This window comes from Rhinoraja longicauda, chromosome 16 (genome assembly GCF_053455715.1).
Source record: "Rhinoraja longicauda isolate Sanriku21f chromosome 16, sRhiLon1.1, whole genome shotgun sequence".
Classification (NCBI taxonomy): domain Eukaryota; kingdom Metazoa; phylum Chordata; class Chondrichthyes; order Rajiformes; family Arhynchobatidae; genus Rhinoraja; species Rhinoraja longicauda.
The window spans coordinates 6,982,698-7,099,519 of NC_135968.1; the positions used below are offsets into that span (position 1 = coordinate 6,982,698).

The 116,822-nt window shown below is 48.5% G+C and overlaps 3 protein-coding genes across 7 annotated transcripts; 1 reads left to right on the top strand and 2 right to left on the bottom strand.

Annotated features, from left to right (window-relative positions):
• Positions 1-8,887: 8,887 nt before the first annotated feature.
• Positions 8,888-57,439, top strand: rufy2 (RUN and FYVE domain containing 2). Of its 3 annotated transcripts, none has more exons than XM_078413120.1 (18): positions 8,889-9,230; positions 11,707-11,880; positions 15,238-15,355; positions 17,062-17,163; positions 18,509-18,632; positions 22,239-22,303; positions 24,667-24,732; positions 27,711-27,780; positions 29,904-30,005; positions 31,365-31,481; positions 32,809-32,976; positions 35,253-35,350; positions 43,448-43,567; positions 44,967-45,096; positions 49,548-49,642; positions 49,931-49,979; positions 52,594-52,671; positions 55,588-57,439. In XM_078413120.1, the coding sequence occupies exons 1-18, from the start codon at positions 8,975-8,977 to the stop codon at positions 55,726-55,728; spliced, it is 2,073 nt and encodes a 690-aa protein (XP_078269246.1). In that variant the 5' UTR covers positions 8,889-8,974; the 3' UTR covers positions 55,729-57,439. The 3 variants fall into 3 exon arrangements, with proteins under 3 accessions (XP_078269248.1, XP_078269246.1, XP_078269247.1); XM_078413121.1 differs by lacking the exon at positions 8,889-9,230 and adding an exon at positions 9,379-9,445 and having other exon boundaries at positions 55,588-57,438; XM_078413122.1 differs by lacking the exons at positions 43,448-43,567; positions 44,967-45,096; positions 49,548-49,642; ... (1 more) ...; positions 52,594-52,671; positions 55,588-57,439 and adding an exon at positions 36,627-37,095 and having other exon boundaries at positions 8,888-9,230.
• On the bottom strand, positions 48,418-68,233 carry hnrnph3 (heterogeneous nuclear ribonucleoprotein H3 (2H9)). Of its 3 annotated transcripts, none has more exons than XM_078413125.1 (13): positions 68,123-68,233; positions 66,119-66,175; positions 65,930-66,034; positions 65,695-65,850; positions 62,750-62,893; positions 61,988-62,126; positions 60,776-60,960; positions 60,322-60,408; positions 59,836-59,951; positions 59,609-59,744; positions 58,068-58,154; positions 57,890-57,997; positions 48,418-51,259 (listed from the first exon to the last, which is right to left on the bottom strand). In XM_078413125.1, exons 1-13 carry the CDS (start codon positions 68,136-68,138, stop codon positions 51,249-51,251), a joined length of 1,347 nt encoding a protein of 448 aa, XP_078269251.1. In that variant the 5' UTR covers positions 68,139-68,233; the 3' UTR covers positions 48,418-51,248. The 3 variants fall into 3 exon arrangements, with proteins under 3 accessions (XP_078269251.1, XP_078269249.1, XP_078269250.1); XM_078413123.1 differs by lacking the exon at positions 48,418-51,259 and adding an exon at positions 57,005-57,378 and having other exon boundaries at positions 57,884-57,997; XM_078413124.1 differs by lacking the exon at positions 48,418-51,259 and adding an exon at positions 57,006-57,379.
• Positions 68,234-72,077: 3,844 nt separating this feature from the next.
• On the bottom strand, positions 72,078-105,389 carry dna2 (DNA replication helicase/nuclease 2). Its single transcript, XM_078413126.1, has 21 exons — positions 105,287-105,389; positions 103,227-104,512; positions 102,334-102,507; positions 100,217-100,400; positions 97,864-98,012; positions 96,022-96,153; positions 91,620-91,845; positions 89,496-89,613; positions 88,550-88,715; positions 87,248-87,442; positions 85,407-85,637; positions 84,564-84,680; positions 83,401-83,510; positions 80,417-80,526; positions 79,094-79,318; positions 76,467-76,660; positions 75,819-75,908; positions 75,561-75,738; positions 74,793-74,882; positions 73,619-73,804; positions 72,078-72,552 (listed from the first exon to the last, which is right to left on the bottom strand). Exons 1-21 carry the CDS (start codon positions 105,320-105,322, stop codon positions 72,358-72,360), a joined length of 4,392 nt encoding a protein of 1,463 aa, XP_078269252.1. The 5' UTR covers positions 105,323-105,389; the 3' UTR covers positions 72,078-72,357.
• Between the last annotated feature and the right edge of the window lie 11,433 nt (positions 105,390-116,822).

Sequence of the window (116,822 nt, forward strand, 5' to 3'; positions counted from 1 at the left end):
AGTTTGTACGTTCTCCCCGTGACCTGCGTGGGTTTTCTCCGAGATCTTCGGTTTCCTCCCACACTCCAAAGACGTACAGGTATGTAGGTTAATTGGCTGGGCAAATGTAAATAATTGTCCCTAGTGTGTGTAGGATAGTGTTAATGTGAGGGGATCGCTGGGCGGCGCGGACCCGGTGGGCCGAAGGGCCTGTTTCCGCGCTGTATCTCTAAATCTAAATCAAAATCATTACTCTCTCTGACTGTTCTTCGAGGTTGTGAATCCTCAGCATTTGTTTTTTTTCGAGCCTTTTGTTTTGCTCTGTCCTGTGATGGTGCTCCACATGCTGATGCAATATGGCCTTTATTTTGACACGTGGAGTCCTTGAACTGGCACTTATTTGCTTTGTGTTGACAGCACATACCTGCACTTTTCACAGAACTTTGCTGTGAAGGCCTTTCCCCTGTCTTGTCATGCTCGTGTTTTAGAAATGCTTTGTGACTGTTGGCCGTGCCAGCATGTGTTGGTCGAAACTCTTGTGCACTCTGACACGCCATCTCCATGGCCAAAGCAGTTCTGCACGCCGAATCAAGGGTAAGGTCTGGTGTGTTCAGTAATTTTGATTGGATTCGCTCATCCAGCATTCCACACGCAAAGCTCGATCCAGAAATGTCTCAAAGTCGCAGTGTAGAGACAACTTCAATGAGACAATGTACTCACCCACAGTCTCACCAGAATTCTAGTTTCTTGTGTGAAATTTTGTAACTTTCTGAAATCTCAATGGGCTTAGGATTGAAGTGAGCATCAGGTTTTGAAAGAACTGTCTCAAATGAAACATTCCTTGCTTTCTCTGGGGCTAGGATGTCGGTGAGAGTTTCATAAACCTCAGGACCAGTTTAAATTCCATTTGGAATATTTTGGAGGACCAAGAACCAAGACCAATGTCAGTTAATAGAATGGCTTTCTTCCGTTCCTGGACGGCCTTGTTTTGTGCTCTTACCTGCACTTGATCATCATCCTCTGTTTCTTCAGCTTCAATAATGTAACTTGCGATTAAAAAACATTTCAATTTGCTCACCGCACGAAGTAAAGTTTTCCCAGTTCTTGTCGAAAGTCCCTAGTCGGCCTATGTATCCATAGGACGCCATCTTGCCCCGTAGAAACAACACAAAGATGGCCTGACAAACTCTGGACGATTTGTACAGCTGCTGTTTTAAACTACAGTCCCCACGCATAGAAGGATCTGCAGCCTATGGTGTCCAGTTCCGTATTTGCTGTTTAAAATGTTAAACGATACTGCTTATTGCAAAACAGTCCTGCACTGTATTTAAAGGTTGAGTTCCCAAACTCTCTCCGATCCTCGTCGCCTGTGTAAGATGTTACGGCCTCAGCATGCAGATAGAGACCAGCACATGTTTTCAGTACACGCTGTGGCCCTGTGTGGGTCTTCTTTATTTTGCAAAAGTACACTGTGCACACTCACACATATTCACGAGACTGGTAAGATATAGAATATATCACATGACACAAATCATACCATTGTGGTGCTCAGTACATAAAGTTACAGTTGCCATTATATACACTACTACTTCCTTTACATTGAATTTCCCAAAATATACGGCTGGTGAGAGTTCACGCTGGGTCCACGATAAATAGGAACCGTGTCTGTCAAATGCAGAAGTTGAAGGTTGGATTGTCTCCAATTAAATTTTCTAGGTTTCAGAAATAGAACACAAATGAGTTTGGTTTAGTTTAGCGATACAGCGGGGAAACTGGCCCATCGGCCCCGCACGTCCGCACTGACCAGCGATCCCTGGACATTTACCCTACGCACACTAGGGACGGTTTCAATTTTGCACTTATACGATACGATGGAACTTTATTTATCCCAGGAGGGAAATTGATCTGCCAACAGTCAAAAGAACACAAAATACATCAAACAGGGGAGTCAGTCTGTCTACCCCACGACAGAAGGGGGAGGAGTTGTACAGTTAGATAGCCACAGGGAAGAAGGATCTCCTGTGGCGTTCTGTGCTGCATCTTGGTGGAACCAGTCTGTTGCTGAAGGTGCTCCTCGGGTTGACTGGTGTGTCATGGAGGGGGGTGGGCCGTATTGTCCAGGATGCCCCGCAGTTTGAGGAGCATCCTCCCCTCCAAGACCACCTCCCGTGAACCCAACTCCGCCCCCAGGACGGAGCCAGCCTTCCTGATGAGTTTGTTGATCCTATTGGCGTCCGCGGCCTTCGCACTGTTGCCCCAGCACACGGCAGCGAAGAAGATGGTACTGGCTACCACCGATTGGTAGAACATCTGCAGTATCTTACTGAAGGAGCGGAGCCAATCAACCTACAAACCTGTACGTCTGTGGAGTGTGGGAGGAAAGCGAAGATCTCGGAGAAAACCCACGCGGTCACGGGGAGAACGTACAAACTCCGTACAGACAGCACCCGTAGTCGGGATCGAACCCGGGTCCCTGGTGTTGTACAGCAGCAACTCTACCGCTGTGCCACCGTGCCGCACCATCTATTTTTTTAAAAAGACACAAAATGCTGGAGTAACTCAGCGGGCGATAGGTGAGTTACTGCAGAACTTTGTATCCTATTAAAGGCAATGCACGATTTTGTGTGTGTGAGAGAGAGAGCTTATGGAAGCCATGACTGAACTGATCAGCCGAATGTCCTGATTCTGCAGAATTACCTGACACCATAACCCCCATACTAATCAAGAACCTTAGAAACATAGAAAATAGGTGCAGGAGTAGGCCATTTGGCCCTTCGAGCCAGCACCGCCATTCAATTTGATCATGGCTGATCATCCAAAATCAGTACCCTGTTCCTGCTTTCTCCCCAATATCCCTTGATTCCGTTAGCCCTAAGAGCTAAATCTAACTCTTGGAAACATCCAGTGAATTGGCCTCCACTGCCTTCTGTGGCAGAGAATTCCACAGATGCACAACTCTCTGGGTGAAAAAGTTTTTCCTCATCTCAGTCCTAAATGGCCTACCCCTTATTCTCAAACTGCGACCCCTGGTTCTGGACTCCCCCAACATGAGGAACATTTTTTCCAGCATCTACCCTGTCCAATCCTCTAAGAATTTTATGTTTCAAGAAGATCCCCTCTTAGCGAATATAGACCCAATCTTTCATCATATGGCGATCCCGGCATCCTGGGAATTAACTTGGTGAACCTACGCTGCACTCCCTCAATGGCAAAATGTTCTTCCTCAAATTAGGGGATCAAAATTGCACACAATACTCCAGGTGCGGTCTCACCAGGGCCCTGTACAACTGCAGTAGGACCTCCTTGCTCCTAAACTCAAATCCTCTTGCAATGAAGGCCAACATGCCATTACCTTTCTTCACTGTCTGTTGTACCTGCATGCTTACTTTCAGTGACTGATGTACAAGCACACCCAGGTCTCGTTGCACCTCCCCTTCTCCTAATCTGACACCATTCAGATAATAATCTGCCTTCCTGTTCTTACCACCAAAGTGGATAACCTCACATTTATCCACATTATACTGCATCTACCATGCTTCTGCCCACTCACACAACCTGTCCAAGTGACCCAAGCAGCCTCATAACATCCTCCTCACAGTTCACACTGCCACCCAGCTTTGTGTCATCCGCAAACTTAGAGATATTAAATTTAATTCCCTTGACTAAATTGTTAATATATATTGTAAACAACTGGGGTCCCAGCACCTAGCCTTGCGGCACCCCACTAGTCCCTGCCTGCATTCGGAAAAGGACCCTTTAATTCCTACTCTTTGCTTCCTGTCTGCCAACCAGTTCTCTATCCATGTCAATACCCTACCTCCAATACCATGTGCTCTAATTTTGTACACTAATTTCTTGCGTAGGACCTTGTCAAAGGCTTTTTAAAAGTCCAGATACACCACATCCACTGGCTCTCCCTTATCCATTCTACTTGTTACATCCTCAAAAAATTCCAAACGATTAGTCAAGCATGATTTCCCCTTCATAAATCCATGTTGACTTTGACCGATCCTGATACTGCTTTCCAAATGCGCCGCTATAACATCTTTAATAATCGACTCCAGCATCTTCCCCACCACCGATGTAAGGCTAACTGGTCTATAATTCCCTGTTTTCTCTCTCCCTCCTTTCTTAAAAAGTGGAGTTACATTGGCTAACCTCCAGTCCACAGGAACTAATCCAGAGTCGAGAGAACATTGGAAAATGATCATCAATGCATCCATGATTTCTAGGGCCACCTCCTTGAGTACTCTGGGATGCAGACCATCAGGCCCTGGGGATTTATCTGCCTTCAATTCCAACAGTTTACCTAACACCATTTCCTGACTAATATGGAGTCCCTTCAGTTCCTCCCTCCCACTAGATCCTCGGCCCCCCCCAAGTATTTCCAGGAGATTGTTTGTGTCTTCCTTAGTGAAGACAGAACCAAAGTACTCGTTTAACTGTTCTGCCATTTCCTTGTTTCCCATTATAAACTCACCTGTCTGTGACTGTAAGGGACCTACATTCATCTTCACTAATCTTTTCCTTTTTACATACCTAAAGAAACGTTTTCCGGCCGGTTTTTATATCTCCCCTCAAGCTTTCTTTCATGCTCTTTTTTCCCCTCTCTTAATTAGCCCCTCTGTCCTTCTCTGTTGAGTTCTAAATTTCTCCCAGTCCTCTGGTTTGCCGCTTCTTCTGGCCAATTTACATGCCTCTTCCTTGGATGTAACTCTATCCTTGACTTCCCTCGTCAGCCACGGTTGAGCCGCCTTCCCAGTTTTATTGTTTCGCCAGACAGGGATGAACAATTTCTGGAGTTCATCCACGCGGTCTTTAAATCTTTGCCATTGCTTCGCCACTGTCAGCCCTTTCGGTATAATTTGCCAGTCTATCCTGGCCAAATCCCGTCTCATACCTTCAAAGTCTCCTTTATTCAGGTTCTGGACCCTAGTCTCTGAATTAACCGTGTCACTCTCCATCCTAATGCAGAATTCCACCATATTATGGTCACTGTTGCCCAAGGGGCTTTGCCCAACAAGATCGCTAACTAATCCTTCCTCATTACACAATACCCAGTCTAGGATGGCCTGCCCTCTAGTCAGTTCCTCAACATATCGGTTTAAAAAAACATCCAGGAAATCCTCCTTCTCCGCACTGTTACCAATTTGGTTGGCCCAATCTATATGTAGATTAAAGTCACCCATGATAACAGCTGTACCTTTGCGACACGCATCCCTAATTTCCTGCTTGATGCCATCCCCAACCTCCCTACTACTGTTTGGTGCTCTGTATACAACTCCAACAAGCATTTTCTGCCCTTGGCTATTTCGCAGTTCCACCCATATCGATTCTACAGCATCCAAGCCAATGTCTCTCCTTGCTATTGCGTTAATCTCTGCTTTAACCAGCAATGCCACCCCACCTCCTCTTCCTTTACTGTCTATCCTTCCTGAATATCGAATACCCCGGCATGTTTAGCTCCCAGCCTTGGTCACCCTGGAGCCATGTCGTTAAGGGATATGACACATCCTTTAACGACTAACTGCACATTCAATTCATCCACCTTATTTCGAATGCTCCTCGCATTAAGGCACAAAGCTTTCAGGTATTTCCTATCTCCCTTCTACCTTTTGTTTCTGTCCTCCTTTTATGGCCCTCTGTCTCCTTGCATTGGGTCCCATCCCCCTGACCTTCATGTTTGTTTCTTGACGATTGTGCATCAATATGTCAGGTCCTCAGAAATATGCATCTGAGGCAGCGACTTAAAAAAAGATGTTAACACTAACAACACCGGGGATGCTGTGATGACAATATTGAATGGCTAGAGGGAAGAAGCAGGAAGTTACGGTTTTACTGTGCACCTGACAATATTGAATGCACAGGCACGCACAGTAAGAATGCATTAGGAATTTTGCACTGTTCTCTTGCATTGTATGTGTGTTTTATTCGGAATAAGATTTATTTTAGAGAGGGGGAAGGAAAGGGATGAGGAGAGGTGGGGAGGAATAGGAAAGGAGAGGGGAGAAAAAAGAGTGGGGAGAGATGAGAAGGGAGGAGAGGTGAGGAGGGGAGAAGAGGGGAGAAAAGAAGTGAGGAGAGAAGGAAAGGTGGAGGGGAGGAATGGAGAGAGGGAAGAGAAGAGGAGAGGGGAGAAGCGCAGAGGAGGAGAGGGGGAAAGGTGGAGAGGGGAGAGAAGAAAGGAGAGGGGAGAAGAGGGGGAGGGCAAAAAGGACAGGAGAGGGGAAGAAAGAGGGAAGGAAATGAGAGGGAATGAAAGAGGGGAGGTGGAGAGGAGAGGGGAGGAAGAGTTCCAGTGCTACCCGTTGCTCCAGGAGAGGAGAGGGGAGAAGAGGAAGGGATAGGGGAGGAGGGGAGAATTGGAGAGAGGGGGGGGGGGAGGAGAGAAGAGGATAGGATAAAGGGGAGAGGATAGGATAAAAGGGAGATGGTAGAGGAGGAGCGGAGAGAGGAGAGTATAGAGGGGAGGAGGAGGAGAGGATGGAGGGGAGAGGATAGAGAGGGGAGGGTGAAGGGAGGAGGAGAGGGGAGGAGAGGAGGGAGAGGGGGGGAGGAGGAGGGAGGGGAGGAGAGGAGGGGAGGAGGAGGGAGAGGGGAGGAGGAGGGAGAGGAGGGGAGCAGGAGAGGGGAAGGGAGCAGGAGAGGGGAAGGGAGAAGAGGAGGGGTAGGGAGAGGAGGGAGAGGGGAGGAGGAGGGGAGCAGGAGATGGGAAGGGAGGAGAAGAGGATAGGGGAGGGGAGGAGAAGAGAGGGAGGGAGGTGAGGGGGAGAGGAGAGCAGGGAGGAGGGAGAAGAGAGGAGAAAAGAGGGGAGGAGGGGAGAGGAGGGGAGCAGCAGGGGGGCAGGTAGAGGAGGGAGAGGGGAGGAGGGAGAGGGGAGGAGGAGGGAGGGAGAGGGGAAGGGAGAAGAGGATAGAGGGGTGGGGAGGACAGGAGAGAAGAGAGGGAGTGAGTGAGAGAGGATGAGAGGAGGGAGGGGAGAGGAGGGAGGGGAGAGGAGGGAGGGGAGAGGAGGGAGGGGAGAGGGGAGAGGAGGGAGGGGAGAGGAGAGAGGAGGAGGGAGAGGGGAAGGGACGAGAAGAGGATAGAGGAGGGGTGAAGAGAGGGGGGGAGGAGGGGAGAGAGGAGGGGAGGAGGGGAGAGAGGAGGGGGGGAGAGACGAGGGTGGGGAGGGGAGAGGGAGAGGAAGAAACGGATGGGGAGGAGGGGAAAATTGGAGAGAGGCGAGGGGAGAGGAGAGGAGAGGATAGGATAAAAGGGAGAGGATAGAGGAGCGGAGAGAGGAGGGGAGGAGAGGGATAGAGCAGAGGAGGAGAGGGTGGAGGGGAGAGGATAGAGGAGAGGGGAGGGAGGAGAGGATAGAGGAGGGGTGGGGATGAGAGAAGAGAATAGAGGAGGGGTGGGGAGGAGTGGAGGGAGGAGAGGGGAAGGGAGAAGAGGATAGAGGAGGAGTGGAGAAGAGAGGGGGAGGGAGGAGGGGAGGGAGAGGGAGAGGGGGAGGAGGGGAGGGAGAGGGGGAGGAGGGGAGGGAGAGGGGAGGAGGAGAGGGGAGGGAGAGGGGGAGGAGGAGAGGGGAGGGAGAGGGGGAGGAGGGGAGGGAGAGGGGAGGAGGAGAGGGGAGGGGGATGGAGGAGGAGAGGATGGAGGGGAGAGGATAGAGGATGAGAGGAGAGGATAGAGGATGAGAGGAGAGGAGGAGGGAGAGGGGAGGGAGCGAGGGAGGGAGGGGAGAGGGGAGGGGGAGGAGGGGAGGGAGAGGGGAGGAGGGGAGGGAGGGGAGGGGGAGAGGAGGGAGAGGGGATGGGCGGGGAGGGGAGGAGAGGGGAGGAGAAGAGAATGGAGGAGGGGTGGGGAGAGAAGAGAGGTTAGAGGGGGAGAGGAGAGGAGAAGAGAGGGAGAGGAGGGGAGGGGAGAGCAGAGAGGGAGAGAGGATAGAGGGGGAGAGGAGAAGAGAGGGAGAGGAGGGGAGTAGGAGAGGGGAAGGGAGGAGAAGAGGTTCGAGGAGGGGTGGGGAGAGAAGAGAGGGAGAGAGGATAGGGGGGGAGAGGAGGGGAGGGAGGGAAGAGAGGGGAGGGATGGAGGAGGGCGATGGACGAGGGGGATGGAAGGGAGAGGATAGAGGAGAGGGAGGGAGAGAGGATGAGAGGAGAGGGGAGGGAAGGAGAGGAGGGGAGTAGGAGAGAGGAGGGGAGGATGGAGGGGATAGGATAGAGGAGAGGCAGAGGGAGGAGTGGAGAGAGGAGGGGAGGGAGGAGTGGAGAGAGGAGGGGAGGGAGGGAGAGGGGAAAGAGGAGAGGAGGGGAGGATGGAGGGGAGAGGATAGAGGAGAGGCAGAGGGAGGAGAGGAGGGGAGAAGGGAGGAGAGAAGGGGGAGAAGAGGATAGAAGAGGGGAGGAGAAGAGGATAGAGGAGAGGGAGGGAGGGAGAGGGAGGGAGGGAGAGGGGAAGGGAGAAGAGGATAGAGGAGGGTGGAGAAGAGGGAGAGGGGAGGAGGATGGGAGTAGGAGAGGGAGGGAGGGGGAAGGGAGGAGGGGAGGGAGGGAGAGGGGAAAGAGGAGAGGAGGGGAAAGAGGAGAGGAGAGGGGAGAGGGAGGAGGAGGGAGTGAGTGAGAGAGGATGAGAGGAGGGAGGGAGAGAGGAAAAGAGGGGAGTAGGAGAGGGGAAGGGAGGAGAAGAGGATAGAGGAGAGGAGGGGAGAAGGGAGGAGAGAAGAGGATAGAAGAGGGGAGGGGAAGAGGATAGAGGAGGAGGGAAAGGGAGAAGAGGATAGAGGAGGGTGGAGAAGAGGGGAGGGAGGGAGGGATAGAGAGGAGGGGTGGAGAAGGGAGAGGGAGTGGGGAAGGAGAGGAGGAAAGAGGGGAGGGAGAGAGGAGGGGAGAGAGGGAGCGGTGCTGAGGCGGGCCGGGCGGGGCGGGCGGACCTACCTACCTTCCCACCCAGCGCGGGCCGGTGCCGGTGTCGGTGCGCGGGTCCGTGCGGGTGCTGTGGCGGTTGATGGCGCGGCGGGAGCGGGAGCGCGAGCGGGTGACGATGACGTCGGGGGCTGCTGCTGCGGCGGCGCCGGGCCTCGGCCTCGGGCTCGGGCTCGGGCTGGCGGACAGCGACTCCCGGGACCCGGAGGCGGAGCGGTGCTTCGGGGTGCTGCGGCTGCGGGAGGAGCGGGGCCCGGCGGCCGGGGAGGAGGGGGTCGGGGCCTCCACACCGGCACCAACGCACCGCCGACCCGACACTGAGGGCAGCGGGCGGGCAGGTGAGAGGGGAGGGGAGGGGAGGGGAGGGGGGAGGGGAGGGGGGAGGGGAGGGGAGGGGGGAGGGGAGGGGAGGGGAGGAGGGAGGGGAGGAGGGGGGGGGGGGGAGGGGAGGGGGAGGGGAGAGAGAGAGAGAGGGAGGAGAGAGAGAGAGAGAGAGACAGACTGTCTGTGGAGATGGAGGGAGAGGATGGAGGAGCAGGTGGAGAGAGAAGAGGTGGGGAGATAGAGGATGTTGATGGAGGGAGGGAGGGACTGAGTGGGGATGGAGGGAGGGTGAGGATGGAGGGACTGGGTGGGGATGGAGGGAGGGTGAGGATGGAGGGACTGGGTGGGGATGGAGGGAGGGTGAGGATGGAGGGACTGGGTGGGGATGGAGGGAGGGTGAGGATGGAGGGAGGGAGAAGGAGAGAGAGGGAGGGACTGGGTGGGGATGGAGAGGGTGTAGGAGCAGGTGGAGGGAGGGAGTGAGAGAGGGAAGGGGTTGAGGTGGTGGGAAAATAGGGAGAGGGATGGATGGAGAGAGGGAGGAAGAGGATGAAGGGAGAGGAGTGAGGGAGGGATGGAGAGAGAGAGGATGAAGGGAGAGGAGTGAGGGAGGGATGGAGAGAGAGAGGATGAAGGGAGAGGAGTGAGGGAGGAAGAGGATGAAGGGAGGGTGAGGATGGAGGGAGAAGGAGGGAAGGAGTGAGGGAGGGATGGAGAGAGGGAGAGGATGGAGAGAGGGAGGTACTGGGTGGGGATGGAGGGAGGAGCAGGTGGAGGGAGGGAGGGAAGGAGGGGAGAGGGAAGGAGGAGTAGGTGGAGAGAGAAGAGATGAGGTGGGGAGAAGGGAGGGAGGGAGTGGGTGGGGATGGAGGGAGAGGATAGAGGAGCAGGTGGAGGTAGTGAGGGAGGGAAGGGGAGAGGGAGGGAGGAGCAGGTGGAGAGAAGAGATGAGGTGGGGAGATAGGGAGAGGGGATGTTGATGGAGGGAGGGGCTGGGTGGGGATGGAGGGAGGGAGGGAGGGAGGGAGCGACTGGGCGGGGATGGAGAGGGTGTAGGAGCAGGTGGAGGTAGTGAGGGGGGAGGTGGGGAAATAGGGAGAGGGATGGATGGAGAGAGGGAGGAAGAGGATGAAGGGAGAGGAGTGAGGGAGGGATGGAGAGAGGGGGGGAAGGATTGGGTGGGGATGGAGGGAGGAAGAGAGGGAAGGAGAAAGGGAGAGGATGGAGAGAGGGAGAGGATGAAGAGGGAGGGAGGGGACTGGGTGTGGGTGGAGTGAGAGAATGTAGGAGCAGGTGGAGAGGAGGAGAGGGTTGGGGAGAAGGGATGGGGTAATGGGAGGGGGTGGTTTGATGTGGGGAGATAGGGAGGGAGAGGGGATATGGATGGAGGGAGGGAGGGAGGAAACTGGGTGGGGATGGAGCAGGTGGAGAGGGAAGGAAGGGGTGGGTGAGGAGAAGGGATGGGGTGCGGGGAGAAAGAGGAGAGGGAAGGAGTTGGGGCGGATGGAGGGAGTGAGGTGGGAGCAGGTGGAGACGTGGAGGGGGTGGGGAGAAGGGATGGGGTGATGGGAGACGATGTGGGGAGAGGGAGGGGAGGGGTTGAGGAGGTGGAGAGAGGGGGAAGCGATGGGGGTGGAGGGAGGGGATGCAGGAGCAGGTGGAGAGGGAGGGTTGTGAGGGAGGGAAAGGGTTGAGGAAGTGGGGAGATAGGGAGGGAGAAGGGATGGGCATGGAGGGAGGGAGGGAGGGAGGGAGGGGGTGTGGAGGAGGAGGGGTGGTGGGAAAAGATGAATATAGAGGGGGGAGGAGGTGAAGCGGGAGGGAAAATATGGGAGCAGGTGGAGATGGGGATGAGAGGGAAGGAGAAGAGAGGGGTGGGGTGGGGTGGGGTGGGGAGGGGAGGAGGTGGGGAGAGGGAAGTTTGAGGAGGGGGGAGTGGGGATGGAAGGAGAGGTTGTGTGAGCGGGTGGAGGAGGTGGGATGGGATGAGGTGAGGGGAGGGAGGTAGAGAGGGTGGGGAGGGAAGGAAAGGATGCGGGGTAGGTGGATCGGAGGAGAGGGGAGGAGGTAGGGAAGGAAGAAGAGGCGGGGAGAAGGGGGGATGAGGAGAGGAGAAGGGATGGGGAGGGGAAGGGTGGAGGTGGGAGGGGAGCAGGTAGAAAGGACAGGGAGGGAGGGATGGGGGAAGGAAAGGAGATGGGAGGTGGAGAAGATGAGGAGGGGTAGACGGGGGAGGGAGGGTAGTGGACGGGAGGTGGGGGGGATGGGGGAGAATGTGTGGGCAGGGGGAGACCACAGATTGAGGAGATGGGTCCATGGTGGGGCTTTGCGAATGGCGAGAGAGCTGGGATGGATCTCAGAGAAGGAGAGGGCAGAGGGAAGAAGGATGGAACGTCGGGAGCCATAGCGATTGGAAGCGGGGAATTGGTTGGTGTTGAAACTGAAGTGATTCTCCGGTGTATTTTTGTTTTTCTTTTTCCTTTTGCTCAGCACCGAGGGACCCGATGGCCATTGAACGAGCAAACCTGCTGAAGATGGCCAACCTGAGTGTGAAGGGGCTGATTGAGTCGGCCCTGAGCTTCGGACGGACGCTGGACTCGGACTACGCGCCGCTACAGCAGTTCTTCATCGTGATGGAGCACTGTCTCAAGCACGGGCTGAAAGGTAGCGCACTCGGGCGCCGCGGTGGCGCAGCGGTAGAGCTGCTGCCCTTACAGCGCTTACAGCATCGGAGACCCGGGTTCGATCCCGACTACGGGGGTGTTTGTCTGTACCGAGTTTGTGCGTTCTCCCCGTGACCTGCGTGGGTTTTCTCCTAGATCTTCAGTTTCCTCCCACACTCCAAAGACGTACAGGTTTGCAGGTTAATTGGCTTGGTACAAGTGTGAATTGTCCCTAGTGTGTGTTGGATAGTGTTAATGTGCGGGGACATTCAAGAGAGAGCTAGATAGAGCTCTTAATGATAGCGGAGGCAGGGGGTATGGGGAGAAGGCAGGAACGGGATACTGATTGAGAATGATCAGCCATGATCACATTGAATGGCGGTGCTGGCTCGAAGGGCCGAATGGCCTCCTCCTGCACCTATTGTCTATTGTCTATTGACCGCTGGCCGCTGCAGACTCAGAGGGCCTGAGTAATACTAAACTAAACTAAATTAAAACCAACGTCTTATATAACTGCAACATGACCTCCAAAATTCTATACCCAACTAAACTATTTGGCAGAAAGAAAAATCGGACCAGTTTTCCTTCTTCTTCAGTGATGCAGCGAGGAAGCAGGCCCTACAGCCCACCGGGTCCGCGCCGGCAGCGATCACCCCGTACACGAGCACTGCCCTACACACATGAGGGAACATTTACTACATTTACCAAAGCCAGTTAACCTACAAACCTGTACGACTTTGGAGTGTGGGAGGAAACTGAAGATCTCGGGGAAAACCCACGCAGGTCACGGGGAGAACGCAGAAACTCCGTTCAGACAGCGCCCGACGTCAGGATCGAACCTGGCTCTCTGCCGCTCTGAGGCAGCAACTCTACCATTGGGAATTGTGTAGCCATTGAACTTGGACTTGGTCTGCATGAAAATTATTTGTTCACGGAAGAATCACCACAGCCTAATTCTGTTCAAGAGTGTTTTATTGTCCTTTATCCCAAACAGAACAATTAAATTCTTGCTTGCAGCAGCACAACAGGATATGTAAACATAGTACTCTGTGAATATAATAAATGGAAGAACTTCAGTCTATCTATATATTCAGTATATTTATATATTTATATATTGTTGTTTGTTTGTTATGTGTGTATATACCTGTGTGTGTGTGTAGGGAAATAACTGCAGATACTGGTACAAATCGAAGGTATCACAAAATGCTGGAGTAACTCAGCAGGTCAGGCAGCATCTTGGAGAGAAGGAATGGGTGACGTTTCGGGTCGTGACCCTTCTTCAGGCTGATGTCTGAAGAAGGTCTTGACCCGAAACGTCACCCATTCCTTCTATGTGATACCTTCTATGTGTGTGTGTATATATATGGGTCTCGACCCGAAATGTCACCCATTCCTTCTCTCCTGAGATGCTGCCTGACCCGCTGAGTTACTCCAGCATTTTGTGTCTACCTTCAATTTGAACCAGCAGCTGCAGTTATTTTCCTACATTAACAAAAAAATATATATATATATAGAGAGAGAGAGAAAGATACACACATACATACACACATATGACAAACAAACAAACAATAATAATGCAAAAAGACAAAACCAATGTTCCCAAGTCGACGTAGTTTGGAGGTTATTTGGAGGTTGTAGTGTTTAACAGCCTGATGGCTGTAGGGAAGAAGCTGTTCCTGAACCTGGACGTTACTGTTTTCAGGCTCCTGTACCTTCTTCCCGATGGCAGGAGTGGAATGAGTATGTGGCCAGGGTGGTGTGGGTCTCTGATGATGCTCTGATGACACCTGTAGATCCCTTCGATGGTGGGGAGGTCAATACCCGTGATGGACTGGGCAGCTCACATCTCCTTGCGGTCTTCTTGTCTCCTGGGCGGTCAAGTTGCTGAACCAGGCTGCGATGCAACCAGTCAACGTGCTGTCCACTGTCCACCTGTAGACGTCCAGGAGAGCCCTCTCTGGGCGGCACGGTGGCGCAGCGGTAGAGTTGCTGTTTTGCAGCGCCAGAGACTCGGGTTCGATCCTGACTAGGGGTGCTTGCCTGTGCAGAGTTTGTACGTTCTCCCCGTGACTTGCGTGGGTTTTCCCCGGGAACTCCGGTTACCTCCCACACTCCAAGGACGTACAGGCTTGTAGATTAATTGGCTTCGGTAAAATTGTCAATTGTCCCAGGTGTGTGTAGAATAATGTGTGGGGATTGTTGGCCGGCGCAGACTCGGTGGGCCGATGGGCCTCTTTCTGTGCTGTCTCTCTAAACTAAACTAAACTAGATTAAACGTACCGAATCTCCACGATCTTCTGAGTAAGTAGACAGGTTTTGAGGGTTATGGACCGTAGAAACACAGAAAATAGATGCAGGAGGAGGCCATTCAGCCTTTCGAGGCAGCACCGCCATTCAATATGATCATGGCTGATCATCCAAAATCAGTGCCCCGTTCCAGCTTTCTCCCCATATCCCTTGATTCTGTTAGGCCTGAGCTATATCTAACTCTCTCTTGAATACATCAAGAATGTATTAAAATCATCATGAATGTCCAAATGCGGGCAGGTGGGACTAGTGCAGCTGGGGCATGTTGGCCGGTGTGGGCAAGTTGGGCCAGAGGGCCTGTTTCCACACGGTATCACTCGATGACTCTTAAGTAGACGTGTTGATGGGCTTTCTTATATAATTGCAAACGTGTGCTGGTGTTCTCTCTTGTAAACTCTCATCCCCGAAGCCTGTGGTCATGCCTGGAGTACTGTGTGCAGTTTTGGTCTCCAAATTTGAGGAAGGATCTTCTTGCTATTGAGGGCGTGCAGCGTAGGTTCACTAGGTTAATTCCTGGAATGGCGGGACTGTCATATGTCGGAAGACTGGAGCGACTAGGCTTGTATACACTGGAATTTAGAAGGATGAGAGGGGATCTTATTGAAACATATAAAATTATTAAGGGATTGGACACATTAAAGGCAGGAAACATGTTCCCAATGTTGTGGGAGTCCAGAACCAGGGGCCACAGTTTAAGAATAAGGGGTAGGCCATTTACAACGGAGATGAGGAAAACTTTTTCAATCAGAGAATTGTAAATCTGTGGAATTCTCTGCCTCAGAAGGCAGTGGAGGCCAATTCTCTGGGTGCTTTCAAGAGACAGCTAGATAGAGCTCTTAAGGATAGCGGAGTCAGGGGGTATGAAGAGAAGGCAGGAACGGGGTACTGATTGAGAATGATCAGCCATGATCACATTGAATGGCGGTGCTGGCTCGAAGGGCCGAATGGCCTACTCCTGCACCTGCTGTCTACTGTCCCCATCGCCTCAATGAGCACATTTCGGATGGCGATGCTGTTTTGTAACGTGGCCTTTCCCCATCTTCTGTTGCAGTGAAGAAGTCTTTCCTCGGACAGAACAAGTCACTGTGGGGCCCCCTGGAACTCGTGGAGAAACTGTGCCCTGAAGTCGCGGAGATCGTAACAAGTGTGCGGGACCTGCCCGGGTTAAAGTAAGGAATTCACTCTCGCCAATGGGGGTGGCAGAAATGCTAAAATATGAAAGGAGAATTGGTCTGATTTTTCTTTGTGCCAAATAGTTTTGGTTACGTACAGAAGTTGGGAGGCCATGTCGCAGCTGTATATAAGACGCTGGTTTAGTTTAGTTTAGTTTAGGGATACAGCGCGGAAACAGGCCCTTCGGCCCACCGAGTCCGCACCGACCAGCCATCCCCGCACACTACCACTGTCCTACACACACTAGGGACAATTGTACATTTATACCAAGCCAATTAACCTACAAACCTGTACGCCTGTGGAATGTGGGAGGACAATGTGGCAGGAAACATGTTCCCAATGTGGGGGGAAGTCCAGAATCAGGGGCCACAGTTTAAGAATAAGGGGTAGGCCATTTAGAACGGAGATGAGGAAAAACTTTTTCAGTCAGAGAGTTGTGAATCTGTAGTATTCTCTGCCTCAGAAGGCCAATTCTCTGGATGCTTTCAAGAGAGAGCTAGATAGAGCTCTTAAACATAGCGGAGTCAGGGGGTATGGGGAGAGGGCAGGAACGGGGTACTGATTGTGAATGATCAGCTGTGATCACATTGGTTGGCGGTGCTGGCTCGAAGGGCCGAATGGCCTACTCCTGCACCTATTGTCTATTGACAATGAGGATCTCTGAGAAAACCCACACAGTCAGGGGGAGAATGTACAAACTCTGCACAGAGAAGCACCCGTGGGCAGGATCGAACCCGGGTCTCTGGCGCTGTAAAGCAGGAGCTCGGCCGCTGCGCCACCGTGCCGCCCCAGGTGGCGAGGCCGCATTTAGAGTATCCAGTTCTAGGCACCTTGTTACAGGGAAGATGTTGTCAAGTTGGAAAAGATGCGGAGTCGGGATGGAACGCGGGTCTCTGGCGTTGTGAGGCGGCAGCTCTACCAGCTGGGACACGGCAGCCCCAAGGGTCAGCGTTGATCGAGGGCAGAGATTGTAATCTCAGAGGGAAGTGCGAACGAGGAACAATTCTCGTTGGAGTTGGGGAAAGGTGTGGTAGTTTAGTTTAGTTTAGAGATACAGCGGGGGAAACGGGCCCTTCGGCCCACCGAGTCCGTGCCGACCAGCCATCCCCAGCACGCTGGTCCTATCCCAGACACTGGGGACAATTTACAGAAGCCAATTAACGTGCAACCCTGCACGGCTTTGGAAGGTGGGGGGCGGCACGGTGGCGCAGCAGTAGAGTTACTGCCTTACAGCGAATGCAGCGCCGAGACTCAGGTTCGATCCTGACTACGGGCGCCGTCTGTACGGAGTTTGTACGTTCTCCCCGTGACCTGCATGGGTTTACTCCGAGATCTTCGGTTTCCTCCCACATTCCAAAGACGTGCAGGTTTGTAGGTTAATTGACTGGGTAAATGTAAAAATTGTCCCTAGTGCGTGTAGGATAGTGTTAATGTGCGGGGATCGCTGGGCGGCGCGGACTCGGTGGGCCGAAGGGCCTGTTTCCGCGCTGTATCTCTAAATCTAAAATCTAAGAAACCGGAGCACCCGGAGACAAGGCATGCCGGCACAGGGAGCGCGTACAAACTCCGCACAGACAACACCCGAGGTCGGGATCGAACCCGGGTCTCTGGCGCTGTGAGGCAGCAGCCGCGCCTCCGTGCCGCCCTCCGATCGCGGGCGAGTAATTGCTTAATGACAGGTGTGGCTGCTATTCCTTTGCAGGACCCCGCTGGGGCGAGCTCGGGCCTGGTTACGGCTGGCCATGATGCAGAAAAAGCTGGCCGATTACCTGCGCATTATGGTCTTCAGGAAAGACCTCTTCAGGTGGGTCTCGTGTTCCTCCACCATTGCCCCGTGTGATGAAGAGCGGGAGGGCTGGGAGATATTGATCCGTGAGAGTCGGGTGCGACGATCCCAGCGACGGTTGGGTTCACCAACCAGGAGCGTTTGACGGCTCTGGCCTTGCACAGAATCCACCTCCCTCCATTCCGCACGTATCCATGTGCCTGTCCAACAGATAGAAAAAGCCACCATCCTTTCAACCCTCACCTGTATCAACCTATTACCTGCCAGGCGTGTCGGAAGGAACCGCAGGTGCTGCTTTAGACCGAAGAGAGACACAAAAAGCTGGAGTAACCCAGCGGGTCAAGCAGCATCTCTGGAGAGAAGGAAACGTGCCTTCTCCCCATATTCCCTGATTCCACTAGCCCCTAGAGCTCTATCTAACTCTCTCTTAAATCCATCTATTCACAAAATGCTGGAGTAACTCAGCAGGTCAGGCAGCATCTCGGGAGGGAAGGAATGGGTGACGTTTCGGGTCGAGACCCTTAAATCCATCTAGTGATTTGCCCTCCTTTGATTGCCGGTTTAAACCAGCACCTGCAGTTCCTTCTTACACTGTACTGTTCTTCGTTTAGTTTAGTTTAGAGATACGGCGCGGAAACAGGCCCTTCGGCCCACCGAGTCCGCACCGACCAGCGATCCCCGCACACTAGTGCCATCCTACACACACACACACACACACACACACACACACACGAGGGACAATTTACAATTTTACCGAAGCCAATTAACCTTTAAAACCTGTACGTCTTTGGAGTGTGGGAGGAAACCGGGGCACCTGCAGCAAACCCACGCAGGTCACGGGGAGAAGGTACAAAGTCCATACAGACGGCACCCGTAGTCAGGATCGAACCCGGGTCTCTGGCGCTGTGAGGCAGCAACTCTACTGTTATGCCACCGTGCCGCACGACTCCTTTCCAAGCTGTGTAGAGTCACTGGAATTTTGAAGGATGAGAAGGGATCTTGTAGAAACATATAATGCAGGAAAAATGTTCCTGATGTTGGGGGAGTCCAGAACCAGGGCTCACAGTTTAAGAATAAGGGGTAGGCCATTTAGGACTGAGATGAGGAAAAAACATTTTCACCCAGAGAGTTGTGAATCTGTGGAATTCTCTGCCACAGAAGGCAGCGGAGGCCAATTCACTGGATGTTTTCAAGAGAGAGTTCGATTTAGCTCTTAGGGCTAATGGAATCAAGGGATATGGGGAGAAAGCAGGAACAGGGTACTGATTTTGGATGTTCAGCCATGATCATCTTGAATGGCGGTGCTGGCTCGAAGGGCCGAATGGGTCCCTGTTTTTGACGTGCTTTGCTGTTTTGTCTGCAGCGAGTTCTATGAAGACCACGCAGTGATGATGGAAGAGGAGGGAATGGTGATCGTTGGGCTTCTGGTTGGACTCAACGTGATTGATGCGAACCTGTGTGTTAAGGGGGAGGACCTGGATACCATGGTAAGGCTGGCTGCTGCCTCTGGTCTTTGACAATATCCATCCGTTACCTGTGTGACTCCTGTTAGAAAGGGGGCATATTATACGGCCAGTTCACACCGATCAAATCCTCCACGTATTTACTTTAGAGAGGATGGTGATCCCCAACCTGGGTACATTTTCAGCGAGTACCAGTATAGCCATCAGGCTATTAACCAATACAACCTCCAATAAGCTCTGAACTACATGGACTATTATTGTTATCATTGCAATATTATTGTTTGTTTTTTATGTGTGTGTATATATATATATATATATACTAGACCAAGTGAACCCGTTGGGCCCAAACCTCTCCTGCATTGATGCAGCACCCTCTCCTCCCCCTCCCAATCACCCTCCCCCTCCCCTCCCCCCCCTCCCCCTCCTCCCCTTTCCCTCCCCTCTCCCTTCACCCCTCCCCTTCACCCTCTCCCCTCCCTCCATCCCCATCTCCTCTATCCCCTCCTCCTCCACCCCATCCCCTCCCCCCTCCCCTTCCCCTCCCCCTTCCCCTTCCCCTCCCCCTTCCCCTCCCCCCTTCCCCTTCCCCTCCCCCCTTCCCCTCCCCTCTTCCCCTCCCCCCGTCCCCTCCCCCTTCCCCTCTTCCCACTCCATCCCCCTCAACCCCCATCATCCTCCCCCTCTCTCCCTAGGAGATAGATTTAAACTTTAAAATGTAGATAACTTTAAAAATATAACACCGATTTCAATTAAACTTCTTCCATTAGGGAGACCACCAAAGGGACGACGGTGGGGCCTAAAATTGTTGCGCTATCGTGTACCGTTTGGGCTGTAGTTCAGGAACAAACAAACGAGAATTTTAGTATATAGATATGTGTGTGTGTGTGAAGATAGAGACACAAAGCTGGAGTAATTCAGTTTTCAGGCTCCTGTACCCTCTTCTCAAAGGCGGGGATTGAAATGAGATTGGCCAGGGTGGTGTGGGTCTTCTGATGATGCTGGCTGCCTTTTTGAGGCAGTGACTCTTATAGATCCCTCCGATGGTGAGGAGGTCAGTACCCGTGATGGACCGGGGCAGTGTGCGCCACTTTTAGCAGTCTTCTTCGTTCCTGGGCGTTCGAGTTGCCGAACCAGGCCATGATGCAACCAGTCAATGGGCTCTCTACTGTACGCCTGTAGACGTTCAAGAGAGTATTTGTCGACATACCGAATCTCCTCAGTCTTTGGAGGTAGGGGCGTTGATGGGCTTTCTTTAACGTAGCATCAGTGTGCTGGGTCCAGTACAGATCTTCACGCATGTGCACGCACATCAATGTGAAGCTTTGTTGACTGCCTCCACAACCGCCTCGTAGATGAAGACAGATGTGCACGCACATGAATGTGAAGCTTTAGCTCCCTCCACCACCGCCTCGTAGATGAAGACAGATGTGCACGCACATGAATGTGAAGCTTTGACTGCCTGCACCAGCGCCTTGTAGATGAAGACAGGTTTGTGGATCCTCTTCCTTCCCCTTCCAAAGTCCAGAATCACTTTAGTTTAGTTCAGAGATTCAGCGCGGAGACAGGCCCTTCGGCCCACCGAGTCCGCGCCGACCAGCGATCACCCCGCCCACCAGCATTATCCGACACACGAGGGCCATTTTTTACCGAAGCCAAATTAGCCCACAGACCTGTACGTCCTTCGAGTGCGGGAGGAAACCAGAGCCCCCCTGGAAAACCCACGCAGCCACGGGGAGTACGTACAAACTCCCCGTGTACGGACAGCGCCCGTAGTCAGGATCGAACCCGGGTCCCTGGCGTAAGGCAGCAATTCTAATGCTGCACCACCGTGTCACCCCTTCAACCGTGCAGCCCCATCTATTGAAAAAAAAGACACAAAGTCCTGGAGTAACTCAGCGGGTGTTCGGTGAGTGACTGCAGAACTTTGTATCCTATTAAACGCAATGCACTGTCTTGTGTGTGTGTGTGTGTGTGATAGAGAGAGCTCATGGAAGCCGTTCACTCTACCCACATCTGCAGAATATGTCAGGAGCACAAAGAAATGATGAGCTGGGGCTAACGTTTGGACTCTGCCCTGCCAGGGAGGGGTCACGTTAAACATTTACTTTGTTCCAGTGAGCCATGTCCCTTGGATTTTATCGTCCAAAATTGTTCAGTCGAAAGAGACAACAGGTTCCGACTATGAATAAAACATTAAACAATAACAACAGGGGCGGCATGGTGGCGCAGCGGTAGAGCTACTGCCTTACAGTGCCACCGCCATTCTCAAATGTTGGGATAGTCTCAGCCTCAACTGCCTACTCTGGCAGCTTGTTCCATACACCCACCACCCTTTGTGTGGAGAAAGTTACCCCTCAGATTCCTATTAAATCTATGTCCTCTGGTCCTCGATTCACCTACTCTGGGCAAGAGTTATTCCAGCATTCTGCGTCTAGCTTCCGCTATACAGAGGGGTCTGTTATCGTCTGCTGTAGACGAGGGTCTACTGTCTTATTAAATTCAAAAGTCCATATATTCCTTGCGGAGCTAGTCTCCTCTCGCCAGCTTTCTCCTCTTCAAGGTTTCAAGGTCAGTTTATTGTCACGTGTACCAATTAAGGCACAGTGAAATTTGAGTCATTGTTTAGTAATTTAGGAATTTGGGGGAGTCCAGAACCAGGGGTCACAGTTTAAGAATAAGGGGTTGGCCATTTAGGACTGAGATGAGGAAAACGAATTTCAGCCAGAGAGTTGTGAATCTGTGGAATTCTCTGCCACTGAAGGCAGTGGAGGCCAATTCCCTGGGTGGCTTCAGAAGAGAGTTAGATTTAGTTCTCAGGGCTAAGGGAATCAAGGAATATGGGGAGAAAGCAGGAACGGGGTACTGATTTTAGATGATCAGCCATGATCATATTGAATGGCGGTGCTGGCTCGAAGGGCCGAATGACCTACCCCTGCACCTATTTTTCTATGTGCTATGTTTTCTAATCCGTGTTACCTGCTGTTGATGACATTCATTGCAACGTTGAATACCGTGTCGAATGATTTATTTTCTGCACTTTCTGGCCCACGAACAAATTTATCGCACGTAAAAATGGAACTGGTTCGATACCCGGGAACATTGTCAGGATGTTGGAAATAAATTCAGAAAGGTATTAAATGGGTATTGCAGTTGAACAACACAGGAAGGTGACAGGAAATTAAACATGAAGCTGCCTTTACAAGGGGCGGCACGGTGGCGCAGCACGGTGGCGCAGCGGTAGAGTTGCTGCATCACAGTGCCAGAGACCCGGGTTCGATCCTGACTACGAGTGCTTGTCTGTACGGAGTTTGTACGTTCTCCCCGTGACCTGCGCGGGTTTTCTCCGGGAGCCCAGGTTTCCTCCCACTCTCCAAAGACGTGCAGGGTTTGTAGGTTAAATTGACTTGGTAAAATTGTAAATTGCCCCCCCAGTGCGTGTGGGAAAGTGTTAGTGTGTGGGGGATCGCTGGTCGGCACGGACTCGGTGGGCCGAGGGGGCCTGTTTCTGCGCTGTATCTCTAAAACTAAAAAAAACTAAAGCTACAAGAGACTGATGGAGTCGTGATGGGATGAAGGTCATTGTCTTGTAACCATTCACTGTGTCTCACCTCAGTCCCATTTCTTCCTTAGGTTGGAGTTATTGACTTCTCCATGTACCTGAAAGGTGATAATGACAACAATGGATGCTTTGAGAGGTAATTGCTGTGGACACCGCGCTATTCTCTGCCTCAGAAGGCAGTGGAGGCCAGTTCTCTGAATGCATTCAAGAGAGAGCTAGATAGAGCTCTTAAGGATAGCGGATTCAGGGGGTATGGGGAGAAGGCAGGAACGGGGTACTGATTGAGAATGATCAGCCATGATCACATTGAATGGTGGTGCTGGCTCGAAGGGCCGAATGGCCTCCTCCTGCACCTATTGTCTATTCTGAACCGTGTGCGCCTCTGTGGGAAGGTTGGGAATGTTTCCATGGGGAAGCAACTCCTGCAAATGTCTCCCTTGCTGTTTTTCCGCCATGTGAAAACACGTTGCTTAAATCACAAGGGGGGCACAGTGGCATAACTGTGGTAACTTCTTGATCAGTGCGGATGTCAGGGGCTGTGGGGAGAAGGCAGGAGAATGGGGTTAGGAGGGAGGGACAGATCAGCCATGATTGAATGGCGGAGTAGACTTGATGGGCCGAATGGCCTAAATTCTACTCCTGTCACCTCTGATCTTGCGATCTTATGAACCGGTAGAGACGCTGCCTCACAGCGCCCGGAATCCCGGGTTCGATCCTGACCTCGGGTGCCGTCTGTGTGAAGTTTGCGTGTTCTCCCGGTGTCAGCGTGCTCCGATTTCCTCCCCTGTCCTGAAAACGAGTGGGATTTGTGGTTAAACAGACCTCCGTTAAATGGTAGTGAGTGTGGGGAGTGGATGTGAAAGTGGGATGACGTGGACCTAGTGTGAACGACATGGACTCGGTGGGTGGAAGGGCCCGTTTCCATGCTGTATCTCTGAAGCGGGTCAGTGGGGCGGCGGTAGAGCCGTCCAGTCAGCAGAAAGAAGAGACGTGATGGGATTTATGAAAGGTAAATCATTGCAGTTGTACAGGGCATTGGTGAGACCGCACCTGGAGTATTGCGTACAGTTTTGGTCTCCTAATCTGAGGAAAGACATTCTTGCCATAGAGAGAGTACAGAGAAGGTTCACCAGATTGATTCCTGGGATGGCAGGACTTTCATATGAAGAAAGACTGGATAAACTCGGCTTGTACTCACTGGAATTTAGAAGATTGAGGGGGGATCTTATAAAAACTTACAAAATTCTTAAGGGGTTGGAGAGGCTAGATGCAGGAAGATTGTTCCCGATGTTGGGGAAGTCCAGAACAAGGGGTCACAGTTTAAGGATAAGGGGGAAGTCTTTTAGGACCGAGGTGAGAATTTTTTTTTTCACACAGAGTGGTGAATCTGTGGAATTCTCTGCCACAGAAGGTAGTTGAGGCCAGTTCATTTGCTATATTTAAGAGGGAGTTAGATGTGGCCCTTGTGGCTAAAGGGATCAGGGGGTATGGAGAGAAGGCAGGTACGGGATACTGAGTTGGATGATCAGCCATGATCATATTGAATGGCGGTGCAGGCTCGAAGGGCCAAATGGCCTACTCCTGCACCTATTTTCTATGTTTCTATGTGATCACAATCAAGCTGTCCTCAATGTACAGATACAGGATAAAGTGAATCTCGTCTAGGGCAAGATAAAATCTGACTGGAGATAGGCCGAGGATCTCCAATCTGGTGGGTATCACAAAATGCTGGAGTAACTCAGCGGGTCAGGCAGCATCTAGGAGCGAAGGAATGGGTGACGTTTCGGGTCGAGACCCTTCTTCAGACTGACCCGCTGAGTTACTCCAGCATTTTGTGATACCTTCGATTTGTACCAGCATCTGCAGTTATTTTCCTCCACTCGGGTGGGTGGCAGGTCAGGACCGCTCTCTAGTTGGTGGCAACACCATAGAGTTGTCTGATAACACTTGCCTGATGGGAGAGGGGAGAAGAGGGAGTGACCAGAGTATGTATGTATGAATGAATGAATGAATGAATGAATGAATGAATGAATGAATGAATGAATGAATGAGTGAATGAATGAATGAATGAATGAATGAATGAATGAATGAATGAATGAAGGAGTGAATGATACTTTATTGTTACAGTGATATCCTTTGTTTTGCATTAGCCAAGGTATGCAAAGAGTCGCTACAGAAAGGACAAAGTTACAAAGTATCTCACGGCAGGTCCTTCTTTGTTCTCCTTGACTATCTTGCCTGATGGAAGAGGGGAGAAGAGGGAGTGACCGGGGTGTGATTGTCTTGCCTGATGGGAGGAGAGGGAGTGGCAGGGGTGAGATTATCTTGCCTGGTGGGAGAGGGGAGGAGAGGGAGTGACCGGGGTGAGACTGCTGTGCCTGGGATTAGTCCTGATGTACTTGTGTATTCACCCCACTGCCTCTTGAAAGCAGCCCATGGACGGTCACGGTTTGCTCTTTCTCTGACGCTTTATAAATGAGTGTCTATTTTTCATTTCAGTGATGGACAGATCTCTGCTATCCTGGATCAGAAGAACTACGTGGAAGAACTCAACAGGCAGCTGAAGTACGCCGCTCTCATTCTTCAGCTCTTTTGTTTGAGTTTTAGTTTTAGCAATACGGCGCGGAAACGGGCCCTTCGGCCCACCGGGTCCGCACCGACCAGCGATCGCCTAGCACTATCCCACGCACACTAGGGGCAATTCACAAGTTTAGCGAAGCCAATTAACCAACAAACCTGCACGTCCTTGGAGCGTGGGAGGAAACCGGAGCACCCGGGGGAAACCCACACGGTCACGGGGAGAACGTGCAAACTCCGTACAGACAGACAGCACCCGTAGTCAGGGTGGAGACCGAGTCTCTGGCTCTGTGAGGCAGCAACTCTGCCGCTGCGCCACCGTGCCGCCCTCTGTTGTATTATTATTACCTGACCTCCGCCTTCATAACAAGAGGAGTTGAGTATAGGAGCAAAGAGGTCCTTCTGCAGTTGTACAGGTCCTTAGTGAGACCACACCTGGAGTATTGTGTGCAGTTTTGGTTTCCAAACTTGAGGAAGGACATTCTTGCTATTGAGGCAGTGCAGCGTAGGTTCACGAGGTTAATTCCCGGAATGGCAGGACTGTCATACATTGAAAGACTGGAGCGACTGGGCTTGTATACTCTGGAATTTAGAAGGATGAGAGGGGATCTTATTGAAACATATAAGATTATTAAGGGATTGGACACGCTAGAGGCAGGAAACATGTTCCCGATGTTGGGGGAGTCCCGAACCAGGGGCCATAGTTTAAGAATAAGGGGTAGGCCATTTAGAACGGAGATGAGGAAGAACTTTTTCACTCAGAGAGTTGTGAATCTGTGGAACTCTCTGCCTCAGAAGGCAGTGGAGGCCGATTCTCTGGATGCTTTCAAGAGAGAGTTAGATAGAGCTCTTAATGATAGCGGAGTCAGGGGGATACGGGGAGAAGGCAGGAACGGGGTACTGATTGTGCATGATCAGCCATGATCACTGTGAATGGAGGTGCTGGTTCGAAGGGCCGAATGGCCTCCTGCATCCATTGTCTATTGGCCCGGCAAAATGGATAACTCAGAAAGGCTCTGGAACCAAGTGTGCCGGAAAACCGGTGGTGGACCGGTATGTGTGTTGGGCTGCTAGGCAGGAATGTCTTGGCCACGCTTGCAATACATAGTCAGTGCACAAGAGCCTTTCAAAGGGAACGCACTCAGTAGCGTTACTCCCTATCACAACCATCTCACTGCATAACAGGGCACGATGACTGGTCCGCCATTTGAAATGTTCATTCTGCTTCATTCGCCACAGAGGCTGCCAGCCTTGCTGATTGTTATTTTACACATTGCTCAGCCGTGCTGTGCTGGAGAGGGTGTAGGGAGGATTTACGAGGATGTTGCCAGGACTCGAGGGACCGGGCCGCGGGGAGAGGTTGAGCAGGCTGGGACTCTTCCTTGGAGCGCAGGAGGAAGAGGTGTACAAAATGGAGAGTGGAATAGATCGAGTAGATGCGCAGAGTCTTTTGCTCAGAGTAGGGGAATCAAAAACCAGAGCACAAAGGTTGATGGTGAGGGGGGGAATGATTTAATAGGAATCTGAAGGGCAACTTTTTTTACACAAAGGGTGGCAGTTACATGGAACGAGCTGCCAGAGGAGGTAGTTTCATTTCTACAGACGACTGTGAAGGCCACGTCGATGGGTATTTTAAAGGCGGAGATGGACAGATTCTTGATTAGTACGGGTGTTGGGTTATAGACAATAGACAATAGACAATAGGTGCAGGAGTAGGCCATTCAGCCCTTCGAGCCAGCACCGCCATTCAATGCGATCATGGCTGATCACTCTCAATCAGTACCCCGTTCCTGCCTTCTCCCCATACCCCCTCACTCCGCTATCCTTAAGAGCTCTATCCAGCTCTCTCTTGAAAGCATCCAAGGAACTGGCCTCCACTGCCTTCTGAGGCAGAGAATTCCACACCTTCACCACTCTCTGACTGAAAAAGTTCTTCCTCATCTCCGTTCTAAATGGCCTACCCCTTATTCTTAAACTGTGGCCCCTTGTTCTGGACTCCCCCAACATTGGGAACATGTTTCCTGCCTCTAATGTGTCCAATCCCCTAATTATCTTATACGTTTCAATAAGATCCCCCCTCATCCTTCTAAATTCCAGTGTATACAAGCCTAATTGCTCCAGCCTTTCAACATACGACAGTCCTGCCATTCCGGGAATCAACCTAGTGAACCTACGCTGCACGCCCTCAATAGCAAGAATATCCTTCCTCAAATTTGGAGACCAAAACTGCACACAGTACTCCAGGTGCGGTCTCACCAGGGCCCGGTACAACTGTAGAAGGACCTCTTTGCTCCTATACTCAACTCCTCTTGTTACGAAGGCCAACATTCCATTGGCTTTCTTCACTGCCTGCTGTACCTGCATGCTTCCTTTCAGTGACTGGTGCACTAGGACACCCAGATCTCGTTGAACATCCCCTCTTCCTAACTTGACACCATTCAGATAATAATCTGCCTTTCTATTCTTACTTCCAAAGTGAATAACCTCACACTTATCTACATTAAACTGCATCTGCCATGTATCCGCCCACACACAACCTGTCCAAGTCACCCTGCAGCCTTATTGCATCTTCCTCACAATTCACACTACCCCCCAGCTTAGTATCATCTGCAAATTTGCTAATGGTACTTTTAATCCCTTCATCTAAGTCATTAATGTATGGGGAGAAGGACGGTGAATGGGATTGAGAGGGATAGATTAGGTTTGATTGAATGGCGGAGTAGACTTGATGGGCCGAATGGCTTAATTCTGCTCCTAGAACCTGAGCATTTAAAAAACATTAGGACAGGTACATGGATAGGACAGGTTTGGAGGGATATGGGCCAAACACAGGCAGGTGGGATGGGGCTTGTTGGTCGGCGTGGGCAGGCTGGGCCGAAGGGCCTGTTTCCGCACTGTATTATATATTCCCAGCCCTTGGGTTGGTTTGGTGTTTCCAGCGGATAATTATGTGTTTCTGCTTTCAGTTCAACAGTCGGCAGCCTGCAGGGCAGAGTTTCATCGCTCGAAACGGCCAACTCTAAACTGATTGAAGAGGTACTGACTTTAGATAAAAAAATTACTGATGCATTCTGCAGATTTTCAATGTTCGTGTCTTTAGCCACTTCCAAAGCAGAGATCCTGTCCTTCAACAGTCGAATAAACTACAAGTTAGAACTGCACAGTGGTGCAGCGGTAGAGTTGCTGCCTTACAGCACTGGGAGACCTGGGTTAGATCCTGACTACTGGTGCTGTTTGTATGGAGTTTGTACGTTCTCCCCACGACCGCGTTTATTTTCTGCTGGATCTCCGGTTTCCTCCCACACTCCAAAGACGTACAGGTATGTAGGCAAATTGACCTTAGTAAAATTGTAAATTTTCCCGAGGATGTGTCGGAAAGTGTTAGTGTGCGGGGATTGCTGATTCGCGTGGACTCGGTGGCCCGAAGGACCTGTTTTCACACTGTATCTCTGAACCCAAACTAAACTAAACTACCCTAAACTAAAGAAGCACTTCCCTCTGGAAGGCGACTCCAGACTGTCAAAGCAGCCACAGCCAGACATAAAAACAGCTTTTTTCCCCACGATTGATAGTTCTACTCAATAACCAAAGTCTGTAGTCTCTTTTTTGCTCTGGTTTATTTCCGCCCACATGTTTAGACCGTAATGTTGTATCCTTATTGTTTTGATGTGTTTATGCTTTAATCTTAATTGTTAACTGTATGTTTGTGTTGTCATTTGTGAGCGGAGCACCAAGGCACATTCCTTGTGTATGCACATACTTGGCCAATAAACCTATTCATTCGTTCATTCATTCTTTCATTCATTCATTCATTCATTCATTCATTCATTCATTCATTCATTCATTCATTCATCTAAAACTAAAGGCAATTGGTTGATCCAAAAGCTTATGTACATAATTTACTTTAGAGATACCGCATGGAAACAGGCCCTTCGGCCCATCGAGTGCACGCCGGCCATTGATCGCCGCGTCACACTAGTTCTATGTTATCCCACGGTTGGATCCACTCCCTACACGCTAGTTGCAATTTACAGTGGCCAATTAACCTACAAACCCGCGCCCACACGGGTGGAGTGTTGGAGGGTGTGTGCGCACACCTCTAAACGGTCCTAGCCATGACTTTGAATTTTGGAGACAGAGCGTGGAAGCAGGCCCTTCGGCCCACTAAGTCCTCGCCGTCCTAGCACCAATTTGCAGAGGCCAATTAACCTACAAGTCCCGCAGATGTGGGAGGAAACCGGAGCACCCGGAGGAAACCCACGCGGTCACAGGGAGAATGTGCAAACTTCACATAGACAGCACCCGAGGTCAGGATGGAACCCGGGTCTTTGACGCTGTGAGGCAGTAGCTCTAGCCACTGTCCCCCCACTTACTGGGAGTTGTGATAAAAGACCATAAAGAGATTAGTTTAGTTTATTGTCACGTACAGCGAGGTACAGTGACAAGCTTTTGTTGCATGCTATCCAGTCAGCGGAAAGACTACCCATGGTTACAGTCAAGCTGTCCAAAGTGTACAGACACAGGATAAAGAGAATAACGTTTAGTGTGTGTTAAGGTCCAATATAGTACAACTAAACATAGTCCGAGTGTCTTCAATGAGGTAGATAGTAGTTCAGCACTGCTCTCTGGTTGTGCTAGGGTGGTTCAGTTGCCTGCTGACAGCTGGGAAGAAACTGTCCATGAATCTGGAGGTGTGCGTTTTCACACCTCTGTACCTCTTGCCTGAGGAGGAGAAGAGGGAGTGGCCGGGGTGAGACTGGTCCTTGATCATGCTGCTGGCCTTGCCGAGGCAGCGTGAGGTGTAGATGGAGTCAGTGGAATGGTCTGGGCTGCATCCAGAACTCTGCAAATTCTCTTTTGATTTGAAATTGCATTTGATTTGTCCTTTTCACGTCTTTGTTTAATTTGTTCTTTGCACCTTTTCATACCTCTGGTTTCCCTCGCCCCTGATTCTCAGTCTGAAGAAGGGTCTCGACCCGAAACGCCCGTTTATTCCTTCTCTCCAGAGATGCTGCCTGACCCGCTGAGTTACTCCAGCATTTTGTGTCTAGCTTCTTTGCAATTGCTTGCGGTCTCGGATGGAGCCAGAACATGTGACGAATCCTTTGTTGTTGCTGCTACCTTGTGACTCTTGATCCTCTCTCTTTCCTTTCCTATAGTTAGCAATTGCTAAGAACAGCATCATCCGCTTGCAAGAGGAAAACCTCCAGTTTCGTAACGACAACGTTCAAATGTTAATCACAGCCCAAAAACAACTCGAGGTATGTCCACGTTCGTAAGTAATAGGAGCAGAACGAGACCATTCGGCCCATCATGTCTACTCCGCTGATCTATCTCTCCCTCTTAACCCCATTCTCCTGCCTTCTCCCCATAACCCCTGACACCCGTACTAATCAAGAATCTATCTATCTCTGCCGTAAAAAGTATCCATTGCCTCCACGGCCTTCTGTGGCAATGAATTCCACAGATTCGCCACCCACTGACTGACTAAATTCCTCCTCACCTCCTTCCTAAAGGAACGTCCTTTAATTCTGAGGCTGTGACCTCTGGTCCTAGACTCTCCCACTAGTGGAAACATCCTCCCCACATCCATTCTCTCCAGGCCTTTCACAATTCGGTCAATTTCAATGAAGTTCCCCCCCCCCACCCACCTCATTCTTCTAAACTCCAGCGAGTACAGGCCCAGTGCCGACAAACGCTCATCACATGTTAACCCACTCATTCCTGGGATCATTCTCGTGAACCTCTTCTGGGCCCTCTCCAGTGTCAGCACATCCTTCCTCAGATATGGGCCCCCTGTTTGAGAATGTTAAAGTTGGCATGTCCACAGTCAAAGATTCAAAACCGTGGCAAGTCCAGTTTGGAATTGGATGCGCTCTGTATAAGTGGGCGGCTGGGCATCGATGGTGCAGAGAACATAGAACAGCACAAGGACAGGCCCTTCGGCCCACAATGTCTGTGCTGTACACAACGCCAAGGCCATCACCTATCTGCATGCACACAAAGTAAACACAATTTAGTTTAGAGATACAGCGCGGAAACAGGCCCTTCGGCCCACCGGGTCCGCACCGACCAGCGATCCCCGCACATTAACACTACCCTACACCCACCAGGGACAATATTTTAAAAAACATTTATACCAAGCCAATTAACCTACAAACCTGCACGTCTTTGGAGTGTGGGGGGAAACCGAAGATCTCGGAGAAAACCCACGCAGGTCACGGGGAGAACGTACAAACTCCGTACAGACGGCGCCCGTAGTCGACCCCGGATCTCCGGCGCTGCATTCGCTGTGAGGCGGCAACTCTGCCGCTGCGCCACCGTGACTTTGTTGTGACTTTGTCGGCGCCCTTTACGTGGCGACTCTTTGCATACTTGTGTGTTGTTGGCAAAACAAAGAATTTAACTGTGCCAAGTCCACGTGACAGTGAAATATCGATCAACTCAAGGTGGTGCAACGGTAGAGCTGCTGCCTCTCAGAGCTTGCGCCACTCCGGGTTCAATCGTGACTACGGGGGGCTGTCTGTACAGAGTTTGTACGTTCTCCCCGTGACCGACCCCGGCCGCCATTTTACACTCTGTCGTCTGACTAAAGGTGTTTTTTTTTTTAACCCGTTCAGTTGGAGAAGCAGAGCATGTCAGAGGAGCTGGAGGCCTGCCAGGGTTGTCACCCCGGCATCGATGACGTTTACAACGAGGCGCACAGGCAGCTGAGAGCAGAGTCACGCTTACGTCAGGTAGGTGCCGTGTACAGAGTGGGCCTGGAGAGGATAGTGGGAGAGTCTAGGACCAGAGGTCACAGCCTCAGAATTAAAGGACATTCCTTTAGGCAGGAGATGAGGAGGGAATGTCTTTAGTGAGACGTGGCAAATCCGTGGAAATTCATTGCCACAGAAGGCTGTGGAGGCCAAGTCAATGGGTATTTTTAACGGCAGAGATAGATAGATTCTTGATTAGTGCGGGTGTCAGAGGTTATGGGGAGAAGGCAGGAGAATGGGGTTAGGAAGGAGAGATAGATCAGCCGTGATTGACCTGTGAAGCAGACTTGATGGGCCGAATGGCCTAATTCTGCCTCTTGAACTTATGAACTACTCCGGTGGGCTCTCATCACCATTACTTTAGTTTAGAGATACAGTGCGGAAACAGGCCCTTCAGCCCACCGAGTCCGTGCCGACCAGCGATCGGACCACTGACCACCGACCGTACACTCTAGGACAATTTACAATTTTACCAAAGCCAATTAACCTGCACGCCTTTGGAGAGTTGGAGAAAACCAGAGCACCCGGTGGAAACCCACGCAGGTCACAGGGGGAATGCACAAACTCCATACGGACAGCACCCGTAGTCAGGATCGAACCCGGGTCTCTGGCACTGTGAGGCGGCAACTCCACCCGCTGCGCCACCGTGCCGCAACCAACTTGTATGTACGGGAGGTGGTTGGCCGTCAGTGTGTGGGGCGTGAGACTGGGGTAACGTTAGAGCTGGTGTTCGGGGAAGGGAGGGGCGGGGGGGTCCCTGGTCGGCACGGACGCGGTGGGCCGAAGGGCCCGTTTCCCACGCGGCATCTGTCGACTGAACTGCACTGTGCACGCAAGGTTACTGTGTTGCTCTGTCTACACTGGCTTGTATACACTGGAATTTAGAAGGATGAGAGGAGATCTTATCGAAACGTATAAGATTATTAAGGGGTTGGACACGTTAGAGGCAGGAAACATGTTCCCAATGTTGGGGGAGTCCAGAACAAGGGGCCACAGTTTAAGAATAAGGGGTAGGCCATTTAGAACTGAGATGAGGAAAAACTTTTTCAGTCAGAGAGTTGTGAATCTGTGGAATTCTCTACCTCAGAAGGCTGTGGAGGCCAATTCTCTGAATGCATTCAAGAGAGAGCTGGATAAAGCTCTTAAGGATAGCGGAGTCAGGGGGTATCGGGAGAAGGCAGGAACGGGGTACTGATTGAGAATGATCAGCCATGATCACATTGAATGGCGGTGCGTACAGGCTCGAAGGGCCGAATGGCCTCCTCCTGCACCTATTGTCTATTGTCTATTGTCTATTGTCTGTCAGGACGTGGAGAGTGACCTGTTGGTGCAGATCAGCATGAAGCAGGAGATCGAGATAGCCATGAAGCTGCTGGAGAAGGACATTCACGAGAAGCAGGACGCCCTGGTCAGTCTGCGGCACCAGCTCGAGGAGGTGAAGGCAATCAACGTGGAGATGTTCGAGAAGCTCAAGGCAAGTTGGTTGATCACAAAAGCTGCACACGGCGGCATGGTGGCGCTGCGGTAGAGTTGCTGCCGCACAGCGCCGGAGACCCGGCTTCCATCCCGACCACAGGCGCTCGTCTCTGCACAGTTTGTACGTTCTCTGCGTGGGTTTAGATTTTAGATTTAGAGATACAGCGCGGAAACAGGCCCTTCGGCCCACCGGGTCCGCGCCGCCCAACGATCCCCGCACACTAACACTATCCCACACACCAGGGACAATTTTTTTTTTTTTTAACATTTACCCAGTCAATTAACCTACATACCTGCATGTCTTTGGAGTGTGGGAGGAAACCGAAGATCTCGGAGAAAACCCACGCAGCTCACGGGGAGAACGTACAAACTCCGTACAGACGGCGCCCGTAGTCAGGATCGAACCTGAGTCTCCGGCGCTGCATTCGCTGTAAGGCAGCAACTCTACCGCTGCGCCACCGTGCCGCCCTGCGAGAGATCTTTACTCGTTTACTCCGAGATCTTCAGTTTCCTCCCACACCCTAAAGACCTTCAGGTTTGTAGGTTCATTGGCTTGGGGTAAATGTAAAATTGTCCCTAAAGTATGTCGGGTAGCGTTAGTGCACGGGGATCGCTGGTCGGTGCGGACACGGTGGGGCGAAGGGCTTGTTTCCGTGCTGTATCTCTCAACTAAACTAAAATAAACTAAACTAAACTAAACTAAACCAAACATATATAACCGTAAGAGGTACAGAACTGTAGGAACACACACCTCCAGATTCAGGGACAGTTTCTTCCCGGCTGTTATGAGGCGACTGAACCATCCTCAGAGAAACTAAAAGGAGGTAGTTGACGCAGGTACTGAAACAATATATAAAGTATAAGACAATAACTGCAGATGCTGGTACAAATCGAAGGTATTTATTCACAAAATGCTGGAGTAACTCAGCAGGTCAGGCAGCATCTCGGGAGAGAAGGAATGGGTGACGTTTCGGGTCGAGACCCTTCTTCAGACTGATGTCAGGGGGGGCGGGACAAAGGAAGGATATAGGTGGAGACAGGAAGATAGAGGGAGATCTGTGAAGGAGGAGGGGAAGAGAGGGACAGAGGAACTATCTAAAGTTGGAGAAGTCGATGTTCATACCGCTGGGCTGCAAGCTGCCCAGGCGAAATATGAGGTGCTGTTCCTCCAATTTCCGGTGGGCCTCACTATGGCACTGAAGGAGGCCCATGACAGAAAGGTCAGACTGGGAATGGGAGGGGGAGTTGAAGTGCTCGGCCACCGGGAGACCAGTTTGGCCAACAATATATAAAAGTCATTTGGATTGAGTCATGGATAGGGTGGGTTTGGAGGGCTATGGGCCAAATGTGGCCTGGTGGGCCTAGTGTAGATGGGGCATCTTGGTTGGCATGGGCAAGTTGGGCCGAGGGGCCTGTTTCCATGCTCTGTGACTATGTGCATGTCATGAGCCTTCTTCACCACTCTACCCATGCTGCCACCTCTTCAGACTGGGTCTGAAGAAGACTCCTGACCTGAAACATCACCCATCCACGTTCTCCAGAGATGCTGCCTGACCCACTGAGTTACTCCAGCACTTTGTGTCCTTTTGTCTACCAGAATGATGCCTGGATTAGGGGATATTAGCTACTGGGAGAGTTTGGACAGACTTGGATTGCTTTCTCAGGAGCTAGCATTTAACCTGTGATGAGCATTTATACTCGCTGGAGTTGAGAAGAATGAGGGGGGACCTCATTGAAACGAACCGAATAGTGAAAGGCCTGGATCGAGTGGATGTGGAGAGGATGTTTCCACTAGTGGGAGAGTCTAGGACTAGAGGTCATAGCCTCAGAATTAAAGGACGTTCCTTTAGGAGGAGGAATTTCTTTAGTCAGTTGGTGGTGAATCTGTGGAATTCTTTGCCACAGAAGGCTCTGGAGGCCAAGTCAATGGATATTTCTATGGCAGAGATGGATAAAATCGTGATTAGAACGGGTGTCAGGGGTTATGGGGAGAAGGCAGGAGAATAGGGTTAGGAGGGAGAGATAGATCAGCTATGATTGAATTGCGGAGCAGACTTGATGGGTCGAATGGCCTGATTCTGCTCCTATCACTTATGATCTTGGAGGCTGCCCTCTTCGCTTTTCCAATCCTTTGACTTGGAGCCTCGTGAGTGTTTACACCCATCAGTCCGGTTTAGTTTATCGTCACGTGTACCGAGACACAGGGACGAGCTTTAAACCACCGCCTCGTCCAAACTTCGGGCACTCGTGATCGGCGTTCCTTTTTGGATCCAGGGCTCCGAAGACGGTTTGAAGCAGAAAAGCGAGTTGATGAGCCAGCTGGAAGAGAAGACCCACCGCGTGACAGCCGCCATGAAGCAGATCGAGCAAAGGTACAACCTGGTGGCCCCCTCGTCTGGCCTCCTCCTCCCTCCGGTCCGGTGAGCCGTTCCCACGTACGTGACCAGACCAGCAGGCCCTGCCCACCCATGCCAGCTTTGCCAGCCCCCTGTTGCCCTCTTGGCTCAAGTTATAGAGTCACAGAGTAACACAGTGTGGAAACAGGTCCTTCGGCCCAACCTGCCCACACCGACCAACATGTCCCACCTACACTCATAGAGTCGTAGAGCGGGGAAACAGGCCCTTCGGCCCAGCTTGCCCATGCCACCCAACATGCCCCATCTACACTCATAGTCATAGTGCGTGGAAACAGGCCCTTCGGCCCAACCTGCCCACGCCGACCAACATGTCCCATCTACACTCATAAGGTCGTAGAGCGTGGAAACAGGCCCTTCGGCCCAACTTGCCCATTCCGGCCAACGTGGATACATAGAAAATAGGCGCAGGAGGAGGCCATTTGGCCCTTCGAGCCAGCACCGCCATTCATTGTGATCATGGCTGATCATCCACAATCAGTAACCCATGCCTGCCTTCTCCCGATATCCCTTGATCCCGCTAGCCCCAAGAGCTCCATCTAACTCTCTTTTATTCCTCGCATGATTTTGTACACCTCTATAAGCTCACCCCTCATCCTCCTGCGCTCAAAAGGAATAGAGACCCAGCCTGCTCAACCTCTCCCTGCAGCCCAGACCCTCCAGCCCTGGCAACATCCTCGTAAATCTTCCCTGAACCCTTTCAAGCTTGACAGTATCCTCCAACATGGTGGCTGGAACTGAACACAATACTCTAAACGCGGTCTCACCAACGTCTTGTACAAGAGCAACATGACCTCCCGACCTCCGCACTCGGCACCCTGGCCGCTGAAGGCCCGGCTGAATGTCCTCCTAGGGACGCTGCCTGACCCGCTGGGTTACTCCGGCACATTGTGCGTCTTTCCTCATCTGTCTAACACTGTTGACCGCTGGGTCTTGGTGGATTGTTTCTCCGGCCTCTGTATTCGATCCTCGTTTATGAACCCCAGCATGGAAATTTCCCATCTACATTTGATGTACTCCAGCCTCATCCATTACTATCTTTGCTTTGCCTATTGAGATTAACTATTGTTGCTCTCTTTCGAAATGTCACTCACTGCTATTAACATCTTTTTCTTCCGCTTGCATTTTTCACTTTCCCCCCCCCCCCCTTTCTCCCCCCCCCCCCCCCCCCCCCCCGCCCCCACGTTTGCTTCTGCCACTTTGCCCCTTATTTTGGTGACTCCCCCTCCCCAAGTGACAAAGATTTATTAGTTCAAACACGGGCTGTCGTAAGCACTTGCTTGAAGTGTATCGGCAGAGAGTGCGACATATAGGATCCCCTTTGTAACCAGAAGCCGATCGCGCTGATCTTTGATGCAAACTAACGGAGTAACTTCAAATTGTATTGTGTGGGATTGTGCAAGAATGTAAATGCTTCACTCTCTCGCCACCACCCCCCCTCTCTCTCTTTCTCCATCACCACTCTCTCTCTCTCTCTCTATCTCTCACTCCATCTCAGTCCTCTCTCTATCTTCACACTCTCTTCCCCCTCTCTCCTATCCTGTCCCTCTCTCTCTCTCTCAATCGTCCCATCTCTCTCTCCATCCCCCTCCACCTCCCGACTCCCCCTCCTCTCTCTCCTGCCCCAGTCTCCCTCTCTCCCGCTCTCTCTCTCCCTCCATTACCCTACCCCTCTCTCTCACTCTCCATCTCCCCTTATCTGTCACCCCCACTGGCCCCTCTCTCTCTCTCTCTCTCTCTCTCTCTCTCTCTCTCTCTCCCTCTCTCTCTACCCTTGCCTTCAATGGTCAGGACATTGCGGGCAGGGGTTGGCATGTCATGTTATAACAGTACAAGTCACTAAAATATACACTCGGGATACTGTGTGTAGTTCTGATCGCCCAGGTATTTTTTTTCTCTCTTTCCTGCCTCTCCCCTCCCTCTCTCCTGTCCCCTTTCTCTCTCTCTCTCCTGCCTCTTATTCCTCTCTTCTGAACCCCCCTCCTCTCTCTCTCTCTCTCTCTCTCTCTCTCTCTCTCTCTCTCTCTCTCTCTCTCTCTCTCTCTCTCTCTCTCTCTCTCTCTTTTGCCTTCTCGCTCTCTCTCTCTTTCTCTCTCTCTCTCTCTCTCTCTCTCTCTCTCTCTCTCTCTCTCTCTCTCTCTCTCTCTCTATTTTGCCTTCTCTCTTTCTCTCTCTCTCTCTCTTTCTCTTTCTCTCATTCTCCCTCATTCCCTTCCTCTTCCTGGAAACTCCATCTTTCGTCTTTGGCGTAGTTCTGTTGACTCACCGTTGAAAATCCATGGATAGCACGCAACAATAAAGCCTTTCACTGTATCTTGGCACACGAGGCAATAAACTAAACTGAACTACTATGGTTGCTCCGTTGGCATTAGCTTGGTTTATTGTCACGTGTACCGAGGTGCACGCTTTTGTTGCGTGCTAACCATTCAGCGGAAGGGTAAAACATGATGACAATCCACTGTGATGGCGATCCAGTATGGTGACGGTCAGGGTGCTGATAATGGTCGAGCCTTTGAATATGGTGAATGGTGGTCTGTTCTTGCTGCAAACACCCAGCGTTCTCCCAGTACCAACCGGTCAGCGGAGGCTGCGGGCGGGTACTGCCAACGGCCCAGCCTTTGGGTCTTCCGGTCGGGCACCTCGGGTAAACCTCTGCCCAGTGGCACCTCGGGCGGGTCTCTGCCCAGTGGCACCTCAAGTAAACCTCTGCCCAGTGGCACCTCGGGTGGGTCTTTGCCCTGGGGCACCTCAGGTAAACCTCTGCCCTGGGGCACCTCGGGTAAACCTCTGCCCAGTGGTACTTCGGGTAAACCTCTGCCCAGTGGCACCTCGGGTGGGTCTCTGCCCTGGGGCACCTCGGGTAAACCTCTGCCCTGGGGCACCTTGGGTAAACCTCTGCCCTGGGGCACCTCAGATAAACCTCTGCCCTGGGGCACCTCGGGCGGGTCTCTGCCCAGTGGCACCTCAAGTAAACCTCTGCCCAGTGGCACCTCGGGTGGATCTCTGCCCTGGGGCACCTCGGGTAAACTGCCAAGTGGCACCTCGGGTAAACCTCTGCCCTGGGGCACCTCGGGTAAACCTCTGCCCTGGGGCACCTCGGGTAAACCTCTGCCCTGGGGCACCTCGGGTAAACCTCTGCCCTGGGGCACCTCGGGTAAACCTCTGCCCTGGGGCACCTCGGGTAAACCTCTGCCCTGGGGCACCTCGGGTAAACCTCTGCCCAGTGGTACCTCGGGTAAACCTCTGCCCTGGGGTACCTCGGGTGGGTCTCTGCCCTGGGGCACCTCGGGTAAACCTCTGCCCTGGGGCACCTCGGGTAAACCTCTGCCCAGTGGTACCTCGGGTGGGTCTCTGCCCTGGGGCACCTCGGGTAAACTGCCAAGTGGCACCTCGGGTAAACCTCTGCCCTGGGGCACCTCAGATAGGTCTCACTGCTAAAGATAACCTCCTCCACCTCCTCTCAAATCAATTGATTGATTAAAAGACGCAGCAGGGAAACAGACTCTTTGTCCCGCCGAGTCCTCACCGACCACCGATCGCCCATTCTCACTGGATCCATGTTATCCCACTTTCACATCTGCTCCCCACACACCAAGCCAGGGGCAAATTTATAGAGGGCCAATCAACCTGCAAATCCGCACGTCTTTGGGATGTGGTGGGAAATAGGAACACCCGGAGGAAACCCACGCGGTCACAGTGAGAACGCACACAGACACCACCCAAGGTCAGGATCCAAACCGGGCCTCTGGCGCCGTGAGGTAGCGGCTCTACCCGCTGCACCACCAGGCTGCCCGTGGTGGGAAATGAGGCAGAGTAGGTGGTGAGTTCATGCTGTTGGTGCCACTGCTTGACTCTTGGTCCCCTCTGTTCCCTCCCTAAAGTCAGTGACTAATTGGAATATCAAATCCCCTCCCAGGCTGTGATTAAGCTTTCAGAAAGCTTCCCGTGCGGCAAGCTCACTAATTAATCCCATCTTGTTATGTACGGAAAGATTATAGACAAGCCTACTTGTGTTGATTGGATCCACAGTGTGTTGCCAGGGAATGGCGTGGATTCCTTTCATCGACCTGTTGTCATGACTTCCTTTGTCACTCTCACTATGTTAAGATTAAAATTGTCTCCGATTACAAGCCCCTTTTGTTTGAAGTTTTTTCTGTCGAATGGTTTAGGTTTAGGTTTGTTATTTATTGTCACGTGCACCAAGGTACAGTGAGAAACTGTGTTTTGCGCGCTATCCGAACAGATCAGACAGACCATACATAAATACAAGCAAATCAAACTCCAGTACAATAGGTAGAGCAAAGGGGAAGGAGATACAGAGTGCATAATATAGTTCTAAGCGTTGTAGCTCACCAGTTCCACAGACAAAGGCCAATGTCCTCATAGGTCCACAAGCTACTGGAGCAAAATTAGGCCATTTGGCCCATCAGGACTATTCCACCATTCAATCATGGCTGAACTATCTTTCCCTCTCAAGCCCCTTCTCCTGTTTTCTCCCCATAACCCCTGACACCCAAACTAATCAGGAATCTCCGCCTTAAAAATATCCATTGATGGCCTTCACAGCCATCCGTGTCGATGAATTCCACAGATTCACCACCCTCTGGCCAAAGAAATTCCACCTCATCTTTCTAAAGCAACGTCCTTTTATTCTGAGGCTGTGGCCTCTGGTCCGAGACTCTCCCACTTGTGGAAACATCTTCCCCACATCCACTCTATCCAGGCCTTTCGCTGTTCGCTACGTTTCAATGAGGTCCCCCCCCCCCCCCCCCCCCACTCATTCTTCTAAACTCCAGCGAGTACAGGCCCAGTGGTGACAAACGCTCATCATACGTTGTGTCCTCAGTGGATCGAACGTTCCTCTAGCTGGTGCCAGGAGTCATATCATATCATATCATATCATATCATATCATATCATATCATATCATATGACTCCTGGTGACTCCTGGCACCAGCTAGAGGAAGTCATATGAATGTTGGCATTCGTAGCAAGAGGATTTGAGTTTAGGAGCAGGGAGGTTCTACTGCAGTTGTACAGGGCCTTGGTGAGACCGCACCTGGAGTATTGTGTGCAGTTTTGGTCTCCTAATCTGAGGAAAGACGTTCTTGCCTTAGAGGGAGTACAGAGAAGGTTCACCAGATTGATCCCTGGGATGGCGGGACTTTCATATGAAGAAAGACTGGATAGACTAGGCTTGTACTCGCTGGAATTTAGAAGACTGAGGGGGGATCTTATAGAAACATATAAAATTCTTAAGGGGTTGGAGAGGCTAGATGCGGGAAGATTGTTCCCGATGTTGGGGGAGTCCAGAACCAGGGGTCACAGCTTAAGGATAAGGGGGAAGTCTTTTAGGACCGAGATGAGAAAACATTTCTTCACACAGAGAGTGGTGAGTCTGTGGAATTCTCTGCCACAGAAGGTAGTTGAGGCCAGTTCATTGGCTATATTTAAGAGGGAGTTACATGTGGCCCTTTTTGCTAAAGGGATCAGGGGGTATGGAGAGAAGGCAGGTACGGGATACTGAGCTGGATGATCAGCCATGATCATATTGAATGGCGGTGCAGGCTCGAAGGGCCGAATGGCCTACTCCTGCACCTATTTTCTATGTTTCTATGAGTCATAGACCACTCTCACCGATGATTTCCGTTCATAGTTAATCTGCTCCTCAGAGTCCTGTCATTCACTGCCTTGAAGAAGGATCCCGACCTGAAACGTCGCCCGTCCATTCCCTCCACAGATGCTGCCTGACCCGCTGAGCTCCTCCAACACTTCACGTTCCACTCACTACTTGTATCCTTGCCTTGACAATATATATATATATATATATATATATATATATATATCACTTGGCACTTAGGCTCGAGTTAAATTCCATCTGCCATCTTCCATCCGAGCTGGGATTTTACATCCTTATTTTCTGACGCAAGATTATTTCTCATCCTGTTATTTTTGTTTGATCTAAGCTGCCCCATATCCTTTCTCGTCCTGCCTCTTATTGGAAACGAAGGTTCAGATAGCGGCGGTTAGCCGTCTTGCCCATTTATCCCCACGTGTGCCATCGATTTCTCTGGCTTGTTACAAATGAATCGTGCACTCTGAGAAAGATCCTTTAATAATGATCTCTTCCCTTGTCCTTATTTTGGCTCTACTTGGTGGCACGGGCGCGTACTGTGTCTCTTCCCATTACACTCATGAACCATGTTGCTACATCACACTTTTATTCAAGGGAACCTCGCCTGATTTGCCTAAACACTTTCTCCTTCCCTTAAAGGTTTTCCACCCATCACACAATTTCATTTTAATTGAAGCCCAGTGCACAGTCTTCATCGTTCAATTTGCAGGACTTTTGCCTCTCAATAGACAATAGGTGCAGGAGGAGGCCATTCGGCCCTTCGAGCCAGCACCGCCATTCAATGTGATCATGGCTGATCATTCTCAATCAGTTCCCCGTTCCTGCCTTCTCCCCATACCCCCTGACTCCGCTATCCTTAAGAGCTCTATCTAGCTCTCTCTTGAATGCATTAAGAGAATTGGCCTCCACTGCCTTCTGAGGCAGATAATTCCACAGATTCACAACTCTCTGACTGAAAAAGTTTTTCCTCATCTCCGTTCTAAATGGCCTACCTTGTTGTACATCCCCTTTTCCTAACTTGACACCTACATTTATGGAGCCATGGCGCTATGTATAAAGCATGGAGACAGAACCTTCGGCCCAACTGGTCCATGCCGACCACGTTACCAAACCGAGCTGGTTGCATTTGCTTGCGTCTCGCCCATATCAAGTACCTATCTTTTAAATGTCTATAAATGTACCCTCCTCTCCCATTTCCTCTGGCATCTTGGTCCAGATACCCTGCAGGTGCTGGTTTACAAAAAAAAGGACACAAATTGCTGGAGTAACTCAACGGGTCAGGCAGCATCTCTGGACAACGTGAATAGGTGACATTTCGGGTCCTTAGATTTTCCCAGTCTGAAGAAGGGTCCCGATCTGAAACGTCGCCCATCCATGTTCATCTGGAATGCTGCCTGAAACGGCTGAGTTACTCCAACACTTTGTGCCCCATCTTATGTGGAGATAAAAGTTGTCACTGAGGTTCCTTTTGAACGTTTCCTCCCGTTCAGTGCTGCCTCCGAGTATACTCAGGTCATGGCCAACAGTAAATAAAAACCTGGCAGTGAACAGGTTAAACCCATGTCCTCTGGTTTAGACTTCTCGAATTTGGGGAAAAAAGACTGTGGCTATTTCCCTAATCTGCACCCCTTGTGGTTTTATAAACCCGCACAAAGTCGCAATTCAAGTGAGGTTTGTCCCAAGAGGTATAAGAAAATAACTGCTGATGCCGGTACAAATCGAAGGTATTTATTCACAAAATGCTGGAGTAACTCAGCAGGTCAGGCAGCATCTCAGGAGAGAAGGGTCTCGACCCGAAAAGTCACCCATTCCTTCTCTCCTGAGATGCTGCCTGACCTGCTGAGTTACTCCAGCATTTTGTGAATAAATACCTTCGATTTGTCCCAAGAAGTCACTTTTCCCAAGCACTTAACACGATGTGTGAATGGCATCCTCCCTCCCTCCCTCCATGTGTGTGTACCCCGTGGATTAAAACCTGTCTTTCACAGCCTCTTTTAAGTCATACATTCAACTTTGATCCCAGCTCGGGTAGAGAGCCAGAGAAGGCTAATGCTTCAACCTGTTCTAAGCTCCTTGGACTCTGGGTAGGACCTTGCTCTTGGCTTTCCCATTTATTTGCTTGACCCTTGGACTGCAATAACCGGATATTCTCTCTCCAGCCCTCGGGAGACGACCCTGGCCGGCATTGCAGCTTTTATTTTCTTTCTCTCTCATCCCATCCCCTCCCTTCCCATTCTTGCATCCATTCCTCCTTCTCTCCCTCTCGTTCCTGCCTCCAGTTTAATTTGCCGATGTTTTGTATCCCGTTGTCTGCCTTCTTTGTCCCTTTGGTCTTGTTTTCCACCCGGCTCCCCCCCCCCCCCCCCCCTCCTCCCTCGGTCAAAGCATAGGTTTTATCCAGAGTTGATTTAACTTGCACCAGATTGCAGCAAGCAGAGAGGGAGCAGGAGACGGCGGAGCAGGGAAGTTACAAGTGCAGGCACGAGCTGGGGGGCAAACTGGAGACGTTGCAGAGGCAGAGCGACCAGAAGGAACAGCAGCTGTAAGTATTTGGGGAGAAGCGACGGAAATCAAATGATATTCAGATGAACATCCGTGATTGAACCGCCTTTGCACATTGTGTTAAATGTACCTCATGATCATGTACTTTCATATAAGAAAATAACTGCAGACGCTGGTACAAATGGAAGGTATTTATTCACAAAATGCTGGAGTAACTCAGCAGGTCAGGCAGCATCTCGGGAGAGAAGGAATGGGTGACGTTTCGGGTCGAGACCCTTCTTCAGACTGATGTCAGGGGGGCGGGACAAAGGAAGGATATAGGTGGAGACAGGAAGATAGAGGGAGATCTGGGAAGGGGAAGAGGAACTATCTAAAGTTGGAGATATATGCTCTTTTCCTTCTCCCGATGACTTAATACTGTCTTGCATTGCCGTGATCTCCAACTGCACTGTCTTCCCTCAGCCACATCTCTGGCCAACTGTCTCCCACACTTGCCTATGCTATCCCAGTCTTTGCTCTCCTTCCATTTCGCTTGTTGTTGTTCGTTGCGTTCCGCCCCTCTCCCCCCCCCCCCCCCCCCCCCCCATCTCCATGCGTTCTCCCTCAATCCCTCTTCCAACGCATTCTCTCACTCCCTCTCCTTCCCTTTACTACACGCTTTTCCTCCTTCCCTCTTCCACGTGCCCTTCCACTTTCACGTGCTCTCACTCCCTCCCTCTTCCATGCTCATTCCTCCCTCTCTGTGCATCCTCCCTCACTCTCTCCCTCTACCATGCACAGTTCCTGTTCCATGTGCTCTCCCGCATTCTATCCCTCTTAAGAGTCACAGAGTGATAATGTGGAAACAGGCCCTTCAGCCCATCTTGCCCACACCGGCCAACAATGTCCCGGCTAGACAAGTCCCACCTGCCTGCGTTTGTCCCATATCCCTCCAAACCTGTCCTATCCATGCACCTGTCTAACTGTTTCTTAAACGTTGGGATAGTCCCAGCCTCAACTACCTCCTCTGGCACATACCCACTACCATTTGTGTGAAAAAGTTACCCCTCAGATTCCTATTAAATCTTTCCCCCTTCACCTTGAACCTCTGTCCTCTGGTCCTCGATTCCCCTACTCTGGACAAGTGACTCTGTGCATCTATCCGAAAAAATTGTAAGTGTAGGTTAGTGCTAGTGTAGATCGCTGGTGTAGGAATTGTGTAAATCAAATTCCTACTGGGGTTAAACACAGTAAAATACTATTTTGGTCCTGGGAGTTTCATACTGTGTGCTTTCAGTATACGTGGTGCATATTTGGACACTTAAATCCTACCTAGAGTTTAGTTACTCGAGCACTTTATGCCCTTTTGTGTATACCAGCATCTGTAGTTCCTTGTTTCTACATTTTGGGGAAACATTTATATATATTTGATGGAAACTGAACTGATTGTGAACCAACAGAATACAACTGGAAACTGATTTGAAGATTGAGAAGGAATGGAGACGGGCTCTGCAGAACGACCTGAAGAGGGAGAGGAACACCATCTCAGAACTGAGAGCGCAGACGCAGCAGCTGAGCGCCCTGAAAAAGGTACCGTAAACACGAGTCTCACCGGCATCTTCATTAATCCAAGACAGCAAAGTGTCATAACAAATATCATGCAGTTTGTAGTTTCTTTTGAGTGTCTAATTGAAAGGACATTGCCCTGTCCCTACTGGCGATTTTGTGTCACTGATTGCCAATGTGTTGTACAAAAAGACGCAGAGGATTTGAGTATAGGACCAAGGAGGTCCTACTGCAGTTGTACAGGGCCCTGGTGAGACCACACCTGGGGTATTGTGTGCAGTTTTAGACAATAGACAATAGGTGCAGGAGTAGGCTATTCGGCCCTTCGAGCCAGCACCACCATTCAATGTGATCATGGCTGATCATTCTTAATCAGTACCCCGTTCCTGCCTTCTCCCCATACCCCCTGACTCCGCTATCCTTAAGAGCTCTATTTTGGTCTCGTAATTTGAGGAAGGACATTCTTGCTATTGAGGGAGTGCAGCGCAGAGTCAGCAGGTTAATTCCTGGGATGGCGGGATTGACATATGATGAAAGAATGGATCGACTGGGCTTATATTCATTGGAATTTAGAAGGATGAGATGGGATCTTTCAAATGGGATCACTCCAAAGATGGGATTACTCCAAAGACGTACAGGTATGTAGGTTAATTGGCTGGGCAAATGTAAAAATTGTCCCTAGGGTGTAGGATAGTGTTAATGTGCGGGGATCGCTGGGCGGCGCGGACCCGATGGGCCGAAGGGCCTGTTTCCGTGCTGTATCTCTAAATCTAAAAGAAAATCTAAATCTTATAGAAACATATAAAATTCTTAAGACATTGGACAGGCTAGATGCAGGAAAAATGTTCCCGATGGTGGGGGTGTCCAGAACCAGGGGTCACAGTTTAAGAATAAAGGGTAGGCTATTTAGGACTGAGATGAGGAAAAACCTTTTCATCCAGTGTTATGAATTTGTCGAATTCTCTGCCACAGAAGGCAATGGAGGCCAATTCACTGACTGTTTTCAAGAGTTAGATTTAGTTCTTCGGGCTAACGTAATCAAGGGATATGGGGAGAAAGCAGGAATGGGGCACTGATTTTGGATGATTTGCCATGATCATATTGAATGGCGGTGCTGGCTCGAAGGGCCGAATGGCCTACTCCTGCCCCTGCAAAGCGTTGGAGTAACTCAGCGGATCAGGCAGCATCCCTGGAGAACGCAGATTGGTGGTGTTTCAGGTCGGGACCCATCTTCAGTCGGAAAACGTCACCTATCCTTGTTCTCCAGAGGTGGTGCCCGACCAGCGGAGTTATTCCAGCGCCTGGTGTCCTTTTGTGCATTAACCAGCGCTGTAGTTCCTTGTAGAAACAAAGAACTGCTGATGCTGGTTTATATCAAAGATAGATACAAAGTGCTGGAGTAACTCAGCGGGTCAGGCAGCATCTCTGGAGGAAAAAGGTGGGTTACATTTTGGATCAAAACCCTTCTTCAGATTGAATGTAGGGGGTGGGGGTGAAGAGGCAAGAAAAGGCCAACATCAATGAGGGCTGGCAACATATTATCTCAAGAAACCTCACATGAAACATGGTAATATGGGGAGAAGGCAGGAACGGGGTACTGATTGAGAATGATCAACCATGATCACATTGAATGATGGTGCTGGCTCGAAGGGACGAATGGCCTACTCCTGCACCTATTGCCAAGCAAGGAGGAGCCTATTTGTTGCTGGAATGCTTGCCTTCATAGATTGGGGCACAGAATATAAAAGTTTGGATGTAACCTTTACAAAACATTGGTTAGGTCAAACTTGGGAGTGTTGTCTGCAGTTCTGGTCTGGTTAAAGGATGCAGTTGTGCTGGAGAGCTCGGGAGATTCACCAGGATGTTGCCTGGATTGGGAAGAGATCAAATATGACAGACTTGTTTTTCCTGAAGTAGAGGTGGCTGAGGAATGGTCTTATACACATACAATAAGATTATAAGTAACATAGAACGGGTGGATGGTGTAGGAAGGAACTGCAGATGCTGGTTTAAACCGCAGACACAAGCTGGAGTAACTCAGCGGGACAGGCATCTCTGGAGAGAAGGAATGGGTGACGTTTCGGGTTGAGACCCTTCTTCAGACCACTAAATAGTAAAGATGAGGGAGTGGGGGCTTGGGAAGTGGTCATTAGAGGCGAAAGGCATGTGAGGTTTCTTGGAGAGATTGGACCAGGGGGGGATAGGATGAAAATGAGGAATGTGGAAATCATTTCCTTGGGACAGGAGCAGGCAGAAACAATAGGTCTGCCAGGGCAGTTGTGTTTATGGATTTTGGGGAGAAGGTAAAACTGGGCTATGAAACGATAACATTAAAGGCTGTGGAAGGCAGACAGCCAGAAGTGATAAAATTTGAAATGGTCTGTGAGATTATGGCCTGGTGCTCATCTGTGGGATCATGAGGTCCAAGGATAAGTAGGAGTCTGAGAGTTGGCGCTTGGCCATTGACGGTAGAGGTCAGCTCGCCAGACTACCACGGCACCTCCCTTGTCAACGAGTTTGATGATAATGTCGGGGTTGCTGCAGAGTGAGCGGAGGGCTGTATGTTCAGAGGGGGTGAGGTTAGAGTAGGCAAGGGGAGTGGAAAAGTTGAGACGGTTGATGTAACCTACCACTTCTGGCTGTGCACGGTTGTGATCGCATCATTCGGGCCGGGCACCGCCTTCAGCAAGACCGGATTCCCCAGGATCCTGTTCCTCCCTGTGACTAAGTTGGCATGTTGAATTTGTGTCCTAGCTCCTACTTTTGGATATCTATATGAGAAAGCTGAGTCATACAGTGTGGAAACAGGACCTTCGGCCCAACTTGCCCACACTGACCAACATGCCCCATCTGCACTAGTCCCAATTGACTACATTTGGTGCGTATCCCATTAAACCGATCCTATCCCTGTACCTGTGTAGATGCTTCTTAAATGTTGCAATAATACCTTCCGGGAGCTCGTTCCATACACCCACCACCCTTCATGTAAAACAAAAAGTGACCCCTCGGGTTCCTATTAAATTTTGCCCCCTCGTCGTAAATCTGTTTTGTCTCATTTCTCGAGTCCACTACTCTGGGCAAGAGACTATGTGTGCACACCCTATCTATTCCTCTCATGGTTTTGTACATTTCTTTAAGATCACCCCTTATCCTCCTGCGCTCCAAGGAATAGTGTCCTTGGCTGCTCAACCTCTCCCTGTAGCTCAGGCCCTCGAGTCCTGGCAACATGTTTTATGTAAATGTTTTACAGCGCCCTTATGTTTGAGAATGAATATGATTTGCATGTGTTCTCTGTGTAACAATTGCTGCTTGCAACAGAACTTTGAATCGTGCAAATTTATTCAACAGCATGCAATTATTGGTTTTAACTTAAAGCTGTCTGACCCCAAGAACTGCCAGCTGCAGAAGCCCACATTGTTTTGTCAAAACACAGCCAACGATTTTGGGCTCGAGGACAAAATTGCAGCAGCAATGCCAAGAGTACATGCGGCATGATCTATCTGCCGCTGGAAGTTATTGAGGTTGGGGTTTGGCAGGCAGCTCAGTGATGATCCCCAGATTAGCTGTAAACTAGACAGAAGCAATCTCGCTCGCCCACGCTTCAAGCATTGTCCTCCAGTCTTCCATGGTGCAGATTAAGATGGGGTTGGATTGCAGCCCAGCGGTTGATGTTCCTGAGGTCTCCATTAATAGGCAAGGAAAACCTGTCTGTAGAGTGTCATCATCATCTTCTGTATTTTCTTGTGTTCTTGAAGGGAGTCAAGAGGAGCTGGATTGTGCAGGTATTGTGTAGTCATTGACAAACGCCTCTGCACATGTGGTCAGAATTGTACAGCATAGAAATGGACCCTATGGCCCAACTCACCCATGCCAACAAGATGTCTATCCAAGCATTTTGCCCAGATCCCTCTAAAATTATACCTGCATTCATGGCCTCTCCAGGCAGTTTGCCCTACACGCCCTTCACTCTCTGTGTGGAGAATGTCCCTTTTAAACTTTTCTCATCTTACCATAAACTGTGTTCTCTAGTTTTAGATTCCCCAACCCTGGAAACATTACTGGCTGTACTCCTTATCTCTGCCCCTCATGATTTTTTTCAACTCTACACTCCAGAGGAAAAAAGTCCCATCCTATTCAGCCTCTCCTTATAATTCCAGTCCTCCAGGTCCAGTAACATCCATGGGAACCCTGTCTAGCTGCATTCCTTGCCATCTCTGTTCTTCATCACTCCAGGGCCCTGCCATTTACCGTGCAAATCCAGGGTCAGGATTAATTTCCTAAAATGTAACACTTTGAGCTTGTCCCAGGTTAGATTCCTTCTGCCGGTCCTTGGCCAAAATTCACCTCTATCCCCATGACATTTGAAGTTAACCTTCTTCACTGTCCATTACCTTCCCAGATAAAATAGCCATAGATGAATAATTTTAATAAAGTCATTCCAACTTGATAAATCTGTTTATTGTTTTGTTTTGTAGGAATTCCTTGGATTACAAGAAGAGAATGGACAGCTGCAGAGAATCTGCAATGATCAGGAGCAGGCATTGCAGGAACTGGGCTACAAACTCAGCGAGTAAAACACCCCTCTCATCTTATTCGTTGTGCTGTTGGTTCATTTGTACTCTTTCCCCATTCCCCGATGAAAGATGTTCATTCCTAATGGTAATGTGGATGTATGTGGTGGTGGTAGGGTTCATTCCTAATGGGTAATGTACATGTATGTGGTGGTGGTAGGATTGGAGGGGCAATATGGTGGGAGGAGGGTAATATTTTTTAAATGATTTATGAGGGTGCAATCTATCTTGCAGACACCTTTTTTATAATAATTTCTCTGCAGTGTGTTCTTTTTCACTTTTTATAGGTCAAAGCTCAAAATCGAGACCATTAAGGAGGCTAACAAGGCATTGCAGGTAATTTTATAATGAATGCTAGTGGACTTTATCTGCTGTGACAGTGCTCATGATGCAATGCTTTATAAAGCAAAATCTCCTTGCATCTGTGTGTCTTCTGCTCAAATTTACATAATCTGAAGAGAATTTAAAAGTGTGGTACTTTAATCCTGCCAACTGACTTTTCAGTTCTAGAAAGTGTGATTTTTAAAAAAAAAGCGTGACAGTGAGAGTTCAAGGTCTGCAGGTCCCTGATGGAGTGAAAAGGATAAGGAACTCTGGAGAATGAGGGAAATTGAGGCTCTAAGCACGAAATAAGAGGCCTGGGTCAGGTACAGACAGCTGGGGTCAAATATATCCCTGGAGGGGTAGAGGGAATCGAGGAGACAATGGGGGCATTTTAAGAAACATTGCAAAGAAAGGTTTGTAAACTATAGACCAGTGAGCTGAACACGTGTGATGGAAAGGTGCTGGAGTGGATTCCGAGGAATAAGATGTACATGAATTTGCAAAAGCAGAGGTTGATTAGGAATTGCCAGCATGGTTTTGTGTGTGGGACAGTCTCTGAGGAATTTGATTTGAGTTTAAGAAATAACCAAGAAGGTTGATGAGGACAAGACCACGTGTAGTCTATTAGGACTTCAGCTAGGCCTTAAAAGTTCCACATGATAGACTGCTCTGGGAGGTTAGATTGCCTGGGATCCAGAGAGCTGGATACACAATTGGCTTAATGGTGGGAAACAGAGGGTGGTGACGGAAGATTGTTTTTCAGTCTGTAGGCCTGTAACTAGTTAGTTGTGTGTGCCTCGGGAATCGCTACTGGGTCCATTGCTGTTTCTCATCTGTATTAGTGATTTGGATGAGAGTGTACGAGGCATGCTTTGTAAGTTTGCAGATGACACTAAAATAGGAGATGCATTTTCATCCAAACCATGACGAATTCTGATCGTTGCAGAACACCAATGGTCACAGACCTCCAGACTGAAAAATCCCCTTCACTGAAGGGTCTGTAGAAGGATCCCGACCCAAAACGTCGTCTGTCCATTCTCTCCATAGATTCCAACATCTGCAATCACTTGTGACCCCATTCACTATTACCTTCTGTTTTCTATCACCAAGCCAGTTTTGTATCTAAATCACTGACTCACTGTGGATCCCAAGTAACTTAATCTTCTAGACCAGCCTACCATGGGGGACCTTATGAAATGCTTTACTGAAGTCCATGTTGATGACATCCATTGCCCGAACCTCATCAATCTTCTTACACACAATCAGGAAATAGACAGCAGCTCAGGCCAGATCTGTGGGCAGAGAAACAGTCAACGATTCAGGTTGAAAGAAACACAAGAAGCTTGTTACGTTGCAGGGAGGGTGTGGGAGGGAGATATCTATGATATGTCAAACCCATAGGGGGGCTATGGGGATAAGCTGTAAACAAGGAACAAGATTTACTTGCATTTGGAAAACATGGGGTTACTTGGGATAGTCAGCACAATCATGCAGCCAGAAAACAGGCTCTTCAGCCCAACTTGTCCATGCCAACCAAGATGCCCCACCTATGTTAGTCCCACCTGTACACTGTGGATGGCTTGATTGTTATCATGTATAGTCTTTCCACTGACTAGATAGCATGCAACAAAAAGCTTTCAGCCAATCATACCGACCAAGTTGCCATATTGGGCTAGTCTAATTTGCCTTTTAACTTGCTGTAGCAAACATCAACCTAAAGCTATTAAAAATATATATTTTTGGAAAAATAATGTTATTATGAGTCAAACTCTAGCCCGCACCATTTTCCCCATTGATACAATTGGGTTTTTTCTAACATGAGGTTTCTTAGAAATGCAAGTTATAGCAGAGCTATCTATTTGATGAGCAGGTGGCAGTCTGCATGGACTTAATTCAGTAGAGATCATTTCTAATCAACTTGATTTGAACTTTTGAGATAATCAGAATTGACAAAGATGGTAGTTTTTACATACACAGTAGATTAATGAAGATATACATTGAATGTGCAAGTTGGATTAAAAAGATGGCTCAGTATGGACCAAGCAACGGGTAATGGTGACAGTTTTAATTGACATTGGGGTCGGCTGTGTCCATTTAGAAGTCCTTCGCTGTTTTAGTCATGTCAGTGATTTGGACAAAATATAAATGCTATTAGGGAGATTTTTGTCAATAATATCAAACTTTGTTGTGTGATTAATAGTAAGGAAAATTCTAGGCTGCAGGAAAATATAGTTGGAAAACTAAAGAGTGAGAAAATGCATGATAAATGACAGGTGTATTGAGAAATACAGAAGGATCTTGCCAGGGTTTGTAAATTAGCTAGCCTGTTAGGTTTGGAGGTACTGCAGCTGACTTGTAGGGTTCTTTGGAGAACAGGAAGCGGGGTTAGCTGAAATACCACAGGCTCAGAGTGAGCTTCATCCAGCTACGCTCAAACTAACAACTTCTGGAGGACGTAGATAGGTGACGTTTCAGGTTGGGGTCCTTCTTCAGACTCGTCATCTATCCATATCCTGAAGAGATACTACCTGACCCGCTGAGTTACTCCAGCACTTTGTCTCCTTTTTAACTTTAAATAATAGTTTGTTTTCTACCCGGCAGTAACCTCTGTGCTTCTGATCTCTAGGGTTTGGTGTGGCTGAAAGACAGAGATGCTGCGTGTTGTAAGCTGTGTGAGAAGGAGTTCTCCATCAGTACAAGGAAGGTATGGATCATTTGAAGAATTATGCACCAACAGGGTAAAGCTATATTGGCAGGAAGCCCTGAAATGAGAGCAAGGTCATTCGAGATTAATGTCCCAAGAACTTGAACTAATTTCCCCAAAATGCTGGTGAGAATATCGTTGTAACACGAAGTTGGGAAGGAAAAAGTGTAACAAAAGTAAATAAAGGGCACAAGGTTCAGATCAATGGAATATTAGAACCAGCTTTAACAGGCCAATTCCTGCAACAAATTTAGAACTTCACAGATCAAATCCAAACCAAACCAGTCCAGCTGGGATGAAAACTCTTATCATCCAAAGCACTGTATTTTCATATCGCTTTGTCACCTTGGCCCACTCTAACCTGTGGAATTTTCTACAACCTTATAAACCTTCACAAGCTGGTATCTTAGTTTTGCCCTCTTCCACCCCTAATTGATATTGCTCCACCATTGATCATCAGATAGCTGTGTTCTACATTCTGGAAGGGAAGTTCTAGATGGGATGAGAGAGTAAGGTCAGGGCCAATTGTGACCGGGGTGAGAGGGGAGGTGAAAACGTGTGAGAGGGGAGGTGAATACCGAAGTTAAAGTGTTGTATTTAAATGCGCAAAGTATAAAAATAAAAAATAAAGTGGATGAGCGTGAGGCTCAGTTAGACATTGGCAAGTATGATGTTGTGGGAATCACAGAGACATGGCTACAAGAGGACCAGGGCTGGGAACTGAATATTCAGGGGTACACAACATATAGAAAAGACAGACAAGTGGGCAGAGGAGGTGGGGTAGCTCTGTTGGTAAGGAATGATATTCACTCTCTTGCAAGGGGTGACATAGAATCGATGTAGAATCAGTATGGATAGAAATGAGGAATTGCAAGGGTAAAAAGACCCTAATGGGAGTTATCTACAGGCCCCCGAACAGTAGCCTCGACATAGGGTGCCAGTTGAATCAAGAGCTAAAATTGGCATGTCGCAAATGTAATGCCACGGTGGTTATGAGAGATTTCATCATGCAGGTAGACTGGGAGAATCAGGTTGGTAATGGACCCCAGGAAAGAGTTTGTGGGGTGCCTCCGAGATGGATTCTTAGAACAGCTTGTACTGGAGCCTACCAGGGAGAAGGCAATTCTGGATTTAGTGTTGTGTAATGAACCTGATCTGATAAGGGGACTCATGGTAAAAGAGCCATTAGGAGGCAGTGATCACAATATAAGTTTTACTCTACAAATTGAGAGGGAGAAGGAAAAATCGGAAGTGTCAGTATTACAGTATAGCAAAGGGGATTACAGAGGCACGAGCTGGTCAGATTTGACTGGAAGGAGGCCCTAGCAGGGAAGACGGTAGAACAGCAATGGCAGGTATTCCTGGGAATAATGCAGCAGTTGCAGGATCAATTTATCCCAAAGAGGAGGAAAGATTCTAAGGGGAGTAAGAGGCACCCATGGCTGACAAGGGAAGTCAAGGACAGCATAAAAATAAAAGGGAAGAAGTATAACATAGCAAAGAGTGGGAAGCCAGAGGATTGGGACTCTTTTAAAGAGCAACAGAAGATAACTAAAAAACCAATACCGGGAGAAAAGATGAGGTACGAGGGTAAGCTAGCCAATAACATAAAGGAGGATAGTAAAAACCTTTTCAGGTATGCGAAGGCTGATAATTCCCCAGGGCCTGATGGTCTGCATCCCAGAGTACATAAGGGGGTGGCTCTAGAAATTGTGGACGCATTGGTAATAATTTTCCAATGTTTTAGATTCAGGATCAGTTCCTGTGGATTGGAGGGTAGCTAATGTTGTCCCACTTTTTAAGAAGGGAGGGAGAGGGAAAACGGGAAATTATAGACCAGTTAGTCTGACATCAGTGGTGGGGAAGATGGAGTCAATTATAAAAGACAAAATTGCGGAGCATTTGGATAGCAGTAACAGGATCGTTCCGAGTCAGCATGGATTTACGAAGGGGAAATCATGCTTGACTAATCTTCTGGAATTTTTTGAGGATGTAACTAGGAAAATTGGCACGGTGGATGTGGTGTAACTCGACTTTCAGAAAGCCTTCGACAAGGTCCCACATAGGAGATTAGTGGGCAAAATTAGAGCACATGGTATTGGGGGTAGGGTACTGACATGGATAGAAAATTGTTGGCAGACAGAAAGCAAAGAGTGGGGATAAATGGGTCCCTTTCAGAATGGCAGGCAGTGACTAGTGGGGTACAGCAAGGCTCGGTGCTGGGACCGCAGCCATTTACAATATACATTAATGACTTGGATGAAGGGATTAAAAGTACCATTAGCAAATTTGCAGATGATACAAAGCTGGGTGGTAGTGTGAACTGTGAGGAAGATGCAATGAGGTTGCAGGTTAACTTGGACAGGTTGTGTGAGTGGGCGGATGCATGGCAGATGCAGTTTAATGTGGATAAGTGTGAGGTTATCCACTTTGGTGGTAAGAATAGGAAGGCAGATTATTATCTGAATTGTGTCAAGTTAGGAACAGGGGACGTACAACGAGATCTGGGTGTCCTCGTGCATCAGTCACTGAAAGGAAGCATGCAGGTACAGCAGGCAGTGAAGAAAGCCAATGGAATGTTGGCCTTCATAACAAGAGGAGTTGAGTATAGGAGCAAAGAGGTCCTTCTGCAGTTGTACAGAGAGCTAGATAGGGCTCTTAAGGATGGCGGTGTCAGGGAGTATGGGGAGAAGGCAGGAACGGGGCACTGATTGAGAATGATCAGCCATGATCACATTGAATGGTGGTGCTGGCTGGAAGGGCCGAATGGCCTACTCCTGCACCTATTGTCTATTGCCTATCCCTTCAACTATGATTGCACTCCCAATTATCATTTTAATCAACACCTAAATCGGAGGAGTGTTGCAGAAATAAATAAATACATACTAAGCTGATTTATTATTATCTTCTCTTTAGCACCACTGCAGGAACTGTGGGGAAATCTTCTGCAACGCCTGTTCTGATAACGAGCTTCCGCTGCCCTCCTCTCCCAAGCCTGTGCGTGTGTGTGACACCTGCCATGCGCTGTTGCTACAACAATGCTCCTCCAACACCTGAACATCGCAGAAGCAAGTTTCAGTTGAGGCCTGGCCTTGCACCAGTGGGCAGAATTTAGATCTTGTCGCAACTAGGTCTTTAACACAGTCCATGCCAGTCTCCATGAAAAAAAAGAATAACTTTTAAGAGGCAGAAGTACACAAAAAATTGTGCTTCTTTGTAATTAGACGAACGTCCTCGTTACTGCTCAAGGGGAATTATACAGGTGCCAACTCAAAAAGCTGGCAATAATTTCAACAGCTATTTTGTACTCACACTATTAACGTATTTAAAATTGATCACTAATGCACTACTTTTTGAAAGTTGAACTTTTGCTGGTATTCAATTTATTTGTGCCTTTCACATTGCATGGAGGACCAAATAACGGAATCTTTAGTTTTGAAACCATTTACCTATCACAATGTGAAGCCAAGTGTTCACTAGCATTAAAATTAGTCTTTGAGGATAACTCAATCCTTGTGTGATAATTGTTTAAATAGGTCTTGTTACTTATGTACAAAGTAAGAGCTGATTTAATCGATGCATGAACCGTGGATAATAGTGGCAAGACCACCAGTTGTTTGTCTATTGTAATGATTTTCCTTCCAGTTAAATGTAGACAAGAGATACTTTTTTTGTATTGGAAATAGGAAATGCATACTCAATATAATAGTAAAGCCAAAATGTCATTGTAATCTTGACTTCAAGCAGTGGAGTGCATGCATGCGGTTCAACAGAGACAAGGATACCGGACATTAACTCTCAATCCAGTTCTTAAACTAAACCATAACCAGATTTGCTAGTGCTGTGATGGCAAAACACTCTTCATAGTACTTGACAGGCTGGGCAGTGACAGCATCAGGTTGCAGAGGGAATCTACTCAGGAATAGCACTGCAGAGGCATTGAATCTGAACACAGCAAATTTGGTGCCAACATGGGGAACCTTAAAAATATTTTCCTCCCAAATAGGTCCACGCTACTGTGCAAATGGGGAAGAGTTGCCCTGCCCCACTGCCTAGCCAAGCAATACATTGCAGTTGTGCTTATTTGTAATGTATTTCTTCAAAATCGGTCCCAGTATACTATCAGGAGCAATTTAATTTACGGAATTAAATTCAGATTCCATAAAGTTTCAAACCATCACGTGAAAGATGGGCAAGATACCTGTTTAACTGGACTACACTGAGCATTAGGTGGAATTAAGACTCAGTTCTAACTATCTAACTCATTTTAAGCCATGTTTTGTGAAATTATAGAGATTTGCAAATCACAGAATAAACTATTTCAAAATAGTTTTAAAAATCTTTATTGGACTCATGGGTATTTAAACGGGAATTTTTTTTAAACTGGAAAAATTAAATCAAGGCGATAATGAAACCTTAAGATTCAAATTAACATTATCACAGACACAAAATCTATTGTGCCCAGACCCAATTTTAGAAACAGAGCAGGAATATCACAGACTTAATCCTGCAAAATACAAAAACAAAATATCTTCAAAAATGACTAGTAGCGGCCACGGTCACTTTGGGGCAATGTGTACCCACTAGTACATTCGCCACCCTCCACTGCCGCCCATGCTCCCCATTCCTCCCATGTTACCCCCCATTCCCATGCCTCCAGAGCCGCTGTAGTATCCCCCTGCACCATTGTTGCCTCCGCTGTGCCGACCTAGAATAAAGAATTTAATCGTAAAGCCTTCAAATCAAAATTTAAAAGCTTGAAGATCTGGCAGCCTGACGCATCAGAAAGTCAGGTTAATCATAGAAAATGCAATTCCCAAGAATGTTAATCGATTTTCCCTCAGATAGCTAATAATAGCGGGGAAGTCTGTGGGTGGGGAGGGGGCAAGGATACAATGCAACCAAAAGAACACAAGAGTACATGAACATAAGTGATAGCACAACTAGGCCATTCAGCCCATCAAGTCTAGTCCGCCATTCAATCATGGCTGATCTATCTCTCCCTCCTAACCCCATTCTCCTGCCTTCTCCCCATAACCTCTCACACCTGTACTCATCAAACTTTGTAAACATGCAATTTAAATACTTGGGAGTTCAGGGGCAACAAACAAAAATATAAAACATGACAGTAAATTTTGAAGAATATAACTCTTCAAAGAGAAAATTATCACATAATTCTATTTGGAATTGAAAATAAAAAGAATGTAACTTTCCTTACCGTAAGAGGCCATGCTGCTCTGACTCCCGTAGCCGGCGGCGTAATTACCGGACATCCCGTGGTTCCCCGACGCACCATAACCTCCCTGGTTTCCTGCAGGGAAGGAGTCTTTTAGATAAATATATCTCAAAGCATTCGCACTGCCGCTGCAAAGCTAGATGGAAGGGATTCAACTCACCCATCGCGTGGCCCCCATAGCTGCCACCGTAGCCGCTAGATCCTCCGCCAGCAGTGGAGTTCAAGAAGAGTTCAATGTAACGATGCTCTGAAACAAGATTGACCGCCGAGTAAACATCTTAGTCGATCACCTGCCCCACACAACACAACAGGCATTCTCTCACGAGTTACAACGTGCACCAAATCATGAGAACTGGACATTTGAAAACAACATCCCAAATTGCTTTGACAGATGTTGTTTATCACAGAAGATTCACAAACCAAGGACGTTGTGATTTCTTGACCGCCAACTTCATTAAAATTTGGTAATCACCAAATACCCATGCGCTGTACACCCTGTCTTTGAAGGACACAAAGTGCTGGAGTTACTCAGCAGGTCAGGCAGCACATGGATGCACAGGTCTGGGGAACATGGATAGGTGATCTAGGTGAGGCCCTTTTTCAGACTCTGGAGTCTGCAGAAGGGGTGTCGATGAAAAACATCACCTGTCCATATTCTCCAGAGATGATGCCAAACCTGCTGAGTTATTCCAACACTTTGTCCCCTTTTGTGTATTAACCAGCATCTGCACTTATTTTTTCCTAACATTCCTGTCCTTGCCAGCCTGGAGTCAACGGTCTGCCCTGGTGTTTTAACCACCCTCTAATATCACTTCAATAAAACCACCCCCAGTTTTGCTGGTGGACCATGCGCCTTCCCAATGCAGGCTGTGTAATCCTCAGAAAGATTCCCTCCTACACTTGGCAAATGGGCATTAACCAAGGTCAGCCCTATGAGATGAATGCCACCTGCTATGTACACATCATACAGGGCCCTGGTGAGACCGCACCTGGAGTATTGTGTGCAGTTTTGGTCTCCTAATTTCAGGAAGGACATTTTTGCTATTGAGGGAGTGCAACGTAGGTTCACCAGGTCAATTCCCGGGATGGCGGGTCTGACATATGATGATAGAATGGATCGAATGGGCTAATATTCACTGGAATTTAGAAGGATGAGAGGGTATCTTATAGAAACACATAAAATTCTTCAGCGATTTGACAGGCTAGATGCAGGAAATTGTTCCCCAGAACCAGGGGTCAGTTTAAGAATAAAGGGTGGGCCATTTAGGACTGAGATGAGGAAAAACGTTTTCAACCAGGGAATTGTGAACCTGTGGAATTCTCTGCCACAGAAGGCAGTGGAGGCCAATTCACTGTATGTATTCAAGAGTTAGATATAGCACTTCGGGCTAACAGAATCAAGGGATATGGGGAGAAAGCAGGAACAGGGTACTGATTCTGGATGATCAGCCATGATCATATTGAATGGTGGTGCTAGCTCGCAAAGTCCGAATGGCCTTCTCCTGCACCTATTTTCTATGTTTCTAATTCCCCACCAACAAGCATTGGCCATGGCAGGATTCTTTATTCTAAATTAACTTTGTGGTTCCTACACCAAGATCAAACTCAGTAGAGATAAGCCATGAAAATTAGGCACTTCAGTCCATGCAGCTCAGCCACAACCCCTGGGGAAAGCCAGACAAGAGCTTAATTTGTACTTACGCATGTGAGCTTTATCCTTAGACATGGCGGCTACTGCATCCTCGTGTGTTGCAAATTCAACGTCAGCCTCCCCTGTGGCCCGACCGTCGTTTCCATACTCAAGGTGAATGCGAAGAGGGTTCAGAGGGGAAAAGAACTACAAAGAAACAATTGTAAAACAGAATGTAACCACACACTGATCAGATTTGTTGCTGCTGATTGATTGAATAAATTAATTGGAAACTTACGTGTGCAACGTCATCCTCAGATGCCCGGAACGGCAGACCACGCATGTGCACAAAGTGTCCACTCAGATAGCCCGAGCTGGCATCTCCAGCTCCTCCATATCCTTGGTTGCCCATACCTGTAAAGAGCAGAGTTAGTGAAAACTCTGAAAACACCCTTTCCCATTCTACATTTATATTTCATTCTGATAACCTCTCACATACCCCAGCACACCCTCCCTCATTCATAAGTGATAGGAACAGAATTAGGCCACTCCGCCCATTGAGTCTACACCACCATTCAATTATGGCTGATCTATCTTTTCCCTCTACCCCATTCTCCTGCCATCTCCCTATAACCCAACACCCATTCTTCCAAATTTCTCTGCTCATTCCCACTCATTTCCTTTGTCCCATTCACTCTATTTTACCCTTCGGCCTTTTCCCGTGTTGCAATTTTCCACGTTCCCCAAAGAATATAATCAAAATCATTCCAAACACCAAACCTACCTCTGCTGCCCCTCATAGGCCCATCGTATTCGTCGTTCCCATAGCCATAGTTGTCATAGCCGTTGTAGTCGTCATACCCACCGTACCCTGAAGAAACCACAAACACACACTAGATAAAATGAAAACACCTCCTGGGCGATGTAAAATACACCTCTACCCAACTCAAAAGACAAAATTTGCACCAACAGCTAAAGGAAAGATACGTCAATTTAGAATATAACAAGTTATTCATATTTAAACTCAAGGCTTAGACAGTGGGACTGCAAGGCATTTATTCTGGCAGCAAGGACAATGAATGAATCTTGCTCTAGTTGCAAGTATTTGGCCATTGTGAATCTCTGCATGCTGGAAACAAGTCACATCCCAATTCCGCAGTAAGACATGGAAATACTTTCAGATTAATGCTCAGCTATATATTGTGTACAACAAGCATTTCACTTGAAATTTCACTCACCACCACCATAACCACCTCCTCGACGCATACGTTCGTAAACGCCCCCTCGCTGGGGACCAGCTCCAAGGTAACCACCTCGTCCCATCGGCCTATCGTATGGGCCAGGCCTCTGTCCCATCAGCCGCTTTGGGGGATCATAGTATGCCCGCACCTCACTTCTGCTGCTTTTAAATATCTCAATGTACCTAAATCACAATTAATACACAGTTAGCATTCATGAGAAATACTGTAATTGTAGTATTATTCTGGATAACAATTAGGCTGAAAACACTTATCTTAGTTTACATGAGAACGACTAGCAGACATTTCTAGAGAACACCAATTCTACACATTTAATTTAACATTGAGTCCTACATGACATTTTAATTTAATGTTTTCTCAATGGAGTAAACCTATTTGCAATTGATTATATTCAACAGGTTATTATTTATACTATTTTGCAAATAATCTTCTCAAAATGTTGTTCAGTAAAAAACTGAGGCCATAAAATGGATCCGATTCTAATGCATGAAAATATTGTTCAAGTATAACACAGTTGCAATAATTGTAATTACAATATTGTTCATCTCAGGCATTCACTGATCTGCAGCTTAGAAGAGAGAAGAAAAAAAATCAAGAGGGCAAGTACACGCCAAGAACATGCAGCCCCAAGGGGACGTGGCAGTCCTGGCACATTAGACCATTGTTATTGGGTTCTGACAGGGAGCAAAAATAAAAGTAACGGGAGAGGAGCTGAGCATGGAAAGCAACATGAGTGAGCAAACATTGTGCTGCAAGTGATGACAAGGTAAAAAGTGAAATGTTACTGTATCAATTCAAAGATTTGTAACAACCCCAGATAAATGGGGGTCACACAGCACTCCATATTTAACTCTTACTGGGGTACAAGATCACAACAAGCCACCTGAAGTTATGAGGCAGCTGTGAGACCATGCCATAACATTTGCAAACCATTATGCTGCATTTTTTATCCACTCAATCCAAGCAGGATTCTTACACATTAATATATTTTGTTTAAAAAGGCATAATTCAATCAAGCTACACGTGTAGCTTTTACTTGGGATCTTAGGATTATAGAATATTAGTTATGTATGTTATTCTTAACTGACTGCAAGATCAGTGTGTAGTCCCAACTTCAGTGCGTCATACACCAGCACCCAGCGATTAAACTCAACTTTAAGATGAATAACCAACCCGTCCGTCCATCCCCACCTGTGCCCTATTCTTTCCTTGTGTTTCCCCAGTGCTTTTTCTGCTATCTCCTTTGAAGCAAACTGCACGAAGGCCTCCCCTGTGCTTCTCCCCTGGTAGTCCATCGGCAAAGTTATCCCATTTGGCACGATTTCCAACCCTTTAACCCAAGGACAAAATAACCCCATCAGGGGAACAATATTAAATGATGCACAATTCCCAACATTATCTACATATTTATAAAAGATTATCACCCCAGTTACTAACACATAAAAATGTAAAACACTAATAAGACTTAGATTTACAGCACACCCAACCTCCATAATGATTTTAAGTGTTCAGCTTCAAAATTAGTTAAACAGACTAAATGGCAACTACAGAACTCATTTCAATTACAACACTTTAACAACTGCTCTGAAGGTACAGCAGCAATCCATTATGTTGAGTCCAACTACAGACAAATACAATTATACATTCAGTTCATAGTGCAGATACTGAAGTTATATTTAGGTATAGGATGCCACAAACATCAAGATACGCAAATCCTTATGCTTCAAACACAAAATTTTTACCAAATACAACTAAAATCTAAATATTTCAATTGTCACCGACATTTTAAATTTACATTAAAGACACAATTGCCTTTAAGCCAACAAACAAGTAATTCAAGTAAATCTTAAATTATGAGATCAACAATTACCCATTACAAGTTACACAGATCTAACAGCAATTTAAAAGTTTTAATATAGATTTCCAGTGAAGACACGTGCATGTGAAAAATACCTGTGAAAAACTGAACTATCTCCTCCTTGCTGCACCCAAATGGGAGTCCGCGGAGTCGCACGGTGCCATCGTTGGACGTATCAGTAGGAGTGGCACCGTTATGTTTTAGAACCCACTCCATTTCACTGCCGTTAGATTTGAAAACTGAAGGGTGAAAAGATAACAGGCTGTAGCTTTGCACAGAAGACATATGCAGGTGCATCCTCCGGTCTCAAAACAGTTGTGCCACATAATAAGTGTTCCCACGTCTCCATAGAACAGTCAGCAACTGCCCAGTTCTTTCCCCTTGAGGTTTTCCGCCGAGATTAAACCATTGGTTTAACCAAATAGTTACGCCTGAGGCATGAACTAATTCATCACATCAAAACATACATTTAAGTTATGTTATCAAGGCAGCAGGGGAATTGCAAGGAGTGTTGATTAAGGACCAGGATTGTATTTATAAAGGGCTAGTCGGCAACGGTGACACGAAACTAACATATGGCATAACAAAACCATCTGGCATAACAAAACTTCATCTGGCTGACAGATATCCTCTGGGGAAAGAGGATAAAACATTGAAAGAAGGTGCAGGAGTAGGCCATTCGGCCCTTTGAGCCAGCATTGCCATTCAATATGATCATGGCTGATCATTCAGAATCAGTACCCTGTTCCTTTTTCCAATATCCCTGGATTTCATTTTAGAAACCAAATGTGGCCTGGTCTACATGCTCTGGTCTACAAACCCCCAAATTTAAAACACATTTAAAGGCAGATACCACATATTAAACATTTAGGGGAATAATATCTAAACTGGGAACGCAGTCCAGCAGACATTTTATCAGGAAGAATCACAGCTTGGTTTGCAAACAGCTCCACCCAAGATTGTTGGAAATTGCAGAGTTGTGGATGCAGCCCAGACCGTCACATTGACTCCCTTTCATTGACTCTATTTATACCTCACGCTGCCTCGGCAAGGCCAGCAGCATAATCAACGACGGATTGCACCCTGGCCATTCCCTATTTCCCCCCTTCCATTGGGAAAAAGGCACATCTCCAGATTCAGGGAGTTTCTTCCCACCTCTTAACAGGCAAGTGAACCATCCTACCACAACTAGAGAGCAGTCCTGAACCATCCATATAATTCATGGATACTATCCATTATGGATACTATCCATATCATTTGGAGACCCTCGGACTCTCTTTGATCGGATCTTACCTTGCACTAAACATTATTCCCTTATCGTGTATCTGAACACCGTGGACGGCTCGATTGTAATCGTGTATTGTCCTTCCGCTGACCAGTTAGCACGCAACAAAAGCTTTTCATTGTACCTCGGTACACGTTACAATACACTAAACCAGCTGATCAACAACAGCATCTTGCTGTATTCACAGCAGTGTCACAACCCTTAGCACCACTGTCTCATCACCACTCCCAACATCCAGGTAGCATACAGGAGTAGCGCTGCAAGCCCTTAACACCAGCCTCAAAGTCTCATGGCCATAGGTTAATAAACAAATGTCTCCCTGGTTATGGTATACTGCTCTCGGCTGATGAATCAGTGCCCCTCTAAATGAAATTAGTTATTAGCACTGAGAGTAAAAAGGGCAGGTTACTTGCTCTGGGTAGAGGATGTCAATGCACCAGCACTAGTAGAAGCACCCATGACCAAACTGTCCAAGTCCAGAAGACCGGAGCTGTGAAGAATCTGTCTGTGACAGGTGGCAAGTAGACCAACACAAGGAATAAACCTCATCCTCCACATTCTACCCGTGCAGATCCATCTGCAGATGCAAAGCCCATCTTTACAACACCCTCCACTACCCTTGCGTACCAGCATATTAAACGGAATATAACAAAGCTGACATCTCAAATCTGGGCACCTGTAAAGCCCTCTGGGTTATTAGATTTATATTCCACCACAATCTGTAACCTCGTGGCCTTAACATATTGCTCACCGTCTACCTAGAGTAACCTTTCACAAAAGATAAACTCAAAGTTTATCAACGCGTGTCAAAACGACCGGTTCCATAGCCTCAGCATCATCTTATATGGTGGTCCCCGAAACAAACCACTTCGTAGACCCTTTCCACATCTGCTAAGACCCAAATTAATTTTGCACGTTTCAACCCAGCACCACGGTGACAGATAGTGTGGAAACAGGCCCTTCGGCCCAACTTGTCCACACTGGCCAACATGTCCCAGCTACACTAGTCCTACCTGCCCATGTTTGGTCCATATTCCTCCAAACCTATCCCATACATGTACCTGTCTAACTGTTTCTTAAATGTTCGGATAGTCCCAGCCTCAACTACCTCCTATGGCAGCTTGTTCCATACACCCACCACCGTTTGTGTGAAAAAGTTACCAATAGGTGCAGGAGTAGGCCATTCGAGCCAGCACCGCCATTCAATGTGATCATGGCTGATCATTCTCAATCAGTACCCCTATTACCAGTCAGGTTCCTATTAAATCTTTTCCCCTTCGCCTTAAACCTATGTCATCTGGTCCTCGATTCACCTACTCTGTGCAAGAGACTTTGTACCTCTACACAATCTATTCCTCTCATAATTTTATACACCTCAATAAGATCACCTCTCATCTTCCTGGGCTGCCTGGGCTGCAATGAAGAGTCCCAACCTCCACCTATAGCTCAGAGCCTCTAGCCCTGGCAACATCCTTGTAAATCTTCTCTGATCTCTTTCCTATCTTCTATAACACAGTGCCCAGAACTGAACACAATACTCAAAATGCAGCCTCACCAACGTCTTATACAACTGCAACATGACCTCCCATTCCTCAGCCCACCTGGCCAATCGATCAAGATGCTGCTGCAGTTTTTCACAACTATCATTTTTCCATCACTATTCTTGGCGTGACACTGAAGACAGTGGAGTGTATGCCAGAGCCTTCATTTCGCTGATATGCCCGTGCTGCCAATCAACACAGGATTGTTACTCACCTTCAATGTATCTGTGGCCCATATATTTCCTATCTTTGGCCAAAGCTTTTTTAAAGTCCTCCTCGTTATCTAGATGTACGTAGGCCTCACCGCTTGGACGGCCATCTTTCGAGGTAGTAAACTGCACACCACGCAACCCGTTTCGAATATCACATTCTAAACCAAAAGAAACACGTCAAAATTCTGCAGTGCTGCAGCGACCGATGAAACTCATCTTGATCGTACACAATTATACCTGAAAAGAAACGAGTCACTTCCTCTGGTGTACATGACCACGGTAAACCCCGTACTCGAACTACGTAGTCCTCCTCCTTCGTGGGCTCCTCAGGCTCCTCTTTCTCTGCAATTATTGTCAAACAATGAATAGCAACAGGCTTGGCGTGCAGCCGAAACATTACAATTCAGAAATTGAACCAATGCTCACCTACAACCTCCTCCTCCTCCTCCTCCTCCTCTTCTGGCTCCAGAGTAGTAAAGATTTCTGTGAAACAATCATATATGTTGGATATGTTAATTAAGTGAAGAATTATGTGCTTTTTTCCCCAATCAGGTGGCTTGGTTATAAATCTTTGAATGTACTCTCCAAGATCATTCTGTACCATGGAACAATCAACCAAGGCAAATATAGACACAAAATGCTGGAGTAACTCAGCGAGACAGGCAGGATCTCTCGAGAGAAGGAATGGGTGACGTTTCGAGTCAAGACCCTTCTTCAGACTGATGTCAGGGGAGGGGGAGACACAGGGATAAGGAAATGTAAGGTGTGAAAACTGGACAAAGCGAATGTGGATCAAGGAAAATGTAGAAAAGATCATTGTTAGCTGGGAGAAGGTAACAACAAAGCAGAGATAAAGTATAGTCGGAGACAGTAAGACTGGTCGGAGAACTGGGAAGGGATGGAGAGAGAGGGAAAGCAAGGGTTACTTGAAGTTAGGGAAGTCAATGTTCATACCAAGATGCCCAAGCGAATATGAAGCGCTGTTCCTCTATTTTGCACTGGGCCTCACTCTGACAATGGAGGAGGCCCAGGACAGAAAGGTCAGTGCGGGAATGGGAGTTAAAGTGTTTAGCAACTGGAAAACCAAGGCAGTCATGCCAGATTTTCTTTGAAGGTACAGGTTGGAAACAGGCCCTTCAGCCCACCCTGACCATTGATCACCCTGTATACTACATGATTCTACCTTCTCATCCACTCCCTGCATTCAGAGATTAACAGATTAATTGTATTAAAGGTTTCAAAGGTCTTTCATTGTCACATGTACCAATTCAAGTACAGTGATATGCGAATGACCATACAGCCATACGAAAGAAAAAGCAAGACACACAAACTAGGTAAAGGTTAACATAAACATCCACCACAGCGGATTCCCCACATTCCTCCCTGTGATGGAAGGCAATAAAGTCCAATCTTTCTCTTTGTATTAACAAGGGAGTCAGGTGTTCAGCCACGATTGAATGGCGGAGGCGGCTTGATGTGCCGAACGGCCTTATTCTGTTCCCATAACCTATGAGCTACACACACGGGGCAATTTACAGATGCCAATTAATAGACACAAAGTGGTGGAGTAACTCAACGGGTCATGTTTTATCCAACCATCGCCCCTGTGTTAAAGACAATAGACAATAGGTGCAGGAGGCCATTCAGACCTTCGCGCCACAACCGCCATTCGCTGCGATCATGGCTGATCATTCGCAATCAGTTCCCCGTTCCTGCCTTCTCCCCTTATCCCTTGACTCCGCTATCTTTAAGAGCTCTATCTAACTCTCTCTTGAAAGCATCCAGAGAATCGGCGTCCACTGCCACCGGAGGTCGCAAGCAATGGGGCCGCTTGATGGGAGCAGTACCGCCGGAAGCCGCCGTGTGAGCGGTGGCGCTCTAGCCGGAGGACCCCGGGGCCGCTGGCTCGGTGGGGAGCGGTTGCCGCCAGAGGCCGCCGTGCGACTGGTGGCGCTGCAGTTGGAGGACCGCGGGGGAAAGGGAGCGCTACCGCCGGAGGTCGAAAGCAATGGGGGCGCTGCCGCTGGAGGACCGCGGGAGCCGCCCGGCGGCTGAAGGGGGAACAGCAGCCGATGGCCGGCCGGCCGCTTTGTTGTGTTTCGCGGGTCCCGGGGCGCCGGGGGATGGGGGGCGTTAACCCGTTATAGAGCCCGGACGGGCCGGCGGTCGGATAATCCCGGCGCGACCGTCTCGTTTCCCAACCGCCCCAACATCGGCCGTCTCAATCACCGGGAACTCATCCCGACGGCGACCCGACATCCGAAGCCCACGGAGAGCGGGCCGAGGGAGGCGGAGAGCGGGGCTCCGGCGCCCACTAGGCCCCGACCCTTTCAGACCTTCCCGCCAACGGCCAGGCCGGCGCCGCGGACCGTACACCATCTCAAGGCCTCACTGAGCCTGAAGCTATCCTGTAAAGTGGTTCTGTTTTACCCTCTTCCTGCGCCATGGTGCCGCGCTGATGCCGACGAGCGGAGACAATGGACGAGCGCGCAACCGACCCTTGGCAAAATGGCGCCAGCCCCGAACCCGCCCGCTGCACGCACGGCGTCGCCGCTCTCGCGAGAGACGGAGGCCCCGCCCCTCCCTCCCTCCGCGCGGGCCCCCAGCACCCCCTCCACACACGTAACCAGCCTCCCTCACCCTCCCCCACACACGTATTCGGCCTCCCTCACCCTTCCCCCACACACGTAACCAGCCTCCCTCACACGTTTCCAGCCTCCCTCACCCCCCACACACGTAACCAGCCTCATTCACCCTCCCCCCACACGTAACCAGCCTTCTCCACCCTCCCCCCACACGTAACCAGCCTCCCGTACCCCCTCCCCACACATGTAATCAGCCTCACTCACCCCCCACACATGCACGTACCCAGCCTTCCTCACCCCCCCCCACACACACACGTACCCAGCCTTCCTCACCCCACACACACGTACCCAGCCTTCCTCACCCCACACACACGTACCCAGCCTCCCTCACCGCCCCACGTAGTCAGCCTCCCTCACCCCCCTCCACACGTGATCCGTCTCACCCCGATCAGTCGCCCTCACCCCTCCCCGTTAACCCCTCCCCACACGTGACCAATCTTCCCCCCACGTGACCAGTCTCCCTCCTCCTCCCCTCCCCACCCAGTGATCAGCAGACCAATCACCCGCCTGGTGGTAATATCCCCCCCTCCTCGCAGCTCCCGCTCCTCACAGCCCCCGCCCCACGTGATCATCCTGTCAATCACCCTCCTGACCCCCACAGGCCCCGCCCCTCTCACGTGATCAACCCAGGTGGTAACGCCTCTCTCCATGTGATCAGCATGTCAATCACCCGCCTGGTGGTACCGCCCCTTCCACTGTCCTGCAGGCCCCGCCCCCACCCCCACGTCGTCAGATCCCCCACGTGACCAGCCTGGTGCACTTGTGCCTCCTCTGACCTCATCTGCTGTTCCACGTGTGGACTCCTGTATCTGTGCATATGAACTGAGCACAGGCTCGGCCATCGTTTCGCTGAGCACCTCCGCGCAGTCCGCCTAAACCAACCTGATCTCTGAATTCAACCCCTAGAGTTTGATAGAGCTCTAGGGGTAGCGGAATCAAGGGATATGGGGAGAAGGCAGCCACAGGTTGCTGATTGTGGGTGATCAGCAATGATCACAATAGACAATAGGTGGAGGAGGCCATTCGGCCCTTCGAGCCAGCACCGCCATTCAATGTGATCATGGCTGATCATTCTCAATCAATACCCCGTTCCTGCCTTCTCCCCATACCCCCTGACTCCGCTATCCTTAAGAGCTCTATCTAGCTCTCTCTTGAATGCATTCAGAGAATTGGCCTCAACTGCCTTCTGAGGCAGAGAATTACACAGATTCACAACTCTCTGGCTGAAAAAGTTTTTCCTCATCTCAGTTCTAAATGGCCTACCCCTTATTCTTAAACTGTGGCCCCTTGTTCTGGACAATGAATGGCAATGCTGGCTCGAAAGGCCAAATGACCTCCTCCTGCACCTATTTTCTATGTTTTCTATGATGATTCCCCAAACACTTAACTCCCCCTCCCATTCCCCACACTGGCCTTTCTGTCCTGGGCCTCCTCCACTGTCAGAGTGAGGCCCAATGCAAATTGGAGGAACAGCACCTCGTAGTGCTCTTGGGCACCTTACAACCTGTGGAAGTCCCAAAAACTGTCGATGGTGTTTATTATTTAGAACGGAGATGAGGAAGAACTTTTTCAGTCAGAGGGTGGTGAAGGTGTGGAATTATCTGCCTCAGAAGGCAGTGGAGGCCAGTTCGTTGGATGCTTTCAAGAGAGAGCTGGATAGAGCTCTTAAGGATAGCGGAGTGAGGGGGTATGGGGAGAAGGCAGGAACGGGGTACTGATTGATAGTGATCAGCCATGATCGCATTGAATGGCGGTGCTGGCTCGAAGGGCTGAATGGCCTACTCCTGCACCTATTGTCTATTGTCTATTGTCTATTGTCTATTAATACATTAGTTCAAGTTGCCAGCTAGCATCTGGCATTAACATATTCATTGCCCTTGCCTTTGTGCTCTGTTGCTCGCAGAGTCCAAAAGACGCCTGTCAGTATCTATCACTTAACATACTAACTGTTAATTCCACTATAACCCGGTTCTTGCAGACTCACAATTAACACATTAATTGATGTTACCTTTGTATCTTGTAGCATGCGGAACCGTGAAGTCGCGTCTTTTGTACAATGTAAGAATAAAGCACAATTCCTGTAATTTACATATCAATGTAAATATTACGTACCTCATATCTGTACTTCCTCAGTTGTTATCATTTTTGGTGTATAAATGTCCTACTGTGCCGACTTGACTTTGGAGCTGTGATCACAGCCTTTGACTGAGACACTTCTCCCCTTGTGCAAGTAAACTCGCTGCTGATGGAAAATCATGAAGAGTCCTTGAGTCTTATTAAAGGGTCGACTTTGTCAAACCCAAAGGTATGAAATATTGACTTCACAAACTTCAAGTAACCCTTGCTTTCCCCCACTCCATCCCTCCCCCTACCTAGTTCTCGGACTTCCCTGGTTAAATTTTATCTCGGTATGCTTCGTTGTCAACTTCGAGCTAACAATGATCTATTCTGATCAGAATGGTCCCGTTTGAAGAAGGGTCTCGACCCGAAACATCACCCATTCCATCTATCCAGAGATGCTGTCTGTCCCGCTAAGTTACTCCAGCATTTTGTGTCTGTCTACAATGATTTATTCTACATTCTCCTTGACTCCACCCCCTTTGATGTCTCGTTTTCACACCTTGCACTTCATCTCTGTGTCTCCCTCCCCGACTCTCAGTCTGAAGAAGGCTCTCAACCCAAAACGTCACCCATTCCTTCTGTCCAGAGACGCTGCCTGAGTTACTCCAGCATTTTGTGTCTACGGTGTAAACCAACATCTGCAGTTCCTTCCTACACACCCAGCCTGATCGGATCAGCCTATCAATCACCACATGTGAGACAAAGGCACCAAAGGAACAAGATTCTCAACCTGAATGCAGTTTGTTATATAATTGAGGAGTCATTACACTAGCCTGTGCCACCTCAGAGCATCAAGGATTGCAAGCACTTCTGCAATGATACACCAATAAGAACTTCTGGGATTGAATATTTATTTAATGGTATAAAATTCAAATGACTGTCAAACATAGGTTCCACTGATCAGAGCACTGTACTTATTTACGAGGTAATCGATGTGGAAAACCTTGGTCCATTGTTATCGGAGTAGTGTAGCAGCAAACTGCAGTTCACCATCTTCACATTATTCAGGGAAATCACTCAGTTCAATTCACAGCAGTGAGTTTATGTGCCGCAGGGGGGAGGTCAATGATGTAGACTTGGTTAAGGAAAAGGAGGACATGCATTCTGAAAATACATTCACAGTAGCTTAGCTTCGGTTACAGTGCGGAAACACAGTGCCCACCGGATCCGCGCCGACGAGCGGTCCCCGCATATTAACATAATCCTACACACACGAGGGACACTTTTTATTTACCAAGCCAATTTCACCTACAAACCTGTACGTCTTTGGAGTGTGGGAGCATAGTCGGGATCAAACCACCGAGCCCGCATGGACCAGAGATCCACGTACACTAACATTGCCCGACATACTAACGCAACTTACAATTTTTACCAAAGCCAATTAATCTACAAACCTGTACGTCTTAGGAGTGTGGATGGAAACTGGAGCACCCGGTGAAAACCCACGCGGTCACGGGGAGAACGTGCAAAGGTGGCGCAGCGGTAGAGTTGCTGCCTTACAGCGAATGCAGCGCCAGAGACACGGGTTCGATCCCGACTACGGGCGCTGTCTGTACGGAGTTTGTACGTTCTCCCCATGACCTGCGTGGGCTTTCTCCAAGATCTTCGGTTTCCTCCCACACTCCAAAGACGTACAGGTTTATAGGTTAATTGGCTTGGTAAATGTAAAAATTGTCCCTAGTGGGTGTAGAATAGTGTTAATATATGCGGGGATCACTGGGCGGCGCGGACCCGGTGGGCCGAAAGGGCCTGTTTCCGCACTGTATCTCTAAACTAAACTAAAACATACAGACTCTGTACAGACAGCACCTGTAGTCAGGATCGAACACAGGTCTCTGGTGCTGTGAGGCAGCAACTCTACCGCTGCGCCACCGCCATCCTGTACTTGATCTCTGCTATTTATACATCATTTAAATCCCAGACAAAGCCATCACTTGTTAAGGATATCATTTCTTCATTCTTCAAGTGATCCAGTAGTTTTTTCAAAGGAGCATATTGCAACAGGGTAGATATATTTCCCAGCATTACCAGCTTGTGCTTTGCTCTAGTCAGCGCGACATTTAACCTTCGCCAGTCCTTCAGCAGTTCTCCGAGCTTGCAAGGAAGAAAGTTCAGTGGAGTTATTATACTTTGCACATTGAACACTTTGCAGCAGACGCCAGACATCAGCAGAGCAGGAGCCAGCACGAAGGAGCACCAGCGGCAGGGAACAGATGAACCACATCCAATGTTTGGCCAGACACCATTTCCCAGCCGACTAAAGTCGAGGAGAAGTTTTCTCAACTGTGTGACTCCTCTTGAGGCTGGCATTACAACAAGTGAAGCACGAGTCTCCATATGGGATGATAGACTATCCACTCTACCTCCCTTGATCACCACGGGACTAACGACAAGTGAGCAACAGCCTCCTGTTGCAGACGCAAGTTGGGCCAGATGGAAATGCCTCAATCGATTGGGAACTGGTGTTGGCAGAGCCAAGGTGCCTCTAGACAAGTGGGGATGGAACTCCAACCATGTCACCTGCGAATGTGGCACTGAGCCACAAACAATGGAATACCTGCTGAAATGCCCTCAACTGGAAAACCAATGCACAGCTGACAATGCAGATGCCGAGATATGTGTCCAGCTCTGGCTGAACAATATCTAATCTTGTGATGTGGTCTCGATAGGAAGCAGCAGACAAAACGTGTAGGAAGAAACCGCAGGTGCTGGTTTAAACCAAAAATAGACACTAAAAGCTGGAGTAACTCAGCGGGTTGGGCAGCATCTTTGAAGAAAAGGAATAGGAGAGGTTCTGGGTCGAGAATGAAGACGAGTCTAGACCTGAAACGTTACCTATTCCTTTTCTCAGAGATGCTGCATGACCCACTGAGTTACTCCCAAAATGCTGGAGTAACTCAGCAGGTCAGGCAGCATCTCGGGAGAGAAGGAATGGGTGACGTTTCGGGTCGAGACCCATTCACCCATCACCCATTCCTTCTCTCCCGAGATGCTGCCTGACCTGCTGAGTTACTCCAGCATTTTGTGAATAAATCGATTTGTACCAGCATCTGCAGTTATTTTCTTATATTACACTGAGTTACTCCAGTTTTTTGAGTCTATCTTTGGACTGCCAGTAGAGTTTGGTAACCGTACGCAGTGGGAACATCATTTCACTCACCTTTCCTTCACTGTTACTCCGAACAAAGGACAGAATGATGACGCTTTTGTCTCGGCCCTGGTACTTGTCCACTGTGTTCACCTCGATGGCGCTAAAAGCTTTGTCCCTCGTCAGTATCGCGGAGACTGCCTTAAGCTGCTGTCTGTACGGTGCAATGACCCCAATGTTAAAGGCCTTGCATCCAGCCTGTTTGCAAAATAACCCAAGAATTCATGTCAGCCACAGAAATGCCATCCTCCATCGCGTGGTTCTGAATTGCTGCCTCATCCAAACAACAGGCTGTGCTGTGGATGTTGTTAAGCGACCGAGAGGAGGTGCAAAACAAAGCTTGGGAACATTAAAATGATAGTTTAGAAATACAGCGTGGAAACACCCTTAGCCCTTCAGCCTAAGCCGACCAATAATCACCCGTACACTATTTCTATCCTATGCACCAAGGACAATTTACAGGAGCCAATTAATCTACAAACCTACACGTCTTTGGAGTGTGGGAGGAAACAGGAGCACCCGGAGAAAACCCACACGGCCACAGGGAGGATGTACAAACTCCGTACAGACAGCACCCATAGTCAGGATCGAACCCCGGTCTCTGGCGCTGTAAGGCAGCAACTCTACCACTGTGCCGGCCTCTTAAGGTGCAGGAAGAGCAGCTGGTGATTCTCTGGACATGGTCAGGTGCAACTAAGAGAGATTAATTGCACAAGGCTGCTTAATGGTGGAGGAAGCCTTACAGTGCTTGCAGCGTCAGAGACCCGGGTTCGATCCCGACTACGGGTGCTGTCTGTACGGAGTTCGTACGTTCTCCCCGTGACTTTTCTCCGAGATCTTCGCTTTCCTCCCACACTCCAAAGACGTGCGGGTTTGTAGTTTAATCGGCTTTGGTAAAATTGCAAATTGTCCCTAGTGCATAGGATAGTGTTAGTGTTGGGGTGATCGCTGGTCGGCGCAGACTCGGTGGGCCGAAGGGCCTGTTTCCATGCTGTATCTCTGAAGTCTAAAGACTTAATTTGAAGATTTCTGACAACCATCAGGAATCAGGCAGTTGTCATGATCAACATTAAATTAATGTTCTGGAGTAAGTGACAATTGCTCTGACTGGTCCTAAGAGCACAATGTGCTCAATACTTCACGTTGCTGGGGTGTGTACAGTTCCTTCAAAGTCAGATAGACCTACCTTTAGTAAAGCTGTGGTTAGGCAGTACACTAATTCAGCCTCAGTCAGGTTACTCACTCCACAATGTTCTTCAGTCTCAGGGGCCGGTACCTTGGACAAACACAAAGCCTCAAATGAAATACATTTGTGCAGTGAGTGACAAATTCTATACAAGACAGAAACCCCTCACGCCACTCTTCCCCTCTCCTTCCACATGACAGATGCATTTTCCGATGCAGGAAAAATGTTCCCAATGTTGGGGGAGTCCAGAACCAGGGGTCACAGTTTAAGAATAAGGGGGCAGGCCATTTACTAGTCTTTAGATAGCCTCAGAATAAAAGGACGCTCTTTTAGGAAGGAGATGAGGAGAAAGGGTGGTGAATCTGTGCAATTCTTTGCCACAGAAGGCTGTGGAGGCCGTCAGTGGATATATTTAAGGCAGAGATAGATAGATTCTTATTCACAAAATGCTGGAGTAACTCAGCAGGTCAGGCAGCATCTCGGGAGAGAAGGAATGGGTGACATTTCGGGTCTCGACCCGAAACGTCACCCATTCCTTCTCTCCAGAGATGCTGCCTGACCTGCTGAGTTACTCCAGCATTTTGTGAATAAATACCTTTGATTTGTACCAGCTTCTGCAGTTATCTTCTTATAGATAGATTCTTCATTGGTACGGGTGTCAGAGGTTATGGGGAGAAGGCAGAATGGGGTTGGGAGGGAGAGGTAGATGGTGGAGTAGACTCAATGGGCCGAAAGGCCTAATTCCACTCCTATCACTCATGAACTCACCTGTTCAGTGTTAAGGAAACAAACTGGATGACTGGGTTCCAGAGCATCCTTCAACCAGGAAGCGTGCGTGTCCAGCTCACACCACCTGGACAGCTTTAACGCTGCAGTCGCCACTTGATCCGATCCGCACATCAACTTTCCTTCATAGACTAGTGTATTACTGAGCGACATAATCGTTCTGTGGAGGGTGACAAAGGTTTATGACAGCACCGCCTGAAACACGTGCAATAAATCACGTGTATGACTCGAAGCAAGTACCTGTTCATTCGGTACTGAACGTTCAGCTGAACCACGGCATCAAGATTCTTCTCCAGACGTTTAAACAGACTCTCGTCCATTCCCAGGGCTCTGTTGGCACAGAATAAGGTCGTGTGATAGGAGTAGAATTAGGCCATTCGGCCCATCAAGTCTACTCTGCCATTCAATCGTGGCTGATCTATCTCTCCCTCCTAACCCCATTCTTCTGCCTTCTCCACATAATCTCTGACAGTGTGATACAGCGCGGAAACAGGCCCCTAGGCCCACCGAGTCCGCACCGACCAGCGATCCCTGATCACCAACACTATCCTACACAAACCAGGAACAATTTACAATTTTACCAAGTCAATTAGCCTACAAATCTGTACGTCTTCAGACTGTGAGAGGAAACTGGAGCTCCTGGAGAAAATATATGCAGGTCACGGCGAGAACATTCAAACTCTGTACCGACAGCACCCGTAGTCAGGATCGAACCTGGGTCTTTGCCGCTGTAAGGCAGCAATTCTACCACTGCGCCACCGTGCTGCCCTACATACATGCCCTGCAGCATCAGTTTCTACATTTTGACAGAGGTGAGTTTGTTTCATAAAGCACTTAATTAGTTCCAAGATTATCGTGAAATTCACGTCGTTCCAACTGAGGACGTACCTGGCATGTGAGCTCTGAATGACGGGAGGCAACTGTTGATGATCGCCCACCAGCACAAACCGATCCGCCGAAAATAAGGGCCCCAGGCAGATCAACTGATTGATCTGGGATGCCTCGTCCACAATACAAAAATCAAACCTTCTTTGACCAAATAACGGATGCTTCATTCCCATACAGGTTGTTGCGACCACCAGCTGCAACACAACGATTTGGCGTTACACCTTCCCTGTCACTGCCTGCATTCACACAAGCCCATTGGCAACATCACAAACAACATTACGCCCAATTAAATATCCGGGAAATTACTCCCAGTTGAACTATTGAGTTCCAATGTGCGTAGTTGGAGGCAGGGAAGTGATAGCATGTTCCTTTCAGTAAGATTTGAAGCAAGCAAAGAATAGGAATAATGAATACGTGGGAGGTCAATGATATCACCTCACACTTCACTTGGGTAGGCTTACAACTCAGTGGAATGAATGCCTAGGAAGGAACTGCAGATGCTGGTTTACACCGAAGATAATGCTGGAGTAACTCAATGGGACAGGCAGCATCTCATTCCTTCCACCCGGAGATGCTGCCTGTCCCACTGAGTTACTCCAGCATTTTGTGTCTACCAGCAGAATTAATATTGATTTTCGAATTCCAAGTAAACCCTTGCATTCCCTAACTCTCTCCATCCCTCCCCCACCCCAGTCCTGCTAGTTTCACTGTTCGTATCCCTTCAATGTCACCTCTTCCATAGCCAACAATGGACCATTGTGGGCTCCATCTTTCCTTGGTCATTGGTGCCAGCTCTAATTTGTTCTGCACCTTTTTGTACCTTGAGTTTCCCTCCCCCCCTGATTTTAAAGAAGGATCTCGACCTGAAATGTCACCAGTTCCTTTTCTCCAGTGATGCTGCCTGACCCACTGAGTTGCTCCAGATTTCTGTGCCTATCTTCAGGTCAATGATAATGTCGTATCTCAGTGATTGACATCAAGAAAATTTCCACACTGAAGTCTTTAAGTTAAACACAATTTGGATAGAGTGGAGAGAGCGTTTCCACTAGTGGGAGAGTCTATGACTAAAGATCATAGGCTCAGAATTAGAGGACGTTCCTTTAGGAAGCAAATGAGGAGGAATTTCTGTAGTCAGAGGGTGGTGAATCTTTGGAATTCACTGCCACATAAGGCTGTGGAGGCCAAGTCAGTGGATACATTTAAGGCAGAGATGATAAAGATTCTTGATTAGTATGGGTGTCAGAGGTTATGGGGAGAAGGTAGGAGAATGGGGTTAGGAGAGAGAGATCAGCCATGATTGAATGGTGGAGTAGATTTGATGGGCCGAATGGCCTAATTCTGCTCCTACCACTTATGACTTTAAATAATTATATTGGCATCCAGAGATTACAGGTGGATAGAGGACATATGGTGGGCAAACAATGATGTCACAGATTACAAGGTGGCACTCATTAGGAGGTTGGAGAATAGTGTTAGGTGGGGGAAATGTCTAGTGTGCAAGGCAACGTGGCAGGTGGATATGCAGTGGCAGCAATTCAATGCAACTCAGGGGAACATCTAGACGTTAGGTCTAGAGCTATGCCATTCGGGAATAGTCGTTCCGTGGGTGTCAGGGGTCATGGGGAGAAGTCAAGAAAATGGGTTTGAGAGGGAGAGATAGATCAGCCATGACTGGATGGCGGGGTGGACTTGATGGGCCGAATGGCCTATCTCTACTCTCACTTACGAATATAATAATGTTATTACAATGTGCACTTATATATGTTTGGTTTTTGCATGTGCTTGTGTGGGAATCAGCGCCAGGTTTGAGTGGAGGATAGGAAAGAGAAAATGGAGGCAAACATGGGGAGGGAAGGCACAGAGGCCCGAAGGAACAAGAGTGGAGAGAGCACACATGGATAGGAAAGGTTTAGAGGGGAGCAAAAAAAGACACAAATTGCTGGGGTAACTCAGCAGCATCTCTGGAGAACGTGAATAGGTGACGTTTCAGGTCGAGGCCCATCTCCAGTCTGAACACAAAACCCAACCCAAAATGTTGCCTCTTCATGTTCTCCAGCGATGCTCCCTGACCCGCTGAGTTACTCCAGCACCTTGTGTCTTTTTTTGTAAACCAGCATCTGCTGTTCCTTAGATTTAGAATTTTAGATTTAGAGATACAGTGCGGAAACAGGCCCTTCGGCCCACCGGGTCCGCGCCGCCCAGCGATCCCCGCACATTAACACTATCCTACACACACTAGGGACAATTTTTTTTAATGTAAACATTTGCCCAGCCAATTAACCTACATACCTGCACGTCTTTGGAGTGTGGGAGGAAACCAAAGATCTCGGAGAAAACCCACGCAGGTCACGGGGAGAACGTACAAACTCCGTACAGACGGCGCCCGTAGTCAGGATCGAACCTGAGTCTCCGGCGCTGCATTCGCTGTAAGGCAGCAACTTTACCGCTGCGCCACCATGCCGCCCGTTCCTTGTATCTAAGGTATGCATGGACATGGGCCAAGCAGGGGAAGATCGGCGAGCTTAGTTGGGGCACCTTGGTCGGCATGGACGTGTTGGTCCAAGGGGTCTGTTTCCGTGTTGTGTTACCCTGTGGCTTAGTAGTCAAGGCAACATCATGACACTTACTTCGCTCTTGTACAGCCCTTCCAGCTCAGCCAGGCTTCGGATTGCTTTCCTTTTGCAGATTTCCTCATCCGTAAATTGCTGGATATCGGGGTGAACCTTCTGCTTCCGCCCCAAACGCAGGAAGCCCACTTTGAATCGAATCAGCTTCAGCAAAATGTTATCCACGGCAGAATGGGTGTAACTGGTAAGGAGGACACTGAACCCACAGGCGTATAGAATCCGCACCTCACCGAAGATGAAGAGAAAAAGAACCAATTCACTACATATCCAAAGTAACCATGAAAAGAGCTACAAAGGAAGACACAACATGCTGGAGTAACTCGGCCAGTTAGGCATTATCTCTTGAAGGTGATGTTACAGGTAGATAGCGAAGGTATTTATTCACAAAATGCTGGAGTAACTCAGCAGGTCAGGCAGCATCTCAGGAGAGAAGGAATGGGTGACGTTTCAGGTCGAGACCCTTCTTCAGAACTGAAGAGTGGGTCAGACACCCTGATTAGATGCTTGCTCCTAGCTTCCTGGTACATTGCATTGTCATAAGGGTCATAAGTGATAGGAGCAGAATTAGGCCATTCGGCCCATCACGTCACTCCGCCATTCAATCATGGCTGATCTATATCTCCCTCCTAACCCTATTCTCCTGCCTTCTCCCCGTAACCCCATGCCTTCTTGATTTTTAAGGTACCATCCTACTTTGCTTCCCATATTTTCCCATCATTGGATGACCCGAAACGTCACCCATTCCTTCTCTCCTGTGATGCTGCCTGACCTGCTGAGTTACTCCAGCATTTTGTGAATAAGTACCTTCGATTTGTAGCAGCATCTGCAATTATTTTCTTATATTACAGGTAGATAGGGTGGTCAAGGCGGTTTTTGGCACATTGGCCTTCATCAGTCAGAGCATTGAGGTATAATAGTTGGGAGATCATACAATTGTGCAGGACACTGGTGAGGCCACATTTAGAGTATCGAGTTCAGTTTTTGTCACCATGTTATAGGAAAGATGTGGTCAAGCTGGAAAGGGTGCGGAGAAGATTTACGAGGATTTTGCCAGGACTCGAGGGGCTGAGCTGTTATTAAAATTCCTTGGAGCGCAGGAGGACGAGGGGTGATCTTATCGAAAATCATGAGAGGAATAGATTGGGTAAATGCACAGTATTTTGCCCGGAGTTGGGAAATCAAGAACAAAATGACATGGGTTTAAGGTGTGGGGGGAGAGATTTAATAGGAACCCAAGAGGTAGCTATTTATTTCTTACACATAGGGCGGTAGGTATATCGAAGGAGCTGCCAGCGGAGTAGTCGAGGCAGGTACTTGTCTTACCAGAGTGCAGATGGTGGTAGTTTTCCCTGTCCCAGGCATGCCGACGATCAATGTGTAATCATTAGAAAGCAGCACGCGCTTCATTGCTTGTTTCTGAGGCTTGTTCAGGCCTTGAATGCAAAGAAAAAGAGTGGATCGGTGAAACAAGTCCCAGCTTCTAGTGCAAAGGAGAGATAATTGCACGTGGAGCATGGAGCAGGACAAAGGCATGCAGGGGATGACTGGGGCAAATGAGGCTGAGCCCAGAGGGTGGGCAAGAGTTAGTCCAAGGAAGTGGGAAGGTAGTCATTTAAGAGTAGGGCTAAGTGGTGGGTGAGGGAAGAGGAGCATGAGCTCTGATGATTAAAGGTGGCGGAGCGCAAGTTTAATTTGGTTTATTGTCACGTGTACCAAGGTAGAGCGAAAAGCTTTTGTTGCACGCTAACCAGTCAGTGGACAGACAATGCACGATTACAATCGAGCCACTCACAGATGCATGATAAAGGGAATAACCTGAATAACATTTAGTGCAAGACAAAGTCCAGTAAAGGCTGATTAAAGATAGTCTGAGGGCCTCCAATGAGGTAGGCAGTAACTCAAGGCTGCTCTCTAGTTGTTGGTCCAATAACATTGCTGCGCTGGTCAAGAAGGCACAGCAACGACTGTTCTACCTAAGAACACTGAAGAAGTCTGGTCTACCCCAACAGCTGCTGACGACCTTCTACCGCTGCACCATAGAGAGCATCCTAACACATGGCATCCCTGTGTGGTACCTCAACTGCACGGAGGCAGAAAGGAAAGCTCTTCAGCGGGTAGTCCATAGAGCTCAGAGGACCATCGGAACACAGCAACCAGCCTTGGAGGGCATCGACAACACACGATGCCTCAGAAAAGCCACCAGCATCCTCAAAGACTCTTCACACCCCTGCAACAGTCTGTTCGAACTCCTTCCATCGGGCAGACGATACAAGGCCTTCTACGCCCGCACCTCCAGACTCAGGAACAGCTTCATCCCCAGGGCCATAGCTGCTATGAACCGGTCCTGCTGAGCCGGATGGTCACATCGCACAGTGATTCGGCACAGATCTACTTGCACTTTATTCTGTCTTAAAACTGTTACAATTTGTTTCGTTGGGTTGTTGTTGTTTAAATTAATACTGACTAGCTAATTAAATTATTGCATCGTATGGGAGGCGCATTCCCAATCTCGTTGTACCCCTGTACAATGACAATAAAGATATATTGTATTGTATTGTTTCAGTTGCCTGATCACAGCTTGGTGGAAACTGTCCTTGAACCTGGAGGTGTGGATTTTCACACTTCTGGGCCTCTTGCCTGATGGGAGAGGGAAGAAGAGGGAGTCATCGGGACGAGACTGGCCCTTGATTATGCCGGTGGCCTCGCCGAGGCAACGTGTGAATCAATGGAGTCAGTAGCAGGGGGGTTGGTTTGTGTGATGGTCTGGACTGGCACAAGACTGTCTGTGAGCTCCACAGTTAGGGCAGAATGGGTGGGGAAATTGTTTGAGGCGAGCACGACCCTCCAGGGCAGCAGGAGAGTGGGTTGTTGAGGAGGAGGTAGATACGGGCGAGGTGAAGAGGGAAGGGCGAGATGGAGAGGGACACTCCAGGAAGAAATTGTTTCGAGCTCCAAGGAGTGGGAACACCAGGGCCAAAACTATTCCAAGCCTGGTTTTGCCAGTACTCTGTCCAAATATAACAACACTTCCTTGTTCCTAATCTTCAATCCTATTGTATTCAAAGCCAATGCAGAAAAACAGGTTGCACCCTGACCACAACAGCCTCGAAATAACGAATAAAGTGACTGCATGTCGCCACATTTTCATACAACACAAGAGGCCACCATTTGGCTCATCGAGTTTATACTGGCTCTCAGTGCAATTTCATCCCTTTACATTTCTCTTTATCCCATTTGTTTCACATACCATTAACCTAACCGTCCTTTAGACTTTAATCCTTAGACTTTAAAGATACAGTGCGGAAACAGGCTCTTCGGCCCACTGAGTCCGAGCCGCCCAGCGATCACCCTGTGCACGGGCACCATCCCACACACTCGGGACAGTTTACGATTTAAATAAAGCCTAATTAACCTGCAAACCTTTACATCGTTGTAGTGTGGGAGGGAATCCGCGCAACTGGAGAAAACAGACGCGGGCGGTCACAGGGAGAACATACAAACTCCATACAGACAGTACCCGTTGTCAGCATTGAACCCAGGTCTCCGGCACTGTAAGGCAGCAGCTCTACCGCAGCGCTATTGTGCCTCCTTTGATTCCATTTCCACCACTTAATGAAGGACGATTTAGTTTCAACAATTAATCTACTCATATTTATGTCTCTTTGAGGTATCGGAGGAAAATGTAAGCACCTGAGGGAATCCCATGCGGTGAAAGGGAGTATTTGCAAACAGTACGCAGACCAAACCACTGTGGTACCAAAGTTCAGTTTATTAACTCTTGAGTTACTGGCTGTTGTATATCTTCCCCTAATACCAACTGAGTATATGGACTATCTTTGATTGGACTTTACTGGCTTTGCCTTGCACTAAACGTCATTCCCTTATAAGGTCATAAGTGATAGTAGAATTAGGCCATTTGGCCCATCAAGTCTACTCCGCCATTCAATCATGGCTGATCTATCTTTTCCTCCTAACCCCATTCTCCTGCCTTCTCCCCATAGCCTCTGATACTAATCATGAATCTATCTATCTCTGCCTTAAAAATATCTTCTGACAGCCTCCACAACCTTCTGTGACAAAGAATTCCACAGATTTACCACCCTGACTAAAGAAATTTTTCCTCGTCTCCTTCCTAAAAGAACGTTCTAAAAGATGTACAGGTTTATCATGTATCTGTACACTGTGTACGGCTTGATTGTAATCATGTATTGTCTTTCCGCTGACTGGTTGGCGCGCAACAAAAGCTTTTCACTGTACCTGTGACAATAAACTAAACTGAATATGGCAATATGTAATAGACAGATTACCTTTCAGAATATCAGCCACTGTTTCCTTTACATCATGTGGGAGTACAGTGCTCAGGTAAGGTACAAACTGTGGTGGCCTCAGTCCCACAACGAGTTCTCGAAGCTTATCGCTGAGGAAATACAGAATGGCTTCTCATTTTCATCATTCTTCACAGATAGAATTTAAAAATCACACATTAGGGAGGTCGTTTTAATTTTGGAACAGTGCTTGTAAGGTGTCCCTCAACATGTTTCGAAACAGTAAGCAGCATACTTAACTCTAATCCAGACTGTTCCTACAGAACTGGAGCTATCCAGCGAGGAAGGGATTATTTGGTCCATCACCAGAGGACATAGGTTTAGGGTGAGGAGGGGAAAGATTTATTAGGAACCTGAGGGGTACCTTTTTTCACACAGAAGGCAGTGGGTATATGGAACAATGGCAGGTACTATAACAACATTAAAAAGATATCTGGATAAGTTTGGAAGGATGTGGGCCAAACGCGGACAGGTGGGACTAGTGTAGATGGGGCATGGGCAGGTTGTGTTTCCATGCTTTATGACTCCCATGTAATTCTCATTTTACTGGATCTCAATCCCTGGTGCAGTCATTTTGATGTGATATTTTGACGTGCCTTTGGCAATCCAAATATCCAACTGGCTCTTTATTTCTTCCTGATTGCAACTTCAATTTGAAGCTCAAATTAATTTCTTGAACACGTTTTCTCTTTCACAGCCAACAGTACCGAATCGTGTTATGTTTTCCAAAGCTTCCCGGTGAATCCTTGGTGAATATGCGGGAGAAATAGACATTTGCCTATTATTTTTCCTCCAGTAATATGACAATCATTAAGATTAAATGCAGCAGGAAATAGGTCCTTCGGTCCAACTTGACCACGCTGACCAAGTTCCCTCCTGAGCTTGTTCTATTTGCCTGCCTTTTGTCCATATCCCTATAAATTTTCTAATCCAATTATCTTACAGCCCTGCCCATGTTGCCAGGACTACATCTCTAAGCTTCACGCAAACAGCAAACATTGAAATTTTGACTTGCATCTTACTTATTCTGCAGCTGCATGATACTTGGATGATAATACTTGGATGCCAAGGGACGGATTACACCACACGGATAAGCACATTTCATAAATTTTCACTGCAATGCCTTCTTCTTGCTGGTGACTTACCTGATTGCGGATTTTTCCATCAACTTAGAAAGATTTCCCAAATGAGTGCTCATATTTCCAACTCCCTCGTCGTGATCAAGTCTGAAGATGGTTTCCTGCGGCAGCCTGGAGAGGTTCCTGCACAAAGTAGAGCTTTTAGAAACTCCAATATATATATGTGTGTGTGTGTGTAGAACACCCAATTGTGAGCCATTTTGGGCCTCTTATCCGAGGTGGGATGTGCTGGCGTTGGAGAGGGTCCAGAGGAGGTTTACGAGAATGATACCGGGGATGATTGGGTTAATGGATGATGAGCGTTTGATGGCTCCGGGCCTGTGCGCACTTGAATTTGGAAGGATGAGGCAAAATCCCATTGAAACCCACTGGAAACGAGTGGCCTAGATAGAGCGGTCATGGAGGGGTGTTATCTTTAATACTGTCAAATTAAAAAATAATGAATTTGTGCGTGGCCTAACGTTCTTCCAGGTTGGACAATAATTAAGAATAAATATTCTAAATGTCAAAACATGGAACTACAGATGCTTATTCACAAAAAGCTGGAGTAACTGAGCGGGTCAGACAGCATCTTTGAAGAAAAGGAATAGGTGACGTTTCGGGTCGAGACTCTTTCGAGAAACATGGATAGGTGACATTTTGGGTTGAGACCCTTCAGAATGTTGTGTTACCTACATTCACATTAAGCACCAAGCTTCCAGTTTCATGACAACATTTTGGCCAGAAAGATTAAAGAATGTTGTTTCTTTCAAAGGAAGTTGCAGATGTGTAGGGAAAATTCCTTTCGAAATTCTGTTGGATTTTGGCCAAATCTTCCTCCAAAATCATGATTAAAGAGATAGTTCTTACCGATCCAATGAACAAGTAATCAGGGAAGTTTGGATTTCGGTGACATATCCAGAAGACACGGCAAGCAGCACTTTCTCCTGTCCACTTAGTACAACTCTGTCGCCAACCATTAATGCCGTTTTCGATATGCACCCACTTTTCCTTGTGAATTGATGCTGGTATTGTCCATCAGAAAGGTTCAGCACACTACCACTCTGTACTAGATTAGCAACACAATATCCTTGAGACTCCCTATTGAAACAAAATCAGCCAAATATCAATGCAATACAATACATGATTTCATAAGTAGTCCAATGATCTCGTTTTCAAATCAAAAACAAACTAATAAAACCGCACTATTATGCCACTGGTGTAAAATCTCTCAAATCAATATAGTATTATCTGATTTGGTCATCTGGCAGGCAAAACCAGGCTTTTCACTGAACCTCAGTACATGTGACAAAAATAAACATAAACCCTAATCCAATACAAGTTTAATCTCGTTGTACTTGTACAATGACAATAAAAGATATTGTATTGTATTGTACATCAGCTGATCAGTGCAATGCTGACCAGTGGAACATCATCACACCTGCTGAGATTCTCCGGCACTTTGTGTCCATCCGAAAGTGGGGGTTTGTGGGTTAAATTGGTTGCTAAAAATTACCCCTGCTGTGCAGGGAGTGGGTGGGAAAATGGGATAATGTACAACTAATGTACTCGGTGGGCTGAAGGGCTTGTTTCCATGTTGCACCTCTGAACTAAACTAAAACTAAAATCAGGTCAGTGCATCATTAGACTGTGGAAATTTTTCACAATGCCTTGTTCAATACATAAGGGTTTCTTGTATTGCCATTTCAAAGTTACAGGGTAAAACAGACTGAGCAGGGTTTCCTTATGAATACAGAGAAACCCATTTTGGATACTGGTTTAGAACAAAAAAACAGACAATGTGGAACTGTGTGGTCATGACATTTTTGCTTTGGTAATTTAGAGGATCCAGGGAGACAGAGGAACTGAAAGAAATTTGCATTAGGCAAGAAATAGTTTTGAGTAGACTGATGGGACTGAAGGCTGATAAATCCTCAGGGCCTGATGGTCTGCATCCCAGGGTTCTCAAGGAGATGGCTCTAGAAATCGTGTACGCATTGGTGAGCCAGAGGCTGGAAGGAGACTTGATAGTAGTCTATACAATTGTGAGGGGCATAGATTGGATAGTCAGAACCTTTTCCCCAGGGTGGGAATGCATTTTGAAGTGTCAAGCTCTAGAGGACACACCCTCAAGGTCAGAGTGGCAAGTTTAAAAGACAAAGCGAGGGGCAATTGTTCTTTTTTTTTTTTTTTTAAACAGAGTGCCTGGAACATGCTGCCTAGGGTGGTGGCAAAAGCAGATACGATGCTTTCATTTAAGAAGTCTTTTGATAGGCATGTGAATATACGGCAAACGGAGGGATATGGATCACATGTAGGCAGAGGCGATTAGTTTAATTTACAATCATTCCAGACACCGTGAGCTGGAAGGCCTGTTCTCGTGCTGTACTGTTCTATGTTCTGGTAGGAAATATAGAAAACCTATAGGAAAAAACCCCGCAGATGCTGGTTAAAATCGAAGGTAGACACAATATGCTGGAGTAACTCAGCGGGTCAGGCAGCTTCTCGGGAGAGAAGGAATGGGTGACATTTCAGGTCGAGACCCGAAACGTCTCCCATTCCTTCTCTCCCGAGATGCTGCCTGACCCGCTGAGTTACTCCAGCATTTTGTGTCCACCTTCATAGAAAACCTCCTCCATTTCACACCCCCAAATTTACTTGGACCTTATTCTCATCACATCTGCACCAAACCCATCCATTCTTTTGCTCACCTGTCTTCTGCGGAATACATCCAAATGTTTTTGGACCCTCCTTTACTATCAACTGCATATGCCTCGAGATTGCAGAGAAAGTACCAGTGCCGAAAGTATTGCAGATGCATGGGCTCCAAGTGCTGAGTTTCCTGCTGCAGAATAGGTTTCACATCTGTGGGCACAAAACATCCCTCCACCTCTTGCTCCACTGCCCTGCAGAATAACAATAAACTTGTCATTCAGCGCCTGTTCTGCAGACGGTTTCAGTGTTCTTCATCATTCTCTATTTCAGTGTACTGTTGTATTCACTAACTTTTACATTTTATAAGTTCACACGCAAAAACCCCCATTCCTGAGCAACATCATGGATAAATTCACATGAATTGAGCTTGGGATAGCAATGCATTATTAGTGCAAGGCCTGCCTGACCCCCTGAGTTACTCTAGCACTTTGTGCGGTTCCTTCTGTTTCACATTCTCACTTATCAGATTCCAGTGTTTCTTGTCTTTGTGTCCCAGCTTATTGCCCTCCTGCAAGTGTCTCCATCTTAACCCTTCCAAATGGACGGCACAGTGTCACAGCAGTAACGTCGCTGCCTTACAGTGCTGGAGATCCAAGTTCGGTCCTGACTACACAGAGTTTTGTACATTTTCCCTGTGACTGCGTGAGTTTTCTCCGGGTGCTCTGGTTTCCACCTACACTCCAAAGGCGTACAGGTTTGTAGGTTGATTGGCTTTGGTAAAAAATGTAAATTGTCCTTCGTGTGTGGGATAGTGCTAGTGTACAGGGTGATCGCTGGTCGGCGCGGACTCGGTGGGCAGAAGGGCCTGTTTCCGCGCTGTATCTCTAAAGACTAAAGTAAATGTCTTTTAAACACCATTGTACGCAAGCTCTTTTAATTGCCAGATGGAAGATAGACACAAAATGCGGGTCAGGCAGCATCTCTGGAAAAAATAGGTAACAAATCGGGTCGAGACCCTTCTTCAGAACTGAAGAGTGGGTCAGACACCCTGATTAGATGCTTGCTCCTAGCTTCCTGGTACATTGCATTGTCATAAGATCATAAGTGATAGGAGCAGAATTAGGCCATTCGGCCCATCACGTCACTCCGCCATTCAATCATGGCTGATCTATATCTCCCTCCTAACCCTATTCTCCTGCCTTCTCCCCGTAACCCCATGCCTTTTTGGTTTTTAAGGTACCATCCTACTTTGATTCCCATATTTTCCCATCATTGGACACTCCTGCACATTTTTGTCATTATCCCTGCAATTGAACTGGCCCTCATTTTTTTTATAGGGCCCCAACAACAGGACGTACCTGCTGTATAAAGCACAGTTGCGTCGCTGAGAGCAGAACCTGCAAGCCTGCTGGTCACCGATGACACGAGGCAGCGGTGCAAGGTGTGCATTCGTTCTCTTCGACTCTGCCCAGACTAAGCCGTTGGTTAAATGGAAAGCAAGCTGGTTCCTCAGCTTCAGCAATTCTAGGTGAACATTGAAATAGAAACTGCTTCAGATAAAATACAAAAGCAATTGCTGTGGATGAAACTTGACGTGTGTGTTTATTGGCTGTTTTTCCAATACTGTACATAGAGTAAACCGTTTGCACAGACCTCTTCATAAAATTCTTTGAGTGTACCTCTCCTTGTAATCCAACCAATCCCAGCCTTGTAAATCATTTCTGTATCTTTTTCAGCTTAACATAGAAAATAGGTGCAGGAGTAGGCCATTCGGCCCTTCGAGCCAGCACCGCCATTCAATATGATCATGGCTGATCATCCAGAATCAGTACCATGTTCCTGCTTTCTCCCCATATCCCTTGATTCCGCATAATACTGACGCACAGTATTTGTTTGACGGTGAAAGACTCTAGGAAGGATCTTATTATGGATATATGATGGTAGAATGGATCGACTGCGCTTATATTCACTGGAATTTAGAAGGATGAGAATGTATCTTAAAGAAACATATGAAATTCTTAAGGGATTGGACAGGCTAGATGCAGGAAAAATGTTACTCGTGTTGGGAAAGTCCAGAACCTGGGGTCCCAGTTTAAGAATAAGGGGTAGGCCATTTAGGGTTGAGATGAGGAAAAACTTTCTCAGCCAGAGTTGTGAATCTGTGGAATTCTCTGCCACAGAAGGCAGTGGAGGCTAACTCACTGGACATATTCAAGGGAGAGTTAGATATAACCCTTAGGGTTAACGGAATCAATAGACAATAGACAATAGACAATAGGTGCAGGAGTAGGCCATTCTTGATACCTCTCCTGTCCATGTGGTTGCCTGGTACTGGATACATGGTGCCGGTCTTGAGGTAGAGGAGAAACCCAGCCTCGGGATCTTCCCTGAGCTCTTGGCTCATCAAAGTGTACAGAATGACCTGTGGGGAAAGGAATGCTAAGCTTTACTTTTGTGCATCCAGCTTTAGGTGGACCCACGTTAAACAAGTTTTAACTCCACGTACGTTTAACTGCACAAATACCACCACCTTTATATGCCCATGTAAAAAATGAGCATAGTCTTGTTGTGTTCGATTCTAGCAGCAGCAGACTCAATTGCTTGATGAATATAGATGATGGCACAGATCTTTTTAACACAATATTCTATAACATGAAGCTTTTTAGGACCACAATGATCACATTACAGCAGTGCTGCCTTTTTAATTTAGTTTAGTTTAGTTTTAGTTTAGCTTAGAGATAGTCATGACTAGCGCTTGACTTGGATTTAAGTGAGGGGGAGTTGCGCAGATCGTCGGCCTCACTCTCTCGTCCCGGCCTCTCGGGTTCCAGCAGCAAGACATAGTCGGGACGGCTGGGGACAGGTCAGGATGCAGTGGATGGTCAGAAGTGTCCTACGTATCTCACTCTGCCCTGTTTGCGCTCCACAACGCTTCGCTGGGATCGTCTTTCTGCCCATTGAACCTTTTGGTGGTTTCCTCCGCGCAATCCGCCGAACCCAGGCTTCATGTGCTAGGTAGACAAGCCCTAAAGCCGCTGGAACCAACGACTTGCCGGCTGTACATGTGGCATGCACACGAGACAGTGGAGACATCGTGGGGGCGGGGTCGTCCAACTCCCATACAAGCCCCATTTAGGACTTGCCCACTGCCCGATACAGCGTGGAACAAGGCCCTTTGATCCATCGAATCCACCCCAACCAACAATCACCCGTACACTTGTTCTATATTATCTCAGTTTCGCATCTTACACTTGAGGGGCAATGTTCAGAAACCAAGTAACCTACAAACCTGCACATCTTTGGAAGATGTGGGAGGAAACCGGAGCACCCGGAGAAAACCCACGCGGTCACAGGGAGAACATACAAACTACGTACAGACAGCACCCGTGGTCAGGATCAAACCCAGGAGTCTGTCACTGTGAGGCAGCAACTCTACCGCTGCGCCATTGTACCTGTAGTTTTAATTTGAAGAGGCAGGGAAGACGAGAGGGATAAGGAAAGAGAATATCTAAGATTGAGTAAGACCAAGTCAAATTGATTTACGGGGGTTAGTCCATGACAAAGCCATTTATCCTGCTGGTGGAACAAGACGTACTTTAGTGATCGTGATGAAAGTTTCCAGGTGACAATTCTTGAAGTATGATCGTCTCAAGTCTGAGGGACAACTCTCCCAATTTAGATGGAAAGTCCTCAGAAGGTTGAGGAGTAATGAGTGGATCAGATCAGTGCCCGTTTTTAATCGTACACCTAGATTGATTGTTGTTAAATTCAAAACGGCAATTTAGGGCGGCACGGTGGCGCAGCGGTAGAGTTGCTGCCTTACAGCGAATGCAGCGCCGGAGACTCAGGTTCGATCCTGACTACGGGCGCTGTCTGTACGGAGTTTGTACGTTCTCCCCGTGACCTGCGTGGGTTTTCTCCGAGATCTTCGGTTTCCTCCCACACTCCAAAGACGTACAGGTTTGTAGGTTAATTGGCAAAATATTAGTAGGCAAAATATAAAAATATAAAAATTGTCCCTAGTGGGTGTAGGATAGTGTTAATGTGCGGGGATCGCTGGGCGGCGCAGACCCGGTGGGCCGAAGGGCCTGTTTCTGCGCTGTATCTCTAAATCTCTAAATCTAAAAAAAAAATCTAAAGCAGTATTTGAGAAGGTGAAAGCAGGAGCTTGTTCGTTCAGTGAAAACATTATTAAAGGAATATGGCAGCAGTGAAATCAAGCTGGTGTTGAGGACTGAAAATGGACACAAAAAGCTGTAGTAACTCTGCATCTCTGGAGAAAAGGAATAGGTGACATTTTGGCTCCAGACCCTTCTACAGACAGTGAAAACAGTGCTCTATGTACACTTTCTCCCTGGCAGGAATGAGCACATTTGTCACCACAGCACAATAAGGGGCTGCTTCTTCGGTAGCCGTTAATCGTCGTACCTGGCTTCTGTGCTCCACCGAGTTAGATTCCTTCCCGGTTTTAAGCTCCAAAGGCATGACTCTGTTTTGGGTCCTGGACCGACGATGAATTTTAACAGAGGCCGTTACATCAATCTTGCCTTTCAAGCCAAACCTTGGAGACCAAATATTCTCTTCAACATCTTCAATATCAAGAATTGTGATACCACAAGCAGTGTCTGATTTGACCAGGTCACCATCACTTGGACTGGGAAAAAAAAAGAAATGAAAAAAATTAGTGTGACTAATAAAAACTTAAACAATGAAAGATGGAATTTATTCATGACAAATACGAGGCAAAACAGACTGGGCAAGGTCCATTGGGGTAGGACACATCCAGAGCCTGTGAGGAGTTTGTGTGTTCTCCCCATGACCGTGTGGGCTTTCTCCCGGTGCTCCGGTTTCCTCCCATATTCCAAAGACGTACAGGTTTGTAGGTTAATTGGCTTCAGTAAATTGTCCCTAGTGTATAGGATAGGGCTAAAGTACGGGGTGATTGCTAGTCGGCACGGACTCGGTTGGCTGAAGGGCCTGTTGCCGCACCATATCGCTAAACTAAAATAACCACTAACGACGGTGCCTGAGGACATATTGAGAATCAAAAGGAACTTGATGTTCAAGTCCAAATATCCCCACAGTAGCAGCAACGCAAGGACGGTATATGGTGGTAAAACAGGAGGCGGATCAGGAAGCTCGACCTCTTGAGCCAGGACATGTGGTACAATTCAGGGAGATTTGGGCACAACTTTATACGGCAATGGTTGAGTGACAGCTGCAATACAGTGTACAGCTCTGCTCGCCATACCATAGGAAGGTATGGTATCGCCATGCCATGATGTTGCCTGGGGTGGAATGCTTCAGTTTTGAGGGGAGACTGGATAGGCAAGTTTGTTTTCCTTTGTGCAGAGCAGGAGACAGCTCTCCACCAACACCCCCTCTCTCCCACCAACAAGCCAATTTTGCGTCAAATTAGCCAGCTCACCCTGGATCCCATGCGATTTAACTCTCCGGACCAGCCAACCATGCGTAACCTTGTCAAAAGCCTTTCTAAATTCACCAAGACAACGTTGACAATTGTATGTCAGATTGGAGGCCAGTGTCTAGTGGAGTGCCCCAAGGATCTGTGTTGGGTCCACTGTTGTTTGTCATTTACATTAATGATCTGGATGATGGTGTGGCAAATTGGATTAGTAAATATGCAGATGATACTAAGATAGGTGGAGTAGTTGATAGTGAGGTAGATTTTCAAAGTCTACAGAGAGACTTGGGCCTTTTGGAAGGGTGGGCTGAAAGATGGCAGATGGAGTTTAATGCTGATAAGTGTGAGGTGCTGCATTTTGGTAGGACAAATCAAAATAGGACGTACAGGGTAAATGGTAGGGAATTGAGGAATGCAGTGGAACAGAGGGATCTGGGAATAACTGTGCATTGTTCCCTGAAGGTGGAATCTCATGTGGATAGGGTGGTGAAGAAGGCGTTTGGTATGCTTGCCTTTATAAATCAGAGCATCGAGTATAGAAGTTGGGATGTAATGTTGAAATTGTACAGGGCATTGGTGAGGCCGAATCTGGAGTATGGTGTGCAGTTCTGGTCGCCAAATTATAGGAAGGATGTCGACAAAATGGAGAGGGTACAGAGGAGATTTACTTGAATGTTGCCTGGGTTTCAGCACTTAGGCTACAGAGAGAGGTTGAACAGGTTGGGTCTTTATTCTTTGGAGCGTAGAAGGTTGAGGGGGGACTTGATAGAGGTTTTTAAAATTTTGAGAGGGACGGACAGAGTTGACGTGGGTAGGCTTTTCCCTTTGAGATTGGGGAAGATTCCAACAAGGGGACATAGCTTCAGAATTGAGGGACAAAGGTTTAGGGGTAACATGAGGGGGAACTTCTTTACTCAGAGGGTTGTGGCTGTATGGAATGGGCTTCCGGTGGAAGTGGTGGAGGCTGGCTCGATTTTATTATTTAAGAGTAAATTGGATAGGTATATGGATAGGAGGGGATTGGAGGGTTATGGTCTGAGTGCAGGTAGACGGGACTAGGTCAGGGAGAATGGTCGGCGTGGACTGGTAGGGCCGGACAGGCCTGTTTCCATGCTGTAGTTGTTATATATGTTATATTATATATATGCCCTCGTCAATCCTCTTGGTCATCTCTTCAATAAACTCCAACTTGCGAGATATGATTTTCAATGCACAAAGCCAAACCGAATGTCCCCATCTCTTGCCTTTCCAAAAGCAGATAGATCCTGCCCCTCAAAATACCCACTACTTGGTTCTAGGTCCTCCAAAATATTCCAAATGGAATTTAAACTGGAGGTGGGGCTGAAGTTACCTGGTGTGTGTTTACAGCCCTCTGGCATAAAGTCAAATCAGCTACTATCCGTTCGTCTGGTACATCACCCGTGGCCAACAATGATCCAAATCCCTCTGCAGGCCCCAGTGCTTCCTTCCCTAATCTCCCACAATCTCCGAGGGTATATGCGGTCATGCCCCAGAGAGCTATCTACATTTATGCACTTTAAGGCCTCCAGCACTTCCTTTTGTAAAGCGGATTTGTTTCAAGACATCACTCTACTCTCATGAATTCCCTAGCTTCCATGACCTCTCCATGGAAATACCGATGAGAAATATCCATGACAGACTTTACCCATGTGGTGTAGCACTACACACACAAAGCTGCATTGATACTAAAGGGGCACTAATCTCTCCCGTTACCCCTTTGCTCTTAATATATTTATAGATTTTCCTTTAGCTTATTTGCCAAAGCTACTCATGAACTGTCATTTCCCTTCTGATTTCCCTTTTAAGTGTACTCCTATATCCATTGTACACCAAGGGATTCACTCGATCCCAGGTGCCTAGACCCGACATATGTCAATAGTCAATAGTCGTTTATTTGTCACATACACATAAATGTGTAGTGAAATGAAACATTACCCGCAGTTAAACAATAAGACCAATAAGAATAATCAATAAAAATGCAATAACACATACAATCACAACTAACACCAAACAAAAAGAAACATCCATCACAGTGAGTCTCCTCCAGTCCCTCCTCACTGTGATGGAAGGCCAAAAATGTCTTTTTCTCTTCCCTGCCGTCTTCTCCCGCGGTCAGGCTGTTGGATTTGCCACGTCGGGGCGGTCGGGGCTCCCGATATTGAAGCCGCCGCTGGGCGGTGAAAGGTCAACAGCCTATTTCAGGCCGCGCCGGACGGTGAAAGGTCCGCGGCGGGCCGACCCAAGCCACGCGATTCGGGGCGGGCGAACACGCTGCCTCTGCCGCTGCCGGAGCTCCCGATGTCGGCCCCCATCCAGGGGCCTGCGGGCTTCCGACGTCCACGCGGCCCGCGCCGGAGTCTCCGGAGACAAATCGCAGCCGCTCCCGCAGCATCCGCAGGCAGCCAGCGCCGCAGGTGGTGAGTCCGGGCCGCGGGCTCTGCGAACCAGAGCCCCAGGTGGTCCCAGGTGCATGGCCGGTGGTAGGCCGCAACGGGAACGGGGACACGACACAGAAACAAAGGTCGCGTCTCCGTTCGGGAGAGAGAATTTTACAGTTCCCGTTCCCTCCCACACCCCCCCCCAAACATAACATACAAACACTACACCATATTAAAACTACAATTCATACAAAAACAACAAAAAACACAAAAGACAGACGGACTGCAGGCAAGCCACAGTTAATGGGCTTCTTATACCAGAGAAGGGTTAAGCATTGAGAAAATCTATTCACTTGGGAATTTAATACCAGCAATTAGTTACAACAGCTTATTCTACTACACCTTACAAATGCGTCCCCAGTTAAGGAGTTTCGTATACCATAGGCAGGGTAAACATTGAGAACATGTATTTGCTTGGGAATTTAACACCAATTTATTTTACTATTCCTGACATATGCCTCCCTACTTTAGTTTAGAAATACAGCGCGGAAACAGACCCTTCTGCCAACCGAGTCCACGCCGACCAGTGATCACCTCATACACAAGAGACAATTTACAATCTTTACCGAAGCCAATTAACCTGCAAACCTGTACGTCTGTGGAGTGTGGGAGGTAACTGGAGCTCCCAGGGAAAACCCATGGGGTCACGGGGACAACGGAGAAACGCTGTACAGACGGCACCCATGGTCAGGATGAAACCCGGGTATCTGGTGCTGTAAGGCAGCAGCTCTGCCCAACACTGAGCCTCCATGCTGCCCTGGGCTTCCTACACTTCTCATGCCATAGGCAGAGTAAGCATTGAGAAAATGAATTCGCCTGGGAGTTTAACACCAGCAATTAGTCCAAACAGCTTATTCCCCTGTCGCATGTTCAGTGCTATTCCACTGCAGGTACATGCACTACACTTGCTCAATGTACATTCAATGCAATATAGAAGGACACTTACAGTTTAAGCTGCAATTGGCATTTGCCGGATTGAGGGGTGTCGCGTATGTAGTCATGTGCCCAGGTCACAAACATTGGGAGGTATTCTTCTATTGCATTCATCACATCTGCTTGATTCAGACTCAATTTGTACCTGCATATCAAGAATAGGACAAGATCGTGGTTAATCCAAAGGATGGTTGAAGTCGGCTTTTTCATCATTCAATGGATTTGTCTAGAGGATAGCCAACCATGACAGTTGCAAACCTAGCTTCATCAGACAGCAATATGGATCTTCCATTTCTTTTCAAATGTACTTGCTACAAAGCACAAAATATGAGAGTTTCAATTGCTGAATACCAATATGCTTTCTGTGGTTAGATTCTGTGATCCACAGGCAAACCTCATTATTGATAAGGAAGGAACTGCAAATGCTGGTTTATACCGAAGATAAGACGTAGAATGCTGGGGTAACTCAGCTGTTCAGGGGGCATCCCTGGAGAAAAGGAATAGGTGACGTTTTGGATCGGAACCTTTCTTCCAGAGTGAAAGATAGAGTTTGGGGGGGGGGGGGGGAGAAAGAGTACTGGAGGCGAGAAAAGACCACAGCAAAACAGAGCCGGCAACAGTTTACCTCAGGAAGGGCGAAGTCCATGATGGCCTATTGTTGGCTTGGGAAGAAGTGCTAACGAGAGGGATACAAGGATGCTGCCTGATCCACTGAGTTACTCCAGCATTTTGTGTCTAACTCATTGTTGATAATGCACATTTTATGTAAGGAAATAAATCTGGATGTTCTACAAAGGTGAGGGAAGAGTGTAGGCTCAACTACAACTGGCCCCATCACTGATCTCCCTCAGGATCACTGATCTCCCTCAGGATAAACCTAATACAGCCAAAGGGAAAGGGCATCAAAACTGGAATGTCCATTTGCAAGTGTAATAGTTGCTTCCTAAGGGAACACAAATACCATAACTTTCTGACGCTTTTGTAAAGAGAAATGTCACCCTCCGATCTCAGTGGTAAGTTTTTTTCCACACAGAGGATGGTGAATATCAGGAAAAAGCAGTTGAAAAGGTGTTTGGACAGGTAATATAGCACGGAAACAGGCCCTTCTGCCCAACTTGTCCATGCCAACCAAGAGGCCTCAGCTACTCCAGTCCCATCTGCCCACATTTGGCCCATATCTCTCTAAATCTGTACCTGTCCCAATGTATTTTAAATGTTGTTATAGTACCTGCCTCAACAATCTCCTCTGGCAGTTCATTCCATGTACCCTCCACTTCTGTGTGAAAAAAATCCCCCTCAGGTTCCTATTAAATCTCTCCCTTCTCACCTTAAACCTATGTCCTCTGGTTCTTGATTCCCCAATTCTGGGTAAAAGACTGTATTCACCCTAGCTACGCCTCTCATGATCTTGTACACCTCTGTAAGATCACCTCTCATCCTCCTGTGCTCCAAGGAATAAAGTCCTAGCCTGCCCAAGCTCCACCTACACCGGCTCAGGCCCCCAGACACTGGCAAATCCTCGTAAACCTTCTCTGCACTCTTTCCAGCTTAACAACATCCATCCTGCAGCATGGTGACCAAAACAGAACACAATACTCTAAATGCAGCCTCACCTACATCTTGCACACTGTAACATAACTCAGATAGGAAAAAATGTAGAGGGATTCTGGCATTAAACAGCAAATGGCTTTAGACAATAGACAACAGGTGCAGAAGTAGGCCATTCGGTCCTTCGAGCCAGCACCACCATTCGCATAGGCAAGCATCAAGGTCAGCATGGAGGAGGTGGGCTGAAAGGGCCCTTTTCTGTGCTGTATGTTTCTGTGACTATGAATTTGACAGAAATAATGCTTACATCTCTCCCAAGTACTTTGGAGCAGAGATGGTTTGCGAGGCAATTTCTTCCAGTTGGCGCTGTGTAAATCTGTTGCTTGTCACTGCTTTTTGAAAGATCTCATGAACTAAAGTGCCAACCAGCATATGTATTGTCCCCCTTTCACAAGCCTGGAGAACAAGACAAAAAGAAAACAACATACATATTGTAAATTCAAAACGAAGAGTTTGGTACTGAATGACCTACTCCACCATGCACAATAGCACAGTATTAGTTTACTTTTAGACTTTTAGAGATACAGCCCAGAAACAGGCCCTTCGACCCACCGAGTCCACGTCAACCAGCGATCACCCTGTACACTAGCACTATGCTACACACTAGGGACAATTTACAATTTTTAATCAAATCTAATTAACCAAAAAACCTGTACGCCTGTAGAATGTGGGATGAAACCGGAGCATCCGGAGAAAACCCATGCTGTCTCAGGAAGAACGTGCAAATTCTGTACAGTGAGCATCCATACTCAGGATTGAACTCAGGTCTCTGGTACTGTAAGGCAGTAACTCTACCGCTTCGCCACTGTGCCACCCTTACCTGACCAGATTTCTGGGGACATATCACCAGAGGTGTGGTGCTATATAACTCAGGCATTACAAATGATCATTAATGAGCTCTGATATTCTATTAACCATCGGCATCAAAATCAAGACATAGTGCAAGCTGAAAACTTAAATCCATTAGGCAATCTGAAATTTAGTTAAGCTTAGTGATACAGTGCAGAAACAGGCCATTCGGCCCACGTGTCCGCGCCGACCAACGATCCCCACACACTAACATATCCCAGACACACACATACACACACAGGTGACAATTTACAATTTTACCGGTCAGTTAACCTACAAATCTGTACGTCTTTGGAGTGTGTGAGGAAACCGGAACCCATGCAGGTCACGAGGCGAACGTACAAACTCCATACAGACAGCACCCGTAGTCAGGATCGAACCCGGGTCTCTGGCTTTGAGGGGCAGCAACTGTGCCGCTGCACCACCGATCCGCCTCCCACTCCCCCAGAATCTCGAATCACTGACCCTGTCTGGGTCCTGTGATTGTATCAGACAGTGTCAACAGTTACTAATATTGAAGAGGATGCTGTAATATATAACGGCATTCAAATTAAACCAAAGTAATGGGATCCCCAATGAACTGTGTGTATGTCAGTGAAAATATTTCAACAAATCAGAGTGAGGGCACAAGCAAACCGGATGAACAGCACCACGTATTCCACTTGGGTGGCCCACAGACACTATCTCTAAACTAAACTACATTTCAGATTGCCTAATGGATTTAAGTTTTCAACTTGCACTATGTCTTGATTTTGATGCCTATGGTTAATGGAATATCGGAGCTCATTATTTAATGATAATTTGTAATGTCTGAGTTATATAGCACCACAATTCTGGTGATATGTCCCCAGAAATCTGGTCAGGTAGGGGCGGCACAGTGGCGCAGAGGTAGAGTTGCTGCCTTACAGAGCCAGAGACTCAGGTTCAATCCTGTCTACGGGTGCTGTCTGCACGGAGTTTGTACGTTCTCGCTGTGACCGCGCGTGCTTTCTCCGGGTGCTCCGGTTTCCTCCCACACTCCAAAGACGTACAGGTTTATAGGTTAATTGGCTTCGGTGAAAATTGTAAATTGTCATGTGTGTGTGCGTGGGTGTAGGATAGTGTTAGTGTGCGGGGATCACTGGTCAGCACAGGCTCGGTGGTCCCAAGGGCCCTTTTCCCCACTGTATCTCTAGACTAAACACAACTGTGCAATATTTTGGGGGCAACTGAAATGTATTGATTGATTAGTAGAACTGGCTGTTACAATCCCTGAAGTTTTCACTACAATTGACTTGCATGGTGTTGTTCTTGGGATTGACCACTAGGTGATGTTGCTACCATTCAGACACATCTTCAGTTGTGTACGTCAACGTCACTGGGTGTTTCGGCCTTTTATCACAAGACACCCTCGGTCGAGGCAGGCCCACCGCAGGGTGATCAGACCTGGGTGTGTGTCTTATGGTTGGCCTCTAGATGGTCACGTGGCAGCCCAGACGGCATCTCTTCTTTTCAGCCACAGCCAGTGACTGCTCCGTTCGGCAGCATTGGCAAGTTCTTTGGTTGCTTTCCTTTGGCCCTGCCCTCTGACTCCTACTTCCCTTAGGAGCCTTGCGGTGGAACTGGCCACAAAGCCCCTGCACCCCACCTCCACTGGACGCACCCTTACACTCCAACCTCGCTCCTCTGCCTCTACTGCAAGGTTGGAACATCTCATGAATGGTACATGGACTGGATTTACATACTTTGTCAAGGGAAATTATAAATCTTACCTTAAATCTCTCATTCAGCACAGCCCTGCGCATGCACCGGATACTGTTTACAACGCTAGTCCCAGAAATAAGATGGTCAGGGTTCACAATCATGTACCCGGTGTCTCTGTTTATTATCCAGGTGTCCGCGTGTTTCTCCCCTTCAAGGTGAATCATATCCCCAGCTTTGACTTCAGTGGTGTCCCTGAAATGAAGAGTGTTTCTCAAAGGATGTGTACATTCATGAAGCAGACCCACTTATGTTATGTTATTCAAAGGTCAACCAAAATGGCGTACATCTTACATCCGAAACGAAAAAAAAAAATTTGAGAAACAATCAGAAACTCATACACATCCTTGAAGAAGGAATAGGAGCAAACTTTCATCAAAGCTCGAGGAACACCACTTTTGTTTATCTTTGCAAGATGCCGCCTGACTTCGGTGTTTCCAACTTTTGCTGTTGTGAAGCTATCTGCCTGATTAGATTCATCCAGCACAGAAACGGACCCTTCAGCCCCTCCATGTGTTTTTGCCACCCACACAAATTCAACTGGCGTTAGGACCATATCTTCTCGATCTTTCTATTGTCTGAATCCCTCTTACATGGAAGACGTGAATTCCACACAGACTCATCCCAGGTTAGGGCAGGGTACTAATCCTGATAATTGTTTATAACCCGAACAGTGCACGTGTACAGACCACGCATACGCAAGTCAGCAGTTCATAGGTTACAGGGGACCCGTGATGACTTTTAGGGAATAGCATCCTGCAAACTAAAATTGTTTATCCAATAGTTTCCTCATTTATGTGTTCATCCATAAACTTTATTTTTCAATCCTACAGGTCTCAAGAAATAAAAAGCAAAACAGCAAACATCAACATTACAATATGCCACGGGTTCACTGGTCCAATTGATGACCCCTGATCAGAACAATGGTGCTGCCAGAGAAGGCGTATGGGGCACGTAGTATAATGACATTTAAAACATACTAGACCAAGTTGGGCCCAAACCTCTCCTGAGTTGATGCAGCACCCCCTCCTCCCCTTCCTTCCCCATCCCCCTCAACCCCCCCCCTTTATCCTCCCTCCTCCCCCTCCCTCCCTCCGAGATAGATTTAAACTTTAAAATGTGAATAACTTAAAAAATATAACACCGATTTCAATGAAACCTTCCATTAGCACCAAAGGGACGACGGTGAGTAAGGTGGGCCTAGAATTGTCGCGCTATCGTGTACCATTTTGGCTGTAGTTCAGGAACAAATAAATGAGAGTTTTAGTATATAGATAGATTTGGACAGGTACATGGATAGGAAAGTTATAAAGGGATATGGGCCAAACATGGGCAGGTTGGACAAGTGTAGATGGGACATCTTGGTCGGCGTGGGCAAGACGGGCGGGGAGGGTCTGTTTCCGTGCCAGATGACTCTCTGACAATCTGACATCCGCTAAGAATTCCCATAAGAGCAAGTGAACATCACAAAGCAAATGGAAGCAGAGCTCTGCATGTCAGACCCGATGTGGCAACAGTTTTGGCAAACACTCTGAGGATAGACATAAAATGCTGCAGTAACTCAGCAGGACAGGCAGCACCTTTCAACAAAAAAATCTCTGGAGAGAAGTAATGGGTGACGTTTCGGATCGAGACCCTTCTTCAGACTGAAGAAGGGGTCTCGACCCAAAACACCACCCATTCCTTCTCTCCAGGGATGCTGTCTGTCCCGCTGAGTTACTCCAGCATGTTGTGTCCACCTTCTGCGTAAATCAGCATCTGCAGTTCCATCCTTCACACTCCAGAACAAGGGACCACAGTTTAAGAATAAGGGGTAGGCCATTTAGAACTGAGATGAGGAAAAACTTTTTCAGTCAGAGAGTTGTGAATCTGTGGAATTCTCTGCCTCAGAAGGCAGTGGAGGCCAATTGTCTGAAAGCATTCAAGAGAGAGCTAAATAGAGCTCTTAAGGATAGCGGAGTCAGGGGGTATGGGGAGAAGGCAGGAACGGGGTACTGATTGAGAATGATCAGCCCTCGAAGGGCCGAATGGCCTACTCCTGCACCTATTGTCTATTGTCACTCAGATGTTGAGATTAGATACTTTTTAATATGCAGGCGCAAGAGACTACAAATGTTGCAAGTCCTACCAGTCATCTTTCAGAATACACTGCTCCGTGAAGCTGCTATCCGGACTGCCCGGCTGGCTCACTGCAATGGTCAGATGTTTCTCCGGATCTCCACGGGGATTCAAGACATCATTCACCGTCACAACTTGGAACCGGCCCCTCCAGAAATTAACACCGTCACCTGAATACTTCTTGCTAATGGTGAGAAAAGAGTGACAATGCTAAAATTTTAAAATCACACTGGTGAAAACTCTCAGTCAATTCCACACTTCACTGGCTATCATTACAATATAGGACCACCGCAGATTTTCCAGCAACTGGCGGTCTGGCACCTCCTTTAATCCAGACAAAATTACGAGAGAGCACTTGAAATCTCCCCCCCCCCCCCCCCCCGGCAGTCCCTCCCCGAAAATGTAGCGCCTAGGCCAGGTGAGGCGGCTGATCAGGACTTGCATGGGCGATTGGCGGGTCGAATTTGCCTCCTGGAACTCCCATAGCCGACGTCCGAGGCCAAATTTCGCTCAGTCTCCAGCCCCCTCCCCCCCACTCCAGCAGCCGTGACCCTGTTGGTCTGACAAAACAGATAATCCAGCAAGGCTCTGGAACCAAGGTGCCAGATAATCAGTGGTGGACCTGTACTGATATTCACAAATTCCCACATATAAATATTCCCTACTGGGTAAATAACTGCACGTATGTAGTAGGTTCATGTGTGTTGGGCATCAATCCGATCCTACATTGGACATGTGTTCCAATTAAACCAAGCAATTGGAACACAAAACAAATCTAACAAGAAGCATGCTGTCCTAATCTGTAAATAAAAACAGTTTAGTGCTCACAGGAATTATTCAATATCAATGCACTTGAAATTAGCCAAATAACTATACATTGCAAGGGCAAAAATGTATCTGTACCTCCAGCAGTTCATCTTCTCTGCTGCTCTGCTTGAACCCTGTAGGTGGTTGCTGTCCACTGTTTCTCGTGAGCCGTCCGACTTTGTTGTGACTTTTGTAAACTGGGTTTTGTTTGATGTATTGGAATGCAGTTCAACCTGACAAGACTCCATCTCTAATGCCGTCTTCCCATTGTCCCCTGTAATTTCAGCGAGTGCCTCTTCACAATCTTTATGCCCTGAGTGGACTCGGTTAGGCACACTGCTCCCACTGCACTGTTCGCGCTCTTGTCCTGCAGGTATGTCAGGGGTTTTTGAGGGACCCGGCAGTGTGGGTGTCTGGAGTGTATCTAGCCTAGCTTTGTGCACAGGCCCCAAGGACTGAATCCATCTCCATTCACCATCCCTTTTACAGCAGTCACTGTATTTTGTTTCTGTTTTCTGAACAAGTGCAGAATCACAACTTTTATTCTGTATTTTTGTGTAGTGTTGCCTATCAAATTTCTGAAAGGGATTCCTTGAGGGAGTTGAGCATGCAGGCAACTGGTGGTTCCCCATCTCGTTCTTGCTAACCACATGTAGCTTGCCATCTTTATGTACAGTATCTGGGGAAGGGCACTCCTTCAAAACATTATCTCCCAACTGTCTTGTCTTCCTATTGTTTAGTTGTCCATTCTCAGTTTCTCTGCATAGCGGAGACTCAAAAGTGGTCTGGTTAATAGCCATTAGACACTCCTCTAGGAAACTATCAGAGGAACCCTCTGAATCTAATACTTCGGCATTACCTGCCCCTTTGATTAGGGTTCCTTTCCATTTCTTTGACCTTGGTACCCCAACAGGACTAGTTAGTCTTTTCCCATGCAACTTAACAGGACAAAACGTGTCACAATCCCTCAATGGATTTTGCATCTTTTTCCTGTCAGTAGCACCATATCGTGGAAGGGGATTCACATTTTCAACATCTAAACGGCTCGAAAAAGGCCGAAGATCCTTTGATTGTTTAAAACCAGAACGACGGATAGGAGAGACGAGAGGTGCGACCACACTATCCACTGATGTTATAATGGGTGCTGCAATCTCGCACGTTTGTGTTTCAGGAACGGTAAAAATGTCTGCTTTTTCCGCTGGACTTTCAGGGACGACTTCATCGACATCAGGAGAATTCAAAAAGCTCCATTCCACAAAACTGTCTTCATTGTTTCTTTCCAATTGACCGATGTTAACTGGGAAATTCCTGATTCGTTTTGTTTCATCAATTCCGTGTCCAAGAGCAATTTCATCAAAGCATTTCTTTTCCACCAATGCTGACTGTTCGAAGGGAATTAAAAATTTGTATTGAAATGTCAGATAGGTACTGCTCCCCTCCTCTCCCACCCCACCTCTCCCCTCCCTCCACCTCTCCCCTCCCCTTCCTCCCTCTCTCCCCCCTTCATCCCTCCCCCCTCCTCCCCTCCCCCTCCTCTCTCTCCCTCCCTCCCCCTCCTCTCTCCCCTCTCTCCCCCTCCCTCTTCTCTCTCTCCCCCTCCTCTCTCTCCCCTCCCCCTCCTCTCTCTCCCTCCCTCCCCCTCCTCTCTCCCCTCTCTCCCCCTCCCTCTCCTCTCTCTCCCCCTCCCTCTCCTCTCTCTCCCCCTCCTCTCTCTCCCCTCCCCCTCCTCTCTCTCCCTTCCCCTCTTCCTCCCTCCCCTCTTCCTCTCTCCCTCCTCTCTTCCTCCCCCTCCTTCCTCTCCCTCCCCCCTCCTCTCTCCCCCTCCTCCTCTCTCCCCCTCCTCTCCATCTCCCCCTCCCCTTTCCCCTTCCCTCCTCTCTCCCTCTCTCCCTCTCTCCCTCCTCTCCCCCCCTCTCTCCCCCCCTCTCTCCCCCCCTCCTCTCTTCCTCCCCCTCCTCTCTCTCCCTCCCCCTCCTTCCTCTCTCCCCCTCCTCCTCTCTCCCCCTCCCCTCCTCTCTCCCCCTCTCTGCCCCCCCCCTCTCTCCCCCCCCCTCTCTCTTCCCCCCCCCCCTCTCTTCCCCCCCCTCTCTCTTCTTCCCCCCCCTCTCTCTTCCCCCCCCCCCTCTCTTCCCCCCCCCCCCCCCCGCGGTACTGACGGCCAAACATGACGACTTGTTGCTCCTCCTCCTCATGGCGCCAACGACCCGCGGCTGCGGGCATCCCCAGCCCGCCCTCAGCAACGGCCGCGTTGACCCCGCCCATCCCGTGACAGCCCCGCCCATCCCGTGACGTCTGAAGATCAGCCACCCCAGCCCCGCCCATCCCGTGACGTCAAAAGATCAGCCCCCCGACACTCCAGCCGCAGCACCGCCCATCCCGTGACGTCCTGGGCCCCGCCCACCCCGTGACGTCTGAAGATCAATCAAGCCATCCACAGTATAAGAAAATAACTGCAGATGCTGGTACAAATCGATTTATTCACAAAATGCTGGAGTAACTCAGCAGGTCAGGCAGCATCTCGGGAGAGAAGGAATGGGTGACGTTTCGGGTCGAGACCCTTCTTCAGACGTCTGAAGAAGGGTCTCGACCCGAAACGTCACCCATTCCTTCTCTCCCGAGATGCTGCCTGACCTGCTGAGTTACTCCAGCATTTTGTGAATAAGCCATCCACAGTGTCGATACATGACTGTCTGAAGGGTCTCAACCCGAAACGTCTCAACCCGAAACGTCACCCATTCCTTCTCTCCAGAGATGCTGCCTGTCCCGCTGAGTTACTCCAGCATTTTGTGTCTATCTTTGTTGTGAACCAGTGTGGCGAGTCTGGAGGCTCGTTCTTTGTTGAAGAAGTTTATTGCGACAGCAACATTCGATTACAAAGTATAACGAACGAGATTACAGACAACCATTAATTCTAACTGTTCACTTCGAAGAACTCTCCTAACTGACTGGTTTTGGGCGCCAAAACCACACGTGACATCGCTGTCCAATCAGCGGGCTCAACTCCTTGGACCAATCCCTACGGTCGCACTCACACATGACCTTGTTGGCCAATCTGAGGGTTCGACTCCTAGGACTAATCTCTATGGTCGCTACATGACCCCCCCCCCCCCCCCCCCAGAACCCGAGGTACGGAACCTAGCAGGGAGCCGGATTTCACGACCAGAACGAGTAAGGAGAGGGGCTGCCGGAACCACAGGAGCAGGGGGTCCCGGATAGGGTGGAACTGCAGGAGGACGGCCCCGCCGAGGCGGTTGGCTGACCAGGACAGGGCTGTCCGGATCCAAGTGCGCAGGCTTGAGCCTGGACACCGAGACGAGCTCACTCCTGCCGCCCACATCCAAGATGAAGGTGACCGTCTCTTCACGCAACACGCGGAACGGGCCTTCATAGACCCTCTGCAACGATGGGCATCCCTACGCAGAAACACAAACTCACAGTCCTTTAAGGCAGGCGGTTCATGTACCATGAAACACCCATGACACGAAGTAGGAACCGGAGCCAGGGAACCCACGCGTGCCCGGAGTGATGCCAAAACCGACGGAACCGAGGGCCGCTGACCAGAGGACTCCGGCAGGAAATCCCCGGGCACTCGAAGTGGCGAGCCATATACCAGTTCCGTGAACGAAGCACCGAGATCCTGCTTAGGAGCAGTCCTGATGCCCAAAAGGACCCAGGGAAGTTGGTCTACCCAGTCCGGGCCTTCCAGCCGTGCACTGAGGGCCGCCTTAAGTTGCCGGTGGAACCTCTCCACGAGCCCATTAGCCTGTGGGTGCTACGCCGTGGTGTGCTGCAACCGGGAGCCATACAGCTCCGCCAGAGTGGCCCAAAGGGCAGAGGTGAACTGGGATCCCCTGTCTGTGGTAATGACGGACGGAACACCGAAACGGGCCACCCAATGGAGGGCCAGGGCCCGGGCACAAGAGGCCGCGGAGGTATCGGACAACGGGAAAGCCTCCGGCCACCGGGTGAATCGGTCAACCACCGTGAGCAGATGAGTGTAGCTAAATCAACATGAATATGGAAAAAAGGACCGCCGGAACCGCGGACTCTTGCACCGGGGGTTGAACATGGTGGTGAACTTTAGCGGTCTGGCAGAGAACGCAGGAACGTGCCCAAGCGGCTACTTGCTTCCGCAGGCCATGCCACACAAACCGAGCGGCCACCAAGGCAGAGGTGGAGCGGATGGACGGGTGCGCCAGCCCGTGAATGGCATCAAACACCCGGCGCTGGAGGGAGGCCGGCACCACCGGCCTGGGGCGGGGAAGGGAAACATCACACCAGACTTTTGTACCTGTAGGCCACCTGGGCCAACTTCAACCCCGAAGTGGCGGACTGGTATGCCGAGGCGGTGTCTGCCAGGAGCTGTGCCTCCGTAAGCTCCTGGAGATCCACCTCGCAGCCCACCGCTGAAATGGGGGAAACGGCCGGCAGGGACAGGGCGTCAGCAACGGCATTAAGCTTACCCGCGACATGACGGACATCGGTGGTAAACTACGAGATGGCAGTCAGGTGCCGCTGCTGGCGGGCCGACCATGGGTCGGACAATTTGGAAAAAGCAAAAGTCAACGGTTTGTGGTCCGTAAAGGCCACAAACGGGCGGCCTTCTAGGAAATATTTAAAGTGACGGACAGCTAAATAGAGGGCCAGAAGCTCTCGGTCAAAGGCGCTATACTTCAGCTCAGCTGCACTCAGCTGTCGGCTGAAAAACGCCAAGGGCTGCCAAAGGCCACCCACCTGCTGTTCCAAAACCCCTCCCACCGCCACGTCCGACGCATCGACCGTCAGGGCCGTGGGGGCGGAGGCGCTCGGGTGGACGAGCATGGTGGCGTCTGCCAGAGCCGCTTTAGCTGCCTCAAAGGCCGCTCAGCGGCAGCGGACCATTCTATCTCCACAGGTTTGCCCGCGAGGCACTGGAAGAGCGGACGCACGACCCGTGCTGCTGCCGGGACGAACCTATGGTAGAAGTTCACCATGCCCACGAACTCCTGCAACCCCTTCACTGTGGTGGGCCGCGGGAATCCACGGACAGCCTCCACCTTCTCGGGCAAAGGGGTGGCGCCGGTGGGGGTGATTCGGTGTCCTAAGAAATTAAGAGAATGGAGGCCAAATTGACACTTGGAGGGTTGGATGATGAGCCCGTGGTCTTGGAGCCGCCGGAATACGGTCCGCAAATGGGCCAGGTGTTCCTGCTCCGAGGGGCTCCAGGATATCATTAAAATAAATGAAAACAAAAGGCAAATCTCGACCAACACGGCCCATGAGTCATTGAAAAGCCTGTGCCGCGTTCTTTAAACCGAAAGGCATACGCAACCATTCGAACAACCCGAACGGAGTGATCGTGGCAGTCTTTGGTATGTCCTCCGGGTGCACAGGGATCTGGTGGTAGCCCCGCACCAAATCGGTTTTGGAGAAAATCACGGCACCTTCCAGCCCAGACGAGAAGTCTTGGAGGTGCGGTATGGGGTAGCGGTCGGCCGTGGTGACGGCATTGAGGCGCCGGTAATCGCCGCATGGTCTCCACCCCCCAGATGCTTTGGAGACCATATGCAACGGAGAGGCCCACGGGCTGTCGGACTGACGGACAATGCCCATTTCTTCCATCTTCCGGAATTCTGCCCGCGCCACCACCAGTTTGTCGGGCGGTAACCTCCTGGCCCTAGCGAAGCCGGGGGTCCCTCGGTGCGGATGTGGTGGACTACGTCGTGCCGGGCAGAAGGGGCGTCGAACCCCTGAACGAGCAGCTCCGGAAACTCCGCCAGGACCGCAGCATACGGGTCGGGGGCCGTGACGACGGCCTGGACAGTCGGGCTGGGCGGGGTGGCGGCCGGTGGAGCGGCGGGCTCATCGCTGATGGCGGAGGGTCGAAGGCCGTTACCGCGAACATCGGGGACAAGTGAAAAGGCCCAGAGGAAATCTGCGCCCAGAATCGCCTGACCGACTTCCGCGATGCTGAATGGCCATTCGTACGTGCGGGTGCCGAAAGCCAGGGACATTGTCCGCGTACCGTACGTGTGGATGGGGCTGCCGTTAACCGCGATGAGTGTAGGCCCTTTCTTACCCGATCGGGTTTCGAGGTCGGTCGGCGGCACGATGCTGACTATGGCTCCCGTGTCAACCAAAAATTCCATGTCCGTGAATCGATCTCGGACGTAGAGGCGTCGGTTCTGGCCAATCGCGACCGCCTCTATGTACGATCGGCTGAGGCATTTCCCGAGAAGGTGCAAGGTGAGCGGCAGTTGCGGGCTTCTCCACCCCATCGTAGATGGTAATGACACCAGCCGCGTTTGTGCGGATCCTTTTGGCGGGCTTTTGGAGAAATGGCAGGAGACGCGGCGCCATCTTGATGCCGCTGCGGGCTGCCCGCTGATGCCGAGATCTTGTTGATCGAAGTTTCTTTTTGATTTGGATGCCATGAGCGCATGAGCTTTCTCCGCATATGCCACGGGGTCCTTAAAAGAACAATCCGTGAGCATGAGCTTGATATCTTCGGGAAGCTGCTCTCTGAATGCCTGTTCGAACATGAGGCAATCCTTGTGTTCACCTGCTAGCGCCAACATTTCGGCCATGAGGACGGACGGCAGCCGATCTCCGAGATCCGGTAGGTGCATAAGCCTCTTAGCTCGGTCATGCCTACTGAATCCAAAGGTCCGTAACAAGTGTACCTTCAGTGCCTCGTACTTGTCGTCTGCAGGAGGGTCGATGATGAACCGCATCACCCGCGCGGACGTCTCCGGCGGTAGAGCACTGACGAGGTAATAGTACTTTGTCTCGTCCGTCGAGATGTTTCTTAGGTGAAACTGAGCTTCGGCATGGACAAACCAGGATTGCGGTTGATGTGCCCAAAACGGCGGAAGGTGAACGCTGACCACGTTTAGCTGCGGTGTGCCGGGCGTAGGAACCGAAGACGAGGTGTCTTGATCACTCATGGTAGGTGATCGGCTGGATCACGTCGGGGTCACCAATATGGCGAGTCTGGAGGCTCGTTCTTTGTTGAAGAAGTTTATTGTGACAGCAACATTCGATTGCAAAGTATAACGAACGAGATTACAGACAACCATTAATTCTAACTGTTCACTTCGAAGAACTCTCCTAACTGACTGGTTTTGGGCGCCAAAACCACACGTGACGTCGCTGTTCAATCAGCGGGCTCAACTCCTTGGACCAATCCCTACGATCGCACTCACACGTGACCTTGCTGGCCAATCTGAGGGTTCGACTCCTAGGACTAATCTCTATGGTCGCTACACCAGCATCTGCAGTTTCTTCCCACACATCCTTCAAATTAATTGGTGGGTGTTGTGTATTAGACCTTGTCAGAAAGTATTTTACTGCTTGGCTTAGAGTATACACAAATACTAGAAAAATAAACTAGCCCAGCCACTGTGGATGGCTTGATTGTTATCATGTATTGTCTTTCCGCTGATTGGAGAGCACACAACAAAAGCTTCTCACTGTACCTCGCGACACGTGACAATAAACTAAACTAAACCACATACATACATACATACATACATACATACATACATACTGGACTGAGCGCCAGTGTTTGGCAAAATAGCTTTAGTCCTGTAGTGTCTTGCAAATAGACTGAGCAAATTTGGGCCCCATATCTGAGGAAAGACGTCTGGCTCTGGAGAGGAGATTTACAAGAATGATTCCAGGAATGAGTGAGATAGCATATGATGTGCGTTTGACAGCACTGGGCCTCTACCCGTTGGAGTTTAGAAGATTGAGGGGGGACCTCATTGAAACTTACAGAATAAAGAAAGACATTGATAGAATGGATGTGGAAAGGACGTTTCCACTGGTGGAGACATTCTGGCCTTCCATCACAGTGAGAAGGGACTGGAGGAGACTCACTGTGATGGATGTTTCTTTTGTTTGGTGTTAGTGTATGATTGTATGTGTTATTGCATTTTTATTGATTATTCTTATTGGTCTTAATGTTTCAACTGCGGGTAATGTTTCATTTCACTACACATTTATGTGTATGTGACAAATAAACGACTATTGACTATTGGGAGAGTCTCAGACCAGAGGTCATAGCCTCAGAATTAAAGGGCACTCTTAAAAAGGAGGTGAGGAGGAACCTCTTTAGTCAGAACTTAGTTAATCTGTGCAGCTCATTGCAGAGAGGGCTGTGGACGCCGTCGGATATTTTTAAGGCAGTGATAGACAGACTCTTGCTTAGAACGGGTTTCAAAGGTTATGGGGAGAAGGCAGGAAAATGGGATTAAGAGGCAGAGATCAGCCAAGATTGAAAGGCAGTGTGGACTCGATGGGCCGAATGGCATAATTCTACTCCTATAGCTTGTGAAAGAGCCTATCAATGGTGGTTCAATGGTGCTTTGTCACACAGCACCTGCACAGTGAATTTTTTTTTGTTGCATATTTACACACGTGGTCGCCACCAGGTCTTGGTTTCACAAAATTCTGGAGTAACTCAGCGGGTCAGCATATTAGCCATAACATTGGTCATAATGTTTTGGCTCATCAGGTCAAAATGTTTTGGCTGATCGGTATGTTTTTGGATTGTGGGAGGAAACTAGAGCACCCAGGGAAAACCCACAACGGGAGAACGTACACTCAAGAGAAAGCACCCATTGTCGGGATCAATCCTGGGTGTCTGGCGCTGTGAGGCAGCAACTCTACCGCTGTGCCATTGCGCCATTTTACTGAGTTTTCCCTGCAAATCTGGGCCATCATTCCTTTAAATACAATGGTTCAGGAGGATGCAAATCTAGGTCAATGGCTAAAAGTAATAATGTGTGATAACGGTGGCAATGGCAGCAGGATCACTGCTGGGTTGAAACAAAGCAGGGAAAAGCTACCAGAACCACTCACCCCAGTTCTGGACCCGAACAAGAGTATTTAATCATCTATCCTTGTTACTCATGGAATCTGCATCAGAAGGTCATGCAGGGAAGCAGGTTAATTGGTAATTGTGAATTGCCCCCAGTGTGTCGGGAGTGGATGCAAATGGACGAGGTTGGATCCTGACTTTGGGTGCTGTCTATGTGGAGTTTGCACATTCCCCCTCTGACCACTTGGATTTCTTTCCTCCATCATCCCAAAGACCTGAGTGTTTGTAGGTTAATTGGCCTCCGTAAATTTGCCCCTGGTGTTTAGCGGGTGTATGGGAAAGAGAGATAATGTAGAACCGGTTAGCAAGCAACAAAAAGCTTTTCACTGTACCTCGGTACACGTGACAATAACTAAACTAGTGTGAACAGGTGATCGATGGCCGGCGTGGACTTGGTGAGTGGAAGGGCCAAAACACTATCTCTATCCTATACACACCTTTAAATGTTTGCCCCTCTTAACTTAAAGCTATACCCTCTCATCTTTGACATTCCCACCTTGGGGAAAACTGTTCTGACTGTCTACCCTATCTATCCCCCTTATAATTTTGTACACCTCCCGCAGGTCTCCTCTCAGCCTCTGCCATTCCAGAGAAAACTGGGAATTGCTGCTAGAAATTTCCAAACATCCACATCCAAAAGAACATTGAATTCTCCAATTTTAGGTTACCTCTGACAACCCCCCCCCCTTCTCCCCGTCCCCTCTCCTGTGCACCCACGTGGACTTTCACCTACCTCCCCTCTCCCTCTGCATTCCTTCCTCTGGCTTCACAATTTACAACTCTTCGACCCTTTTGACTCGCACCTTCTGCTATAACCTCTGGCCTTTGTTCCAACCATCTTCCCATCAAAAATCCTCCTCACCCATGTCCACTTATTACCCGCCATGATTTGTCCTGCCTCTCCTTTCTCCCAACTTTCTTTCCCCCCCCCCCCCGCCCCACCACACAATCAGTCTGAAGAAGGGTCCCGTCCTGAAACATCACCCATCCATGTCCTCCAGAGTTGCTGCCCAACCCAGGGAGAGAGTTAGTCTCAGTCTATCCCACGACAGAAGGGGGAGGAGTTGTAAAGTTTGATGGCCACAGGGAAGAAGGATCTCCTGTCGCGTTCTGTCCTGCATCTTGGTGGAACCAGTCTGTTGCTGAAGGTGCTCCTCAGATTGACCAGTGTGGCCTTTGGCTGGTCAAATCTGGGAGGAAATGTAAATAACAAGGCCCTTAGGAGCATTTACGTACTGAGAGATCCTGGGGTGTAAATGCATACCTACGAAAATGGCAGAACATGAAGAGGGAGTGCTAAAGAAAGCACACAGCATGCTTGCCTTCACCCGTCTGGGCATTAAATTTAAAAGTTGGCAAGTCATGTTGCAGCTATATAAAACTTTAGTCATACCGGCTCTTCGGCCCAACTTATCCACACCGGCCAACATGTCCCAGCTACACTAGTCCCACCTTCCTGCGTTTCATCCATATGCCTGCAAACTTGTCCTATCCATGTATCTGCCTGTTTCTTAAATGTTGGGATAGTCCCAGCCTCAACTGCCTCCTCTGGCAGCTTGTTCCAAACACCCACCACCCTTTGTGTGAAAAGTTACCCCTCAGATTCCTATTAAATCTTTTCCCCTTCACCTTGAACCCATGTCCTCTGGTCCTCGATTCCCCTACTCTGGACAAGAGATTCTGTGCATCTACCCGATTTATTCCTCATGCCACATTTGGAGTATAAACAGTAGAACAAGGAACTGCATTTGCTGTTTTACACCAAAAATAACCTCTCTCTCAAGCAAAACTAAAGAGATGATCGTGGACTACAGGAGACAGCAGGGGAGTGGACACCTCCCCATCCACATCGGTGATGCTGAGGTTGAAAGGGTCAGCAGCTTTAAGTTCCTTGGACTACAACAGCACCTCCCTTGTCAGCATTTGTTGGCATTGCCCACATTTGGAGTATTATGTGCAGGGTTTGGGAGACAGTGCAGAGGAGGTTGAACCAGAATTGAGAGTGGATATGCTAGGAGGCGAGGTTGGATAAACATGCATTCTTTACTCTATCAGAGGCTTAAGGGCAAACTGAGAGAAGGATAAAACGCTCACAGCACACTTTCTTTTGTTAAAATAGTGAATTTTAAAATAAAATCTCTAAAATAAAAGTATTAAGAATTCTGCATCTGTTACCTTTCGCTGCAAGATATTACCGATACTTTAAACATTGCTATATTCTTTTTTTTAATACCCAATAATTTCAAGTAAAAACAGGGGCAGTGGACACCATGGCGACACTTAGCCAGGCCGCCCCTTCAACGTTGCCAGGACAACGGGCCTTCACAGTCAGGGCAAGAGCCCTGCACCAACAACGTATGGAACTTCAAAATGGCGCCAAACAGGCGACACTGTATACTGCTAAACACTTGCACTGCATCTGAGATGCTTATCTACGATGTTACTAAGTGCTTAAGATACTCGTACTGAACTGTATACAAAAATGACTATCACTGTACCTCAGTACAGGTGCCAAATAAAGTACCATACCATAAACCACAAAAGTTGTTGCTATTCCTTTTCATCTCAAAGCCAAAATATCAGACTCCCACATCACAGCTCTTATTACAATAAAGGAAAATAATACAGCAGTGTGGAGACTGAACAGCCTGCAGATGTTGGAAATCTGTTGGGGGAAAAAAAGCTGCTGGAAGAACTCAGTTGGACAACCAGCATCTGTGGAGGCAAAGTGATGGTTGACATTTCGGGTCAGGAACCTGCGTCATGACTGAGAATGTAATGGGAAGAGGGCCTGTATATAGAAGGCGAGAGGGAGAGGGCTGGGTGGCAGATGAAACCAGGTGAAGTCTAAAGGTTATAAGTGATAGGAGCAGAATTAGGCCATTCGGCCCATCAATTCTACTCTGTCATTCAACATGGCTGATCTATCTCTCCCTCCTAACCCCATTCTCCTGCCTTCTCCCCACAACCTCTGACGCCAGTACTAACAAAGAATCTATCAAACTCTGCCTTAAAAATATCCAGGGACTTGGCCTCCACAGCCTTCTGCAGCAAATAATTCTACAGATTCACCACCATCTAACGAAAGAAATTTCTCCTCATCTCCTTCCTAAAAGAACGTCCTTTAATTCTGAGGCTATGACCTCTAGTCCTGGACTTTCCCACTGGTGGAAACATCCTCGCCACATTCACTTTATCCAAGCCTTTCACTATTCTGTATGTTTCAAAGAGGTTCCCCCTCATTCTTCCAAACTCCACCGAGTACAGGCCCAGCGCTGACAAACGCTCATCGTAGGTTAACCTGCTCATTCCTGAAGGGAAGGGATGATAGGGCAGATTTTAGACTTTAGGGATACAGCGCAGAAACAGGCCCTTCGGCCCACCGAGTCCACGTCAACCAGCGATCACCCCGTACACTAGCACTACACTCGGGACAATTTATAATTTTGCCAAAGCCAATTAACCTACAAACCTGTATGTGTTTGGAGCATGGGAGAAAACTGGAACACCTGAAGAAAACCCACGCGGTAACAGGGAGAACTTGCCAACTGCGTACAGACAACGCCCGTAATCAAACGCGGGTCTCTGGGGCTGTAAGGCAGCAACCTTACCACTGCAGATGGAGCTGGGAAAAGATAGGGACTGGTAAACCACGAGGGAAATAACCCAGGTGAATAGGGATATGTGGGCGATGGGCAGATTTAAGCAGGTAGGGTTCGGTGATCAGTTGAAAATATGGGCAGAGAACCAGCAGATGGAATTTACTCCGGATATGTGCAAAGTGGTACATTTTGTGAGGCTAAATGCAAGCGGGGAAATACGCAGCAAGTGGCAGGACTTTCAGGAGCATTGATGTACAGAGGGAAAACAAGGTGAAAGTTTCATACCTCCCTCAGTGACAACACAAGTGCATAGGGTGGTAAAGATGCACAGAATGCTTGCCTTCATCAGTCAGGACATTGAGCATAGAAGCTGGCAGAATATTGCAGCTGTATAAGACTTTGGTTAGGCCACATTCGGTGTCGTGTGTGCCGGTCTGATTGCAGAAAGAGTGCAGGAGAATTCACTGGTATGTTGCCTGGATTTGAGTGTTTTAGCTACAAGAGGCTGGAGAAACGCGAAATGTTTTCTCTGGAGCAGCCTGATAGAAGTATATAAAATTATGAGAAGCAGAGATAGGGTCTATAGTCAGAGTCTCCCCCCAAGATAGAAGTGTCAAATACTACAGGGCATAGTCTTAAGGTGAGAAAGGGAACATCTAAAAGGAGATTTAGGAGGCAATTTCTACATACATAGTAGGGGTCAGGAAGACAATGTAGGAGAGATGGTGGAAGTAGATACAATAGCAACATTTGAGTCTTTTAGACAGACATTTCTACAGGCAGGGAATGGAGAGATGTAGGCCATATGTGTGGGAAAAAACTGCAGATTCTGGTTTGAATCGAAGGTAGACACAAAGTGCTGGAGGAACTCAGCGAGACAGGCAGCATTTCTGGAGAGATGGGTGACGTTTCGGGTCTGAAGAAGGGTCTCGACCCGAAACGTCACCCATTCCTTCTCTCCAGAGATGCTGCCTGCCCGCCGAGTTACTCCAGCATTTTGTGTCTACCTTTGATGTAGGCCATATAGCAGGAATGGGATTAGTTTAGTTTGGCATCATGGCTGACAAGGACAATGTGGGCCAAAGGGCCTATTCCTGCGCTACATTGTTCTATGTTTTAGGACACTAGAAAATGAGGTGGGAAGAAGGAAGGAAAAGGTGAACCCTTTGTTTGGAGAGAATCCAAGTGGATCGGAGGGAATGTGAAAGAAACACGGGAGTATGGGTT

Bases quoted from the DNA above. Each gene is read 5' to 3' on its own strand.
- rufy2 (XM_078413120.1), top strand. From the start codon at position 8,975: ATGGCGCGGCGGGAGCGGGAGCGCGAGCGGGTGACGATGACGTCGGGG. The intron at 11,881-15,237 runs GTAGCGCACTCG...CTTCTGTTGCAG, and splicing joins TCTCAAGCACGGGCTGAAAG to TGAAGAAGTCTTTCCTCGGA. The intron at 52,672-55,587 runs GTATGGATCATT...TCTTCTCTTTAG, and splicing joins TCTCCATCAGTACAAGGAAG to CACCACTGCAGGAACTGTGG.
- hnrnph3 (XM_078413123.1), bottom strand. The intron at 59,745-59,835 runs GTAAGTTTCCAA...GTTTCTTTGTAG, and splicing joins CTGAGGATGACGTTGCACAC to TTCTTTTCCCCTCTGAACCC. The intron at 58,155-59,608 runs GTAAGTACAAAT...ATCTTGTTTCAG, and splicing joins TAAGGATAAAGCTCACATGC to AGCATCGTTACATTGAACTC.
- dna2 (XM_078413126.1), bottom strand. From the start codon at position 105,322: ATGAGGAGGAGGAGCAACAAGTCGTCATGTTTGGCC. The intron at 87,443-88,549 runs GTACGTCCTGTT...GTTATTCTGCAG, and splicing joins AACTGTGCTTTATACAGCAG to GGCAGTGGAGCAAGAGGTGG. The intron at 85,638-87,247 runs GTGAGCAAAAGA...TTGTTTCAATAG, and splicing joins ATGTATTCCGCAGAAGACAG to GGAGTCTCAAGGATATTGTG.